General features: G+C 43.5%; 1 protein-coding gene across 1 annotated transcript; it reads left to right on the top strand.

Annotated features, from left to right (window-relative positions):
* The first annotated feature begins 18015 nt into the window (after nucleotides 1-18015).
* Nucleotides 18016-19207, top strand: MC2R (melanocortin 2 receptor). The gene has a single exon (XM_040351995.1). The coding sequence runs from the start codon at nucleotides 18061-18063 to the stop codon at nucleotides 18988-18990; it is 930 nt and encodes a 309-aa protein (XP_040207929.1). The 5' UTR covers nucleotides 18016-18060; the 3' UTR covers nucleotides 18991-19207.
* The last annotated feature ends 124972 nt before the right edge of the window (nucleotides 19208-144179 follow it).

Raw genomic sequence — 144179 nt, 5'->3', positions numbered from 1 at the left:
TCTCCATTCTTTATTTTGCTGAGGAATCACTTGAAAAACACCTTTTTGCATTTCTGACCTTGGCTATCTTGAGTAAGGGCAGATGATTCATGCAGCATTTACTTCCTGGAATCCATCTGCCTTTATCTCAGGCATGCAGGCAGGAGGGAGGGTGTGCTTAGCTGAGAAAACACCTCCTCCCCTCCTGCACTCCTGAAAACTCCTGGGATTTAGGACATTTCTTGCCTAGGCCTGGAAACCCGGAAGTAACTAAAAAAAAAGGTTGAAACATGTAAATATGATATAACTTCTTATCCGTTTAATAATGCTAGCAGCATATGGATTTAAAATAGTCAACGATCATGCCCCTCTTAACACCTTGGTGGCTCAATCCCTTCATGTCTAGCACCTCTATAAACATAAACATTGCCTGGTCTCCTCATTCTCTCCCTTCCTTTTTAGGAGATCTTAAGTTTACTTCTGCCTTTCTTTTGTCTGATACCTTCTTTTGGTGGAATGAACTACTCTTTATGCCCTTCAAGATAATACTTTATATGTAACATACGCTTTCCTTCAAACCCTTAAAGTGGTTATAAAGGTATTTTTTTTACCTTAATATATTCTCTTCATTAACCTAAAAACCTTTTAATGTTCGAACACCCCCCAGCTCCCTCCTACATACTCACCTGAATCTGATCTTGATCCAGCACTGTTCACCTGCTGCTATCAGTTAAAACCTGTGAGCAGGGAGCTTGGGGGCAGTGCTGAGCAGACGCAAACAGCCCGGCTCAGGAGCGAGCCTACTCGAGTGCCCTCATAGAAAGGGACTTCCTTTGGTGGGCACTTGTCGGGTGGTAGGAGTGCCGGCAAGGGGACCCCATAAAAGGAGGATCAAGGCTGCTATTGCACAGAGCCGGTAAGTATGATATGTTTGTTATTTTTAAACATGAGGGGATTCCACATCAAACAAGGCTCCAATATATTAAAATCAGACACTTTTTTGATTCCCACTACTCTCCCCCACCAGTAAACCTACCACCTATGGAAAAATATGTTGAGCTTCCCCCAGAGGTAAGGATTTCCACATGATGGTAAAGAGCTCGAATGGTCCTATGTGAAAAAAAAAATAGCGACTGGAATATTCTATTGTGGTACAGCACATTCTGCAAATTCACGGAAGGGGGCAGAATCCATCAGGCAGAAAGGCAGAAGTTGTAGAGCCAGCAGCTTTGACAAGCTTGAATTTAGATGCTGGTCATGTACTATCAAAAAAAATTCTGCACCTGTTTGACAGGCCAGATCTTTAATAGTTTCTAAATAGTGCAGCGCTGTGTCTCATTAAACCATGTGCATACAATATTTATATGCTATACATTTAAAAAATGTAAAATATAAAAAAATTATTTGAAAATGTTTTAATTGAATAAATAAAACAGTTCATCTGTGCCAATGCTTCCAAACCAATCACCGCTGTGTATGATCGTCCTCAAATGGACCAATATTCAGTGCACACCACCACCAGCTAAAGTGCCTGCTCACCTCAAGGATGAGTATAAACTCATAAACAGATCACTCCTCGTGTCCTCCTCAATCGATCCACTTTACTCTCCAATGGTAATCAACCCTACAGTCCCCAGACTGCACCTCTGTGTGGGTAATCCGCGTTTGAGTTGCGCTTGAGTTGTCGATAGACAATACCTTCCTTCACTTGCTCATTAGTGCTCAATTCCACTTTTACTCCCATGGGTTAAAGACATGAAAAAAACATAGATGCCATAGTGTACTCGGTCTGTATGTTTATTAAAAGCCCCCAAAAAAATCCACTTACAAGATAACATTTTTAAAACAGCATGTATCAAATCATCAGCTCATTCACTGTAAATCTAGACTCACGGTACTTCGCCTGACATCACAGATTCGGCTCCTCCCCTCTAAATGCATGTTGGCCTCTCATTGGCCTTCATCAGTAGAGTACCTCTATGGGATTACGGTGTAAAGGTGCCACCGACACCCAAAGAACAATCTTTCTGCACCTGTTTGACAGGTGCATATCATTGCAATTTTTGAAAGCAAGGCCAATTCTTGCTTTCATCAAGAGTATCGTTATAGGGTTACAGTGTGAAAGCACCACCGACATCCAAAGAACAGTTTTTTTTTCACCCGTTTCAGAAGTAGAAATGCAAAGTCTGTGGTAGAGACACCAGATTTTATCCCCAAAATTTCAAATTTTGTTCTCCGTGCACTACATTGTGGCCCCATCATACAGACTAGCTTTCCAATCCATTGCTTACAAAATAAAGAAAGCTTGCAGGGAAAACTGTATTTTTTGGGCTTTATAAATGCACTAATTGCTGCAGAAGCTTCTATACACAGTACAGATGTGCCACTTTACAAGTGGACTAAGGGGACCCCCTAGGCACTATATTGAAAGGACTTTTTCATTTTTATACTTTCACTTTAAGCATTAATAAATCACTGCTTATTTAAAAATGACGTTTTACTTGCATATAAGCATTCAGAATGTGCGCTTTTGATTTTTCACATTCAAGTCCCACAGACTTCATTGGGGTTTGTTATTCGGGTCCGAACTTTCCTGATGTTCGAAAGTTCTGGTGCAAACTGAACAGGGGGTCGTTGGGCCCATCCATAATCACTGCAAGGTATAGTTGAACATGGTCTATTACATACACTTCCTGATCATGTTATTACTTATAGACATGTTTTGCATTGCTATTTCTATGTGAAATGGTATGTCCGTGATACCATTTTATAATACCTTTTTGTAAATGTATATTGTATACCTTTTGTATGCTGCTGCCTAAATAAATAGTTTGTAAAAAAAATAAAAATACTCCATGTTGAATGACTGTGTTAAGATAAAACCAGGCCTGAGGCAGGTCAACAGTTACGCGTCTCCTTTCAAAAGTGTGGGAACTCACCCAAGATTCCCCACCTCAATAATACAAAAAAAGTGTGTGTGTGTATATATATATATATATATATATATATATATATATATATATCAGGGCCGGTCCAAGACATTGTGCTGCCTGGGCCCAGGAATGAAGTGCTGCCCCCCCCTCCAAAAAAAAAATCTTGCCCACCAAAAGGCCCCCACATTAATTATTTTATATCATTACAATTAAAACCCAAATAAAATTTATCAGTAAGTCAGATTTACATGCAACAGTGATAGTGGGGTTCAGACACAGCCAGGGGTGGTAGGGAGGGGGTTAGACACAGCCAGGGGTGATGGGGGTTTATACACAGCCACGGGTGGTGGGGTGGGGGGTTAGACACAGCCAGGAGTGGTATTGAGGGGGGGGGTTAAACACAGGCAGGGGTGGTAGGGAGGGGGTTAGACACAGGCAGGGGTGGTAGAGGGTTAGACACAGGCAGGGGTGGTAGAGGGGTTAGACACAGGCAGGGGTGGTAGAGGGGTTAGACACAGTCAGGGGTGGTAGGGGTTTAGACACAGCCAGGGGTGGTAGGGGGTTGTACACAGCCAGGGGTGGGGCGTTACTAGGGTTGGTGTCACCTGGTGCGGTAAGAAATGGTGTCACCCCCCCCCCCCTATTTTTTTTTCCCCATAGAACCCTGCATATAATGGCAATAGTAGTGCCGTTAACAACTATAAAGCAATTAGCACATTTAACTAATAATATGATATGAATAAAATTAGAACCCCCCAGGAAATAACAACCCCCCATCCGGATCAGTGCCCATTTCAGCAATAATAGCTGCCAGTACAGTGTCAGTTTCTGCAAAAATAATTGTCAGCATTGGTGTCCATTTCTACAATGATTCAAAGCATTGGTGCAGTAGCTACAATAATAGCCCTGGCATTGATGGTCAGTGGCATTAATGCTTTTTTAAAGCCCTGCAGCACAAGGAGTTAATTAACACTGCAATGGATCACTAATGCAGTAGTGGCCAGTGGCTGTGTTAATTAACTCCCTTGTGCTGTATTAGTGGTCAGTGTTAGTTACCCCTTTTTATTGCAGCATGAATGTGTTCATTAACACTGACACTGACCCCTAATACAGCACAAGGGGGTTAATTAACTTCTACTGGGCACTACTGCATTAGAGATCAATGGCAGTGTTCATTAACTCCTTGTGCTGAATTAGACATTAACAAGTCCTGTGCACTGGAAAAGAGTCACTGCAACATATATTTTCCTCTGTCTGCTCACTTACCTAATGCCAGCAACATGCACATTCCCTCGCGGTGCCTCTCTCTCTTCCTGTCCGGCCTCTGAATGACATCATGTCAGAGGCGGGGACTAGAAATAATCTGTCGTGTGCAGTGGAAGTGGAATGGATATCTACTTTGCTGAGTGTAGTAGGAGTGCAGGGATCGTTCCAGCACTCGGCACCTCACTGCAGCTCTGTGCAGGGTCTGTCTTCGGCAGTGATCTGTTACTGTGTACCGATGTGCATGCCATGTTCATCTGCCATCGGGCACAGTTAAGCCTGCACTGCACGCACTGTCATCTCTTCACGCTCCCCCCCACCTTGGTGTCACCCGGGTGCGACCTGCAACCCCCGCCCCCCGCTAGCAACGCCACAGAGGAGGAGGGTGTCGCATACCTCATACCGGCCATGCTGGACTATGATCGGCTCGGGCGGCTCAGCTAGTCCTGCAAAGGGAACGGCGTCCCTGCTGTAAAAATAGTGCAATATTTAAAGGAATTTTTCATTTTTTTTTATTTCAGCATCATTAAAATCACAGCTCCTGAAAAAACGACAGTTTTTAAAACTTTTTTTCCATTGATACATGTTCCCTGGGGCAAGACCGGGTTCTCAAAGACGTTTTATGACAATAACTTGTATATTAGGCTTTAAAATTAGCCCTTTTGAATTTGAACGTTCGAGTCCCATAGACATCAATGGGGTTCTAAATGTTTGCGCGAATGGTCGGTCCGTTCGAAGGAACGGGGGGGGGGTGTTCGGCTCATCCCTACTGGCTTACTATGGGTTAAAAAACAAACCTTTAGAATCACTTTAAGGGGCAGCAGTTGGTGGTAGTAAAACACAGCTCAACTGTGGCCTCGTACACACGACCGAGAATCTCGTCGTAAAAGAAACATTGTTTTCCTCGACGAGTTCCTTGTCAGGCTTGTCGAGAATCTTGTCAAGCTTTCTTTGCGTACACACTGTCAAGACAAAATCTCGTCGTTCTCAAACGCGGTGATGTACAACACATACGAAGGCACTATAAAGGGAAAGTTTGATTCCACTGTCGCCACCCTTGGGGCTGCTTTTGCTAATCTCATGTTACTGCATGTTAAGTAAAAGTTTGGTGAGAGACGATTTGCGCTTTTCAGTCTGTTACAGAGTGACGAATGTGCTATCTCCATTACAAACGCTACTTTTTCCGAAGGCGCGCTCCCATCTCATACTTTTTTCTGAGCATGCACGGGTTTCTAAGCATACACACAAACGTGTTTCTCGTCGCAAACCAGCCCGATGAGAAACACGACGAGGAAATTGAGACTCCCGACAAGAACTTGTTCTCTTTTTTTCTCGTCGAGATCCACGACAGTTTTCTCAACGAAAAACATACACACGACCGTTTTCCTCGGCAAAAAAGCTCTGCCACCAAGTTTCTTGATGGATTTTGTCGAGGAAAACGGTCGTGTGTACAAGGCCTGTGTGTTTTTATCTCCCCAACAGCAAGTGTAAACATTGGCCCGGATTCACAAAGCACTTGCGCCGACGTATTTCGAGATACACCGCGTAAGTGCAAATATGCGCCATCGTATCTGTGCGCCGGGCCCACAAAACTAACATACGCCTAAAAACAGGCTTCATTCCACCGACGTAACTTGTCTACGCCGGCGTAGAGTGGGCGCATATTTACGCTGGACGCATGTGGTGCTCCCATTGATTTTCTATTCAAATATGTAAATGAGGGAGATATGCCGATTCACAATCGTACTTGCGCCCGACGCAGGATACGACTGGTGCGCCTAAAGGAGGTGTAACTCAGCAGTATCCATGCAAAGGGCTGCACCAGGGAACCCAAGCCGGCCTATTTTACGTAGTTTACATTGGACGTGAATATGGCTGGGCGTAGGTTACGTTCAGGCCGTAGGAAGTGATCTGGCGTATCTTAGGCAGTTGTTCCGACGTGATTCTGAGCATGCGCAGAATGATGCGCCCACGTCCCGGCGCATGCGCAGTTGGTGATACGTATCTGTCTGTCGCTCGGTCCATCATTTGCATGGGGTCACGCCTCATTAGCAGGGCTTACGCCCACTTCCACTTACGCCGGCTTACGCCTAGGAAACCCAGCGCAGTTTTGGGAGGAAGTGCTTTGTGAATTCCATGCTTGCCTCTCTGCGCTGCGTCGGCGTAGCGTAAAGGAGATACGCTACGGCGGAATAAATGTGCACCAGTGTCTGTGAATCCGGGCCATTGACTTTAAAAAGCTGCTACCTGTTAAGTGGTATTTTTTTTATTTTTTTATTTTGCACACATTGGTACATTGTACAATCCCTGGCCTATTAGCCTTGAAAATTGAGAGAATTGATTTTCTAAACTCACATCCTAATGACCTCAAAGTTTACATTAAAGTTCAACATTTTTTGATTTTTGGATGCATTCCCCAAATGAGCCTGTGAATCGAACCCAATGAAATTCACCCATCCCTGCTCAAATATATATAAAAAAAAAAAAAAAAAAAAAAAACGTTCTCATTTTTTTTAGATGAATTGTTCTTAAAACATACTATTATATGTAAAACGATTTTATGTGAATGGACCATGGCTCCATTTCTCTGTATCAATGTAAGTAACAAAGAAGAGAAAACTTTATATACAGTATGTACAATAATTTAATATTTGTGTTTTTGTTAAATACGTGTCATTATTCAAGTACACTCGGGATTATTTAAAGTGGAGGTTCCATCAAAAAAACTATTTTGCTTTAAACCAGTGGTCCTCAACCTTTCTAGTGCTGTGACCCCTTGATAAAATTCCCTAAGTTGCGGGGACCCCCAACGGTAAAATTATTTTCATAGCGTGGGTTGTCAGCATCCAAGGCAAGTAATTTGTGCCCCTAACCCATGGACATTTAGCGCTCCCTTCCACTCATACAGTATTAAAACCCCTTATGATACATTTGAGGATGTACCTCTCTTTGTTCTTTTCCCCATCCCTCTCTCTAGCCATCTGTCTTTCGCTCCCTTTTTCTTTGTTCCTTCCCCTCTTCTCTCCCTTCCATGTAGTCTCCATTTGTATTCCTTCTATTATTTCATGGTGGGGTTAATAGGATTAGTGGCAGTGCTGGTGGGAGTTCAAGGTCATCTGCTGATCTGAGAACTATAGTGGGGACTTTTAATGGCAAATATAATCACAGGTAGTGTTACTCCGCATTCACGGTGTCTCAGACATTGTGGTGTCTCGAAGCAGTGACACCTATGCTGAAATCAGGAGATAGGGTCTCCTCCAGCCTCTCCCACATCAGCTGACTTCTAGTCTCTGCCCCCAGCCATGCCGTGAACTGAATGGGCGACTGCAGGCTCCAGGAACAGCCCGGGAGTTGGTGACCCCCTGGCAAATCATCATTTGACCCCCAAGGGGGTCCCGACCCCCAGGTTGAGAACCACTGCTTTAAACTGTAGCTTACGACAAAAAAATAAAAAAAAAAGAAATTTTTTTTTTTTTACTCATCTGGAAATGCCTGTTGCTATGCGGTCCCACGAAATCTGCCTTTGAAACCACCTAGGATTCTGACATCATCTCCCTCTAATGCTCCTGGGAAATGTGTGTCATCATTTCCCAGGATGCAGTGCGCTGTCCAATTATCACTCCCCATCCAAGACTTCCAGGAAGAAAGTGCCTGTAGGCTTCACAATGCCCACAAGCAAAATGACAACGGTGTAGATATAGTTTTATAAACTATCTTTTTTGAATATCTATGCGGATCGGTGGCGGATTGTAAAATAGTAAGTGACCAGATTTATATTATAAAAACACAGGATGAAAGGACATACATTTAAAAAATGCTAATTGTGGTTGGAACTCCGCTTTAACCAAAGAAAAACCTCAATATGAACCTGTATAACTGTTTAGCTTTTCCTAGAAGATGTTCCCCCATAAGAATCTCAGTAGATACTCAAATAGAAATGGAACCAATGAAGAGGGTGTTTGTACACACTCTGAATTCTAAAACAACAAAAACATTTATTTATCAGCAAACAGACATAACAACGGGAAAAAAAGACCAAGACGAACATTAACATCGATGGTCATTTAATTACTTCAGAACATTACTTCATAGAAGCTAAAAGCAACATTAGTGCGCAACAAATATGATAAATGGAAAATTTGCTAAAAAATGCAGAATTTTCTAAATCTTATATGTCCCAAAGCACCATAATTATATTATACAATGTTTCCTTTTTTCTGTGTGTGTGTGTTTTAGATATTGTGCTCAAACTAGTATGATGAGCAGCATATATAAAGAGACAGTACACAATATTAATTTTGTTTTGTTTCTGTGTATATATGTGAGGACAGCAATAAACACCAATAAATGCATGTAAAGAAAAAAAAAAAATTGCGTAATGTCTCTTTAGGTTTTTCATGTTGTTATTTGGACTTGTGTGGATATTTGACATTTTACCATTTTGCAAAAAAGTGGTAATTTTTTTCAAAATCGAATATTACCCATGCCTGGTTTAGTGTAATAGCAGACCACAGCTAAATTTTACAGCACCCTTGTTGATTGCTAAACACTGGAAACTGACTATGTTATAGCAACCAATGTCTCATGCCAGGTTCCTTTCAGCTCCGGGCTGGGGTATTACTTGTCCAGCAACTGAATGAAAGCAAAGGAACCAGGGATGTTGGCTGAAGCCATTGACCAAATTTGACCATGGCTTGTCATTTAACCACTTTAATGCAGGTCACTTTCACCCCTTTCCTGCCCAGGCCAATCCTCAGCTTTCAGCACTGTCACACTTTGAATGGCAATTACTCAGTCATGCAACACTGTACCCAAATTAAATTTGTATATATTTTTTTAGACAGATAGAGATCTATTTTGGTGGTATCTAATCACCACTGGGTTTTTTATTGTTTGCTAAACAAACAAAAAAACACTGAACATATAGAAAAACTGTTTTTTCTTTCTTAGTTTCAGTTATAAAATTTAGCAAATATGCGATTTGTCCTCTTTGCTGATTCGCGCTAACAAGGCTGCACTGATGAGCACTGATAGGCTGCACTGATGATGATGCACTAATGGGCACTGATTAGGCTTTACTTTTGGGCACTGATTAGGCTGCACTGATGTGCACTGATGGAAACTGATGAGGCTGCACTAATGAGTCTGCACTGATGGGTGGCTCTGATGGGCACTGATAGGTGACACTGATGAACACTAAAAGGCGGCACTGATGGGCACTGATAGGTGGCACTGATGAGCACTAATAAACTGCACTGATGGGCACTGAAAAGCTGCAATGATGGGCATTGATTGGCAAAGATGGGGCTGCCTTGATTATCAGTGTAAAGAATGTACCCAGAGCCTTGCCATTTATTGCATCTCCTTTCGTCACATAGGCACAGTGCATGAGAAAAAGGACTGCCGATAATTGGCAAGTCTGTTTACATGTGATCAGTTGTGATTGGACACAGCTGATCACATGGTAAAGGGCCAATTTGATCTGCCCTTTACCATGATCTGTGATTAGCTGTGTCCAAAGGATACAGCAGTCACAAAGCACGCCTGGTGCACATCCCAGGGGGTGCACAGGGAGTAGGGTTCTGGCAGAACGTCCAAGGCACCCTCCCAGAACTAGCGAACCATGCTGTAGTCATCTTTCGGCTATAGCGTGTTACTAAAGTGTCTAAGACAAAAATATGTTGAAAGATTGTTGGAGCAGGTCATTATTTTTAATTATATCACACACTGTTTCTTCTAGTTGATTTTTATCCATACATGTTATTTATCAACCCTCCGGGTGAGAACACACTGTGTATCACTCCCAGAAAGACCTTCCTTTTGTCTCTCTCCGAGGAATCAGCGTTCCATCCATCTTTCCTCCGGGAGTTAACCCATTCAGAGGTGGATGCCTAGATTTATATGTTTAGCGGTCCGCAGTCATTCCTAGCAGGTATTTCAACTCCATCTGCTGTTCTCCCCGGTATTAGCATGCTACAGCAGCTTATACGTGTTCACTGGTCGGATGCGGATCATGTGGGTCAGCTGTGATGCACTGTTTGCTGTACACCAACACAGCATTGCTGTGGCTGGCACGTACTTACTTCACTTTTTAGGAGGATTTCTTGATCACTTCGGAGATTATTCTATATATCCATCCCTGAAGAAGCCCCCCAGGGCGAAACATGTAGGACTACTAGCATGGGATACATACATAAACTCCTGCACAGTGTTGTTACTCTTTCTTTTGTGATCATTTTTTATGTGTCTTTTGTATAATCAGATTGTATTTATTATTAAACATTTATATTTTTATAGTACTACGATCTCTGAATGATTTCTGTGGTTCTACATCCAATGATACAATTTCCAGTTTAATATATATATTTAAATTATCCCATAAAGTCCCACGCCAAATCCCTCTATTGGGACTCTATATAGGTTATTTATCAACAGTTGAATATGTATCAACAGTTGTCTTTAAGAAATACATGTAAAACTGTTTACTTGCTTGTCTTATTACCTGCTCTTAAAGAGACCCTGTCACCAGGCTTAACATTTCAACAACAATTTTCTCATAAGATTAGTGTACAAGCTAAAGAAGTTTGCTAGCAGACAAGTTCAAAGCTTTTATTTTAGAAGAGATATACAGGTTGACTTAATATAGGCAAACAGGCTGTTCACTGTGCAAGGGAATCTTCAATATGTGATGGCAATTTTCCCTTAGCTTAGTGAATGTGGCGAAATTCACTTTGCAAAGAATACGTAAAATGGTTCTAAAGGCCGAAGGTTTTTATCTTAATGCATTCTAAGCATTAGAATAATAAACCTTCAGTGTGCAGCAGCCCCCCTCAGCCCCCCCCCCCAATACTTATGTGAGACCCATATCAATCCAGCGATGTTGCACGAAAGCCTCGACTGTCAGAGACTCTCACTCCTGATTGGCTGGAACAGCAGCAGCTGCCATTGGCTCCGGCTGCTGTCTATAAAAGTCAGTGAGCCAATGAGGAGAGAGGGGCTGGGACAGAGCTGTGGTTCGGTGTCCAAATGGGCACACAGAGCAGTGTCTCGGGTCGGGTGCCCTCATAGCAAGCTGCTTGCCGTGGGGGTAGTGGGCAGGAGGTAGGGGCCAGGAGCATCAGCACTGGACCTGAAAAAAGAAGGGTCTGGGCTGCTCTGTGCAAAACCACTGCACAGAGCAGGTAAGTATGGCATGTTTGTTACTTTTAAACACAAAACAAGACTTTAAAGTGATAGTAAAGTCTTGTTTTTTTTTTTATAAAAAACATGTACTTACCTACTCTGTGCTGTTAGATTTTCACAGAGCAGCATGGATCTTCTTCTTCTCAGGTCCCGCTTCACTGCTCCTGGCCCCTCCCTCCTGTTGAGTGCCCCCACAGCAAGCAGCTTGCTATGAGGGCACCCAAACTGAGTCGCAGCTCTGTGTGTCCATTCAGACATGGAGTCCCAACATAGCCCGCTCTCCCTTTATTGGCTAACTGACTTTGATTGACAGCCACGGGAGCCAATGGTGCCGCTGCTGTGTCTCAGTCAGGAGTAGAGTCCTGGACGGTAAGACACTCGTGGACATCGCTGGAGAGAGAAGGGGCTCAGGTAAATAATTAGGGGGTGCTGGGGAGGCTGATACACACAGATGTTTTTTTTTTATCTTAACCACTTAAGGACCACCTAACGCCGATATACGTCGGCAGAATGGCATGGCTGGGCACAGGCACGTACATGTACGTCGCCTTTAAGAGCCCAGCTGGTCTGAAGCTCCATGACCGACAAACGTCCAGCCCCCCTACAGTTAGAAACACATATGAGGTCACACTTATCCCCTACAGCGCCCCCTATTGGTTAACTCCTAAACTGCAATTGTCATTTTCACAGTAATCAATGCATTTTTATAGCACTTTTTGCTGTGAAAATGACAATGGTCCCAAAAATGGGTCAAAATTGTCCTATGTGTCCACCATAATGTCGCAGTCATGATAAAATTGCTGTTTGCCGCCATTAGTAGTAAAAAAAAAATTATTAATAAAAATGCCATAAAACTATCCCCTATTTTGTAAACACTATAAATTTTGCGCAAACCAATCGTTAAACGCTTATTGAGATTTGTTTTACCAAAAATAGGTAGAATAATACATATCAGCCTAAACTGAGGAAAAAATATGTTTTTTTTATATCTTTTTTGGGGATATTTATTATAGCAAAAAGTAAAAAATATTGCATTTTTTTCAAAATTGTCGCTCTATTTTTGTTTATAGCGCAAAAAATAAAAACCGCAGAGGTGATCAAATACCACCAAAAGAAAGCTCTATTTGTGGGAAAAAAAGGACGCCAATTTTGTTTGGGAGCCACGTCGCACGGCCGCGCAATTGTCCGTTAAAGCTACGCAGTGCCGAAACGCAAAAGGTCGCAAGGTCCTTAATCTGCATATTGGTCCGGGTCTTAAGTGGTTAATGCATAGAATGAATTAAGATTAAAAACCTTCTGCCTTTACAACTCCTTTAACCCCCCCTGGCGGTATTCCCGAGTCTGACTCAGGGTTAAATTTCTGTGCTGCGATCGGTAACCCCGAGTCAGACTCGGGCTCGCCTCGCAGAATCCACAGGCATGGTTTACTTACCTTGTCCCTGGATCCAGCGATGCCACCGCGCTGTGTGAGCGAGCGGTGCTCGCTCGATTCACACAGTGCCTCTGTGTGCCGCCGATCTCCGTTCCCTGCGACGTTATGACGCACGGGGGCGGAGAACGGCGCCAAATTCAAAAAGGTAAACAAACACATTACATACAGTATACTGTAATCTAATAGATTACAGTACTGTATGTAAAAAATGCACACCCCCCTTGTCCCTAGTGGTCTGGCCAGTGCCCTACATGTCATTTTATATAATAAAAACTGTTCTTTCTGCCTGCAAACTGTAGATTGTCCATAGCAACCAAAAGTGTCCCTTTATGTCAAAAATGGTTTTAGAGCAGCTAGAAAACAGCGATAATAAATTATAATCACTTGCAGAATTGAGCGATAGCGATTTGTGGGGAAATTCATCATAAAAAAATAAAAGTAATGACAGCGACAATTCTGCAACTGAGCAAATTTCAGTGATTTTGAGTTGATTACATTATTGAATAATTTTTATTATAATTATATTATTATTTGTTAAAATTATTTATAATTATTTATTATATTATAATTTATAATTTTGTTTTTAAAAAAATGTCATACCCGGGATGCCTACTAGACTGTTGTTTGGTCAGATTTAAGTGAGTTATTCCTAAGAATTACAGGCCTACAGTATAAAACGCCAAATTTCCTTGCAAATAATGGTCAGGACCTAAAATCTGAAATAATCATACCGCTAGGGAGGTTAAAGGAGTTGTAAAGGATTTTTTTTGTTTTTGCTGAAATGACTGTTTACAGGGTATAGAGACATAATAGATAACTGATTCCTTTTAAAAATGATTATAAATAGATAAAAATCAATCATATAATGTACCTGCAGTTTCTAGTTTCGTTTTTGCATGTTTTTTCCTGCTTCTGTGATGTACAGAGCCACAGAGCCAATACAGGGCAGTGATGGTTTGGAAAACTGATTGGTGCTGTGGGGTTTTAGACACACAGTAATCACACCTCCTTGATTAGTGACCACAGAGAGAAAGCTCCCAGTACTGTGGTTATCAGGAAACAGACAACCAGGAAGTGTGGAGATCAGAGAAGAATTACAGCAACATGAGAGCAAAAAACCCTTTAATATTACTTTAATCACCTGCAAGGAAAATAATAAAAACTGTATCTTTGCTTGCACATGATTGTATGATGCAAGTCAGCAGAGCTTTATCCCATTCACTAAGAGCAAAGTAAACAGTCTATTTGCCGTTAGTAGATCAACCACATAATGTGCCTGCAGTAAAAAGCCTTCCTGCTAGCAATTTTTATTTTTTATATAAGGTTCCACTTAAATTAAAATATAGCTTCTCCGAGATCTTTACTGTATGATTTGCCTAGTGTCACACATCCTCAGTCTAGAAATCTTATGATTCCTGCTATCTTCATGTACAAACTGCATCCTCTAGTTACCCCAATAAAAATTCAGTCTACCAACCTGTCAGTCTGTAGAAGGGGGTTTTCTTTGAAGTGAGCAGGAAATGTGCCATGCATGTATGGGTAGAATACACATCACACGACGTGCATGCTCAGAAGCAAGTTATGAGACGGGAGCGCTCGTTCTGGTAAAACTACCGTTCATAATGGAGTAAGCACATTCATCACGCTGTAACAGACAGAAAAGCGCAAATCGTCTTTTACAAACACAAAATCAGCTAAAGCAGCCCAAAGGGTGTCGTCCTCCGCATGGAACTTCCCCTTTATAGTGCCGTCGTACGTGTTGTACGTCACCTCGCTTTGCTAGAGCATTTTTTTTCACGATTGTGTGTAGACAAGGCCGTTTTAATTAACAAGTTGAAAAATAACTATGTTTTTTCTAGAGCCTAAAAAACTTCATTTTTTAGAACCCGAAAAATGATCGTGTGTACGCGGCATTAGTCAACCCAACTAAACACTTTGAAAAGCACAAAAGCAGCTTCTCCTCTGGGGAGTAACTACATCTATTTTTCAATATTCTCTTATGACTTTTCAACAGCAGTATGTCTTTGACCATCCACTGACCTAGAATTGCTAGGAGATACTTGTGAGCTGTTTTACCTGCCATAAAATTTGTAATACTGTTTAACCAGTTTTCTTATTCAGACACTCCTGCCAGACACTAGACAACACTCTGACTATTTACTTTTCTCCACTGCAGTTAAAGCAGTACTGCTCGGTCAAGGCTGTGATTGGATAGGGAAACAGCAACTCACGGATAAGGTCATCTCTTCTCCAATCAGCACACACTTAGGCCCAGATTCTCGTAGATGGGCGTAAAACTGCGGCGGCGTAACGTATGTCATTTACGTTACGCCGCTGCAAGTTTTACAGGCAAGTGCTTTATTCACAAAGCACTTGCCTGTAAAGTTGCGGCGGCGTAGCGTAAATCACCCGGCGCAAGCCCGCCTAATTCAAATTAGGCGGGTAGGGGGCGTATAGCATTTAAATTAAGCGCGTTCCCGCGCCGAACGTAATGCGCATGCGCCATCCCTTAAATTTCCCGACGTGCATTGCGCTAAATGACGTCGCAAGGACATCATTGGTTTCGACGTGAACGTAAATGGTGTCCAGCCCCATTCACGGACGACTTACGCAAACGACGTAAATTTTTAAATTTCGACGCGGGAACGATGGCTATACTTAACATTGGTTGCCCCTCATATAGCAGGGGCAACTTTACGCGTCGCGAATCTAATGTAAACGTCGTAACTTCACTGCGTCGACCGCTCGTACATTCGGGAATTCGCGTATTTTGCTAATTTGCATACTCGACGGGGAAAACAACGGAGGCGACACCTAGCGGCGAAAAAAAAAATTGCATTTAAGATCCGACAGCGTAAGAGCCTTGTGCCTGTCGGATCTAATGGATATCTATGCGTAACCGATTCTAAGAATCAGTCGCATAGATACGACGGCCCAGATTAGGACTTACGACGCGTACATTGTGTTGCGCCGTCGTAAGCCCTTCGAGAATCTGGGCCTATTTTTTTAATTCACAAAGGTGTGCGATACATTAAAACCTGTTTGAGTACTGCCTTTTCCTCTACTCTTCAAACATTTCCAGATCACAGTGTGGTACAAGGAAGATCCTGTTTTCAGGATATTTATTGAAAATGAAAAAAATTATATTTTGGATTCATTTACAAATTGTAAATGTTTCAAATATTATTTGATGTTGCTTGAGGTGGTATTTTTAAATGGACATTCTTCAAACATTTGCATTTTAATTGGTTAACTATAGTAAGTTACAGTACATCCCAGAGGATAAAGGTCATGTATGATTTTACTTAAGAATACACAAACAAGTATAATTTTTTCTTTAAGGTAAAGTCATTACTGCTTAGTGATTCAACTTGTGAACAGCGTGAGCTCAACATTTGTAAATTAGATTTAAATATTGACTATATTTATTCTCTTAGCATATTCTGTAACATGCATTTCCTTATTGAATACAAGTGCAAATACTCTACAGTATCTAAAACTGATACCTTTGCAGTGCTTTGCTATAGTGACTTCAACCTAGGTTCACACAGGAGCCGTGCAGGAAACTGCCTGTGATTCAGACACCGCATTCCTGTTCAAATCACATACAATTCTTTGCAGTGCAATTTGAACACATTAACCACTTGCTTACTGGGCACGTATACCCCCTTCCTGCCCAGGCAAAATGTCAGCTTTCAGCACTGTCACGCTTTGAATGACAATTGCGCGGTCGTGCGCCATGGCTCCCAAACAAAATTGGCATCCTATTTTTCCCACAAATAGAGCTTTCTTTTAGTGGTATTTGATCACCATTTTTTGCGCTATAAACAAAAATAGAGCGACAATTTTGAAAAAAAAAAACACAATATTTTTGACTTTTGCTATAATAAATATACAATAAAAAAAAAAACTTTTTTTTTCTCAGTTTAGGCAGATATGTATTCTTCTACATATTTTTGGTAAAAAAAAATACAATAAGCGTATAGCGTATTCGCGCAAACGTTATAGCGCCTACAAAATAGGGGATAGAATTATGACATTTTTTTAATTATTTTTTTACTAGTAATGGCGGCGATCTGCGATTTTTGTCAGGACTGTGATATTACGGCGGACACATCGGACACTTTTGACACATTTTTGGAACCATTCACATTTTTACAGCGAACAGTGCTAAAAATATGCACTGTTTACTGTATAAATGTGACTGGCAGGGAAGGGGTTAACAGTAGGGGGTGAGGAAGGGGTTAAATATGTTCCCTGCTAGGTGACTCTTACTGTGGGGGGAGGGGACTGACTGGGGAAGGTGACCGATGGTTGTCCCTATGTAGAGGGGACATACCATTGGTCTCCTCTCCCTAACAGGACGTGGATCTCTGTGTTTACACACAAAGATCCATGTCCCTGGCTCTGTGACTGCCATTCGCTGGCGTCTGGCGGACATTGCGGCCGCCAGGCACTCGCATCGGCACCTGAGTGACTCGGTGGGAGGCCAGAGGCCATATATTGATGGCCTCCCGGCATTTTAGAGCCACCTTGTGACAGTGGTTAATTTTGTTTGGGCTCCAATTGCACTGCAAAGGTATCAGGCCTCGTACACACGACCAAGTTTCTCGGCAAAAAACAGCAAGAAACTTGCTGGGAGAATTTTTTTTGCCGAGGAAACCGGTCGTGTGTACATTTTCGTCGAGGAAACTGTCGAGAAACTCGACGAGCCAAAAAGAGAGTATGTTCTCTATTTCCTTGACGGGAATGGAGAAAATTGGCTTGTCGAGTTCCTCGACAGCCTAACAAGGAACTCGACGAGGAAAACGTTGTGTTTCGCCCGTCGAGTTTCTCGGTCGTGTGTACGAGGCTTCAGTATTTGGTATCGGCGAGTACTTGAGTTCAAGTATCGATACTCGTAGTCTCTGGTACAAAACAGGTATCGGTGTATCCCTAATTTTTATACTGACTTTCATAAGGAAGAGTTAATGACGTGTATAGCCATGAAAAAATGACATTATTAGTGGTATGTCTTGGTAACAGTTTTGTTTTAAATACAGCGTATATATATATATATATATATATATATATATATATATATATATATATATATATATATACTTTATATTTAACATAAAGTTAGCAGTTTATACATTAAGGGAATAGGCATTAATAAACATGAAAAAAAATAATAATAATTGTAACTCTATTTTAACCCTTTTTTTTCAAAGTGACAGGGCTACGTTGTCAAGAATAAATATTATCAAAGCTAACAAAACTCAAGAAAAAATGAAGATGGAGACAGCCACAGAAATTGCAAAACAAAGCATAGGTCATCCAAATATGACATCCCTCACTTCAAATTACACAAAGTGTATGAACATCAATATTCCCGAAGAAATTTTCTTTACTATCTCAGCAGTTGGAATTCTGGAAAATGTTCTTGTCCTCATTGCTGTGATCAAAAACAAAAACCTTCACTTACCCATGTATTTTTTTATTTGTAGTTTAGCTGTTTCCGATATCCTAGCAAGTCTGTATAAAATTCTAGAGAGCATCATGATGATTCTGGTCAGAGTTGGTCATCTACAAAAAAAAGGTCTATTCGAGCAAAAGATGGATGATGTTATGGACTGGTTTTTTGTATTGTCACTACTTGGATCAATATTCAGTCTATCTGCTATTGCTGTAGATCGATACATAACTATCTTTTACTCCCTTCGCTACCACAATATAATGACTCTCAGAAGAGCTTGGATCATCTTAGCCACAATCTGGACATTTTGCGGTGGATGTGGAATAGGTATACTTATCAATTTCCATGATACAGTAACAATATTGCTTTTTACTGTAATGTTCCTTCTGTTGTTAGTGTTTATGGTATGTCTTTATATCCATATGTTCCTTTTAGCTCAGTCGCATGCCAAAAAAATTGCTTCACTCTCCGGTCAATGGAATTCAGTGCAACAAAGGATAAACATGAAAGGAGCAATTACACTGACCATTTTACTTGGAGTATTTATTTGCTGTTGGTCTCCATTTTTTGTTCACCTTCTTTTATTCTCATTTTGCCCTAGCAATCCTTATTGCGCTTGTTACATGTCAACTGTGTATATAAATTGCACCCTTATTTTGTGCAATTCTGTCATTGACCCATTAATCTATGCATTTCGGAGTCCAGAGTTGCAAAGCACATTCAAGAAAATGCTGTGTTGTTGAGTGTTTAGAAGATTGCACAGATGTCAACAGGGAAGATAGAAACTTAAAGGAATTGGAACACCTGGAACAGGATAATTAACTTACACACTTCAAGGGATATAATTATTATGCAGCTTACAAATGTCACTGTAACATTAACTAGATATGCACAAGTAAAACAAGCAAACTAAATGTCAATTTATGAAAAACATTTCACAAATATATATTTAATGGAATTCTGCATAAACAAAGAGCATCTAGACATGTTTTATTCTTCTCTATTTTTGTCAGTTGTTTTGCATATTTTTGCACAATTGTTATTATCTTAAAGTAATGCCGCATACACACGACCGTTTTTCGTGTTGTAAAAAATGACGTTTTTTTTAATGTCATTAAAAACAATCGTGTGTGGGCTCCAGAGCATTTTTCACGATGTAAAAAATGGGCATTAAAAATTTAGAACATGCTCTAATTTTTCACAACGTTTTTAACGTCGTAAAAAATGGTCGTGTGTGGGCTTTAACGACGTGAAAAAAACATGCATGCTCAGAAGCAAGTTTTGGGACGGGAGCGTTCGTTTTGGAGTTCGTTTTGGTAAAACTAGCGTTCGTAATGGAGTAAGCACATTCATTACGCAGTAACAGACTGAAAAGCGTGAATCGTCTTTTACTAACACAAAATCAGCAAATTCAGCCCCAAGGGTGGCGTCATCTGAATGGAACTTCCCCTTTATAGTGCCGTCGTACGTGTTGTACGTCACCGCGCTTTGCTAGAGCATTGTTTTTCGTGATCATGTGTAGGCAAGGCCGTTTTAACGATCGAGTTGAAAAAAACGTTGTTTTTCCTAGACCATTAAAAATGTCATTTTTTACAACCCCAAAAATGGTCGTGTGTATGCGGCATAACTCTGTAGTTAAACAGCTAACTTTTTTTATATATACAGTTGGGACAGGTTAAATCCTGTGCCAGATGTTTATTGATTTCTGTGTCCCTGTTGGAGAGATTTACCATGCTTTCTGTCACAGTGACCATCGTATTATGGCTGTAAGTTAAACCTTTTTTTCCCCCTTTCTAGACAATGTAGCTGAAAACAGGATCAGGTGATTGACATGTCAGGTCAACCATCTAAGGATAGTTTAACCACTTCAGCCCCGGAAGAATTTACCCCCTTCCTTACTAGAACACTTTTTGCGATTCAGCACTGCATCGCTTCAACTGAAAATTGCGCAGTAATACAATGTGGCTACCGAAAACAAAATTGACGTCCTTTTTTCCCACAAAAAGAGCTTTCTTTTAGTGGTATTTGATGACCTCTGTGGTTTTTATTTTTTGCACTATAAACAAAAATACAGCGATAATTTTGAAAAAATTCAATATTTTTTACTTTCTGCTTTAAATAATATCCCCAAAAAATCTATAAGAAAAAAAAAGTTTTCCTCAGTTTAGGCCGATATGTATTCTTCTACATATTTTTGGTAAAAAAATCGCAATAAGCGTATATTGATTGGTTTGCACAAAATAGGGTATCGTTTTATTGCATTTTTATTTTTATTTATTTTTTTACTAGTAATGGCGGCGATCTGCACATTTTTATTGTGACTGTGACATTGCGACGGACATATGCGGCGGCGATTTATGACAATTTTTTGGGACCATTCACATTTATACAGTGATTAGTGCTAAAAAAACTGCACTGATTACTGTATAAATGGGACTGACGGGGAAGGGGTTAACACTAGGGGGCACTGAAGGGGTTAATATGTTCCCTAGTGTGTGATTCTAACTGTAGGGGACTCACAAGGGGAGGAGACCGATGTGTGTTCCTCTGTACTGGGAACACACACATCGGTCTCCTCACCTGACAGGACCGTGCATCTGTGTGTTTACACACACAGATGCACAGTCCTGCCATGATTGCGGGAAATCACGGGTGCCCGGCGGACATCGAGGCCGCCGGACACATGCACTTGGCCGCGTGCGATGCCGCGCGCGTGCACCCCCTAGCTGGCCGGGAAGCCCAGGACGTCATATGACGTCCACCCAGGATGAGAGATCCCATATGTGGACGTCATATGACAATGGGCAGTAGGGAAGTGGTTAAAGTGGCTATAAAGGTTGAAGGTTTTTTTTACCTTAATGCAATCTATTTCAGTAAAAAATCTTCTGCATGCAGTCCACCCCCCTCATACTTACCTGAGCATGATTTCGATCCTTATTGGCTCAGAGACCAGAGACAGTAGTGGGAGTCATTGGCTCCTGTTGCTGTCAATCATAGCCAGTGACAAAGGAGTGGGGGCGGGACCAAGCCACGCTCTGTGTGTGTATGGACAGCTTGGGGAGAGTCCACACCAGTGCCCCCATCACAAGCGACTTTCTGTGGGGGATCACAGAACAGGAGGATCATGGCTACTCTGTGAAAAACCATTGCACAGGTGAGTATAACATGTTTGTTATTTAACCACTTTCCCACCGGACCATTTGTCAGCCTTAAGACCAGAGGTGTTTTTACAATTTTCCACTGCGCTGCTTTAACTGGTAATTGCGCGGCCATACAATGTTGTACCCAAACAAAATTTGCGTCCTTTTTTTCCCACAAATAGAGCTTTCTTTTGATGGTATTTGATTGCCTCTGCGATTTTTAATGTTTGCGATATAAACGGAAAAAGAGCGAAAATTTTGAGAAAAAATTATATTTTCTACTTTTTGTTATAAGAAAAATCGAACAAACTCAATTTTAGTCATACATTTTGGCCAAAATGTATTCAGCCACATGTCTTTAGTAAAAAAAATGCCAATAAGCGTATATTTATTGGTTTGCGCAAAAGTTATAGCATCTACAAACTAGGGTACATTTTCTGGAATTTACACAGCTTTTATTTTATGACTGCCTATCTCAATTCTTGAGGTGCTAAAATAGCAGGGAAGTACAAAACCCCCCCAAATGACCCCATTTTGGAAAGTAGACACCCCAAGGAACCTGCTGAAAGGCATGTTGAGTCCATTGAATATTTTTTTTTTTTGTAACAAGTGATTGAATAATGACAAAAAAAATAAAAAAATAAATAAATTACAAAAAGTTGTCACTAAATGATATATTGCTCACACATGCCATAGTTATATGTGGAATTGCACCCCAAAATACATTCTCCTGCTTCTCCTGAGTACGGGGATACCACATGTGTGAGACTTTTTGGGAGCCCAACCACGTACGGGGCCCCGAAAATCAAGCACCGCCTTCAGGATTTCTAAGGGCGCAAATTTTTGATTTCACTTCTCACTACCTAAGACAGTTTTGAAGGCCATAAAATGCCCAAATAGCACAAAATCCCCCCAAATGACCCCATTTTGGAAAGTAGACACCCCAAGGAATCTGCTGAGGGGCATATTGAGCCCACTGAATATTTTTTTTTTTTGTACCAAGTGATTGAATAATGACAAAAAAAAAAAAAGAAAAAAGAAATTACAAAAAGTTGTAACTAAATGATATATTGCTCATACATGCCATGGTTATATGTGGAATTGCACCCCAAAATACATTCTGCTGCTTCTCCTGAGTACGGGGATACCACATGTGTGGGACTTTTTGCGAGTCTAGCCGCGTACGGGACCCCGAAAACCAAGCATCGCCTTCAGGATTTCTAATGGCGCAATTTTTTTATTTCACTCCTCACTACCTATCACAGTTTTGAAGGCCATAAAATGCCCAAATAGCACAAACCCCCCCCAAATGACCCCATTTTGGAAAGTAGACACCCCAGGCTATTTGCTGAGAGGCATGTTGAGTCCATGGAATATTTAATATTTTGCCACAAGTTGCGGGAATATGACAATTTTTTTTTTTTTTGCACAAAGTTGTCACTAAATGATATATTGCTCACACATGCCATGGGCATATGTGGAATTACACCCCAAAATACATTCTGCAGCTTCTCCTGAGTACGGGGATACCACATGTGTGGGACTTTTTGGGAGCCTAGCCGCGTACGGGACCCCGAAAACCAAGCACGGCCTTCAGGATTTCTAAGGGCATACATTTTTGATTTCACTCCTCACTACCGATCACTACCTATCACAGTATTGAAGGCCATAAAAGGCCAAGATGGCACACAACCCCCCCAAATGACCCCATTTTGGAAAGTAGACACCCCAAGCTATTTTCTGAGAGGCATTTTGAGTTCATGGAATATTTTATATCTTGCCACCAGTTGCTGGAATATGACAAACTTTTTTTTTTTTTTTTTTTTTTTTGCACAAAGTTGTCACTAAATGATATATTGCTCACACATGCCATGGTTATATGTGGAATTGCACCCCAAAATACATTCTGCTGCTTCTCCTGAGTACGGGGATACCACATGTGTGGGACTTTTCGGGAGCCTAGCCGCGTACGGGGCCCCGAAAACCAAGCACCGCCTTCAGGATTTCTAAGGGCGCAAATTTTTGATTTCACTCCTCGCTGCCTATCACAGTTTCGGAGGCCATGGAATTCCCAGATGGCACACAACCCCCCCAAATGACCCCATTTTGGAAAGTAGACACCCCAAGCTATTTGCTGAGAGGCATGGTGAGTATTTTACAGCGCTCATTTATTTTTGAAAATGAAGAAAGATATATATATTTTTTTTTTTTTCTTTTTTCAATTTTCAAATCTTTGTGACAAAAAGCAAGATCTGCAAAATACTCAACATACCTCTCAGCAAATAGCTTGGGGTGTCTACTTTCCAAAATGGGGTCATTTGGGGGGGTTTTGTGCCATCTGGGCATTCCATGGCCTCCGAAACTGTGATAGGTAGTGAGGAGTGAAATCAAAAATTTACACCCTTAGAAAGCCTGAAGGTGGTGATTGGTTTTTGGGGTCCCGTACGCGGCTAGGCTCCCAAAAAGTCTCACACATGTGGTATCCCCGTACTCAGGAGAAGCAGCAGAATGTATTTTGGGGTGTAATTCCACATATGCCCATGGCATGTTTGAGCAATATATCATTTAGTGACAACTTTGTGCAAATAAAATAAAATAAAATAATAATAATTCTCTTTCCTACAACTTGTGTCAAAATATAAAATATTCCATGGACTCGAGATGCCTCTCAGCAAATAGCTTGGGGTGTCTACTTTCCAAAATGGGGTCATTTGGGGGGGTTTTGAACTGTCCTGGCATTTTATGAACAACATTTAGAAGCTTATGTCACACATTACCCACTCTTCTAACCACTTGAAGAAAAAGCCCTTTCTGACACTGTTTGTTTACATAAAAACATATTATTTTTTTGCAAGAAAGTTAAGTTGAACCCCCAAACATTATATATTATTTTAAAGCAAAGGCCCTACGGATTAAAATGGTGGGTGTTGCATTTTTTTTTACCACGCAGTATTTGCGCAGCGATTTTTCAAATGCATTTTTTTTGGGCAAAAATACATATTTTTTTATTTTAATGCACTAAAACACACTATATTGCCCAAATGTTTGATGAAATAAAAAAGATGATCTTAGGCCGAGTACATAGATACCAAACACGACATGCTTTAAAATTGCGCACAAATGCGCAGTGGCGACAGACTACATACATTTTTAAAAGCCTTTAAAAGCCTCTACGGGTTACCACATTAGATTTACAGAGGAGGTCTACTGCTAAAATTACTGCCCTCGATCTGACCTTCGCGGTGATACCTCACATGCATGGTACAATTGCTGTTTACATATGACGCCAAACCGACGCTTGCGTTCGCCTTTGCGCAAGAGCAGGGGGGGACAGGGGTGCTTTTTTTTTATTTTATTTTTTTTATTATTATTTAATTTGCTTTTTTAATTTTATTTTAAACTGTTCCTTACTTTTTTTTATTATTTTTATAATTTTTATTGCCATCTTAGGGCATGTAAATATCCCCTATGATAGCAATAGTTAGTGACAGGTACTCTTTTTTGAAAAAATTGGGGTCTATTAGACCCTAGATCTCTCCTCTGCCCTTAAAGCATCTGACCACACCAAGATCGGTGTGATAAAATGTTTTCCCACTTTCCCAATGGCGCAGTTTATATCCGGGGAGGGGACATACCCTCCCACTGCTTGTAAAAGCAGTTTAGAGGCTAATTAGCCGCTAGGACTGCTTTTACGTGAAAGCCGACCGCTGGCTGAAAAGAATGATACCAAGATGATGCCTAAACCCGCAGGCATCATTCTGGTATAACCATTCAAAGTCCAGCAACATACCAGTACGTTGATGGTTCTTGTTGGACATGTATTGTAATCTTTTTTTTTTTTTCATGCAGCCTGTTGGCTGAACGAAAAAAAGATTGATCGGTGGGTATGCCCACCATTAGAATACCTCCCTTCATCCACCCACTTCTAATGATGGGCATACATGCACCATTTATATATGCCAAAGCATGGGGGCATCCTCCCGCAAAAAAGTTATGCCGCTCACACACGTATGTACGCCGCATAAAAAGTTATGGCGCATACACACGGTCGGACTTTTCCACGGGCAAGCTTCCGACGGAATTTCGACCGTATGTACGCGGCATTAGGAGCAAAATCGCTCCTCCGCCCCTAATGCCCCCATGCTTCGGCATATATGCTCTTTTTTTAACTGTGGTGGTGAAATCACCTCCCACAGTGTTGGAGTCGCGGCTTTATGTATCGTGGGAGCAAACGCTGTTGCTGTCACGCTAAATAAATCCGCGCTGCAACTGAATGGCGTACCTGCTAAGCAAATGATGGTTAACATTATAACAAAGTAACATTACATTTTAACAGTAAGATCTTACCATACCATACCTGCAAAGCAAATATCAAAAACAAAACAAAACATTTTTTAACGCAACCTGTGCCTAAAAAATATATATGCCGAAGCATGGGGGCATCCTCCCGCAAAAAAAGTTATGCCGCGTACACACGGTCGAACTTTTCCACGGGCAAGCCTCCGTCGGAATTTCGACCGTATGTACGCGGCATTAGGAGCAAAATCGCTCCTCCGCCCCTAATGCCCCCATGCTTCGGCATATATGCTCTTTTTTTAACTGTGGTGGTGAAATCACCTCCTACAGCGTTGGAGTCGCGGTTTTATATATCGTGGGAGCAAACGCTGTTGCTGTCACGCTAAATAAATCCGCGATGCAACTGAATAGCGTACCTGCTAAGCAAATGATGGTTAACAATAAAACAAACATTACAGTATAACATACCATACCTGCAAAGCAAATACAATAAAACATTGTAAAAATAGAGAGAATAGATATAGAACAATAGTGAGTGGACAGTAGAGAGTGAACATAAGAGAACAATAAAGAGAGGAGAAAAATACAACCACAACTATTTTTGGATTTTTTATTTTATATTTTTTTTGTGTTTTTGTGTGTTTTTTTATTTTTTTTCTACTTTTTTTCACTTTTATGAAAACTATAAACTGAACTTTGCAGATTATGGTCTCTCAAAATGTGATGGCCATCACATATTCCGAGACCCTGTGTTGGTGTGCCTAGGACTGTGTGGTGCTGTACCCTACGCTAAAACTGAACTAGTGTGTGGTAGCGTTTGAAACATACACCAATGCAGAGACCAGGTTGGTCAGGACAGTCGGGACAATAAAAGCGGGTGTCACGCCTAAATCCGAGTTTGCTGCAGACACGACATCTTTTTTGGCGGGTTCTTTGGGTAGGGGTACCAGCGAGGACAAAAGGAAAATGCCTCTCATACAGCCGGCTCACTGCATTTGCGTTGGGAAGGTGGGGCACAGCACCATCTGGAAACAGAAGGGCTTCGACGATCTCTTCCTGGAATTTTAGGAAGGATCCAGTCCGTCCTGAAGCTCTGTATAGCACATGAGCGTTCAGCAAAGCCAATTGAAACAAATACACTGATACTTTTTTGTACCAGCGTTTGGACCTCCGGGCAATTAGGTACGGCGCCAACAACTGGTCATTGAGGTCCACCCCTCCCATGTTAAGGTTGTACTCGTGGATACAGAGGGGTTTCTCCACAACACCAGTCGCCGTAGGAATTTGGACTGCCGTGTCTGCGTGAAGCGAGGACAGAACAAAAACATTCCGTGAATCCCTCCACTTCACTGCTAACAAATTATTACACCGTAAGCAGGCTCTCTCCCCCCGACTAAGACGGGATTCTACAAGCCGTTGGGGGATGCCCCGGCGATTAGGTCGCACGGTGCCACATGCGCCAATTCCATAATCAAAAAGGTGACTAAAAAGTGGCACGCTTGTGTAATAATTGTCCACGTACAAGTGGTACCCCTTTCCGAATAAGGGTGACACCAATTCCCACACTATCCTACCAGCGCTCCCTATGTAATCAGGGCAATTCTCCGGCTCTACGTGACTGTCTTTTCCCTCGTAAACCATAAAGCTAGATGTATAGCCTGTTGCCCTGTCACAGAGCTTATACAACTTGACCCCGTATCTGGCACGCTTGCTGGGAAGGTATTGTTTGAATGACAAGCGGCCAGAAAACTTAATCAGGGACTCATCAACGCAGACAACTTGTTGGGGATTATACAAGGCTGCAAACCGTTCGTTGAAGTGGTTTACGAGGGGCCGAATTTTGTAGAGCCGATCGAATTCAGGGTCTCCCCGAGGACGACAGAGTTCATTGTCACTAAAATGCATGAACCGCAAGATCTGCTCGTATCGTGTCCTGGCCATGGAGGCAGAGAAAATGGGCATATGGTGAACTGGGTGCGTGGACCAATATAACCGCAGCTCACTCTTTTTAGTAATGCCCATATTGAGGGAAAGGCCCAGAAAGATCTTAAATTCGGAAACCGTAATTGGCTTCCAATCTCTGGCAAGGGACAGCTGGGGATTAGCGGCGAAGAATTGACCAGCGTACAAATTGCTTTGGTCCACAATAGATCTATAGAGATCTTCGGTGAAATACAGCGAATAAAAATCCAGTGACGTAAAATCAACTGTATTCACCTGAATTCCGGGTTGGCCAGTGAATGGGGGAAGTACGGGTGCTGCAGAAGTGGTGGGTACCCAATCAGGATTGGCGAATGCAGCAGGAAGGACACTATGGGGACGGGCCTGTCTTTGTCGTCTTCTTCTTCTTGGTGGCAGCGGGACACTACTAGTGCTTGCCACCTCTCCAGCTTGAACTGCACTTATGGGACTCGCCACGTCACCAAGTGTTACTGCAGTGCTGGATATATGACCAGGATGTACTAGGCCGCTGGTGCTTGCCAGTTCACCAGAAGGAATAGCGGCGCTAGTACTTCTCTCCTCCATACGAGAGCCCTGCGGTTCTTGCACCTCAGCGACAGCAGAAGATCGGGGTCTGGTACGCCTGACCCTAGCAGGGACCACTCCGTCGTCAGAGCTATCTGTCAGGGAGCCACTGTCGTCTACAGGATCGTATTCTGAGCAAGAATTTGACAGATGCGTGACCTCCTCATCACTATCTGACAGGCTCATAAACAAGTAGGCCTCTTCATCACTGTACCATCGATTTGCCATTTTGGGCTCTAAATTTAGGGGTACAGTGGTGAGATTCACAGGCAAAAAAGCACCTGACCTGTTAGCGACTGAGTCAAGCGCTACCAAAAAAACTGTTAGCGATCGCAGAGATCAGGCCTGACTCTGCGAACGCTGCAGTTATGTGTTTTTGTGTTTTGTGTCAGTGATCGATCGATCGATACTGCACTTCGGTGGGTTGGGCTGGGCGAAGGGGCTAAACGCAGGTGCTAGCAGGTATCTGGGCTGATCCCGCTAACAATGCGTTTTTGGGAACCCTAAACTGCAGGGGACGCTAGTATAGATCTGATCAGATCAGGTATCGATCCGATCAGATACTATACCACTAAAGGGAGGCGTATGGTGCGTGCGTGGGTGTTAGCGCTACTGGCACTAATCTGACGCTGCCTGGGGCGACGCAGACCCTATCTGGCGCTAAAACCAAACTTTTATCACACGCCGGGCGATCAGGGGGTTAAAACTTTATTTCAAAAAATATGGCGGGTGCCCTGATGCTATAGAAAATAAACAAACTAAACTGCGTCACCTGTGACACTTATACTGTGATCACTGGTGACAGGGGGTAATGAAGGGGTTAAACCTTTATTGGGGGGGGTTAGGGGGGGTCCCTAGACTTTTTATGGCCTAAGACTGATTACCTAAACACTTATTTTTGTCACTAATGACACTAGTACAGCGATCAAAAAAAAATCTGATTGCTGTACTGGGTGACACAGTGACAGGCAGTGAATGGGTTAATTTGGGGGGTGATCAGGGGGTGATCAGGGGGTTAAATGTGTGCCTATGTGACCTGGTGTTAGAGTAGTGTTGTGCAACTCACGTTTCAGATGCTCTCTCCCTCTCGGTCTGGAACGGAAAGACCGACACGAGGGAGAGAGCAGTACTTCCCCTGCCAATGTTTACAAAACATTGCCAGGGGAAGACAACCATTGGTTAGTGTGATCACCAGGTCCAGGCCAGATTTTATTGGCCTGGACCTGGTGATTGATCAGTTCTGAAACGAATCTGATCATCGGGAACGGCGGGGGGGCGCGCGCGCGCGCCCCATCGCCGTTCACGCGCAGGACGTATAGCTACGGGCTCTCGCCTGGGAGAGCCGACCTGCCGCCGTATTATGACGGTGCGCGGTCGGCAAGTAGTTAAACAAAATAATTTTATCCTTAGAACTTCTGTTTGGAATCACACAAAAATAAAACATTTAATAAAATAAAGTGAGGAAGACAGATATTTTCAGTTTTTTTTCTGTTTATTTCTCCCAGCTAGGGAGATCGCCTTGTTTCCTGCATGGTCAATGGAAAAAGAAGGACGTTAAATTTCTTCCAAACAGTGAATCCAAGAGCAATAAAAATCTGACATGAAGTGATTGTAAAGGAAAAATTGTATTAAAAAATAACAAACATGTCATACTTGCCTCCTCTGTGCAATAGTTTTGTACAGAGCAGCACCGATCCTCTTCTTCTTGGGTCCCCCACCGGGGCTCTGGGCCCAAGCCGCTTGCTGGGGGGGCACTCGTGCATGCTCACTCCCGAGCCAACTCTCTGTGTCTTATGGCTCAGCCCCGCCCTCTGCTCCCGCCTCGCTGCCTGTGATTGACAATGGCGCCTGCTGCTGCATCTCAGCCAATCAGGAAGGAGAGACCGAGAGAACCTCGGATCTCGTGCACATTGCTGGAGTGAGATTGGGCTTAGGTAAGTTTTAGGGGGGCTGAGAGGGGAGCTGCTCACTGAAGGTTTTTACAACCACTTTACATTATTACCCTTTCCCACTTATTACCCTTTATCAAAATAAGAAAAACTATTTGAACTCAGAAAGAAGATGTTGAGTTTTTAATGTTGCCTTATTAAAAGTAAGTTGAAAAGATGTACCTGTTTATCCAACATAATCCTATTTCATAAACATTTATTTTTATTTTTAAGTGGTTTACTCTGACTTTTAAAACAAATTCTACCCTAAAGCCATTTTTGATTTTCATTAGTGTTCACTTTTAGGCACAATCCATTATATAGTATTAGCCATGTTTATCAATACACAATAGCTTTGCTTAGAATTTAAAAGTGGTCAATGTACTGTAATGTGTAGGTTGATGTAATATAGATGAATGAGGCTGGAATTTTTCAATAAATCTAAGCATATTTAAACCTCAATGTGTTTTTTGCTCATGCAAACTAATGAAAAAGATATATAAATAAATGCATACTAGTCATCATGAACTAACAGTGTTAAATAAAGTGATTTATGTAAAAAAAATATACAGTATATAGCTAAAGACATTATAAAATATAATCTTTTTTTTATATTTATATAAGCAAAGTGTGTACATGACTTGGTAGACAAATACAATAAATAACAAATGTGGAAGTGTAGACGGAACAACAGTTGTGTCTGTAAAAAGTGAAATGTTGGTGTAATTCTTTTTTTTAGAATAGACTGGGACAGAGTTTTAATCTCTGTCAAGTTTTTATTGCAAGCAATTTATCATATCACACCACCCAGATATCCATAAGTGGAGTGTGGGTGCGTGGCTTTACGGTGGTGCAGTACAAAATCTATCAATGAAGAGAAAACCAGAACACTGAGAAGTAGATTTTAAAGCATGACCCATGTAGTCTGGATAACCCACATTACCAAAACACTTTTTCTCCCCATTTTACCATCCCCACATCCCCATACTCTAACCCCCCATGAAGAGAACATGTTCTCTTTCTAAGTCCGTCAGAATTTCCGTCAGGAAAAAATCCGATGAGGCATATACATGGTCGGAATGAAAAAATTCCGTCAGACTTTTTCCATCGGAAATTGTGATCGTCTGTACACGGCATTACAGCACAGCCTTTGGATGTTTTAGGCCCCATGCACACGAGACGCTGGTAAACTCGAGTTCAGAGGCGTTTGGGCATTTTTTTCAACTGCCCCTGAACACATTTAATGTTATCCTATGTGTCCATGCACACAATCACGTTTTTTTGGCGTTTTAAAGCAGTTGGGTTTAGGCTTGTTTTTTCGGACGCAAAATTTTGGGTTCTGCCGCAAACGTTTTTGCGTTTCAAAGCTTTGGGAGGGTCTACAATGTCTTTGTTATGAAGGCTGATAGCCGCAAACGCGGTAAAACGCCGCTAAATGCCGCGAAATTCGCTGCAAAAACAAGCGTTTTAAACGCCGTTTTTTGCCTTAAAAACTTGAGTTTACATTTGCTTCTCGTGTGCATGGGGCCTTAGGAGGCTTCTGTGTTTGAACTTCGCATGCCTTCATTTTTTAGCCCCTACTGCTACAAGCTTCTTATATTTGCTTTTTGGGTTTCCCATAACTGAGTTGGAGAAACATTTTCTGGGATTTCATAAAAAAGACTCATCCAACTTCCATATACTTTGTCTCACCAGGAGACCTGACAGATTAAAATTTACTAGCACTAGGGCATGATTTCACAGGGTGATTAATTTTATCTACCCCACATTTAGACTGCTCTCACACTGAAAGTGCTGGTCGTTAGCGCTAAAGCGCCTCTCGTTTTAGAAACACTTTTTGGCGCGGGGCTTTTAACCCCAAAAAATGGGCAGGGCGTTTTGGGAACGATAAATGTAGCACTTCCAACCCGCCCCAAAGATGCTGCTTGCAGGACTTTTTGGAAAGTCACGCAAGCGCACCGCCCGAGTGTGAAAAGTCACACTGGAATGAATGAGAGGCGGTTTGCAGGCGATAAGCAGAGGCTATTTCCAGCACTAAAGCCCCTGAAAACCGCCCCAGTGTGAAAGGGGTCTTAAGGATTTTAATAACTAATGATCTAAAAAGATATACCGTATTTATCGGCGTATAACACACACTTTTTTTCCCTGAAAATAGGGGGGAAATCACGGGTGTGTGTTATACGCCGATAGCGTACCTTGGAGGAGAAGGAGGGGGACGAGCGCCGCCGGAATCAATAAGCCATCATGTCCTGTATACTCGGCTCTGACATCACACACACGTCCCGCCTCTGCCACCGACATTGGACCAGTGTTCTGTCAATCACAATAGCTGGTCCAATGGCGATGGCGGAGGCGGGACTGTGTATGTGACTGCCGACTGAGAGTCGAGTACTTTAAACAGAAGATGACAGCTCTGTGATTTCGGGGGGGGGGGGGGCTTGTCCCCCTCCTGATTTCCTGCACTGCATGAGAGATGGTAAGGCTGCAGATAGGCATCAGGCTGCATTGGATGGGGGCAGATCAGGCTGCAGATGGTCACAGAGGCTGCATTGAAGCTGCAGATGGGCATCAGGCTGCGTTGGATGGGCGCAGATCAGGCTGCAGATGGACACAGAGGCTACATTGAGGTTGCATTGGATGGGCGCAGATCAGACTGCAGATGGGCACAGAGGCTGCATTGAGGCTGCAGATGGGCATCAGGCTGCATTGGATGGGCGCAGATCAGGTTGCAGATGGGCACAGAGGCTGCATTGAGGCTGCAGATGGGCATCAGGCTGCATTGGATGGCCGCAGATCAGGCTGCAGATGGGCACATAGGCTGCACTGAGGCTGCAGATGGACATCAGGCTGCATTGAGGCTGCAAATGGACACTAATCAGGCTGCATTGATTGGCACTGAACATTATTTTGCTTCAAAGTGGTTTATTTGAAAAAAACATTTTTTTTCCTGAAATATTCCTCTTAAATTGGGGTGCGTGTTATACGCCGGCTCGTGTTATACGCCGATAAATACGGTAATTGTTTTCTGAATGTGAAGCCTGAACCTGTGAATAATAAGTAAAATCTTTTTCTTTTGGATCTAAAATTTACCAAGCATCCACTAATTGTTACTGATATAATCTCCATTTAATTACTCCCAGCTGTCCTCTTGCTGACTGCATGCACAACAATGGTTATGTATCTAAGGCTAGTTCAAATACAAAATTAAATCTCCTGCCAAAATGATTATGTCTTCCTTAAAGCTGGTTGTCTGTTGGGGCAATATACATTTGCCAATGTGCACTAATTATTGTATAACATTTTCCCTTGACAAACAGATATCAACCTTCTGGATCTGACATTACTGCTTTACAAATGGGTTGCTCCTTTCAAACCCTATAATGACCCCCTTTGCTCTTTTGTTGGGGGAACTCAGATAATACCATGTGGGGTAGTATTTAGAGCTTTAACCCTTAGATGAATAAGCCTGATAAGTTTCTTTCAGGAATGCTTCTTTTACAGCATGCCTCTTTAATGCCTGGTAAACTGATGTCTCTCAGTGGGTTTATTGAATTCCATAATATTATTATGTTAAACCCCTTACTATCTTAAATCTTTATCCTGATTATCTACATTGATGCCATTTAAATAATTACCAAGATGTGTGGCCATGTTTCCCTTTTCTGGGGTCCTTTGGAGTACACCATTTTTATAACAGACACATGAGGAGTTAGGATAAAGACAGACATGCACACAACTTACATAAACTACTCCCTCCTATTTTAGCTTAAAAAAAAAAAAACAGTCCCCCATTGGTAATACATCATGAACTATGCACTTTCTCCAGTTCCCCGATATCCTTTTTGGGCACCAGTTCTCAAAAAGGATATCGGTGAACTGGAGAAAGTGCAGAGAAGGGCAACCAAACTGAAAAGAGGCATGGAGGAGCTCAGCTATGAGGAAAGATTTGAAGAACTAGATGTATTCACTCTTGAGAAGAGGAGAATTAGGGGGGATATCATCCACATGTACAAATATATAATGGGTCCATATAGTGAACTTGGTGTTGAGTTTTTCACTTTACGGTCAACACTGAGGACAAGGGGGCACACTTTACGTCTAGAGTAAAAGAAATTTAATCTCCAAATACGGAAAGGTTTCTTCACAGTAAGAGCTGTGACAATGTGGAACAGACTCCCTCCAGAGGTGGTTCTGGCCAGCTCAGTAGATTGCTTTAAGAAAGGTCTGGATACTTTCCTAAATGTACAGAATGTAACTGAGTACTAAAAATTGTAGGTAAAGTTGATCCATATTGGAGACATCAGAGAGGCTTATTGTATTGATCCTGGAGGAGAGAGGCTGGGGCAAGCATTCTAACGCACAGTGGATGGTGGATGATGGTGGCACTTGCACTTTATGTCTAACGAACTTGGATTTCTTGCTACATTTTTTCCATTCACTTGGACTAATCACTGCATTTTTCTTATGAGACTTTTTGTTGCTTTATTTTTACTATTATGAAACTTTTGCACATTTTTTTCCCTCTAATTAATTGGAAATCATCTTTATTGTAATTTTGTGGATTTGCACATTTTGAAAATATTTTAGACTAAAATATCTTTGGACAAACTGTCATATTTTTGCACTATTTGCACATATTATTCCTTGGCACTTGGATTCATCAGTGATTTTTCACCTATTAATTAATTAGAGTTATTGCATAATTTTTGATATTTGAGTGAGCGCCCCAATTATCGATTTGTCAACTCCAGCCATATGGTTCCTCCTCCTTCCCCTTTTCTGACCGAGCTCTACTCTCCCTTCAATCAAAGGAAGGTATATCTATAACCTCTTCTTCACCCGTCATATGATCCACTTTGTTCTGCACCGTGTACACTTTTACTGAACTAGAGTTCGCACCCTCTACTTGATTAAGGGCTGCTGGTTTTTCTGATTAATGCTCTTCTTGCCTGGCCTGTCAGATTAGGTGGACGGCAAAGTCTTGGTAGGTTTGCAGTTGTTTGCAGTTGTGCCATGCTCTTTCCACTTCTCCACAACTTTATCCCTGAGCTGTCTGGTGTGTTCCTTTGCCTTCATGATACTGTTTGTTCACTTAAAAATCTCTGAGGGCCACACAGAACAGCTGTATTTATACTGAGATTAAATTTACTAATACTATTTTCAAATTACGCGACTTTTGAAGGCAATTGGTTCCAGTAGATTTTAGTTAGGGGTATCAGAGTAAAGGGGACTGAATACAAATGCATGCCACAAGTTTCAGATGTTTATTTGTAAAAAAAAATGAAAACCATTTATCAGTTTCCTTTTACTTCACAATTATGTGTCACTTTGTGTTGGTCTATCACATAAAATACCAATAAAATACATTAACCTTTTTGGTTGTAACATGACAAAATGTGGAAAAATTTCAAGGGGGATGAATACTTTTTCAAGACATTGTATGAGCACTTTATTTGGTGTGTATAGTACTGAAATGAGTGGCATTTATGTGGAATTGTTTTACACTGTGCATGGTTAAACACTTACCTACAGGGCACTTTCACCCCCTTCCTGCCCAGACCAATTTTTAGCTTTCAGCGCTGTCACATTTTGAATGACAATTGCACGGTCATGCAACACTGAACCCAAATGAAATTTTTATAATTTTTATAATTTTTTCTCCACAAATAGAGCTTTCTATTGGTGGTATTTGATCACCTCTGCAGTTTTTATTTCTTGCGCTATAAACAAAAGAAGAGGGACAAGTTTGAAAAAAAAATCACAATATTTTTTTACTTTTTGCCATAATAAATATCAATTTAAAAAAAAAAAAAACATTTCCACAGTTTAGGCTGATATGTATTCTTATACATTTTTTTGGTAAAAAAAAATCGCAATAAGTGTATATTGATTGGTTTGCATAAAAGTTATAGGGTCTACAAAATAGGGGAAAGATTTATAGCATTTTTATTATTATTATTTTTTTTACTAGTAATGGCGGCGATCAGCGATTTTTATCGTGACTGCGATATTGCGTTGGACACATCGGACACTTTTGACACATTTTTGGGACCATTCACATTTATACAGCAATCCCTGCTATAAAAATGCATTGATTACTGTATAAATGTGACTGGCAGGGAAGGGGTTAACACTAGGGGCGATTAAGGGGTTAATGTATTCCCTAGGGAGTGATTCTTACTGTGGGGGCAGGGGAGTGACTGGGGGAGGTGACCGATGGTTGTCCCTATGTACAAGGGACACACCATCGGTCCCCTCTCCCTGACAGGGCGTAGATCACTGTGTTTACACACACAGATCCACGACCCTGGCTCTGTGACTGCCGATCGCGGGTGCCTTGGCGGACATCGCGGCTCAGTTACTGCTCAGTTACTGGGCAATTGCGGGTGCCTGGCGTACCCCCTAGTGGCTTTTAAAGGCGCAACGTCATATGACGTCCACCCAGAACAACAGGGGGCCAGATTCACGTAGAACTCCGGCGTAACGCATTCCATTTACATTACACCGCCGCAAGTTTTCAGCGCAAGTGCTTGATTCACAAAGCACTTGCCTGTAAACTTGCGCCTAATTCAAATGGGGCGTGTATCATTTAAATTAGGCGCGTTCCCGCGCCGAAAGTACTGCGCATGCTCCGTTTTGTAATTTCCCGCCATGCTTTGCGCGAAATGATGTCGCACCGACGTAATTTTTTGAACGGCGACGTGCGTTACGTCCTTTCCTATTCCCGTACGACTTACGTAAAAAAAAAATAAAAAATTAGACGCGGGAACGATGGCCATACTTTAACATGGCTAGTCTAAATATAAGCCATTGAAATAGCATGCGTAACTTTACGACGGGAAATTGTTTGAGAATTCAAAATTAAGATACGACGCAGCAAATTTGAAAGTACGCCGGCGTATCAGTAGATACACCGGCGTACTCTCACTGTGAATCTGGCCCAGGGTCTTCCCCTCGCCGTCTTTTCACGGAAGGTGGTTGACAAGTAGTTAAAGAAACATTTATTAGTTTATTTTTTCTTTTTTTTTTTTTCATTTACAGGTTGCAGTTTATAGAAAAGATTTGAGCAGCACAGAAATATATTTGTATTATGTAAAGCTAAACTATAGTTACATTTATTTTTTGTGGGAACAGCTTTAGTCATATAACTTACTTGTACGAAGTGTGTCCCGTGCCCTGCTGACTGCTCCCTACAATAGAAACCTTTTATTTAGTGAATCTGGGTCCTTTTCACAACACTGAGCTGTTAGCACTGCATGGGTTTACTGAATGGGGTCTAACATTGAAGTATATTGAAAAAGTCCCACTTTTTTTTCTGTCCTCTCCTTTATCCACAATGCTCCTTTCATTTTTTCACAGAATGAAACATATTCTGTTAATCGAGGAGAGGCAGATGAATGACAGTCCATAGTGAGTATTTACCAGCATGGAAGTAGTTATAGTGGATCCTCTAATAGGCACACTCATGCAGATGTTCCTTAACAGACCACACCGCTAAAGTGACAAATAGACTTGACTGAAGTGATCCCTTCACCAGTAAAAGGGGCTGCTTACCAGAGGGTAAGCCAACTGTGCGTTTGGCTGTAACCCAGCCACAGCCTTTCATCCACAGGATCCCAGAGGAAAGCAGCTCTCAGGCACTCGCTAGATAGCACTCTCCTATATGTATAGTTAGGAAACAAGAGAAGGATGCACCATAGCGTAATTCAGTTATAAAAAAGGTTTTAATATAGAACGGTAAAAGGTACTCACAAACATTGCGGTAAAAACAGCATTGGTTAAAATCGAAATAAGCCGGCCGGCAAATTACAAGGAGCCCTTCCTCCTCAACGTGGTGACGCTACTGCCTGTCCTTCCCAGACGCGTTTCGTCATCATCTGACGTTCTCAATGGGGGTAGGGATAAGCAGTATTTCACCCATATAAATAGTGCTAAGCCTCGCTGTGATCTGCAGAGCAATAGCCGCGTGGGTGCCATCTTAACTGTGGTAAAGCAGCCCATAGTTAGCGATGTGGCGTCGCACCGCAAACTGACAACAGTATCGTATTAAAAATACCTTGCATAGAAGGATGACTTACCATCTCAAGCAACCCATCCTTCAAAAACGTGTAAAATATATATATATATATATATTTTTTACACGTTTTTGAAGGATGGGTTGCTTGAGATGTTCCGGTGGCTCGGATAGCAACCCCCCTTTTTGTTATGTATTTTTAAAAAATGTTTATTTTTACTTTTTCTATTAAAGGGCCCAGAGGTTTCTTTTTTCTTTTTATTAAAGGGCCTAGAGGTCGCCAGGGCTACCCCCCTTTTTTTATAATTTATTTTATATATATATTTTTCTTTATTTCTTCTTTTTTTTTTAAAGGCCCCCCCCCCCCGCTTCTCAATTTCAGGCAGGCGGCAGCACCAGGGGGCCCATGCCTGAAGCTGTGTAAAATTCCTGATGGTGGCCCTGATCTCACACCTGATGAACCAATCGTTTAAGGAGGGCTTGGTACCGCCCTTCCTAAAACAAGGCATAATAAAGCCCATTCTAAAAAAAAACGGAAACGTCACTTCTCAAAATATGGGATGATGCTTTTGAAGCAGCAGATGAATAATGTCTTCTGATCCTGCTGGACCTTAGTGCAGCCTTCGACACAGTAGATCACAAAATGTTGCTGACTCGGCTCACAGAAGTAGCCAGAGTCGCTGACTCCGATCTGCCATGGTTTGCTTCATTCCTGGAAAATCGATCCCAGATAGTGAATCTGGGACCATTCACTTTGGAAGCACGAACTCTGACATGTGGAGTCCCCCCTGTCACCTGTGCTATTCAATATCTATCTTCGCCCACTCCTCAAAATTTTCAGTAACCAGGGTCTACTCTACCACTCCTACGCCAACGACACTCAACTATACTTTCGAATAAACAACAAAAAGGACCAACACGTCGGACTTGAAAAATGCCTCACTTTGATAGATAATTGGATGACAGAAAGTCACCTTAAACTTAACTCAAAAACAGAACTCCTTCTGCTCCATGCAAGCAAAAAGAGACTTGCTAGGGCAATATGGACAACCCCACCCATATTGGGACAGACCATTACCCCAAGCACCAAGGTCAAAAGTCTCTGAGTCATTTTTGATCCCACCATCTTCTCCGTCAGCTACGCAGACTCGTTCTGACACTGCAGTAGTGGTAGGTACAATAATCAACTCCAGGCTCGACTATGCCAACTCCCTTTACCTTGGTCTCCCAAAATAACAGATCGCTCGCCTACAAGTTGTCCAGAACACGGCGGTACGACTGGTAACGGGAAAAAAAACCTGGGAGTCAATTTCTCCCTCCCTGAGGTCCCTCCATTGGTTGACCGTAAAGGACAGAATCACATTTAAGGCCCTCTGCCTGACGCACAAATGTGTACAAGGAACCGCCGCCCAATATCTGTGCGAGAAAATAAAACACCACACCACCAATCGCGTTCTCCGTTCTACTAACCAAAATCTTCTACAAATCCCCAAGGCCTGCTACAAGACCAAAGGAGAACATAGATTTGCAGTCCAAGGACCTCGACTGTGGAACGCACTACCAACTAATATCTGAACGGAAGCAAATCACCTGGCCTTTTGGAAAAAACTCAAGACCCATCTTTTCTGAAGGCTAAATGGAAGGAAATGGATACCAAGCGCCTTGAGGCGATTCAGTTCGCATTTGTAGCGCTATATAAGTTATTCACTCACTCACATTGAGGGGGAAATATGTTTGGGGTGGATTTTGGTCTGGAGAAACCTGACTAAAAATATGAGGACGGTAAGGAATTGTCGAATGAACTGTTGTCTAATGAACTGAACTGTAGGAGTTGCATCATATTGGTGGGTAAAGATAGTCCCATGAACTCCTATTCCCTCTGATTGTTTTTAATGTATCATTGGAATATTGATATACACATTTACATAATTAATATTCTCAATATATATCTGTTTACATTTTCATTTACATTTATTCTTTGTTATAGTATATGTAAAGGAACAACAAATTGCTTATTTGGGTGTACACTGTAAATGTTGTGCTTCCTATGTAGGACACACAATGGTGTTTATTTACTAAAGGCAAATCAACTTTTCACTACAAGTGCAGTCGCTGTAGATCTGAGAGCAGGGCTGGACTGGGACAAAAATTTGGCCCTGGACTTCATCCAGACTGGCCCACTTTGACAGGTCTCTCCCATGGCGGCCGGACAACCCCCCCCCCCCCCCCCCCGGCCACCCAAGCCTCCTCTCCCCCTTCACTAGCCACTAGCCATTCTACTTTATTAGAGTAGAACGGCTGGTACTCTTATAGGCACTACCAGTGGGGAAGCTAGACATTATTTCACAAAGGGCAAAGAATCAGTTCGGTGCCCCCCCCCATATGGGACAAGATTAGGCTCCCAGGCCATAGCTGTTGAGTCAGCTGTCTGTCCCCTCCCCCATGCTCCTCTGTTGTCCCCCATGCTCCTCTGGTCCTCCCCCTGCTTCTCTGTCCCCCCCAGGTGAGCGCTACGGGGAGGGAGAGACAGAGGAGCGAAGGGAGGCGGAGGTCCGCTGTCACTGAAGCCGGCCCACTGAGCCATCGGCCCACCGGGAAACTCCCTGTAGTCCCAATGGCCAGTCCATCCCTGTCTGAGAGGGACATGCAAGGAATATAAAAAACAGAATTTTTGCTTGCACATGATTAGGTAATAAAATTAGCAGAGCTTCCCCTTAGATCTACAGAGATCTACAGTGACTGCACTTTCAAGTGCACTTGTAGTGCAAAGTGGATTTACCTTTCGTAAATAACCCCCAATGTATTAGTTGTATTTGACTACTCGTACAGTATTTCTCTGAAAGTCTGCTGACAATTCAAAAAAGGTTGTGACTTATGGGCTTTAGTGAGCTTAACCTTTTCAGCTAATGTTACACAGCCAGAAAAGCAATACTTTCCCCAAGTGGCATAACCTATAATCCATTGCCTCACAGCTGTTGTTATGCAGGTTTTCTCACATCTCCTCAGGATGGTTTACCTAGAAAACTATAAAGCATGTAGCAAAGAAAAATTTTGTACTTAAAAAAAAAAAAAATATATATATATATATATATATATATATATATATAGATAGATATATACCGTATATATATATATATATATATATATATATATATATATATATATATATATATATATATATATATATGTATATATCTATATAGATATACATATACTGTATCTTACAAAAGTGGGTACACCTCTCACATTTTTGAAAATATTTTATTATATCTTTTCATGTGACAACACTGAAAAATGGCACTTTGCTACAATGTAAAGTAGTGAGTGTACAGCTTGTATAACAGTGTACATTTGCTGCCCCCTCAAAAAAAACTCAACACGCAGCCATTAAAGGGTTTGTAAAGGATTTTTTTTTTTCATAATAAGCATCCTTTACCTGCAGACATTCCTCTTTTTACTTCCTCATTGTTAGTTTTTGCTCAGAAGTTGCTCTATTTCTTCTCTGTTCTGTTCACTTCCTGCTTGTCTGATTTTACTGACCACCGTGAAGGGAGGCTTTACTTCGGTGGTCAGTGACGTGCTCACCCCCTCCTGGGAACTACATCTGTGCGGCAGGACGCTCTCTACGTGTTAGAGACTTCAAGGAGGTGTGAATTACTGGGCAAGCCGCAATTTATACTGGGAAATGTAGTTCTTACATGAATGAGCAATGCAAACCAGGAAGTGAATGAGAGAACAGAAACTAGAATGCCGGAGGTGATATAGATGAAGGAATTTAATAGGTATTTACTCGTTTTTAACAGAATCATTACACTATTCTGTCTGTCTACCTTGCAGACATTAATTTTAGGCAAAACATTTTTTTCCTTTACAACTCCTTTAATATCTAAACCGTTGCCAACAAAAGTGAGTACACCCCTAAGTGAAAATGTCCAAATTGGACTCAATTAGCCATTTTCCCTCCCCGGTCTCATGTGACTCGTTAGTGTTGCAAGGTCTCAGGTGTGAATAGGAATCAGGTGTGTTAAATTTGGTGTTATTGCTCTCACTCTCTCATACTGGTCACTGGAAGTTCAACATGGCACCTCATGGCAAAGAACTCTCTGAGGACATGAAAAAAAGAATTGTTGCTCTACATAAAGATGGCCTAGGCTATAAGAAGATTGCCAAAACCCTGAAACTGAGCTGCAGCACAGTGACCAAGACCATAATGTGGCTTAACAGGACAGGTTCCACTCAGAACAGGCCTTGCCATGGTCCACTAAAAAAGTTGAGTGCACATGCTCATCGTCATATCCAAAGGTTGTCTTTGGGAAATAGACATATGAGTGCTGCCAGCATTGCTGCAGAGGTTGAAGGGGTGGGGTGTCAGCCTGTCACTGCTTAGACCATACGCTGCACACTGCATCAAATTGGTCTGCATGGCTGTCATCCCTCTTCTTAAGTTGATGCACAAGAAAGCCTGCAAACAGTTTGCTGAAGACAAGCAGACCAAGGACATGGATTACTGGAGCCATGTCCAGTGGTCTAATGAGACCAAGATAAACTTTTTTAGTTGAGATGGTGTCAAGCGTGTGTGGCGGCAACCAGGTGAGGAGTACAAAGACAAATGTGTCTTGCCTATAGTCAAGCATGGTGGTGGGAGTTTCAGGGTCTGGGGCTGCATGAGTGCTGCCGGCACTGGGGAGCTACAGTTCATTGAGGGAACCATGAGTGCCAATATGTACTGTAACATACTGAAGGAGAGCAAGATCCCCTCCCTTCGGAGACTGGGCTGCAGGGCAGTATTCCAACATGATAACAACCCCAAACACACCTCCAAGATGACCACTGCTTTGCTAAAGAAGTTGAGGGTAAATGTGATGGACTGGCCAAGCATGTCTCCAGACCTCAACTCTATCTTTCACCACCAGTTTTACTGTTTTTACCCGGCTGGGTAATAAAGAGCACAGAAAAGACACCTGGCATGGACATTTCGTTACTACTACATTCACCATACACCATACACCCTTAGACGGCGGAGGAGCCACGAGGTAACATGCCACCCAAAACAAACCAGCAGCTTCTTTGGGGGTAATGCTACAATTTTAAAGCCAAAACATTTGTTTTTCATTTTGGCTATAGGTAAAGCTTAAAACACCTGTCAGGTTTTTCAGTGTTTTTGCCATTTTTGTGCTACAGGAAGCCCCCTCTTAAGCCGGGTGTCAGCTCTGGTTGGAGCCACTATACTTACTATGCAAAGTTAGTACAGCAATCTCCCCTGCTGAGCTTTTTTGTTCTGACAGGGGGACGCCCCCCCCACCAAAACACTCTGATCAGCGGATAACGCTGATCAGGAGTCGGTCGGCTGCTGGTTTTCCAGCATGCTCGTCCGATAGAAGCTGGCAAAAAAGGCCAGCTTCTGTCGGACAGGGTGGCATACGAATGTGCCTGTTTTTCTTTGAAGCTGCCGATGTCACCTGAAATTCGGGCCCATGTTTAGACAGCTGTCACCAGAACAAGGGTGAACATTGTTTTGCTAGCAAAGTAAACATTTTGGATTTTCCTTAACCACATGCCGACCAGCCGCCGTTGTTTTATGGCGGCAAGTCGCCTCCCCTGCGCAAGAGCACGTAATATAACATCGGCACTCGCGCAGGCCACTAGGGGCGCGTGTGCGTGCCCGGCGGGTGCGATCGCCTGCCAGGCACATTCGATCGCTCGTTACAGAGCGGGGACCGGGAGCTGTGTGTGTGTAAACATACAGCTCCCGGTCCTGGCAGGGAGGGAAATGCTGATCTTCTGTTCATACAATGTATGAACAGGAGATCAGTCATTTCCCCTAGTGAGGCCACCCCCCCTTCAGTTAGAACACACCCAGGGAATATACTTAACCCCTTCCCCCCCCTAGTGTTAACCCCTTCACTGCCAGTGGCATTTTTATAGTAATCCAATGCATTTTTATAGCACTGATCGCTATAAAAATGCCAATGGTCCCAAAAATGTGTCAAAAGTGTCCGAAGTGTCCGCCATAATATCGCAGTACCAAAAAAAAAAAAAACGCTGATCGCCGCCATTACTAGTAAAAAAATAAATATTAATAAAAATGCCATAAAAATACCCCCTATTTTGTAAACGCTATAACTTTTGCGCAAACCAATCAATAAACGCGTATTGCGTTTTTTTTTGAGAAATATGTAGAAGAATACGTATCGGCCTAAACTGAGGAAAAAAAAAGTTTTTTTATATATATTTTTGGGGAATATTTATTATAGCAAAAAGTAAAAAATATTAATTTTTTTAAAATTTGTTGCTCTATTTTTGTTTATAGCGCAAAAACTAAAAACCGCAGAGGTGATCAAATACCACCAAAAGAAAGCTCTATTTGTGGGGAAAAAAGGACACCAATTGTCAGTTAAAGCGATGCAGTGCCGAATCGCAAAAAGTGCTCTGGTCTTTGGGCAGCAACATGGTCCGGGGGTTAAGTGGTTAATAAGAACATAAATGTTCTTCTCAAATACTTTATTTTATAAGGTGAGAATGCTCTATCCTTGTCTCCTCATCGCTCTACTACATTGTCATCCTGTCACATGCAGTTTTCATTTAGACTATAAGCTTATGTGCTGATAATCATTGTTCAGGAATGTTTCACTGTTGTCACTATCATGAAACCAATCCTGGGCAATGACATTGCTGACGTTGTGCATGCATTAAGAATTTAGAAGAATCTGCAAAAGACAAGCAGATATTAGCAGTATAGAAATTTCAAGTGTTTATGATACACAGAGTGTTTGCAAATTTTATATTATCCAGCTTAGGTTTAAGAAATAAAATATTTCTATGTGTCAAAGACTGTCAAAGTCCATGTTTAGTGGAATCTATATAAGTAAAAATAAAGATAAACAGCTAATTTCACAGCTATAATATGTATTTGTGAGATTTCTTACCTGTCACGACTTTTTTTGCAGTTAAAGTCCAGGCTAGAGCTAACTAACCTAAATCACTTGCGGATCACCCACCCGCAATGTCCTGTGTACCTGTATGTCACTGTCTTCTTCCAGGGTTTAGGGCACGAATGCTTGATTGTACACAGCAGGAGCCTGTCAGCATGTCCTGGCCAATGAGCCATGGCCCGAGACCTACTGATCAGCTGTGTGCAATCACAGCCCAGAGCTCTGTGCTGACAATTAACAACAAGCTCTGTACAGAGCAAATAATCTCTCTGTTTCTCATCCCTGCAAAGCAGGGATGAGAAACCTAGAGATCTATTATTAAAAGCAGCACACTTTACACATGGTTATGTACACATTTAACCCCTTGATTGCCCCTTGATGTTTTTTTTACTAGTAATGGCGGCAATTAACAAATCTCTTCCCGTCACTGCCTCTGCCCACCACACAGACTGTCAAGTCGTACTCTCCGGGCCCATGGCTACTACTGGGTGGGGAGCGAAGGAAGATCACTCCACTAGTGAAGGCAAGGAGGTAAAACAGGCGGCTGGCCGGGACTTGAGCCAAGGCAGAAGAACATGCGAGGGAAGCTAAATGGGCACCCGAAACTGAAGAAATATTCCCTCCACTCCGACCAGCACATGATCATCAGAAAGGGGCACAGATAATGGAAAAAATACACCCCCCTAATGTAGTAGGTGCAGCAGAGTGGGGGGGGTGTAATTCAGATTTTTCTATTTTATTCTGCACTGACTGTCTTTGAAATTGCCTCAGGCCCTGTTCAAATCCAATCTGGGGACAAAACCAGGGACACACTTGGTCCAGGGACAGTGTCCTCAATCTGGTGACTGTCCCCTGAAACCGGGGATGTCTGGTCAGTGACAGTGTATAGTATTATAACTGATCACTGTATTGATGTTACTGGTGATGTCAGTTAGTCAGTTTCCCCCTAGTGTCAGTTATTGTCAGATTTCCCACTGCACTATTGCAGTCCCATTATAAGTCGCTGCTCTCCGACATTAGTAGTAAAAAAAGTAAAAACCACAATAGACAGTTATTGACAATTCCTTTATTAAAAATTTTAAAAAAGTGTCCCGCGGTGTACATCCATCGTTAATAATGCCACCCAACAGACCCGGAAAATTGAAAAAAACATGAAAAAACTCCACCTCACGGGAGGGCTCCCATTGACTGCTGTCTTTTCCCTTTGACAGCTTTTATATAGGCAAGGGCAGGGTCACCTGCTGACTCGACTAGATGACCCCACCCTGTCTGACATCACATGATGTCACATGGGCAGGTCACTCGGTTATGTCACCAGGTGGCTCCATCTTTTCCTATATAACAGCTGTCACAGCCAAGAGACAGCATTCGCCGGGAGGCCTACAATTGAGACAGAGCTTTTTAATTTGTTTTCTATTTTTCGGGTCTGTCAGGCAGCATGGTTGAAGATGGATGGACATCGTGGGACACTTTTTTTGTCAAAAACTGTATGTTGTGGTTTTTACTTTTTGACAGTTTTTTTGGTTAATGGGTAGGGGTATAATGTTATATTGATGACCTTGTGATGGTGTGGGATGGTGACACTATGGGATTGCATGATTTTTGGAAATTCCTGAATGCCAATCAGTTAAATTTACACTTTTTGATTGAGCATGATGTTTCCAGTATCAACTTTTTAGACATCACCCTGAAGGGCGATCCAAATACAGGTGATGTCTCAACATGCACCTATAGGAAACCATGCTCTGGTAATACTACACTTTTTGCAGCCAGTTGTCATCCATCCCACACCATCAATGCCATCCCTTATGGGAAGTTTATTCGAGCGAAACGCAACTGCTCAACAAACTCAACCTTTGAACTAGAATGTAAGGTCATTCATCAGCGCTTACTGGCCCGAGGTTATAATGAATCTGTTATAAACAAAGGACTGGAAAGCATTCTTATAATGGATAGAGAGAAATTACTGTCAGATAAGCCTAAAATCAAGAGAGAGATTAAAAATAAGAGTAAACCTCATCAACCTTGCAACTCTGGGTTCCGTCTAACATGACACAGGAAGGGCTCGAGGGAGAGGGCAAAGAGCAGGGGCGAGAGAGGGCAACCCTGCCTCGTGCCATTGGATATCGGGAAGGCCTCCGATATCACCCCGTTCGCCTTAACTCTGGCCGTTGGTCCGGTATAAGCGGCTCTCACCCATCTCATCATCCTGTCCCCCAGGCCCACATGCCTCAACGTTGCGAACATGTATTCCCAGTTCACCCGGTCAAATGCCTTCTCGGCATCTGTCCCCACCAGCACGCAGGGTTTCCTGCTACCCACTGCCTCATGTAATAAGTTAAGGACCTTGATGGTGTTGTCCCTGGCTTCTCTTGTTGGGACGAACCCCACCTGATCCAGATGGATCAAGCGTGGAAGGTGTTGCTGTAGTCTAGAGGCCAAGATCTTGGCGAATATCTTCAGGTCCGCATTTAGGAGGGATATGGGGCGGTAGCTCCCACATAATGATGGGTCCTTCCCCTCTTTAGGTATCACTGAGATCTGGGCCTGGAGCGTGGAGCTGTGAAATTTACCTCCCACCCCGAGATCGTTGAACAACTTCACCATTCGTTGTCCCAGTGATGGCAACAAGGTCTTATAGTACTGTACAGTAAGGCCGTCCGGGCCAGGGGCTTTTCCTTTTTTAGTACTGCCAAGGGCAGTCTGGAGTTCTGTTAGGGTAATGGGTTCTTCCAGTCCCCCACGGGCCTCTGTCTGTAGTGCTGTCATGCATGATCTGATTAGGTAATCCGTCACTTGGTCATGTGTGGATGTCGGGCCGTGTAGGTTATATAGGGCCGCATAGAACGATCTGAACTCACCAGTAATTTGGTGGGGTAAAGATGCTCTCTGCCCTTCCGGTGTAATCACGTGTGGGATGTAAGACGCTTGGCGTTGTGCGTGGAGGGTCTGAGCCAAAAGCCTCCCGCACTTATTGCCCGACTCATAGACCTTCCTCCGGCACACTTGTATTGCCGTTTTGGCTTTGTACTGCAGGATATCAGTAATTTGTGAGCGTACAATATCCAGGTCTGCCCCTACTCGGGCAGACGGGGCTGCCTTATGGGCCGTTTCCAGGGTCCGCAGCTTATCCAAGAGCTGGTTCAGTTGTATCGTCCGCTCTCGTTTTAGTCTGGCGCCGTGTTTTATCAGGACCCCCCTGATGACGGCCTTATGGGCCTCCCAGACTACTCCGGGGTCACTATCCGGCGTGGTGTTAAGCTCAAAGTATCGCTCTATCTCGGCAACCACATCTGCCCGGACCTCTGGGTTTTGTAGGAGACTTTCGTTGAGTCTCCATGTTGCGTTTTGCCCTGCGTTGGCTTCCGAGAGCGCATACTTTAGTCCTACCGGAGCATGGTCAGACCACGTAATAGAGCCAATTGACGTGTCCTTAACCGCGTGTAATTGACCATGTGGGACGAGAAGGTAATCGATGCGGGAGTACGACTGATGTGGTTTGGAGTAAAAGGAAAAGTCACGTTCCCCGGGATGGAAAAGTCGCCACGTATCGATCAGCTGCGCGGAATGTAACGCTGTTCCTATACGCTTGCGCATATTGCGTGAGGTAGATGACAATCCCGCGGATGTGTCTTCTATCGGGGAGAGGGGGGTGTTTAAATCACCTCCCAGAATAAGTTGGCCTTCCGAGAAGCGCATTGCCTTGTCTACCTGTCTTTTAATAAAGGAGTCCTGGCGGGTGTTGGGGGCATACAGGTTTACAAATGTCACCTTTTTACCTCCTATAGAGCCTTTTAAAAAAAGGAATCGGCCCTCACTGTCCGTCTTTACGTCATCTAGTGTCCAGGGTACCCGTGCCGAGACAAGGATGGATACTCCACGAGATTTCGCCTCTACGTATGCTGAGTGGTACACTAGAGGGTAGTATCTATTTTTGAGTAGGGGCAATTTAAGGTCTCTGAAGTGGGTCTCCTGTACCATAACTATGTCGGCTTTAGCCCGGCGCATGTCATTCAGCAGCATCCGCCGCTTCTCAGGGGTGTTTAGCCCCTTCACATTCAGGGATACAATGTTGAGCAGGTCCATGGCCGCACTTGGGGGGATGGGGGGGTAGGAGGGGGGCGAGTGGGTGTAGTAGGGATTAAGGCTAAAGTGTATAGGTTCCCGAAGGGGGGGGGTGACAGGGGAGAGAATAAAAGAAAACACTAGGGCGTGTAGCTGTCAAAATTATCTAAAGTAGCCCTAACGGCTATGGCACTCGCCGACGTCTCCTCGCAGAGAAGGCGTCGGGGTATAGAGTGCCGCCCTATTCGGGGTAGTGGGTGAACAAAGGCAGGGGTATAGATCTGGCTACCCGGCCTACTCCCTCATCTTATTCGTGCATATATGCAGAACATACATATACATACTGTATACTTATTGTGTAACACATATCGGTATTGCAGATAGAACGATCGCAATGCCACAATCAGTATAAAATCTTATGAAACAGGTCAAACAACACACAAGTGAGCCTAGGTCATAGTAAACATCAGTGCAAGAAAAAACTTAGTGCAAATTTCCGCCTCAGCAGATCGTGTATAACCAGAGTGTAGTATATATGGCAGGTCGCCCCTTCTCTCTGGGTCGACATCAAGGAAGCCCCCAGTCCTCCCATGGCCATATGCAGATGTATAAGTCCATTGCCTCTGCCAATCCCAGTGGCAATCTCGTTGGAGAGGTCCAGCATACGCCAGGGATGTGGTCTTTCGGCCGGGAGCTCAGAGAAAAAGCAGCTTCACACAGCCATGTCCAGACCACGCCCCCAACCTTGCAACTCTGGAAATAGAAAAATGGGCAAACCTATTACTTTTGTAACCACATTTTCCCAAGAATACAATCAAATAGTCAGAATAATAAAAAAGAAAGAAAGAACTAGATCGCCTCAGGGGTTAAACCTGAGGTGGGATTTGGATTTGCACTTACATTAAGGATTGCCTCTTCCCAAAGCCTTCCCTCCCTCTTTCTTTTCCTCTTCTGGTGTCTTTTTTTCACATACCTGGATTATCATTTTTATCTTTTGTATTTAATGTCTCTTGTATTTCATGGTGTGTTTTAATCATGTATATGTGTATGGATGCATGCACGGGTGTGTGCACACATGTACATAGTATCACTACAAGGTTTGTGAACAATAGTGGCATACACATGGATCACCCAATATGCATTGCAGCTGATTTCCTTCCTTGGATAATTGCTTGCAGTCAATTTAGACATTTAATGGGTGGAGTCAGTGATCCTTAGAGCTACTATTTATTTCACAAGTTTCATGTCTGTAATGTGGTTATGACTAAGGCCTTATAGGCTGAAACGCATCAACCTTTCCTATTGCGTTTGTCTAATAGTAATAGTAAATTAGAACAGAATTGAGCGATAGTGATTCGTGGGAAAATTTGTCATCAAACACTGAAAGTGACAGCAGCGACAATTCTGCAACTGAGCAAATTTCTGTGTTTTTAATTATTACCGTATTTATCTGGGTATAACGCGCACTTTTTTCCTCTGAAAACAGAGGGTAAACAGTGCCTGCGCGTTATACGCCGATATCATGTTCACCAGCAGGGGGCATGGATCAGGACCTGGTCCTGGAACAGCGCTCTCTGCATAGTCTAAAGTTGAAAAAAAAGTCACTTGTCAGCCCCTTGTACACCGCTCTTCCTCTGTCAGCCTCATTGTAAAACGAAGCTTGTAAATGTCTATATAGCTCCGTTTTTCAGGCTGCTCTCCTCCTCCTCTGAGTGTAGCTTTGATTGGAGGAGGAGAGCAGTCACATGCCCATCAGAGGAGAAAAGTCATTTGACCAGATCAGTGAAAAAAAACGGAGCTATTGAGGTAAATGGAAGCTTTTTTGCAAAAGGGGACACAGGAGGAGCAGTGTGGAAGGGGCTGACAGTGATTTTTTTGTTACTTAACTGTAGAGAATGCTGGCAGCACTGTCCCAGGAGACTGGGGGTCTCCTGGGAGTGCAGGGGGGGGCTGTGTACTGGATGAGGGCTGTATACTGGGGAGGGGGGCTGTGTACTGGATGGGGGGATGTATAATGGATGGGGGCTGTATACTGGGGAGGGGGGCTGTATAATGTATGGGGGGATGTATAATGTATGGGGGGGCTGTGTACTAGATGGGGGGATGTATAAAGGAGGGGGGCTGTATACTGGATGGGGGGATGTATAATGTATGGGGGGCTGTGTACTGGATGGGGGGATGTATAATGTATGGGGGGTTGTGTACTGGATAGGGGATGTATAATGTATGGGGGGGCTGTGTACTGGATGGGGGGATGTATAATGTATGGGGGGCTGTGTACTGGATGGGGGGATGTATAATGTATGGGGGGGCTGTGTACTGGATGGGGGATGTATAATGGAGGGGGGCTGTATACTGGATGGGGGGATGTATAATGCATGGTGGGGCTGTGTACTGGACAGGGGGATGAATAATGTATGGGGGGGCTGTGTACTAGATGGGGGATGTATAATGTATGGGGGGGCTGTGTACTGGATGGGGGATGTATAATGTATGGGGGGGCTGTGTACTGGATGGGGGGATGTATAATGGAGGGGGGCTGTATACTGGATGGGGGGATGTATCATGTATGTGGGGGCTGTGTACTGGATGGGGGATGTATAATGGAGGGGGCTGTATACTGGATGGGGGGATGTATAATGTATGGGGGGCTGTGTACTGGATGGGGGATGTATAATGTATGGGGGGGCTGTGTACTGGATGGGGGGATGTATAATGTATGGGGGGGCTGTGTACTGGATGGGGGGATGTATAATGTATTTTTCCTTAAACTCCCCTCTTAAAATTGGGGTGCATGTTATACGCCGGCGCGTGTTATACACCGATAAATACGGGTATATTATTTTTTGTTAGAATTGTTTATAGTTATTTATTATATTATAAATTATGATTTCATGCTTCAAACTTTATCATACCCGGGATGTCTACTTCGCTCTTGTTTGGACAGATTTAAGTGAGTTATTACTAAGTATTACAGGCCTACAATATCAAACGCCAAATTTCCGAGAAAAGGATTGTACCGCTTTGAGAATCAAAAATCAGAAATAATCATACCGCCAGGGAGGTTAATAAAGAGATGGTATAAATTTAGCTGTCCTATTGGCCAATAGCTTGATGTAAATCTTCAAGCCCGTATTCAGGAGAGATATTGGATGAAAATTCTGAGGACAATCTGGCGATTTCCCTGGTTTTGGCAATGTAACAATAGTGGCATGTAACATTTCTGGTGGACAAATGGCTGAAGATGCAGTGTGATTAAATAAAAGTTGCGCAAAAAAATGAATAATAACAAATACACACATGAACTGGAATAAAATAGCAAAATGACAGTCCTTATGTGATAGTGGAAACACTTATTGTGATGGAGACATTATTTTCATTCAAACAAAAGTCCATAAAATAAGTGAATATGTGAATGCATGTCGCATCAAAAGGCCAATGTAAAGAGGGAAAATAATCTTCCTCCACCTGTGTGAAAAGTCCTTAATCAATAAGATCAAATTGTATCCCAGATGAAGTGACAACCAATCCAATGAAATCCTCCACCGATAGAGCACACAGATCTGCTTACCATTATATAAAGTTTGTTTGGGTTCAGCGTTGCATGACCGAGAAAATTACCAGTTAAAGTAGCGTATCGCTAAATAGCAAAACATGGCCTGGTTATGAAAAGAACTTAAGAAAGAACTTTTCCAGAGCTCAAGTGGTTAAAATTAACCCCCCCCCCCCGAACTCCTATATTAACTACACTGTAGAAGGAAGAACCTTGCCTATTTTCTGAATGCTCTGGTCTGGTACTGTGATCGGCTACCAAAGGCCAGCTTTAAAAGAGAGAGACAGCCAACAACAGATGCCCCATAGTAAGCCTATGGGTTATGTCACTACCCAGGCATTCCAGCCATTGTTGGCTCTCTCCTCTTCCCTGAAGCAAGTCATTGGGGAGATCTCAAGACTGTAATGGAGCACACTGTAAATCGGTAATTGTAAACATCTTCCTCCTACAGAGTAGTTAGAATAGGAATTAGAAAAGGGTTGGGAGAAGTTTTAAGCTTCGTTAGATCTAGACTTGAATTCCACTTTGAATCTTAACGCAAACCCAAAAGCTCATATCTTTTACCTCCCTGGCGGTATGATTCCTTCTGGTTTTAGGTGCTGAAAGCGGTACAATTATTTTGCATGGAAATTTGGCGTTTTATATTGTAGGCCTGCAATTCTTAGGAATAAATAACTTAAATCTGTCCAAACAAGAGTCTAGTAAACATCCCGGGTATGATAAAGTTTGAAACACAAAATCATAAATTATAATATAATAAATAACTATAAATAATTATAACAAATAATAATGTAATTATAATAAATAATTATAACAAATAATAATGTAATTACAATAAAAATGATTCAATAATCTAATCAAATCAAAAACACTGAAATTTGCTCAGTTGCAGAATTGTCGCTGTCATTATTTTTATTGATGATGAATTTCCCTACAAATCGATATCGCTCAATTCTGCAAGTGATTATAATTTATTATCGCTGTTTTCTAGCTGGTCTAAAACCACTTTTGATGTAAAGGGACATTTTTTGGTTGCTATGGACAATCTCCAGTTTCCAGGCTGAAAAAAACAGTTTTTATTATATAAAACTGCATGTAGGACACTGGACAGACCACTAGGGACAAAGGGGGTGTGTAATTATTTGATACAGTACTGTAATGTATAAGATTACAGTATACTGTATGTATATTGTGTGTTTTACTTTTTGAATTTGGCACTGAACTCCGTCCCCGTGCGTCGTAACGTCGCAGGGAACGGAGCTCGGCACTCGGCACTGTGAATCGAGCGAGGAGACACAGCGGAGGAACCCCGCACACACAGCGGGGACCTATCGCAGGATCCAGGGACAAGGTAAGTAACTCTACCTGTATCCTGCAATGCGAGTCTGGCTCGGGGATACCCCTTTTGGTATGAAAAATTCTCCCCGAGCCTAATTCGGGAATACTGCTAACATGTTAACATAATTTAAAAAGTACTTTTCAATATTTTTCAAATCTGCATCTTAAATGAAAATAATACCTGGTGACCCTGTTATGATTGCCATTTTTTGAAAACTTCCTAATAAAGGTTTGTTTTCCAACTGTGTTCCTACCTTATCATCATGTAAATATGTCTCTACAAGCCTTTACAAGTGGTGATGACTCTTAGGCCCCTTTCACACTGGGACGGGAAGTGCAGTGGCGGTTTAGCGCCGTTATTTTTAGCGGTGCTATACCGTCAGAATTACGACTGCTCCAGTGTGAAAGCCCTCAGCTGGCTTCCACTAACCTTATATGGCAAACTATTGGAATGGGTCAAATGACCAAGGATATGGTGCATGAGGCAGTAATGGGCAGACAAGAGTGCTGCTGGGTATTTAACAAATCAACCTTGGTTTCAACTACTTTGAGGTGCTCCTAAAAGCACTTTGAGACCATTAGTGCCGGTTCACATTACAGCGACTTGGGATCCTACTTGTGAGACCTCAAGTTGCCCCAAGTCGCTGGACATAAGAAATTACATTGAAGTGAATGAGAGCTGTCTTAATATACACTACTGAAGTTGCTCCGACTTCTAGGCAACTTGTACCCATAGATTTCAATGGAAGTTGCCTCCAAAGTCGGATCTCCATCCTAACTGAAGCAACTTTACAGGAAAAGAAAATTGTTTACCCAGAGCTGATTATTCTGTGATTGGCCACAGCCAAAGTCGCCTGTCCTGGAGGCAACTTCAAGTCGCGTTGTAAGTTGCTCGAAGTCACGCTGAAGTCGTGCTGAAATCGCAATGAAGGCGCCTCCAAATCGCCTTACAAAGTTGTGCTGTAAGTCGGGTTGCCCCTGTGAACCGGCACTTACAGTTTTATGCTCATTCCATGTCTTTTTTTATTTGTTTATGTAAACATTGACTAGTCTACCCCTTCATCTCTGATGTACAGTATGAAGCACTCATGGGTGTATGGGTTTAAAGAGTAAGATAAGTTATTTCTTGTGTTAATGAAATAACGTATACCCAAGTTTCAACATAATAGTTTGTTTCACACTTACCTTTAATACAAATTCTAGGCAAATAAAAGGACCATGGCTCATTTATCATTCCTAATTATCACTTTTAGTCTGATGTTTGTTTGACGCTAGAATTGTAAATGACCTTAATAAATCATGTCTAAAGAAAGCTTATTGAGCCTCCTAAGTGCTGATCTTGTAGTTTGAGCCATTTATCACTTGTAAACTTTTGCTAATAAATCTCCACCCACTGTCAACCAAACTGACCATATTTTACTCTTACAAACTTGAGTGAGAGTGCCACATTTATAGTAATAGTTTAAGTATTGGATGAGTTTTGTTAAATCTCAAAGCAGAGCAATCAATCTGTTTCACTGATAAAGTTTTATTTTTATACCCTCTTTTCCCCTGGTTCATGACAGACCAGGGAGAGTGGAGGAAACTGGAGGACAGGTCTCCATAACAACCCCAGGGCAGGGAGGAACTTGATTGGCTGTCAGGGTCAGGAAGGCTGTCATTGACTGCATGACCATCTGTTAAAGAGAAGTTCCACCCAAAAATTGAACTTCCGCTTTTTGGATTACTCCCCCCCCCTCCGGAGACACATTTGACACCTTTCAGGGGGGAGGAGGGAGCAGATACCCGCGTAATACCTACGTCACGTCCGGCGAGTTCTCTGTCCCCCTGCTATCTTCTGGGAGACACACAGGTCGCAAAAGACAGCAGGGACCAGAGGGATCGTGCAGCGTGACTCGTGAATGCGTAGTAGGGAACCAGGAAGTGAAGCCGCTAGGCTTCACTTCCTGATTCCCTTACTGAAGATGGTGGCGGCAGCACACGAGAGCCGAGGAACCCATGAGGTGATCAGACATTGGTGCTCAGAAGATAGTGAGCCTGAGAATCTGTGGACAAGGGTCGAGGGCTGCTGAAGTGCAGTGTGCTGTGAGTGAGGAGTCTGTATTAGGCCTCGTACAAACGAGCGAGTTTCTCTGCAAAAAACAGCAAGAACCTTGCTGGGAGATATTTTTTTGCAGAGGAAACCGGTCGTGTGTACAAGTTCTCTATTTTCTCGACGGGAGTCTGATTTGGCTCGTCGAGGATCTCGACAGGCTGGTTTTCAACGAGAAACTCGGACGTCTGTATGCTAAGAAACCCGCGCTTGCTCAGATTAAAGTATGAGACGGGAGTAAAAGTAGCATTTGTAATGGAGATAATACATTTTTAAAGCTGTAACAGACTGAAAAGTGCAAATCGTCTCTTACCAAACTTTTATTTAACACGCAAACACATGAAATTAGCAAAAGAAGCCCCAAGAGTTTAGCCAGTGGAATCGAACTTCCCCTGCCGTTGTATGTGTTGTATGAACAAGGAGATTTTGGCTTGACTGTGTGTACGCAAAGCAAGCTTGTCGAGTTCCTCGACAAGCCTAACAAGGAACTCGACGAGGAACTCGATGTGTTTCGCCCGTCGAGTTTCTCGGTCGTGTGTACGAGGACTGAGACTCAAGCTGCAAGGAGGCATAGGACTAAATGTTGCTAGTGCTGTTATTGCAATGAGAGAACTGTGGACCACGGAGAAGGCTCAGAGCTGCTGCTACAGGAGACTTTGCTGCCAGACCATGTGTGCTGCTGGGCTGAGTATGCTAAAGATCCCCCAAGACTAAAGGCCCTATCGCAGCAGAGTGTGTTGTTGCTGCTGCCCAAGGAGAAACCCTCAGAAGCTATTTGTCAGTGGGTTTTGATAGAGAGGAATGACAGTTTGTAGGGAGAGACAGTTGCTGCATTACCGTTGTAATGAGGTGGGTTCCATATTATTGTGTAACCCTCCCTGTTCACGATATAGTGACCCAACAGTCTTTTCTGGGACTGCTTTTTTGTATGTTGAGTAGGGTTGAGCGAACCCGAACTGTAAAGTTCGGGTTCGGTACGGACTTTGGGTTTTTCCCGACCCCGGACCAGAACCCGAATAGTTGGAAAAAGTCCGGGTTCGGGTTCAGAGTTCAGGTATGTTTTGGCACGCTGCATGGCAGCCAATCGCCATTCGTGTTACTACTGTGACTGGGAACTGATCACAGCCATGCCTACTTATGGCATGGCTGTGATTGGCCAGTGCAGCATGTGACCCATCATGTGACGTGCCTCTATATTAGATAGAGGCACACAGCAACGATCGTCACTCTGCTTCACTCTAGATAGGGAAAGGATGCTGGAATCTGCTGCATAGGGAAAGTCTTAGGTGTATCTGGCTCGTTTTCACTGGATTTCACTTATGTGAGGGAAAGGTTGCTGAATCTGCTCAGGGAAAGTGTTAGGTCTATGCTGTTATACTGCTCCAGAAATATCAAGAAGCACACTTTATTTCTTTGATATCTGCATCATCTTATGGTATCTGGCTCGTTGTCACTGCTTCACTTATGTGAGGGAAAGGTTGCTGAATCATAGGGACAGTTTTAGGTCTATGTTGCTCCAGAAATATCAACAAGCACTCTATTCCTGTGACATCTGCTGTGCTTCATATAGTTTAGGAATTTTGTTCAACTATAGTGGCTGTTTGCAATCTATAGGTGACTCTGAATATTTCAACAGCAGTACACCTGCCACACCACCTGTGCACCTGTGATATACTGTGTTTCTGTCAAGTACATAGTCAGGGAGAGTTTGCTGAAATATTTTTTCTATGGTGGCAGTCAGCACTCTATAGGTGACTGAGTATTTCAACAGCAGTACACCTGCCACACCACCTTTGCACCTGTGATATACTATGTTTCTGTCAAGTACATAGTCAGGGAGAGTTTGCTAAAATATTTTTTCTATGGTGGCAGTCAGCACTCTATAGGTGACTGAGTATTTCAACAGCAGTACACCTGCCACACCACCTGTGCACCTGTGATATAGTGTGTTTCTGTCAAGTACATAGTCAGGGAGAGTTTGCTGAAATATTTTTTCTATAGGGGCAGTCAGCACTCTATAGGTGACTGAGTATTTCAACAGCACTACACCTGCCACACCACCTGTGCACCTGTGATATACTGTGTTTCTGTCAAGTACATAGTCAGGGACAGGTTCCTGAAATATTTTTTCTATAGGGGCAGTCAGCACTCTATAGGTGACTGAGTATTTCAACAGCACTACACCTGCCACACCACCTGTGCACCTGTGATATACTGTGTTTCTGTCAAGTACATAGTCAGGGACAGGTTCCTGAAATATTTTTTCTATAGGGGCAGTCAGCACTCTATAGGTGACTGAGTATTTCAACAGCACTACACCTGCCACACCACCTGTGCACCTGTGATATACTGTGTTTCTGTCAAGTACATAGTCAGGGACAGGTTCCTGAAATATTTTTTCTATAGGGGCAGTCAGCACTCTATAGGTGACTGAGTATTTCAACAGCACTACACCTGCCACACCACATTTGCACCTGTGATATACTGTGTTTCTGTCAAGTACATAGTCAGGGACAAGTTCCTGAAATATTTTTTTCTATAGGGGCAGTCAGCACTCTATAGGTGACTGAGTATTTCAACAGCACTACACCTGCCACACCACCTGTGCACCTGTGATTTACTGTGTTTCTGTCAAGTACATAGTCAGGGACAGGTTCCTGAAATATTTTTTCTATAGGGGCAGTCAGCACTCTATAGGTGACTGAGTATTTCAACAGCACTACACCTGCCACACCACCTGTGATATACTGTGTTTCTGTCAAGTACATAGTCAGGGAGAGTTTCCTGAATTTTTTTTTCTATGGTGGCAGTCAGCACTCTATAGGTGACTGAGTATTTCAACAGCACTACACCTGCCACACCACCTGTGCACCTGTGATATACTGTGTTTCTGTCAAGTACATAGTCAGGGAGAGTTTCCTGAAATATTTTTCCTATAGGGGAAGTCAGCAATCTATAGGTGACTCTGTATATTTCAACAGCACTGCACCTGTCCCCTGTGATATATTGTCTGTGAAGTACATTGTTTAGGGCTGGGTTCCTGCTTCTTGCTATAGGTGGAGAAATATATAGGTGAATCTCTGCCTATTTCACCAGCTTACACTTTTTTGTATTTAAAATTTTTCAAAATTAGGGCAAGACCCTAAATTTGAGAAATATATAGGTGAATCTCTGCCCATTTCACCAGCACTCCACCTTTCCCCTGTTATATACTGTCTGTGCAGTACATTGTTTAGTGCTGGGTTCCTGCTTCTTGCTATAGGTGGAGAAATATATAGGTGAATCTCTGCCTATTTCACCAGCTTACACTTTTTTGTATTTAAAATTTTTCAAAATTAGGGCAAGACCCTAAATTTGAGAAATATATAGGTGAATCTCTGCCCATTTCACCAGCACTCCACCTTTCCCCTGTGATATACTGTCTGTGCAGTACATTGTTTAGTGCTGGGTTCCTGCTTCTTGCTATAGGTGGAGAAATATATAGGTGAATCTCTGCCTATTTCACCAGCTTACACTTTTTTGTATTTAAAATTTCTCAAAATTAGGGCAAGACCCTAAATTTGAGAAATATGAGGAAAACGTCAAATAAGGGACGTGGCCGCGGTCGTGGTGCTGCTGGTGGAGCTCCTGTTACAGGGAGAGGACGTGGTCGATCTGTGCCAGCTACAAGCACAAGTGAAACACCTTTCTCAGGTGCGAGTAGCCGACAGAGCCTGCAGCGGTATTTGGTCGGTCCTAATCCAGCTCTACGAATGTTGAGGCCAGGAGCAGAACAGGCGGTAGTAGATTGGGTTGCTGACAGTGCCTCCAGTTCCTTCACATTGTTTTCCAACCAGTCTTGTGCTGAAAGCTCAGAGTCGGCGCCTGCAGCCGATGTCCACCATCAGTCTTTCACCTCACCCCCTTGCAAATCAGCCAAGCAGTCTGAGCCCCAAAGCATGCAGCAGTCTCTTCTTCTTTTTGATGAGTCTGTTAGCATGTGTTCCCAGGGCCATCCACCTAGCCCAGCCCCAAAAGGGGAAGAGATTGAGTGCACTGATGCCCAACCACTTATATTTCAGGATGAGTTCATGGGGGGACCATCACAGCACGTCTTGCATGATGATGATGATGATGAAACACTGGTGCTTTTGCAATTGTGCAGACCGACAAGGAGGGCAGTGGTGAAGACTGGGTGGAAGATGATGTGGAGGACGATGAGGTCCTCGACCCGACATGGAATCAACGTCATGCAGGTGACCCATGTAGTTCGGAGGAAGAGGCGGTGGTCGCGCAGAGCCACCAGCACAGCAGCAAGGGACCGAGCACACCAAAGCCAGGTCCAAGGAGTTCCCTAGCGTGGCAGTTCTTCACACAATGTGCTGATGACAAGACACACATGGTTTGCACGTTGTACAATCAGAGCTTGAAGCGAGTCATAAACGTTCTCAACCTGAGCACAACCTGCATGACCAGGCATCTAAGTGCAAAGCACAACCTGCAGTGGAGTAGACACCGCAAAAACCAAGAAAGGTCTCTGGCTCCTCCTGCTTCCTCTTCTGCATCAGTCTCGGGCCTCTCTGCCTCTTCATCCACCTCCGTAGTGACAGTGCCACCTGCCACCCCTCAATTAGAGGACCGGCAAGCAACACTACCACCTGGGTCACCAAACATCTCCACAATGTCCCATGGAAGCATTCAGCTCTCCATCTCCCAAACACTGGAGCGTAAGAGGAAGTACCCCTCTACCCAACCGCGATCCCTGGCCCTGAATGCCAGCATTTCAAAATTACTGGCCTTTGAAATGCTGTCATTCCGTCTGGTGGAGACGCAGAGTTTTAAAAGCCTGATGGCATTGGCTGTCCCACAGTACGTCGTGCCCAGCCGCCACTACTTTTCCAGGCGAGCCATCCCTTCCCTGCACAACCAAGTGGGGGACAAAATCAGGTGTGCACTGCGCAACGCCATCTGTGCTAAGGTCCACCTAACTACGGATACGTGGACCAGTAAGCACGGTCAGGGACGTTATATCTCCCTAACAGCGCACTGGGTAAATGCAGTGGTGGCTGGGCCTGAGGCGGATAGCAGTTTGGCGCATGTCCTTCCACCACCGAGGATTGCAGGGCGCTTCAGTTTGCCTCCTGTTCCTAACTCCTTCTACTCCGCTTCCTCATCCTCTACCGCCTCCTCATCCAGTCAGCGTAACAAACTCACCACCAACTTCAGTACAGCCATGGGTAAACGCCAGCAGGCAGTTTTAAAACTTTCCTGTTTGGGGGAAAAACCACACACCGCGCAGGAGTTGTGGAGGGACATGGAACAACTGACCGATGAGTGGTTGGCGTCAGTGAGCCTCAAGCCGGGCCTGGTGGTGTGCGATAACGGGCGAAATCTCGTAGCAGCTCTGGGCCTAGCCGGTTTGACGCACATTCCTTGCCTGGCGCATGTGCTGAATTTGGTGGTGCAGAGTTTCCTGAGAAGTTACCCCAATATGCCACAGCTGCTGCAGAAAGTACGGGCCGTCTGTGCGCACTTTCGGCGTTCTCACCCTGCTGCTGCTCGCCTGGCAGCGATGCAGCGTAACTTCGGCCTTCCCGCTCACCGCCTCATATGTGATGTGCCCACAAGGTGGAACTCCACCTTGCACATGCTGGCCAGACTGTGCCAGCAGCAGCAGGCGATAGTGGAGTTCCAGCTGCAGCACGCACGCGTGAGTCGCTCTGCGGAACAGAACCACTTTACCACCAATAACTGGGCCTCCATGCGAGACCTGTGTGCCTTGTTGCGCTGTTTTGAGTACTCCACCAACATGGCCAGTGCCAATGACGCCACTCTCAGCGTGACTATCCCACTTCTATGCCTCCTCGAAAAAACGCTACGGGCGATGATGGAAGAGGATGTGGCACAGGAGAAAGAGGAGGAGGAGGAATCGGGATCATTTGCAAGGCTTTCAGGGCAGTCATTCACAAGTGGCTCCAAGGGTGGGTTTGTGCACCAACAAAGGCCAGGTACACAATTGTCTAGCAAGGGCACAGTTCTGGAGGATGACGCGGTGGAGGATGAGGAGGAGGAAGACATGGAGGAGGAGGAGGAACCATGTTCACAGCAGGATGGCATCCAGACCAGCTCATGGCCATTACTGGTGCGTGGCTGGGGGGATACAGAGGACACAGATGATACACCTCCCACAGAGGACAGCTTTTCGTTGCCTCTGGGCAGCCTGGTGCACATGAGCAATTACATGCTGCAGTGTCTCCGCAACGACCGGCGTGTTTCGCACATTATGAAAGGTGCTGATTACTGGGTGGCCATGCTGCTGGATCCCCGTTACAAGGACAATGTACCGTCCTTAATCCCCTCACTGGAGCGTGAACGCAAGATGCGCGAGTACAAGCGCACGCTGTTAGACGCGTTGCTGGTGCAATTCCCACCTGGCAGCGGGGCCACAGTAGAAGCAGAAGGCGAAGGCAGAGGAGGAGGAAGAGGTCGCCAACGCAGCAGGGGCACCGCCAGCACCTCAGAAGGCAGGGTTAGCATGGCCAAAATGTGGAAAAGCTTTGTCAGCACGCCACAACAAACAGCACCACCAGCTGATATGGTACGTTTTAGCAGAAGGCAGCATTTCAGCAACATGGTGGAGCAGTATGTGAGCACACCCCTACACGTACTGAATGACGGCTATGCCCCCTTAAACTTCTGGGTCTCCAAATTGGGCACATGGCCTGAGCTTGCCCTTTACGCCTTGGAGGTGCTGGCCTGCCCTGCGGCCAGTGTATTGTCTGAACGTGTATTTAGCACGGCAGGGGGCTTTATCACAGACAAGCGCAGCCGCCTGTCCAGATCCAATGTGGACAAGCTCACGTTCATTAAAATGAACCAGGCATGGATCCCAGAGGAGTTGTCCGTACCTTGTGTAGAATAGACACCGGGCCGGCCTTACCCAGCCATTGTTTTTTTCTGAGCTTTCTAGGGTTGCCATCTCATCCCTTTCAAAGCAAAAACATATTATTTACACAGGTTCTCTGGCTGATTAAGGTGCTGTTAATTAAACTCACTTGGTGCCTTATCGAGTCTATCGACATTAAATTAGCCCCAGAACCTGTGTAACTCTGTGTTCAGGTTTAAAGGGATGAGGTAGCAACCCTAGATCTGCTTTCTTTAAGTCCCACCAGAGGTTCTCAATCGGATTTAAGTCTGGTGACTGCGATGGCCACTCCAAAATGTTCCAGCCTTTAATCTGCAACCATGCTCTAGTGGAGTTGGAGGTATGCTTGGGATCATTGTCCTGTTGAAAGGTCCAACGTCTCCCAAGCCTCAGCATCACATTGTCATCCAATATCTCCTTGGTACTGAAGAGAATTCATGGTACCTTGCACACGCTGAAGCTTCCCTGTACCTGCAGAAGCAAAACAGCCCCAAAGCATGATTGACCCCCCGCCATGCTTCACAGTAGGCAAGGTGTTCTTTCATCATAGGCCTTGTTCTTCCTCCTCCAAACATAGTGTTAATCCATGGGCCCAAACAGTTGTAATTTTGTTTCAAAAGTCCACACAACACAATCCCAAAATGTGTGTGGTTTGCCCACATGACTTTCGGAATACTGCAGTCGACTCTTATTCTTTGGAGACAGCAAGGGGGTGCGCCTGGGAGTTCTGGCATGGAGGCCTTCATTACGCAGTGTGCGCCGTATTGTCTGAGCAGAAACTTCAGTACCCACATCTGACAAATATTTTCTCAGTTCCTCAGCAGTCACACAGGGACTTTTCTCCACTCTACGCTTCAGGTAGCGCACAGCAGTCGAAGTCAGCATCTTCTTTCTGCCACGACCAGGTAGCGTTTCAACAGTGCCCATTGCCTTGAATTTTGCATTTACTACTGTATTACAAAACCAATTGATATCATATTAGTTGCATATGGTTCTTTATGAAGTCCTTGTAGGATTTCATTCTGAATACAATTACAAATGTACACTAAATTCCCTAAAACCCTTTACAGCATTGGGGGGTTGAATAATTTTGAACAAAACTGTATGGACCTCGTCCTCCAAGGTCAAAATCATTATATTTTTTATTTTAATTTTAATTTTTTTATGTTATTTTAAGTTATTTCCCTATCCACATTTTTTAGAGACATTTTTGTAGTCAAAAGTCCGGGTCCCCATTGACTTCAATGGGGTTCGGGTTCGGGTCAAAGTCCGGGTTCGGTCCCGAACCCAAACTTTTTTTTCAAAGTCCGGGTTCGGGTCCGAACCTGAACATCCAGGTGTCCGCTCAACTCTAATGTTGAGTAAAATGTAAAAATAGCAATAAAAACCTAAACCCTCCTCACTATATCCAACACTAAAAAAAGGCTTTAGTATTGATGTTGATGTAAATGATCTGGTTCCTAGGCAAGCAGCTTCAACACCCCAGGATCTCCATGGTCTCCTTGGTTTGTCATATAAAGTAGCAACAATTTTAATTGAAGTGCTATATCACTGCAAAGAGGTCCAGATACAACTTTATCTAATATGACAAAGGTCAGGAGGGCAAACCAAAAAGTAGTCAATGTGTTTTAGGTGTGCAAGAATGCCTCCTTCATCAGGGCTTGATTGACAACAATGTGAACTAAACCTTTAATGTTATTTTTATCAGTGTGATTGCAAGCACATGCCTTATCAGTAGCTGTTTTGAGAGCCTGATTGTCAATTAAGCCTTGATGAAGGGGCACCCTTGGGCCCTCAATATGCATTGGCTACTTTGTGGATTGGTCCCCTGACTTTTATTAGAACAAAGTTGTATCTATTTTTGTGTGTGTCAGTATATATATACTGGGCCAGATTCAGGTAGATCCACGCAATATTTGCGTGGGCAAAGGGCAACGATTTTTGCTCTGCGCCCACGCAAATATTTTGAAATGCCCGCGATTCACGGAGCAGTAGCTCCGTAAATTGCGCGGGCGATATGCTAAATAGCCCGGCGTAAGGGCGCCTATTGTAAATGATCCCGCCCGGGAATCATTTAAATTAGGCGCGCTCCCGCGCCGAGCTAACAGCGCATGCTCCGTCGGGAAACTTTCCCGACGTGCATTGCGGCAAATGACGTCGCAAGGACGTCATTTGCTTCTAAGTGAACGTGAATGGCGTCCAGCGCCATTCACGATTCACTTACGTAAACGACGTGAAATTTAAATTTCACGAGCGGGAAGGGCGGCTATACTTTAGCATTGGCTGCCCCTGCTACAGCAGGAGCAACCTTGCGCTAAAGTCGCCGTACGGAAACTCCGTACCTTGCGTGCGCAGGGCCCGCGCAACTTTTGTGAATCGGTGGTAGTATGCAATTTGCATACTATACGCCGATCACAATGGCCGCGCCCCCTAGCAGCCAACGCAAGAATGCAGCCTGAGATATGAAGGCATAAGGAGGCTTATGTCTGTCATATCCTAGGCTGCAGTCCGCGTAGCGATGTTCCTGAATCAGGGGCATTCGCTACGCGGGAGCAAAACAGCTATTGCGCCGCGCAACCTATGGTTGCGCGGGCGCAATAGCTTCCTGAATCTGGCCCACTGTATATATACACAGACACACTATATTAATAAAAGTACTGTTGCGTGCCTTTCAACGCACATGAACTTTAACCCCCCTGGCGGTATTCCCAAGTCTGTCTCGGGGTGGTATTTCATTACCAAAAGCGGTAACCCCAAGCCAGACTTGAGATCGCCTCACAGCAGCCACAGGCATGGTTTACTTACCTTGTCCCTGGATCCTGCGATGCCGCCGCGCTGTGTGATCGAGCGGTGTCTCCTCGCTCGATTCACAGTGTCCCTGTGTGCTGCCGAGCTCCGTTCCCTGCGACGTTACGATGCATGGGGGCGGAGAACGGTGCCAAATTCAAAAAAGTAAATAAACACAATACATACAGTGTAGTGTAATCTTACAGATTACAGTACTGTATGTAAAAAATACACCCCCCCCCTTTGTCCCTAGTGGTCTGCCCAGTGTCCTACATGTACTTTTATATAATAAAAACTGTTCTTTCTGCCTGGGAACTGTAGATTGTCCATAGCAACCAAAAAGTGTCCCTTTATGTCAAAAGTGGTTTTAGACCAGCTAGAAAACACGATAATAAATTATAATCACTTGCAGAATTGAGCGATAGTGATTTGTGGGGAAATTTGTCATAAAAAAATTTAAGTTATGACAGCGACAATTCTGCAACTGAGCAAATTTCTGTGATTTTGTGTTGATTACATTATTGAATAATTTTTATTATAATTATTTTATTATTTGTTATATATATTTATAATTATTTATTATATTATAATTTATGATTTTGTTTTTCAAACTTTTTCATACCCGAGATGTCTACTAGACTCTTGTTCGGACAGATTTAAGTGAGTTATTCCTAAGAATTACAGGCCTACAATGTAAAACGCCAAATTTCCTTGCAAAATTATGGTACCACTTTCAGCACCTAAGATAGGAAATAATCATACCGCCAGGGAGGTTAATGGCATCCCAGTCTTAGACCTTAGGGTTCAATATTGAGTTGGCCCACCCTTTGGAATATTTCAGTTTTATTGTTTCACTTTAAGCATTATTAAAATCACTGCTCCTGAAAACACTGCTCCCATTTTTAAAACTCTTTTTTTGCATTGATACATGTCCCCTAGGGCAGGACCCAGGTCTCCAGACACTTTTTATGACAATAACTTGCATATTAACCTTTCGAATTTGCCGCAAACCCCCCAAATGGTTCGCTATTCAGTGAACGGGCGAACAGGCAATGTTCGAGTCGAACTCATGCTCATCCCTACAACTGAGTGTGCTCAAAGAATGCTCCATCATCCTTTGCAATAACCTTAAGCCCAGGTTCACACTGGGTACGATTTGGTACGATTTGAGATGCGATTTCACATGTCAAATCGCATCTCAAATCGGCGGCATTTGCCGGCAATTGTCGGCAATGGCACTGTCCTAATCGGTGCGACGCCGCATCTGCGGCGCTGCACCGATTTCAAAAAGTAGTTCCTGTACTACTTTTTGCGATTTCGGGCCGCGATTTACATTGAACCCTGCACAGATGTCTCTTAAATTGCGGCCGAAATCGCGGCGAAATCGCGGCAAAATCGCAGCCGCGAAATTTTACCGCGATTTTACTGCGATTTTGAATTCGCAGCAGTGTGAACCTAGCCTCAATTGAATAACTTTGCACCACGTTCCCTATATGGACTTTGCGTTTGCCTTTTTTTTCAGCTAGACCACCTGAAGTATTGCACCCGGTTGAATAACCATGTTTTTTTACTATATAAAAAAAAATCATTATGCATTTAGGAGATCCAGGAGGGCTTAACAGCCTCTTTTTGGGCATTTTAGTCATTGTCTTGTAAAAAGGTAATTATGAAAGCATCTTCATATGTTCTGTCAGTATTTCTTCCTCTGTTATTTGTTCCAAATTGGGGCTTTGATGCCTTTCCTCAGCAGATTACCATTTATTTTCTTTGATGTTCAATTTCTTGGAATCATTTTACTTTATCAATTTTACATACTGAAATCCACACATTTTAACAAACATTCACAAAGGGAGGCACACAAGGTTTTCCTGAAATATATACTTTATCAATCAATGCAGCCATTAACTATAAATGCAGATGCTTTTACCAGTGAAGTATTTGCAAAGCCATTTTTTTTTTATCATCATCTGTTTTGTTCTCTCCATCTAATATGAAATATTATGTAACAAACACTTAAGATTTGTCTATCTGCTTGGATCCCTTCTCTAATAACTATAACAAGAATAATTGTTATTTTAACCATCCTAATTCTAGATAATCTTTTAATATGTTTAATATGTGTAGAAAAAATGGCCATATGTAATTACTAATTTGAACTAATTATCTAATGCTTGTCACAACAAGTAATAAAGTGGTTTGATGATAAATATTTTAATTATATAGATTTTTCATAACTGAGCTACTTTTAGTTGTTTTCCTTTCTAACACTTTATGAACTTCATTATGTACTATTAAAGTCCACCTGCCATAAAAAAAATAAACTCAAAGACTATATATCTGAGTTCTGCTTCCAAAAATACTAACTGCTTTTCTCCCATGCTGTTCCAGTGTCTTCCATATTGTCACTTACCAAAATATTACATACAGTGCTGTTGCCGTATGTTTTTTTGGGTAATCTGAATTAAGTAGAGATATGTGTGTATATATATATATATATATATATATATATGGCTGTGTCTGTGTATGAATATAGAGATATATATATTCTAAATATATATATTTCTCTGAGTAAGAGGCGGAAGACATTTCAGTCAGAGTACAAAGTTTATGGTTCATTTAGCATACTAATTCATGGCATTTAGCATATAGCAAAGTTCATTGTTTATTAACAGACATTGTGGAGCCAATGAATTAAACCACCTTATGTGATGGACCCCATGCTGGGATGTTCAATCAAGATAGCCACATCCTGTTTAAGCTTAGGAAAAATTCACTTTACTTTGCTGTCGGATATAGTCACCAAGATTTGCATGAAAGGGGGCTGACTTATTTAGTCGGGCCTCCAATCATGATCCTAGCTAGGCCAACCAATGGGACGTCAGCTTAGAAAGATATACTCCACAGCACAGATTAATGGAGTCACTTTTATGGAAGCCTCACTTGATGGAAGGATGTCTTGATGGAGAGCTGGCCTACAGGCATGGGTCTTAAAAGGGTAACTATGGTATAGGCATGTGATAATTACTTGTAGCAACTGCCCATGCTGGTAATCTAAGGTTTTAGAGGAATATACTCTGTATTCCTTCATGTAAATGTATGTATTTTAACCTACGGTCTGAGTTTTGAGACTATAGATAGGTTCTGTGTGTTAGATTAGACTTTGTATGAGCTCTAATAAATGTGTTATGTTGAAACTTTCACTCTGGACAATAGAACACTCTTATTTTAACCATATATCATATATGTGAGTTATTAAATCTTAAATATACAATTATTTAAAAGCAACAGTGGCGACCACGGAAAATGTACAGACTGAAAGTATTTAATATAATAGCAGAATATTGTGTATTAGAGATTAAAGCTTAGTAGGAGGAATTCAAGTTGAGTCAACTTATCCAATCCTATCTAGGGAACATATAAGTAAATATTTTTGTTTTTTAGTGGGTATTAGGAGACAATATACACCACAAGTTTTTTTTTTTTACTAAGGGATTCAAGCTGAGTCAGCTTACCCACAAGTTATTTTTAAGGTTAGTAGATGAATTCAAGTTGAGTCAACTGATTCAATCTATCAGGAAAAAGGTTTTTTTGTTGTGTTTGTTTCATTAATATCCCAAAATCATAATTGATAAAGTATCTTGGATGTACCATTATAACCGGTCAATTTAATGGGGAAGAGATACCGGGATAGAAACAGCTTTGACACACTGAATAAGTGGGTCATGGGGTTTGTGGAAAAGTAAATAAATGATTATTGTTTTTTGCAATTTATACAATTTTGTTTAAGACACAGAAACGTTTAAATCGTATGTCCATTAACATTGAAATTTGGAGGACATTGGAAATCTACAAAAGAATTTTTTTTTTTTTTAACTTAGGTTTTATTGCTAACGGTGGGAAGATACAAGTAGTAATATTCTCATTGTTGTTAGTTAAGCATTTAGCATACTGTATTTTATACCTTGATTTTTTTTTTAAGGATAAACCCTACCAAGTACTAATAATTTAATAATCTAAGTTGGTGGGAGATTGTTTTTTTTTTTTTTTTGTTTTAACTGAATTGGGTGTAGCAAATATTGGGGTAAACATAGCTGTGTTTACATTTACATTGCACCTATTGTTCCTTTGTTGTGGATCTTAGCCCTTTTGTGTTGGTGTAGACTTCATTAAGATTCATATCTGCACTCTGGGGCAAATTCTAAGTTCTAGACTTTGATAGTCGGCTCGGTGGTGTATTATTGTATCACCACTGAACTTTTAATCATGGAGAAATTGATGGCCAGGATGGCTAAAGTTAAAAATAGCGCAGAGATAATAAGGACAATGGAGGAATCCAAAAGCCCATGGCACCATGCACAAGAGTATGTAAATATAAAACTTACAGAGAGAAAATACAGCAAACGTGAGGGTAAGACCGCACTAATTGTTGCTGCATTTTGGTTAGCCAACAATTATAGGTCATTATTATTGCAGACCATTTCTCTCAAGCAAGATCTAGAAATTGCCAAAAGTAAAATCAGTACTCCAAGAGTTTCTATGACAAATACGAATTCTAGCCACCAGCAGCCAACAATACAGGGGCTGAATGCTGAAGACAGTAAATGTGAAAAATTATCTGCATCTTCCAGCACAGTGCAGACGGTACAATCTACACATACCATAGATTGTAATGCAACAAGTTTCAGTATTTCTAGTTGCAACAGGAAAGTACCTCCTTCTGGAGTAGGTGATAATGCCAACAGCTCATTGAAAGATGGGAGCTCTTTTGAAAGAACCTCCATTTCTCTTACAGCAAAAGGTGTTAATCAGGTTGTAGCCATTGAATGTTCTCAGCCTAAAACCACACCAGTTGTTAAAAGACGCTTTAATACTTTACAAAAGATAAAATGCTTCTCGTGTGGTTTATTCGGACACATTTCCCAGTTTTGTTTAGCTTCTGGTGAAAAGATATTAAAACCAAATCAGTATACAACAAAGAGGCGTGACGTAGAAGTGTACTCACCTCGCTGGGGTGAAAAGCCTAAGAAATATGAAAATACAAATTCATACATCCCTTCCTCAAATATTAAGGCCCAAAATGAGGCTTTACAGTATGAGATTAGGAAAATGAAACAGGAAAGGGATGAGTTTGTGAAAGAATTCCAGTCCTTTAAAAGAAACATTATTGACTTGAATTTGAAAAATGGAGGGAGTAAATTTAGAAGGGTTTTAGATGTCTAGGACATTTAGTTTCACTAGATCAAAGTTTACCAATGTACATGTAAGAATGTTGTATTGTTGGCTTTAAATAAGAAAAAAGTGGGATAAGTAATAATTGTTTTGCTGCAAGTTTTTTCTTTTCAGGGTGAATCACAGAAAGCTGTACATATGCGTAACAAAAGGTCAAGTATAGGGTTTTGTTTTTCTCTTATTCGGTCCCTTTGTATTCTCCCAATGGCCAGATACGCCTAGCAATTCATTTGCAAATTACCAAAGCTAGGGGATTCAAGCTAAACGAAGGTGTGTTTGTGTGGGTCATGGAATGAAAGGGTATGAATGGTCCATGTGTAAACAAGACTTTTTCTTTTTGTTTGTTTTGATTTTTTTTCTGTTTTATGGAATTCATAATTGTTTTCTCTCTCTCTTCCCCAATCTCTTGTTTGTAATGAGCTCAATACTGGTACCAGTTTAAATTTATACTTTTTTTCTATAACTGAAATGTATTCGCGAATAAAAAAAAAAAAAAAAACCTGTGCACAGGTACAAGATAAGTTTATTTTGTTTTTCTCTCTCCTTTCCTGGGGTTAGAGTGAAGTGTCATTCACTCTGACACTTGGAAACTACATAAAACATTATGCTGCACCTTGTGGCATATTATGGATCCAGTAGGTCCTATATTTCTCTGTTTTTCTCCTTCCAAAATTGACGCATGTGCTGGTAATATGCGTAAAAGGGGTAGGTCAGCAGGAGGTCTTCTTAGACGGTAAGTACTTACAAATCCCACCATGTTTTTCCTATAATTTTTGTTTGTTAACATACAGATATAGGAGGGAGTCAGTTACATGGGTCACTGTACTTACGGTGGATAGACTCATTACCTCCGCTGGCAAGCATATACTGTCAGTTAGCCCATAAACCTCCTCAGAAGAGGTACAGTAAGATGTTATTAATGGTTTGGACTTTTGTATTTTAGGAAGAAATACACACATGGACAGATGATCGAAACCAAGACTGATCAAAATACTGTGAAACACAGAGGACCTTAAAACATAGTTTTTTAATGTTTGTTTTAAGGACAATCCTTGAATAGAATTAATTAGAGTCAGGCCCAACTAAATTCTAAAATATTTTTATTTAAAAAAAAATTTTTAGTGGTCGGTTTCATTAAACAGGGCCGGGTCTCTCTCTCCCTCTCTCTCTCTCTGATACCACTTCCTGTGGCCTGTTGGGCTGGAAAATTGATTTTCACTGAGAATCAATTAATATGGTAATCACTACAGAGAGGACATTGCCTTTTGTATAACAGCAATGCAATTTTTATTTTTTTTATTGTTTACTTTTTTTTTTCATTTCCTGTGTCACTTTGTTTTTGGGTGATTCTGGAGGTCGCTATGGTGAAATAAAAAAAAAAGAGGGGAGTAGGGGTAACATTATATGGAGAACATTTAGAACAGTTAAAACACAAACATGTTGATATAGAATATTAAAGCTTCCCTATATCAGTTTGGGGATGGGACAAAGTCCCAACAGTTTTTTCCTCTCTTATAAATGTGGGACATTGTAGCTATTACCAACTAGGACAATAGTCAGCAACAGTCATGTGACTAGTTTACGTGTATAGGTGACATTGTATCCTCTCTACAGTTCTAATATTGGGCAGTCATCATAGGTGGTCATGGGTAATTTTTTTTTTATGTTGGTCAGTTTTCTTTTTGTGCCATAAATAAGTTTAAAAAAAAATCAATGCTTAAAGATCATATAGATATACTGGGACTGGTGAGACTCATAGTGATTGGCAAATAACAGAGTATAGTACAATTGTACTTAAGTAATTTAGTCTAATCATTCCTGAAGCCACAAGTAACTGGTAACATCACACCTATCCGCATTCTGAAATCAAGTTATTTTTGTCTGCTTACATGACACTGCCTAAATCTGCACGGAGACCTCTTAAAGTGATGACCTCTTCCCTAGTCTGCTAAAGGCAGGACTCATACAGCAGCTACACATGGTATCCAAGGACGGAGCTATATGCACAAAAGTGGGGCACCCCCCAGGCTTCAACCCATCAGGGTTGGGATAACTGAACACAGCGTCAGTAAAAGGAGTTTGTGGTGAGTTGCGATGGCAACAAGATCCCCCTGGAAACTGGAAGGGTCACACACACACACACAGGGGCAATCCGCAGAAGGCGGGGCAGAGTTACTTGCAGGCATATGACAATGGAGGAAGAAAGATGGGAGATGGCAATCAGACTACCTGGCTGACGGGCTGAAGGTTAAATTGTTACACATGACAATGGTATAGGACCTCATATTAGGTCACAGTATATCTATAACAATTTTAATCAAAGGTCCTTAATACTCAGAATGACAAGATAAGCATTCATTGGAAGGCATATGTCGTAAAAGTACTCATGTTTTTCCTTCTCTAACTTTGCCCACACTAATAAAGTACAAGCACAGAAAGCCAATAAAGGTGGTCCAAAGGCCATTACTGTATGATGTATCCAATTGGAATCGCCATGGAAGGCTGTCCCAGAAGCAAGGCAAACAGGACCCGATTGACATTATGGACTTTTGCACTATTATTATTGGACGGTTGAGAACAAGGATCCTCCAGTTTTTCTTCCCCCCTTCATTTTTTTTTTGGATGTTTGGTATCTTATGATTTTTATTATGGACTTATTACATCCAGAACAAGTGATGACTTGACTACCAATACTGGAATCCAAAAATATGAACTGTAGAGACGGAAAGTTTAAAAGTTTTTTTTTTGTCACAGAGGTGTATATCATTTCAGAGGGCAAGGCCAAAAAGGTTCAAATGTAAGATTACACATAAAACCATTATTGTAGGTGTGGCCGAGTCTCATATTCTCAACTGGCCACAAGGGGCCATCTGTTGCCGTATGTTTTTTTGGGTAATCTGAATTAAGTAGAGATATGTGTGTGTATATATATATATATATATGTATATATATATGTGGCTGTGTCTGTGTATGAATATAGAGATATATATATTCTAAATATATATATTTCTCTGAGTAAGAGTCGGAAGACATTTCAGTCAGAGTACAAAGTTTATGGTTCATTTAGCATACTAATTCATGGCATTTAGCATATAGCAAAGTTCATTGTTTATTAACAGACATTGTGGAGCCAATGAATTAAACCACCTTATGTGATGGACCCCATGCTGGGATGTTCAATCAAGATAGCCACATCCTGTTTAAGCTTAGGAAAAATTCACTTTACTTTGCTGTCGGATATAGTCACCAAGATTTGCATGAAAGGGGGCTGACTTATTTAGTCGGGCCTCCAATCATGATCCTAGCTAGGCCAACCAATGGGACGTCAGCTTAGAAATATATACTCCACAGCACAGATTAATGGAGTCACTTTTATGGAAGCCTCACTTGATGGAAGGATGTCTTGATGGAGAGCTGGCCTACAGGCATGGGTCTTAAAAGGGTAACTATGGTATAGGCATGTGATAATTACTTGTAGCAACTGCCCATGCTGGTAATCTAAGGTTTTAGAGGAATATACTCTGTATTCCTTCATGTAAATGTATGTATTTTAACCTACGGTTTGAGTTTTGAGACTATAGATAGGTTCTGTGTGTTAGATTAGACTTTGTATAAGCTCTAATAAATGTGTTATGTTGAAACTTTCACTCTGGACAATAGAACACTCTAATTTTAACCATATATCATATATGTGAGTTATTAAATCTTAAATATACAATTATTTAAAAGCAACAGTGCCTTGAAAAAGTATTCACACCCCTTGAAATTTACCACATTTTGTCATGTTTCAACCAAAAATGTAAATGTATTTTATTTGGATTTTATGTGATAGATCAAAACAAATGGCACATAATTGTGAAGTAAAAGGAAAATTATATATATATATATATATATATATATATATATATATATATATATATATATTTTTTACAAATAAATATTTGAAAAGTGTGGCGTGCATTTGTATTCAGCCTCAATACTTTATAGAACCACCTTTCGCTGCAATTACAGCTATAAGTCTTTTTGAGTATGTCTCTATCAGTTATGCACATCTAGTAAGTGACATTTTTGCCCATTCTTCTTTGCAAAATAGCTCAAGCTCTGTCAGATTGGATGGAGAGCATCTGTGAATAGCAATTTTCAAGTCTTGCCACAGATTCTCAATTGGATTTAATTCTGGACTTTGACTGGGTCATTCTAACACATTAATATGCTTTGATATTAACCATTCCATTGTAGCTTTGGCTAAATGTTTAGGGTCGTTGTCCTGCTGGAAGATGTATCTCAAGTCTTTTGCAGACTCTTAACGGGTCTTCTTTTAAGATTGACATTTATCTGGCTTCATCCATCTTCCCATCAACTCTGACCAGCTTCCCTGTCCCTGCTGAAGAAAAGTATCCCCACAACATAATGCTGCCACCACCATGTTTCACGGTGAGGATGGTGTGTTCGGGGTGATGTGCATTGTTAGTTTTCCACCACACATATCATTTTGCTTTTAGGCCAAAAAGTAAAAAACATGTTACATTTTGGTCTCATCTGACCAGAGCAACTTCTTCAACATGTTGTCTTTTAACAATGACTTTCTTCTTGCCACTCTTCCATAAAGGAAAGATTTGTGGAGTACACGACATAGTTTTTAGATAGATTCTTCTACCTGAACTGTGAATCTCTGCAGCATCTCTATAGTTACCATGGGCCTCTTGGCTGCTTTTCTGATTAATGCTCTCGTTGCCCGGCCTAACAGTTTAAATGGACAGTCATATATTGGTAGGTTTGCAGTTGTGCCATACTCTATCCATTTTCTATCCATTTTCGAATGATGGATTGAACAGTGCTCAGTAAGAGGTTCAAAGCTTGGGATACTTTTTTATAACCTAATCCTAATTTAAAATTCTCCACAACCTGCCCTGTCTGGTGTGTTCCTTGGCCTTTATGCTGCAGTTTGTTCACTAAGGTTCACTAACAAACCTCCGAGGGCTTCACAGAACAGCTGTATTTATACTGAAATTCAATTACACACATGTGGACTCTATTTACTAATTAGATGACTTCTGAGGGCAATTGGTTCAACTCGATTTTAATTAGGGGTATCAGAGTAAAGGGGGCTGAATACAAATGCATGGCAATTTACTTGTCACAATCACTGATGAATGAATTTACTTGTCATGGCCACTGATGAATGAATTTACTGGTCACTTATGAATGAATTTACTTGTCACAGTCACTGATGAATGAATTTACTGGTCATGGTTACCGATGAATGAATATACTGGTCACGGTCACTGATGAATGAATTTACTGCCACTGATGTATTAATCTACTGCCACTACTGGTCACAGTCACTGATGAATAAATAAATGTACTGTCACTACTGGTCATGGTCGCTGATAAATGAATTAATGTACTGCCACTGCTGGTCACGTTTACTGATGAATGTACTGCCACTGCTGGTCATGGTCACTGATAAGTGATTGAATGTAATGCCACTGCTGGTCATGGTTACTGATGAATGAATGAACTGCCACTGCTGGTCATGGTTACTGATGAATGAATTAATGTACTGCCACTGCTGGGCATGGTCACTGATAAATTAATTAATGTACTGCCACTGCTGGTCACGGTTACTGATGAATGAATGTACTGCCACTGCTGGTCATGGTCACTGATGAATGAATTTACGGGTCACAGTCACTGATGAATGAATTTACTGGTCACGGTCACTGATGAATGAATTTACTGGTCACTTTTACTGATGAATGAATTTACTGCCACTGATGTATTAATGTACTGCCACTACTGGTCACGATCACTGATGAATGAATGTACTGCCACTGCTGGTCATGGTCATGGTCACTTACGTTTTTTTTTTTGCGCAATTGCCTATAGTTTATATACTGTTTTTGTGTGTGTAAAGTGGACTGGTCTGGATGAAGTACAGGGCCAAATATTTGTCCCAGTCCAGCCCTGTTGGCACATGATTCAACCTACTGGGCTGGTCTTTGCCCACCTCCTGTGTGATATCTATCCTGTGGACTTCTGTGCAGACCCTATGAGGACCTAGTAATGGACTATTTAGAAAGCCAAGAATCATATGGAAACTGCAAATCAGACCTTCCCACACAACAGACCAGAAGAATGAGGATTTGGGACCTAATCCGTCATGTAATTGTGGTTTTAGAAAAGTAAAATGGACTTTAAAAACACATAAAGATTAGGTTAAGGGGGTGGTGGGGTGTTTTTTCTATCCCTGAATATCGGTTTTAAATTTTTATTTTTATTTAATATTTGTATTATGACATTGCAAGTGCACTTGTAAAACAAATTATTTAAATCTCAGCTATAAACATAAATCTGCTATATACATTTTAGGTGCATCAAAACTAGATTTACTATGTCTAAGGCCTCGTACACACGACCGAACATGTCTGCTGAAACTGGTCCGCTGACCAGTTTCAGCAGACATGTTCGGTCGTGTGTATGGCCGACCGGACAAATGTCCGGCGGATCGGACAGGTTTCCAGCGGACAAATGTTTCTTAGCATGCTAAGAAACATGTCCGCTGGAACCATGTCCGTCGGACATGTTCGGTCGTCTGTACAGACTCACCGGACATGTCCGATCGGCCGCCATCCCTCGCATGTGTCGAAGTGATTCAACGTATGCGTGGAAGCATTGACCTTCCAGGGTCGCACACGTCGCCGCGTCATCGGCGCGGCGACGGCGCGGCCACGTCACCGCGCTGTCTGTCCGCGCGGATTTCGGTTTGATGGTGTGTACAAGGCCTTACAGTTATTTTTCTATAGAAAGTAGCCACAGCATTAGTAGATAAGTTGGTTTCCTGCCAGTATGCTGTAGGCAAGGACCCTTGCTCTCTATGTTGTGATTCAAGGGCTCTGGTTAACTTGTATCCACAGTATGATGGTAGGGTACAGGATTTTCTACTTACACTGTGGCCGCTCTTTAAAGAAAACACACTGTAAGATTTTGTGCACCTTTTGTTTTGAAGCCCCCTGCAATGTATTTAAAGTGGAACTAAACCTATCTATTTAACAGTTTTTTTAAAAAAAGACAGGTACATTGCCAGCATGTGCCAGGAATGTAACTGTCACATTGGTTGTGCTCTCAACCAAACTGTCAAACCATTAAATGGCTGGTGTCATAACTGATCATGTGTAACATTATGACAGTTACAGCAAACAGTCCAATATGGAGTTAGACTGAAAGCTAGTGTGGACTTTAAAGCTCGGTTTCCACTAGTGTGACTTGTAATGCGACTTGGGACTGCAAAGTCGCATGACAAGTCATACCCCATGATTTCCAATGAGTACCATTCATATCTGGGCGACCTCAAGTCACAGCAACTTCAAAGTAGTCCCTGCACTACTTTGGTCCCACTTTGATGCCATTTGAAGTCCATAGACCTCAAGAATATACAGGCATTGCTTTAAGTCGCATCAAAATTGCAGCAAAAAATTGCAGCAAAATTGAGCGACTTTAGGGTTGCAATAGTGGAAACAGAGCCTAAATGTAAAAACTAATTACTGTATTTATTGGCGTATAACACTCACTTTTTTACCCTGAAAATAGAGGGTAAACTGTGCCTGCATGTTATACGCAGGGGCTGTGAAAGTTGTTTTTCCCTGAAACTTCCCTCTTAAAGTTATGGTGCGTGTTATATGCCTGTGCGTGTTATACGCCGATAAATACGCCGATAAATAAACTATTACAATGCGTAAATCTTAGAACAATTTTGATAATATCAGGATAACCTATAATATACCAATTTTGAATGTTCATATGTAAATGTGTCTGTTCTAAAAAGAGACATGCAATTCAGAAATCCAAACAAGTGTGCTTTAAAAGCATTTGGATTGTTTTGCAGAATGGACAAATTGTTGTGAATTGCGCATAAATTGAGGCAAATCTATCTTGCCTGGTTTGCAAATATATTCACATATCAATAGCTGACCATTTTTCTCTCTACAGAGGAAAAACAGCTACAATGACAAATAGTTTTGGCTTTGTTTCTGACTATATCACAGTTATCTATGGAGATGAGAAGATTGTTATCTAAATCAACTATAATATGTGATTTTTGTTATACAGTTGATTTATTTTCTCCCATTAAAACCACTAGCTGCCCGAACAAATTCTGACACTTCTCACATACATGCATTATATTAAAGAAATTTTTTGTTAAACGATATTTGCGCAGCTGTTTTTTAAAAACAACAGTTTTGGAAAAAATATACTTTAATACATTTTAGTGCATACAATGCACACTATCATACCCAATTATTTGATGTAATATGAAAGATGATGTTACACCAAGTAAATTGATACCCAATGCTGCTCTTTAAAATTGATCATGGTCTGCTGCGATCACATGTGTGGTGCGATCACGTATGCAAACCTATGTATGTGTTTGTATTTGCAAGCAGGGGTGTTGGAAAAAAGGTGGCAAAAAGACCAGGGGCAACAGGCGAGGGCGGAGGGGTGGTGGGGGGGTATATTGGAGGTTAGTGGTGCAGGTTTTTTTTTTTGGCTGGGCAGTGGGGTTGTGTGGCGGGGGGTGAGCTAATTTGCTGGTTGCTGCCTGGTTTACCAGTGCCCATCATACATACACTGACCTACCTGACATACACTGACCTACCTGTCATACATACACTGACCTACCTGACATACATACACTGACCTACCTACATGACATACATACGCTGACCTACCTGACATACATACACTGACCTACCTGACATACATACACTGACCTACATGACCAGGAGACAGACTTCATGTGTCCTGCAGCAGCTCAGTTCAGCCATGGTGTGCGGTGTGCGGCGTGCGGCGAGCGGCGTACCCATCTTCATCACAGCAGGCAGCCAGATGAGGAGAGAAAAGACGCCCCCAGAGTGCCGAACGGGGATCTCACAGACAGTGATGTGGCGTGTTCCCGCCTTCTGGAGCCTGCAGCGCCTATTATGGACGTCACACTTCCCGTGGTCCCTGGCATTGGTCAGTGGGACATCCATCATAGGCGCTGCAGGCTCCAGAAGGCATGACCTGCTATGTCACTTGGCCACGCTCGGCTGCACTCGGCCTCACTCGGCGGTGCTCGGGGTCAGATCGGGCCCCGCTCGGCGGCTTGGAGCTAACAATATATTGGTACATGACTGAGACCCAGGGCTTTTCAGGGACTCATTCAGTGGCTCCAGCCCCCCCTCCCGATGCCCCTGTTTGCAAGTGAGCATGAAGGGACGGGTGCTTTAATTTTCTTTTCATTGTATTTTTTTTTATACTGTCTCTTTAATTTTTTCCCAACTTTATTGCTATTACAAACGATGAACCACATCCCTTGTGATTGTATGGGCAGTGACAGGTACTCTTTACTGAGAGATATAGGGTTTATTAGACCCCAAGTCTATTTTCTGCCCTTAAAACATTATATCAGCCCGAGAACTGTTTGATCAGATGCTTTAAAAGCAGGAAAAGGCTTCTAAACTAGAAACCAAAACTGGAAGTGACATAATCCTTGTTGCTTCCTGTTTCATACACAATAGAGATGATTGGGGAACAAGCTACACAACACACCACAGAAAAACGAGCCCCCAAATTGTTTTACTTGCATCTATCTAGCAAGATTACTTTGTGGTATAAGCAAGGAAGCGGAGACCTCTGCAGTGTATAAATGTGCTTTTACTATACAAAATGCTGTACATACAAAATTATTACAATATTAGGAATACAGTACAAGACTAGCAGATATCTATAACAAGCAAAATGCTTAGCAAATGAACACCTATGGTCTGTTACAGTAGAAATACACTCCAATTACTGTGTTTGTGATCTCCATTACTCCTGGAGATCAGGCACCTTCTTGTTCGCTGATTACAGATTTGAGTGTCCTTCGGTGTTAACCCATCTTGGGTGGCCTCCTATCAGGCCGCGTACACACGGTCGGTCCAAACCGATGAAAACGGACTGAAGGACCTTTTCATCGGTCCAAACCGATCGTGTGTGGGCCCCATCGGTCAGTTATCCTTCGGTCAAAAATTTTAGAACTTGCTTTAAAATTGAACCGATGGACGCCTAACCGATAGGTCAAAACCGATGGTTAGTATGCAAAAGCATCGGTTCAAAACCCGCGCATGCTCAGAATCAAGTGGACGCATGCTTGGAAGCATTGAACTTCATTTTTCTCTGCACGTCGTTGTGTTTTACGTCACCGCGTTGGACTCGATTGTTTTTTTAACTGATGGTGTGTAGGCAGACCATCAGTCAGCTTCATCGGTTAACCGATGATAACGGTCCTTCGGACCATTCTCATCGGATGGACTGATCGTGTGTACACGGCCTCGGTCTCTACTGCTCCTTTTATTTGGGCTTTTGTTTATCAGTTTGTTGACAATAGTTAGAAAACAACCAAACTTCCAACTGTCAACAGCTCCCATTGTTACCAAGGCATTTGTTTGAGAAACATCCTCAGACAAAACATTGCTGTGCCATTCACCCACGATCATCACCTCATCTTGCAGCATGATAATGCACGGCCCGATGTTGCAAGGTTCTGTACACAATTCCTGGAAGCTGAAAACATCCCAGTTCTTGCATAGCAAGCATACTCACTGGACATGTCACCCATTGAGCATGTTTGGGATGCTCTGGATCAGCACATGCTATTATAATTGCATTCCACAGACTACAATCAACAATCTGATCAACTCTATGCAAAGGAGATGTGCTGCACTGCGTGAGGCAAATGCAGTCTTATCAACTCTATGCAAAGGAGATGTGCTGCACTGCGTGAGGCAAATGCAGTCTTATCAACTCTATGCAAAGGAGATGTGCTGCACTGCATGAGGCAAATGATGGTCACACCAGATACTGACCCAACCCCCCAATACAGTAAAACTGCACAGTTTAGAGTGACCTTTTATTGTGGCCAGCCTAAGGCACACCTGTGCAATAATCATGCTGTCTAATCAGCATCTTGATATGCCACACCTATCTTGGCAAAGGAGAAGTGCTCACTAACATAGATTTAGACAGATTTGTGAACAATATTTAAGAGAAATAGGCCTTTTGTGTACATAGAAAAAGTCATAGATCTTTGAGTTCAGCTCATGATAAATAGGGGCAAACACAAAAGGGTTGCGTTTATATTTTTTCTCAGTGTAAAAAACCTTTTTACCATTGATCTTTTGTATATATAGGATTAATTTGTGGAAATTTAACTGATATATCTATACATTACAACACCATCGTGTGGTCACTTTGAATAGTGGCCTGCAAGCCTAAGGCCTGGTTCACAACTATTATTTTTTTAGTGTATTTTCAGTTTTGCAGAAACACACTACAGTCCATTTATCATGTTTTTTTATGGGTCATGTTCACATCTGGGCATTTTACGGAAAGGGACTGAGACTTTTTTCTGGTTTTTGGTTCCATGGGTTCAATGGATCAAAAATATGTTTTAAAAAATGAAGAATTCACCTGGAATATACAATCTGCAACCTGCATAGGTGTGAACCAGGCGTAAATAGGTATTTGCAGTCAGGGCCGGATTAACAATGGGGCTGATGGAGCTGCAGCTCCAGGCCCCTTTCTCAAGATAGGCCCATTTGCCCAAAATAATTTTTTTTTTCTAAGATCGAATTTGGGGGGTTGTAGCTCGATGACCAGAGGTCACAGAAACCCCACATTTGGGGGTAGGCATGGGAAGAGCTACCCCACAACTGGTTAAAATATGGGACGGCTATCATTTATGGTTCCGGAGATACGGGCCTGCTTGCACAGTCTGTCAGAAGCTACATTCAGAGCGGCCAGTATAAATACAAGCTGATACACTGCAGCAGACTGATAGGATCACAGTGCTTATAATAATTATTTGTATATTACTCATGGTAATTAACCCCTTGCCACCCAGGCCAATTCTGACACTTCTCTACTACATGTAAAAATCATCATTTGTTTTTTGCTAGAAAATTACTCTATGGTGGTCTTTGCACTTTTTATGTTGCAGGGTACAGAGCTGCACGATTCTGGCTAAAATGAGAATTGCAATTTTTTTGCTTAGAAGATAGATGACGATTCTCTCACGATTGTTGCGGCGTAACATCATCTTTCACATAAAAAAAAAAAAAAAAAAAAAAATGGTCTAACTTCACTGTTTTGTTTTTATGGTTTTTATTATTCATTGAAGTGGGAAAATGCAGTGTGACATAAAATAATGCAGCAATAGCCATTGTATTCCCTAGAGTCTCTGCTAAAATATATATAATGTTTGGCAGTTCCAAGTAATTTTCTAGCAAATAATATTGCTTTCTAACTTAAGAAACAAGTGTTGGACTTTAAGTGGTTAAATTTAGTTACAATGTTAGTTAGTTACAATGTTTCATTTTGTTTACAAACTTCGCAGACTGCCCAGATTTGTTCTTTACACACAGAAGTTTATCCCTTTGATCTGAGAAGGAAGTGTCAGTTACAATGTTTCCTGTTAAAAACTTGGCAGACTGCCCAGATATTTTCTTTTGACAGCTGAAAGTCTCTCCACTTGTTATATGAAAGAATCAGCAAACTCTGCATTGAAGATCGTCAGGGGGGGTTGAATCGAGATCACAATTTTTTTAACGATCAATTGTGCAGCTCTAGCAGGGTTTTTGCGCAGCAATTTTTCAAACATGTTTTTTTGGAAAAAAATGTTTCATTCATTAAAAAAACAGTTAGTTAGTTAAGTTAGCACAATTTTTTTTGGTATCCTAAGCGATGCTTTACATTTTTTTAGGTTACATGTTTAGAGTTACAGAGGAGGTCTAGTACTAGAATTATTGTTCTCACTCTAACGATCGTGGCGTATGTAACCTGTGTGTATCTGGCTCTGATACTACCAGTGCCTACCCAGCCACTGACTAGTATCTCTCCCCAGCCTGTCCCCACACACCCTCTCACCTGCTGACCTGTGGATGGGGGAATTACTCCTGCAGTGTTTTTGTGTTCTGCCAGTGCGTACAATGATCAGTGTTGCTAACTTTAGCTGGCAGCACTGATTGTTTTAAGAAAAAAAAAACAGGCTGGTTGTACTCAAGTTGATTAATAGATTGACTTGTGTAAAACCAGCTAGCCCATACATAGATTGACTATGGCTGGTCTCTGCATAATTGGCGTTATTTCAATCCATGTATGACCCGCTTAACCACTACTCAGTCCCTAAATATCCTTCCACTCCTGTACATAGTGCTCACTGTCATACTCTCCACACTCCACTCCTGTACATAGTGCCCACTGTCATACTCTCCACACTTCTCTCCTATACATAGTACCCACTGTCATACCCTACACACTCCTTTCCTGTACATAGTGCCCACTGTCATACCCTCCACACTCCTCTCCTATACATAGCGCCCACTGTCATACCCTTCACACTCCTCTCCTGTACATAGTGCCTGCTGTCATACACTTCTCTCCTGTACTTAGTGCCCACTGTCGCACCCTCCACACTCCTCTCCTGTACATACTGCTCACTGTCATACCCTCCACACTCCTCTCCTATACATAGTGCCCACTGTCATACCCTCCACACTCCTCTCTTATACATAGTGTTCACTGTCATACCCTCCACACTCCTCTCCTATACATAGAGCCCACTATCATACCGTCTACATTCCTCTCCTGTACATACTGCCCACTGTCATACCCTCCACACTCCTCTCCTGTACATACTGCCCCATCATACCCTCCACACTTCTCTCTGGTACGTACTACCCTCTGTCATACCCCCTCACTCTTCCTGTACATACTGCCCATTGTCATACCCTTCACACTCCTCTCCTGTACATAGTGCTTTTTTCCGTACCCTTTGTACTCCTCTCCTGTACATAGTGCCCACTGTTAGACCCTCCACATTCCTCTCCCTCACCTGCACATACTTCCCACTTATATACCGTCCATACTCCTCCCCTATGTCGCTTACCCACAAAAACAGTTCTTTAAAATTATACTGAATATCCTCAATGTTACCAGCTCTAGAATGGACACACTTTTGTTAGTTCAACTAAAGGAAATATAAGTTCTCATATTTGTTCTGCCCCATTATTAGTACTCATTTAATTTTGTGATTACTACTATGATGTATAGAGGAACATCGGGGATCTCAGCTACTCTAAATATAGCACTTATATAAAAAAGTGGCCCTGAAAATATTTTTTAAATGTTGGCAACTGTGCACTTAGGCAATGCCCAAGGGCCACCATCCACCGGGTCAGTAGGGGGCCCCATGAGAGGCTCCTGGGATCCTGTGATAATAAAGCGGTAGTAAACTTTCCTGACATTACTACTTTTTAGAGGCCCTGGGGTAGGTTATGCCACAACGTACAAGTATGCACAGCATATTAGCACATTAGTGTACACTTCAATTTTCAGACTGAGCCCTCCAGTGCTGCGATGAATCAGGCGGGGCCCGGGCACTTCCATCTTCACCCGGTCTTCCTTCTGGGTTCTGTGCCTTTGGCCACTTGCCTTGGCTGGGCTGCGTTCATGTCATTCCCACGCATTTATTTATTATTTATTACACCCCATTCACACCTCCACGACAAAACGCCCGACGCCGGCCGCTCGTGCCGCTGGAGGGGAGAATTCCCATTGCTGTCTATGAGATGGTTCACATCTCATAGACGCCGTACACCTGCGGCATGAAAAAAAGTCCCGGACCCTTTTTTTCAGGCGGCATTGGCGTTCGGCCATACAAAGCAATAGGAAGGATTTGTAAAAAAAAAGTTACACTATTCGCGGCAAAATACGGCGCGTACGCGGCGTTACTTGTCGCGGAGGTGTGAATGCAGCCTAAAAGGCCCCACCAAAATCCTCAGCACCAGGCCCATGATGTTCTTAATCTGGCCCTGTTTGCAGTCTGGAATAATACATTTCATAATATTAGGCTGAATCAGTGTTATAAACAAGCAGTTTTGTATGTACAGTTGGTCAAGAGGTAGAAAGGAATGAATGACCTCTATATTTCAGCTGGAAAGACAACTGTTGGCTTTGTAAGCAACCAATGTATAGTAATTATTGTTATACTGGATTCAGAGTTTGATGATGGCTTGTATTAGTGTTTGCAAAGAAACTTTCAAACTGGGTCTATAGGTCACCAATGTTTTTCCATGTTTCTTACAATCCATTTTGCACTGTTCACCTCCAGGCCTGAATTCTTAACTGCTCACAATCAACTATTTGTAATTCCCCCCCCCCCAGGCTCTGTACTGACCTTGCCATTCTGTCATATAGTGTCCCAGTTAAATGTAATCCTACTTCTCTACTTATATTTAATGCCATATTAAAAAGGGTGGTTGAGCCTCTTGCTTGTTTTGTAGTCACGCGATTGCAGAACCACTAACACATCAATGCCAAACTCCAGCTCACACTTTATAAGTAGTTACAACAAACAGTTTTTCTACCTTTTGGGATAACAGTTTTGCATGAATAAATAAATGCTGACCTTTTTAACCACTACCTGACGGCCGTACGACTTTATACGGCCGCTGGTTGGTTCTAATTCTCTGACTGGCCGTGTTTATACTACCTGCGCGCGCAGTCAGCAGGGCGAGCGCGCGCGCGTCCGGCGTTGGCGCGCGCATGCTCGCCACATCGCTGAGATGCCGATGCGAGTGCCTGGTGGCCATGATGTCCGCCAGGCACTCGGGATCGGCGGCTACAGGGACAAGACGTGGAGTTCTGTGTGTAAACACAGAGCTCCACGTCCTGTCAGGGGAGAGAGGAGACCGATCTGTGTCCCTTGTACATAGGGACATAGATCGGTCACCTCCCCCAGTCACCCCCCTTCCCCCACAGTTAGAACACAATTCAGGGTACACATTTAACCCCTTCCTCACCCCCTAGTGTTAACCCCTTCAATGCCAGTCACATTTATACAGTAATTAGTGCATATTTATAGCACTGATCGCTGTATAAATGTGAATGGCGCCAAAAATGTGTCAAAAGTGTCCGATGTGTCCGCCATAATGTCGCAGTCACGAAAAAAATGCTGATCGCCGCCATTAGTAGTAAAAAAAATAGGAAAAGCATCCCCACAACACGATGCTGCCACCACTATGTTTCATGGTGGGGATGGTGTGTTCAGGGTGATGTGCTGTGTTAGTTTTCCTGCCACACATAGGGGGATATTTACTAAAGGCAAATCCACTTTGCACTGAAAGTGCACTTGGAAGTGCAGTTGCTGTAGATCTGTAGATCTGATATATAAACCAGCATTTTAGCTTGCACATGATTGGATGATAAAATCAGCAGAGCTTCCCCTCATTTCAGATCTTCCCCTAGGATCTACAGCCACTGCACTTCCAAGTGCACTTTGAGGGCACTTGGAGTACACTTGTAGTGCAAAGTGGATTTGCCTTTAGTAAATAACCCCCATAGTGTTTTGCTTTTAGGCCACAAATTTCAATTTGTTCTCATCTGGCAAGAGCACCTTCTGCCACAGCTTATCACCTCTCAAACTGCAAATGGGACTTCTTATTGCTTTCTTCTTGCCACTCTTCCATAAAGGCCAGATTTGTGGAGTGCAGGACTAATGGTTGTCCTGTGGACAGATTCTCCCACCTGAGCTGTGGATCTCTGCAGCTCCTCCAGAGTTACCATGCTTTTCTGATAAATGCTCTCTTTGCCCGGCCTGTGAGTTTAGGTGGACAGCCATATCTTGGTAGGTTTGCAGATGTTCAAAGGGATTTTATTTATAACCTAACCCTGCTTTAAACTTCTCCACAACTTTATCCCTGACCTGTCTGGTGTGTTCCTTGGCCTTCATGATGCTGTTTGTTCACTAAGGTACTTTAACAAACCTCTGAGGGTTTCACAGAACAGCTGTATTTATATTGAGATTAACCACTTAAGCCCAGACCATAATACTGGTCAATGACCGGGCACCTTTTTGCGATTCGGCACTGCGTCGCTTTAACTGACAATTGCGCGGTCGTGCGACGTGGCTCCTAAACAAAATTGGCATCCTTTTTTTCCCACAAATAGAGCTTTCTTTTGATGGTATTTGATCATCTCTGCGTTTTTATTTGTTTGCGCTATAAACAAAAATACTATATTCTATAATAAATATCCCCAAAAATATATAAAAAAAATATTTTTTTCCTCCAGTTTAGGCCGATACGTATTCTTCTACATATTTTCCGTAAAAAAAAATTCACAATAATCGTTTATTGAATGGTTTGCGCAAAAGTTATAGGGCCAGATCCACAAAAACCTGGCGCAACTTAAAAAATCCCATTTAAGTTACACTGCCTTAAAATTTCTACCTAAGTGCCCGATCCACAAAGCACTTATCTAGAAATTTCAGGCCGTGTAACTAAAATTCCGCCGGCGCAAGGCGTTCCTATTCAAATGGGGCGAGTCCCATTTAAATGAGGCGCGCTCCCGCGCCGGCCGTACTGCCCATGCGCGAAGTTACGTTACGCCGAGTTTTGTGGATCGCGCCGGCTTACAAAAGTTGCGTCGGGAAAAAAAAAAAAAAATTGACAGCGTCGCTCGGCATGCATTCCTGAGGGAGAACTCCATGCCAATTTTCAAAGAAAAAACCGGCATGGGTTCACCCCCCAGGAGCATACCAGGCCCTTAGGTCTGGTATGGGTTGTAAGGAGACCCCCCTACGCCGAAAAATCGACGTAGGGGGTCCCCCTACAATCCATACCAGACCCGTATCCAAAGCACGCTACCCGGCCGGTCAGGAAAGGGAGTGGGGACGAGCGAGCGCCCCCCCCCCCTCCTGAGCCGTGCCAGGCCGCATGCCCTCAACATGGGGGGGTTGGGTGCTCTGGGGCAGGGGGGCGCACTGCGGGCCCCCCCACCCCAGAGCACCCTGTCCCCATGTTGATGAGGACAGGACCTCTTCCCGACAACCCTTGCCGTTGGTTGTCGGGGTCTGCGGGCGGGGGATTATCGGAATCTGGGAGTCCCCTCAAATAAGGGGGCCCCCAGATATCGGCCCCCCACCCTAAGTGAATGGATATGGGGTACATCGTACCCCTACCCATTCACCTGGAGGCAAAAAGTAAAAGTTAGTAAACACACAACACAAGGGTTTTTAAAATAATTTATTATTCTGCTCCGGAGGCCCCCCCTGTCTTCTTTATTAGCTCTATTACCAGGGGGGGCTTCTTCTTCCACTCTCCGGGGGTCTTCTTCCACTCTCCGGGGGGGTTTCTTCTTCCGTTCTCCGGGGGGGGCTTCTCCGCTCTCCGGGGGTCTTCTTCTATCTTCGCCGCTCTCCGCTGTTGACTCGGCGAACCCCGGTTCTTCTGCAGCTGTCCGGAGCCCTCTTCTTCAGCGCTGGCTGCCTGCTATCTTTGTGTGTTAGCTCAATTACGAGCAGGCAGCCATCGCGGTCTTCTGTGACGTCAGGTTCTTCTCTTCTGTTCTTCTCCCCTCTTCCGATGTTGACTCGTCGCATCTTGTCACTGTAATGATGGAAGCGCGCCTTGCATCCCATTTATATAGGCATCACCGTCCCATCATGCTCCGGCAGGTACCCACGTGGTGGGTGCCTACCCACGTGCACCCACCACGTGGGTACCTACCGGAGTATGATGGGACGGTGATGCCTATATAAATGGGATGCAAGGCACGCTTCCATCATTACAGTGACAAGATGCAACGAGTCAACATCGGAAGAGGGGAGAAGAACAGAAGAGAAGAACCTGACGTCACAGAAGACCGCGATGGCTGCCTGCTCGTAATTGAGCTAACACACAAAGATAGCAGGCAGCCAGCGCTGAAGAAGAGGGCACCGGACAGCTGCAGAAGAACCGGGGTTCGCCGAGTCAACAGCGGAGAGCGGCGAAGATAGAAGAAGACCCCCGGAGAGCGGAGAAGCCCCCCCCCCGGAGAGCGGAAGAAGAAACCCCCCCCGGAGAGTGGAAGAAGACCCCCGGAGAGTGGAAGAAGACCCCCGGAGAGTGGAAGAAGAAGCCCCCCCTGGTAATAGAGCTAATAAAGAAGACAGGGGGGCCTCCGGAGCAGAATAATAAATTATTTTAAAAACCCTTGTGTTGTGTGTTTACTAACTTTTACTTTTTGCCTCCAGGTGAATGGGTAGGGGTACGATGTACCCCATATCCATTCACTTAGGGTGGGTGGCCGGTATCTGGGGGCCCCCTTATTTGAGGGGACTCCCAGATTCCGATAAGCCCCCGCCCGCAGACCCCGACAACCAACGGCAAGGGTTGTCGGGAAGAGGTCCTGTCCTCATCAACATGGGGACAGGGTGCTCTGGGGTGGGGGGGCCCGCAGTGCGCCCCCCTGCCCCAGAGCACCCAACCCCCCCATGTTGAGGGCATGCGGCCTGGCACGGCTCAGGAGGGGGGGGGGGGGCGCTTGCTCGTCCCCACTCCCTTTCCTGACCGGCCGGGTAGCGTGCTTTGGATACGGGTCTGGTATGGATTGTAGGGGGACCCCCTACGTCGATTTTTCGGCGTGGGGGGTCTCCTTACAACCCATACCAGACCTAAGGGCCTGGTATGCTCCTGGGGGGGAACCCATGCCGGTTTTGTTTTTACAAATTGCCGTGGAGTTCTCCCTCGGGAATGCATACCAAATGCCGTCGCTTGAATGGGCTTTTACATGGTGTTACTAGTTTACACTTTGTAACACCAGCCCTAGTTTTACACTTGCAAACTAAAACTTACGGCGAAAAACGAGGCTGAAAAGCTTTGTGGATCGCCTTAAGTGCTAATTTGCATACTAGAAGCGGCATTTCGACTCGAAATGCCCCCAGCGGCGGATGCGGTACTGCATCCTAAGATTCGGCAGTGTAATTCAATTACACATGCCGGATCTTCTGCCTAACTTTGGAAAACTGCTTCTGTGGATCAGTTCCAAAGTTAGGACAAGGGATACGATGGAGTAACAGCAGTTACTCCGTCGTATCTCTTTTGTGGATCTGGCCCATAGCGTCTACAAAATAGGGCATAGTTTTATGGTATTTTTATTAATATTTTTTTTTTTACTAGTAATGGCGGCGATCAGCGTTTTTTATCGGTACTGCGACCTTATGGCGGACACTTCAGACACTTTTGACACATTTTTGGGACCATTGGCATTTTTATAGCGATCAGTGCTATAAAAATGCATTGATTACTATAAAAATGCCACTGGCAGGGAAGTGGTTAACACTAGGGGCGAGGAAGGGGTTAAGTATGTTCCCTGGGTGTGTTCTAACTGAAGGAGGGGTGGACTGACTTGGGGAAATGACTGATCACTGTTCATACATTGTATGAACAGACAATCAGGCATTCCCCCCCCCCCCTGACAGGACCGGGAGCTGTGTGTTTACACACACAGCTCCCGGTTCTCGCTCTGTAACGAGTGATCGCGGGTGCCCGTCGGTAATCGCGCACGCCCGGCACACGCGTTGGGATCAGGGGCGAGTGGGGGGCGCGCACGACAGGCTCTGGCGGCACGCACGCATGTGCCCCTTGGCGGCGTGCACGCGCGCGCCCCTATTGGCTAATTCACAAGATGACGTCATATTACGTGATCTCGCGCAGCCGAGCTGACCTGCCGCCGTAAAACTGCGGCGGCTGGTCCGCAAGTGGTTAAATTACACACAGGTTGACTCTTTTTACTAATTAGGTGACTTCTAAAGGCAATTGGTTCCACTAGATTTTAGTTAAGGGTATCAGAGTAAAGGGGACTAAATACAAATACACGCCACACTTTTCAGAGATTTATTTGTAAAAAAATTGGAAAACTATTTATCATTTTTCTTCCACTTTATAATTATTTGCCAGTTTGTGTTGGTCTATCACATAAAATCCCAATAAAATACATTTATGTTTTTGGTTGAACATTTTAAAGGGTATGAATACTTTTCAAGGCACTGTATGCTGGAATCCTGTTGTAGCTGATATGACCAGATTTGAAAGATCAGAGGGAAACTGGTGCTCTGGAATATGTAAGATACCAAGGGGTCTATTTCTCTCTCAGATTAACTGATTTGTAACTTGAAACTCTATTAGAAAAATAGGTGAATCTTGGGTTAAAGTTGTGTGAAAACATTGGCCCAGATTCAGAGAGCAATTGCGTCTGCGTAACCATAGTTACGCAGCGCAATTGCTTACTTGCGCCGGCGTATCGAATGCTCCTGATCCAGGAACCTCGATACGCCGACTGCAGCCTAAGATATGCCTGGCATAAGGCTCTTATGCCATCATATCTTAGGCTGCATTCTTACGCAGGCCGCTAGGTGGCGTTCCCGTAGTGGTCAGCGTAGAGTATGCAAATTGCATACTAACACCGATTCACACCCGTACGCGTGCCCTGCGTACGCAGTTTACGTCGTTTGCGTACGTCGGTTTTTGCGTAAGGCTGCTCCTGCTAATAGCAGGGGCAGCCAATGCTAGGTATACCCGTCGTTCCCGCGTCGCGAAGTTTAAATTTTACGTTGTTTGCGTAAGTGAATCGTGAATGGCGCTGGACGCCATTCACGTTCACACGTTCACTTTGAAGCAAATGAAGTCCTTGCGACGTCATTTGCCGCAATGCACGTCGGGAAAGTTTCCCGACGGAGCATGCGCCCTACGCTCGGCGCGGAAACGCGCCTAATTTAAATGATCCACGCCCCCTACGGGATCATTTACATTAGGCGCCCTTACGCTGGGCATTTTTGAGGAGCGCACACGCAATTTACGGAGCTACTGCTCCGTGAATCAAGCGCAGCACAGTAAATTTACGGAGGCGCAGCGCCAAAATGGTGTGCTGCGCCTCCGTAAAAAAAGGGCAACGCTACCTGAATCTGGGCCATTGATAGGCCCCAAAGTTTTTAGTGTCACAATAGGAGGAGCAAAAAACGGTGCAAAAATACTGAAGAATTGAAATGCAGACAGGTATAGAGAAGCACAATCTATATATATAAAACTCAACGTGTGTGTGTGTGTGTGTATGTATGTATGTTCCAGCATCACGTCCAAACGGCTAAAGATATTAACATGAAACTTGGCACACATGTTACTTATATGTCAGCAACAAACATAGGATAGGTGGTTTAACCCTTACCCACCCCCATTTGCCATGGTCGGGGTTTTTCTTTAACCCCTTCCCGACCGCCGCATGTACATATACGTCGGCAGAATGGCACGTACAGGCACATTGGCGTACCTGTACGTCCCTGCCTAGACGTGGGTCGGGGGTCCGATCGGGACCCCCCCCGCGACTTGCGGCGGTCGGGTCCCCTCGGGGAGCGATCCGGGACGACGGCGCGGCTATTTGTTTATAGCCGCTCCGTCGCGATCGCTCCCCGCAGCTGAAGAACGGGGAGAGCCGTGTGTAAACACGGCTTCCCCGTGCTTCACTATGGCGCTGCATCGATCGAGTGATCCCTTATATAGGGAGACTCGATCGATGACGTCATTCCTACAGCCACACCCCCCTACAGTTGTAAACACACACACAGTGTACACCAAATCCTACAGCGCCCCCTGTGGTTAACTCCCAAACTGCAACTGTCATTTTCACAATAAAGAATGCAATTTAAATGCATTTTTTGCTGTGAAAATGACAAAAATCCCAAAAATGTGTCAAAATTGTCCGAAGTGTCCGCCATAATGTCGCAGTCACGAAAAAAATCGCTGATCGCCGCCATTAGTAGTAAAAAAAAAAAAATTAATAAAAATGCAATAAAATGTTATATATGTTTTTGGGGGATATTTATTATAGCAAAAAGTAAAAAATATTGCATTTTTTTCAAAATTGTCGCTCTATTTTTGTTTATAGCGCAAAAAATAAAAACCGCCGAGGTGATCAAATACCACCAAAAGAAAGCTCTATTTGTGGGAAAAAAAGGACGCCAATTTTGTTTGGGAGCCACGTTGCACGACCGCGCAATTGTCTGTTAAAGCGACGCAGTCCCAAACTGTAAAAACACCTTGGGTCTTTAGGCAGCAATATGGTCCGGGGCTTAAGTGGTTAAAGTCCCATTCAACTCTATGGGAAATACATGTTACTTCATAACTTCCAAACGGCTGTACATATTTCGATAACACTTGGTCACATGTTACTTATATGTCCACTTAAACTATAGGATAGTTAATTTATCCCTTAACTACCCCCATTTGTGAGGGTCGGGGTTTTTGTTTAAAGTCCCATGCAAATCAATGGGAAATGTATGTTCCCACATAACTTCTGTACGCCTGGAGATATTTCAATAATACCTGGTACACATATTACTTATATGCCAAATAAAAATATATGACAGTTAAATTAACCCTTACCTACACCCTTATATAAAAGATGGGTATATTTATATTACTATGATTTTCCTCCCCAAAAGGTTAAGATAGGAAGACCGGGCAACGCCGGGTATTCAGCCAGTGGCAAGCTAATATACAGTAACAGTACTTGAAAAACACAGCTAATGATACTGTATGATAAAAAAGTAATTAACAGGAAAAGAGGAAAGTCCAGTTCAGCAGGGTCTGTCAAAATTTCAATTTATGTGTGGTCACTATGATTAAACAGAAGTTGATTCACCAATTCAGTATAATCTCACTCGATCAATGCTGCAGGCAATAGGCTTCAGTGCTGATCTGTGTATTCTGATGTTGGGGGGGGGGTCTTCCTGCTGAATACAATGATGCAGCAGGAAAGATTCCCACATCCACATGTGTCTTGGGAGCCCCAGGTGTAAAATATAAATCCATATATAGCAGTTTAAAAGAAAAGTTAAATGTTGTTCCACTCATTGCCTGCACCCCTGCACCCCAATATTGTAGTCTGGTTTGGTGATAAACTAATAATAGGGGTGGGCTAATGTTTTATTTTCTTTACACAAATCTAGATTTAGAGATTAGAGCATCCTAGGAGCACTATATTTATAGTTGGATATTTGCAAGGGCCGCTAATAACTGGTTCCCCTAATTCTGCACAGCCAGGCAACAAGCATTTTTCACTCGCATCCAGACACAAGAAATTAGTCTCTGAGCTTGGTTTTGTTGTTTTATTAGGGGTAATAACTTGAATTGGGAGAAGGGGTTATGAGATGCCCAACTTGACCGAAACAATGAATGGGGACACCCCAGAACAACAGATGGCAGCAGTGGAGTCGAGATTTGGGCCAATCAGGAGGGAGTTTCCTTTCTGGGCATGCTGGGAGAGGGTTTTTATGGGACAGACGCCATTAAGTCTGGGTCTTCTTCGCCAAGTGTGGCACCCACCTTTAGGGTGACAGCACCACAGCGCCCCGGCACTATGGCCTACCTGGCCGGGGCGCGTGTGCCAAGCGGTGTTCCTAGTTCCGGGACCATGTTGGTCTGGAGCATTTGAGCAGCGTCGGGAGCCCAGTAGTCGACTGGGTTCCAATTTTTGAAGATCCCAAGCGGTATAGCTGTTCAGTGGGGGATCCATCTGAGGAGAGCCAATGACAGGCTGGCGATCCTAAAGGATTTTGACAAACCACCGGGGATCAAGGTAGCTGGACACTGAAAGATTGATCACCTGTCAGTCGGTACCTGAGAAACTATCTGAAGGAGATCCAGGCGTAATTCTTTCAAGGAGGATCGTCTCTGAAATTGTAATCAGTGAGGGCCTGTGGCAGAGGTCTCTCCCTGAGTTCATTCCAGGAGGGTCTGTGGCAGAGACTTTTCCTCAAGCTCAAGTTCATTCCAGGAGGGTCTGTGGCAGAGACTTTTCCTCAAAAAGGTTTGAGTGATACTCCGGCTGCCAGGTCAGTGAGAGAGGCCTGTCCGTGTACACTAGGCCCACTCAGGCTGGAGTGGCGCAGAAAGTGTTACATGTGGGAGCAGGACTGTTTCCCTATACTACGCCTGAATTTGCTGTTCTCCTTCCTCCTTCCTTCTTCCTCCTGGACTGTCCTCCTTCCTGGACACAAAATATAATAAAACAACAATAAAAAAGTAATAAAATCCCAGTATATGTAGATATACATTCCCCCTTTTGTTGCATCCTTCCTTGACACTGTCAGTAAGTTATAAACTGCATACATGGATATCTCCTTTCCTTTGGAGGAGGCTCCCTTTTAAAATAAATAACAAACATGTCATACGCAACTGCTCTGTGCAGTGGTTTTGCACAGAGAAGCCTGGATCCTCCTCTTTTTGGGTCCCTCACCGGCACTCCTGGCCCCTTCCTCCTGCCTCCAGAGCAGGCAGCTTGCTATGGGGGCACCCGAGCAGGCTCTCTCCCGAGCTGATGCTCTGCATGTCCATTCACACACACACAAATTTGGCTTTGCTATGCCCCCCTCTCCTCATTGGCTCACTGGCTGTGATTGATTGGCTGTATAGAGAAGGTATAAAAACCTTGAGCCTTTCGAGCCAACATTTGCTGTATTTACCACTTTACATAGTATTGATTGAGACTGATAATCCATAAATATTTTCAAATAAAAAGGATCTTTAAGTGGAGTTTCCATCCCAATTTTTTTTTCATCATTGTGCTCATTAGACCTAAAAAAGTAAAAAAAAAAAATATATATTTTTTTTACCCATCTGGAAATGCCTGTTGCTATGCGGTCCCACGAAATCTGCCTTTGAAATCACCTAGGATTCTGACATCATCTCCCTCTAATGCTCCTGGGAAATGTGTGTCATCATTTCCCAGGATGCAGTGCGCTGTCCAATTATCACTCCCCATCCAAGACTTCCAGGAAGTAAGGGCCTGATCCTCAAAAGGGATACGCCGGCGTATCTACTGATACGCCGTCGTATCCCTGTTTCTATCTATGTAACTGATCCACAGAATCAGTTTCCAATAGATAGGGAGAAGATCCGACATGTGTAAGGGACTTACACTGTCGGATCTTAGGATGCAGTACCGCAGCCGCCGCTGGGGGCATTTCTCGTCGAAATGCCGCTTCGGGTATGCAAATTAGCACTTACTGAGATCCGCTTAGTTTTTTCTCCGTAAGTATTAGTTTGCCGTCGCAATATTAGGGCTGCTTTTACAAGGCCTAAACTGTTTAGGCCTTGTAAAAGTAGACCCTTCTATCCCACGTCGCCGTCTTTTTTTTTTCAATTTTTTTTTTTCCTGCCGCAACTCGTATTTTTTTTTTACGCCCGTCGCGATTCTCAAAACCCGGCGCAACGTAAAACCGCGCAAAGCACGTCGGGAAAATGACGTCGTGAGCATGCGCAATACGGCCGGCGCGGGAGCACGCCTAATTTAAATGGGACTCGCCCCATTAAATTAGGAACGCCTTGCGCCGGCCGGATTTAAGTTACACAGCCGAAAATTTCTAGGTAAGTGCTTTGTGGATCGGGCACTTAGGTAGAAATTTTCCGGCGGTGTAACTTAAATGTCAAAAGTTACGTTGCGCCGGGTTTTTGAGGATTAGGCCCTAAGTGCTTGTAGGCTTCACAATGCCCACAAGCAAAATGACAACGGTGTAGACATAGTTTTATAAACTATCGTTTTTGAATATCTATGCGGATCAGCGGCGGATTGTAAAATAGTAAGTGACCGGATTTATATTATAAAAACGCAGGATGAAAGGACATACATTTAAAAAATGCTAATTGTGGTTGGAACTCCACTTTTAGCTGAATTCTGTGGGTAAGCCATTAGTGACTTGCACCACCTAATTTTTACAAAACTTAAACCAGCATTATGTACTATTGCAATAATAATATATTTTAGAGTAAATAACTTTTAACACAGGAACATTCTTTGTTCCTCAGAAGAAATTTGAAATGTTTTTTTTTTTTTTTTTGAATTGCACTACTTTTAATCAATTTAATATAACACTATGAAACCTTTAACAATGCTAGGGTAAAAAATACTGTATAACAATTCATTAAAGTAAATACTAAAGGCATTAAAAAGGTCACATTACCTAAAAGAGAAATAATAACAAGCTGCATAGCTGGTTGCTAAGATATAAATTGATCAGTTTATAAATGTAAAAAGAGCAAGGTGTCCTTACAGCTTGCATCCTGCACATGCTGAATGCTCAGTACTTACAATTCAAAGCAATAAGTACAATTCAAAGCAATAAAATGCTGATTGCTCTTTTGATGAAAGACAAAGAATATGTGAATTAGCTTTCAAATATTATTGTTATGCCTGACAAAATAACATAATTAAACAGTTTTCCTGTAAATGTCAAATAAAAATAACATATACAAAAGCTTCTCTTGCTAGAATGAAAGGAGTAATTGATTTGTTTCAACTCTGTATTGAAATCTTACCATATTAACCACTTCCTGACCAGCCACCGCAGTTTTACTGGCTTGGACTTGGTGATCGGTCCTAACAAATGAAATGCTTCCCCTGCTTGTGTAAGTGTAAACACAGGTAGGGGTAATGATGTCATCTCTCCTCGTGGAACCTTTTGTTCCAGAGAGAGGAACCATGAGTTGCACCAACACTACACTAACACAAGTACACATAGGCACATATTTCACCCCCGATCACCCCCCCCCCCCAGTTAACCCCTTCACCTTCTGTCACTGTGTCACCCAATGCAGTGTTCAAATTCGCAGAGTCAGGCCTGATCCCTGCGATCGCTAACATTTTTTTTTGGTAAAGTTTGAATCAGTCGCTGACAGTCAGGAGCTTTTTTTCCTGTGAATCTCACTACTGTACCAGTAAATCTAGAGGCCAAAATGTAAAATCGAAGTTACAGTAGTGAAAAGGCCTACACGTTTCTATGTTACGTTGGCGTAGCGCATATGAGATGCGCTACGCCGCTCTAAAGATACGCCGCTGTACCTGAATCCGACCCCATATATCTACAGCTTTTAATGGACATAAAACCATAAGGCAACAGTCTGGTAAGGAGTTTCAATCACCTTTTTTCTAATAAGCCTGCTCTTTTGGACCTGGCAGCCCTGGGGATAATGATCAGAGCATGGCACACTCCCTGTTTATTTTTTTCTTGCAGCCCTCCACTCTGCCACTCAGCATCGATTTCTGGTCAACACTCCCTTCACTGCCAGATACACCTCTTCCCTCTTTTTGTGCTAAGCAGCGACTTGACACTGCCTATTCTACCATCTTTGCAATGTTTGGACGACTAAGGTTTTCTACTTGAGCATCATAAACCCAGGGTTCTGGGCTTTGGATAGCATTCTCCTACCTGGTTCCTGTACTTGCACTTGTTTCCAGTGGCGGTGCGTCCATAGAGGGTGCAGGAGAGCCGCCCCCTCTTGCTCCTGCACCGCCACTGAAAAACAATACATAGATTCATGCATTGCGTGAATCTATGTATTGTCACCGCTGCCCACTATTCAGATGCCCAGCCACCTGGTGAGAGCCGGCCATCTGAATAACGGCAGCTGGTTGGCTGTGGAAGTGTCTATCAGAGCCAGTGGCTCTAATAGGCTTTCTGATTACAACATGAGGGCTGAAATCAGCTTCCAAATAGTTAACCAGGGGATGCATGGGGGGTGCGTTCCTTGGTTAGCACTGACAAGCATCTCAGCCAATCAGGTTCATCGGATCTGGTTACCGGTAACCTGATTGGCTGAAGCGACATCGAGGGCAGGACTACATCGAGGGATCGTGGAGGAAGATCTGAGGATGGCTGACCAAGAAAGGTAAGTGCCAGGCAGGGGGGGTGTGTAATCTGGCGGCATTTTAGGGGCAAACTGGCGGAAATTGATCGGCACAGTGGCGACAATGGCATGACACAGTGGCTGCGTTTGGCATGGCACAGTGGCGACAATTGATGGGCACAGTGGCGACAATGGCATGGCATAGTGGCGACAATTGATGGCACAGTGGCTGCGTTTGGCATGGCACAGTGGCGACAATTGATGGACACAGTGGCGACAATGGCATGGCACAGTGGCGACTATTGATGGGCACAGTGGCGACAATGGCATGACACAGTGGCGACAATTGATGGGCACAGTGGCAACAATTGATGGCACAGTGGCTGCGTTTGGCATGGCACAGTGGCAACAATTGATGGGCACAGTGGCGACAGTGGCATGGCACAGTGGCAACAATTGATGGTATGGCACAGTGGCGACAATTGATGGGCACAGTGGCAACAATTGATGGCACAGTGGCTGCGTTTGATGGCATGGCACAGTGGCAACAATTGATGGGCACAGTGGCTGCGTTTGATGGCATGGCACAGTGGCTGCGTTTGATAGCATGGCACAGTGGAGACAATTTTATGGCACAGTGGCGACAATTTTATGACACAGTGGCTGCGTTTTATGGGCACAGTGGCTGCATTTGATGGGCACAGTGGCGGCAATTGATGGGCACAGTGAGGCTGCAATTGATGGGCACAGTGAGGCTGCAATTGATGTTTTTTTTTTTTTTTTTCTCAAACAAAGGTTTTTATTGAGCATATGTAAAAAAGAAAACAGTTTACAATTTCCAGAGCAGGGTCACATTTAAATTCCCATAGGAGAGTACATTTATAGCAAAACAGTGCACTTCAATCACATCCCCGCAACATAGTAGGTTTCCCTGCAATCACCCCCCTTCCTCCCCCCTCCAGGGCATGCGCCAGTGTTCCCAATCCGGCTGGGCGCCAACCTAGAATAATCTGTCGTACACTAGGTCTATCGGGGCAAGTCCCGGAACATCAAGCCACTGGGCCCATAACTTCTCATATTTGCCGCTTGTCCCCCTTCTCTGATACACCACCTTTTCCAACCTCAAAGTGACTCCCATTTGTTTGATCCATTCCTGCACTGTAGGTGGTTCAGTGTCCTTCCAGTGTCTCAGTATCACCAGGCGAGCTTGGAACAGGGCCCTGCCTATAGCCTGTCTGGGAACCTCGTCCATCAGGAGACCCTCAGTGATCCCTAGGAGACACACCTTGGGCTCCAAGGGAACCTGGGTCTGAAAGGCCCTGTTAATCGTGTCTACCACCCCCGTCCAATATATATGGAGCTTCTGGCACCGCCACAGAAGGTGGATGAGATCTCCGTGATCCCTGCAGCACCTGGTGCAGCAGGGGTCTACCCCCAGTCCCATCCGTGCCAGCCTGGCCGGCGTGTAATGAACCCGTAAGAGGATGTAAAGTTGCGAGAGTCTTTGTGCCACATTCAGGGAGCATGCGGGAATCGTCTGCAAGGCCTCTTCCCACTGCTCATCCTCGAACGCTCCTACATCCTGTTCCCACCGCGCCGCCGCCCTGAGAGGGGCTCCCGGCAGGAAGAGGTTTAACAGCATAGCATAACAACTGGATATGAACCCTTTGTAGGTGGACACTTCGGACAAGTAGTTAAAGAGCGGCGCCGCGTCCATGGACCATATATCATCCTCCCTCTGAGCATCAAATGCATGTTTGAGTTGAAGATAGTAAAAGTGCATGGACGCTGGAAGTTGAAAGTCAGCCCTGAGCTCAGCAAAGGATCTCAACCGGCCTGCTTTAACTATGTGCGATAAGAGGGACACCCCATATTGTTTCCACTTCAGACCATACGGTAGTTTTGCTATTTCTCGGTAGTTTAAGTTGTCCCATATGGGGCTGTATTTAGTGAATCCTGTCACCCCCTGCATCATCCTGACCTTGTTCCAAACCTTTTGCATAAGTGCATATGTGGGGAACCGTTTGTTGGATTTTGCGTAATGCAAGGCCTCTAGTCCCTCCATCACTTCCCCCCCGGTCGTGAATCTGAGCAGCCGAGCCGAGGAATCTCTCAGATTCAGCTGGAGGTCCTGTTGGGGGCCTACCACCCTCGCAATGTGTTGCGCCTGGGAGGCCAGATAATAGAGCCAGGGGTTGGGCAATGCCAATCCGCCGGCTTCCTTAGGGCACTGTAGTTGCTCAAGTTTAATCCTGGGGGGTTTCGTTAACCAAATTAGAGAGCGGAAAATAGAGTTAATAATTCTAAATTTTTTCAGAGGGATAACCATCGGGGAGTTATGTAATATGTACAATAGTTGAGGCATGAGAATCATCTTTATCAAGTTTACCCTCCCTACTGGTGACAATTTAAGCTTGCTCCACACCTTGACCCGGTCCCTACTGCGATTAATCAAGGGGGTGAGGTTTATTCTGACATAATCTAGCGGGCATGCGGTAACTTGAATACCAAGGTATCGAAAAGACTCAGATACTGGGATATCCTGTATAGTGCTTAAGGGCGGAAGTGGCCGTCGATCAAGCAGAAGCAGAGAGGACCTTGTCCAATTGATGGTCAGACCCGAGTATACGCCGAACTGCCGGACCACGTTCATGGCCTCTGTCAGCGACGCAGCCGTGTCCCCGAGAAGCAACATGGTGTCGTCCGCGTACAACATAATTTTCTCGTGCAGGTCTCCAAAGTGGAATCCCTGGATCAGAGGATCCGTCCGAATCAGGGCCGCGAGGGGCTCAATGGCCAGGGCAAAGAGGAGGGGCGACAATGGGCACCCCTGCCTCGTGCCCCTGTGTAAATTAAACGTGCGCGACACCCTGCCACCCTCCCTGATCGCCGCCACTGGTGACGAGTATAGGAGCTGGACCCAAGAAATGAATCCCTCTCCAAACCCAAATTTCCGCATCACTGCCCAGAGATACTCCCACTCGACGCTGTCAAACGCCTTGTGTGCGTCGAGAGACAGCAGAGCTCTGTCCCCCATGTTATCTGCCTGCGATTGTATGTTGAGAAAGAGTCTCCTCAAGTTAATAGCCGTCGATTTCTGCGGCATAAACCCCGATTGGTCAGAATGAATGATGGTAGAAATGGCCCCATTCAGCCTGACCGCCAGGACCTTGGCGAGAATCTTTACATCATTCTGCAAAAGGGAGATTGGTCTGTAGGATCCCGGGTCAAGCGGGTCTTTGTCTGGTTTCAAGATCAGGACAATATTCACCCTGGTCATAGATGTAGGAAGAGTACCCACCTCCCTTGCGGCATTAAAGCGGATCTCCACTCTAAAGTGGAGTCCCGCTGATCGGCACCCTCCCCCCCTCCGGTGTCACATTTGACACCTTTCAGGGGGGAGGGGGGTGCAGATACCTGTCTACAGACAGGTATCTGCACCCACTTCCGGCCCTACGATACGGGCAAAGGACGGGTTTTTTCTCCGCTTCCCGTCGCCCCCCCGTTGTATGCTGGGAACACTCGGCTCCCAGCACACAGCGGGAGCCAATCGGCGGGCGCAGCGCGACTCGCGCATGCGCCGTAGGGAACCGGGCAGTGAAGCCGGAGCGCTTCACTTCCTGGTTCCCTCACCGTGGATGGAGGGGGGAGCAGCAGGGTGACGAGCGATCGGCTCGTCATCTGCTGCGATCACCGCTGGACTCCAGGACAGGTAAGTGTCCTTATATTAAAAGTCAGCAGCTGCAGTATTTGTAGCTGCTTGCTTTTAATATAGTTTTTTAGTGGCACATCCGCTTTAAACACCTTCAAGAGATGTGGTAGTATCAGTTCCCCATACTGTTTGTATATTTCCGCAGGGAGACCGTCGTAGGGGCCTCTGACATCTCCCTATTGGCGGCCGACAGTTGTGGCAGTTGAACTGGGTCCAGATATTCCCCCAGTGAGTCCAGAGAGTATGTACCCCTGGAGTCATATAGGGAAGAGTAAAACCCGACCAACTCGGCCAGTACCTGATCAGGGGAGTTTGTCACTCCTCCGCCAGAGGCGCGCAGCGCCCCTATGGAGGGAGACAACTGCTGGGCGTGGGCAATGGTGGCCAACATGCGGCCCGTATGTTCACCCTCCTCATAGAAAGCTGCCTTCTGAAAAAATCGTTTCCTCTCTGCCCCTGAAGTCGTGACCCGGTACAGAGCATCCTGCGCCGACAGCGACGCCTCCCTATTTGTGTCTGAAGGGTCAGCAATGAATGTGGCCTCAAGGTTCTCCGCCATCCTCTCCACCCCCTCTCTTTGTGCATTTGTCCTTCCCTTAATGGCCTGGATCTCTGTAATAAACAAGCCCCTCAGTACGGCCTTGAAGGCCTCCCAAGTGACCGCTATATTGTCGGTGTCATTGTGTATACGCCAGTATTCCTCGATGCGGGCCTCAATGTGCTCATGTGTCGGAAAAAGGCTCAACCAGAAGGCGTTCATCTTCCACGGGGCCTTGGCCACCGTAGAAGGGGGGCGCACCTCCAAGGATACTATGAGCGGGGAATGATCCGAGACACTTCTCAGACCATACACCACCTCTGAGACATACCTCTCGGCAGCATGTGAGCATAAACATAGGTCTATCCTAGACAGGGATGAATGGCTTTTGGAAAAACATGAAAATTGTTTGTCCCCGGGGTGTCTAGCCCTCCAAGGGTCCCTCCACCCCACCTCCTCCGCCAGCTTTCTGAGGGCCGTTCGTCTTGTCCCCCTCCCAACCCCACCCGGCGGATGTTTATCCACCAGAGGGTCCATGTAGCAGTTGAAGTCCCCGAAGGCAAAAAGTGGTACCTCCGGGAACCGCACCTGAAACTGAACCAACGCCCTTAGTACCTGGTTGTTGTAAGGGGGGGGCACATAAACAAAAGCAAGGATACATTTAAAGGCAGACAGCTTGCATAAAAGAAAAACATATCTCCCATCAACATCTATATCAGTATGTATTTCTTCATAATCCAGTGAACTATGCACCATCACACTCACACCCCTCAAATACGAGGTGTGAGTGGAGTGATACGCCTTACCCACCCACCGATACCCCAGACAAGAAACAGAGTCAGGGGTCAAATGAGTTTCCTGGAGGGCACATATAGCAGGCAACTGTTTTCTCATCAAAGACGATACCATAGTTCTCTTCAGCGGGTCCTGCAGTCCTCTAACATTCCATGATAACACAGTGACCGCCGCCATCAGGGAGGTTGTTGCACATCACTGGACCGGGAAAAAACTCCTCCACCCCAACCACCCGCCACCCCCTCAATAGAAGAAGTTGGGACAAGCATCTGGGCTCGTACTAGGTATAGGTTGATCTTCCAAGTGCCAAGGCAAAAACTTGATCTCCCATGAGAAAAAAAAGAAAAAAAGGGCAAAGAAACGTCAAAAAAAGCTCTGGAGTAAATTGAAATTAGGTAATGAACTGAGATACACAGCCATGCATCAATACAACCTGCACCTCTCTTTCGGTGCAGGCCAACCGCCTGTAGGGGGTGTGCACCCATCTGCCCGCAGGCCCTTTGTGAGCTCAAACTGTGGGGCACCAACTGGCAACCCCAGAAACCGTGGGACAACAGGTCCCTGCATTCTTCCAGGTGATCAGCACCTATGGCTTCAGCCACAGCACTCCTCATTGCTGGGAGTGGCAATCACAACATTTCCGAACTCGCATTGTAGAGCAAAAAGAAGAAGGATGTTGTGTGTTTCCGGCAGGTCCCTCATCCGAGGGGTAACATAGGCAGGGTATACCCTGTTGATCCAGAATGTCAGTCCTCCTCCACCCGGGGTCTCCTAACCTGGCGTAGTGCCCCTTCATTAGCATCCAACCAGTCAGAGGCGTCCGCAGGGTGTTCAAAAAAGTGAGCCTGGCCATTTAAGATAACTCAAAGTCTTGCAGGATACAGCATGGCATATGGGGCCTGCACCTTCTGCAGGCGTTTCTTAATCTCTGTGAATCGAGCTCTGCTCTTCTGTACAGCGGCGGAGAAATCCGGATAAAATGAGACCCGGGTGCCATTAAACTGGACATTTTTCTTTTCCCTGGCCAGTCTCAGTATTATTTCTCTGTCTCTGTAGTTCAACAGACGGGCCAGTATCGGGCGAGGGGGGTTACCCGGCGGGAGAGGCCTAGTAGGCACTCTGTGGGCCCTCTCGACCGCATACAAATGTGTGAAGGCTTCCTTACCGAACACCTCGGTCATCCACTGTTCCACAAACTGCGTTGGGTCACGGCCTTCGACCTTTTCTGGCAGTCCTACTATGCGGACATTATTGCGTCTGAGACGGTTCTCAAAGTCCTCTGCGCGCATATCGACTGCCCTGGCAAGCCTTGAGGTGTTCTGGGCTTCTCTAATCAAAGGGGGTAGCTTGTCTTCCAGATCACTAATCCTCCCCTCCGCAGCCGTGGTCCTCTCCCTCATTTTCTGTATGTCATGTCTGATCAGGCTCACCTCCTCCTCCAAACTTCCAAATCTAAGTTGCAGGCCATTGACAGAGGCTGTGCATTTATTCACTGCCTTCAGTATGGCAGCAAGCGTGGGCTGGTCTCCCCCCTCCTCCTCAGGATCATTCGTGTCCCACTGCAGACTGGAGCTGCTCCCAGCATGTTCCAAGATGGCCCCCGCTCCCTGTACATTCTCTCCCTCCTCCATCTCAGCGTCACTGAGGGGGGCACAGTCATCCATGGGCTGCACGCCAGCTCCCGGGGCTTTCCCTGCCAATTTTTGGGCATAATACCTCATGTCCTTGGGGGGTCCCCGGAGCCCTCCTTGGCCTTTTTCAGGGATTTACTCACCCCCTCCTTCACTCTGTCCCCTCCGCACGCCTTCTGAGCTGATGGTAGGGCGGCGCCATCTTGGATTTCCATCCTCGGGCCATCTTGCCTCTGTCCCCGGGTCATCATACCCTCCCGAAGCGGTCCGAGTAGAGCCGGGTGATGGGAGAACGTTCCCCTACCCTCAGAGGAAAAAAAACGGGTGTTTTCGGTGCCGGAAACCGGATAATAGCAGGATCAGTGCGGAGCTCTGTGAACCTGCGTCCGTTCACATGCCGTGCTGGCCACGCCCCCCTGATGTTTTTTTTTTAGTTTGTTTTTGCGCCCCCCAAAAAATTTGGAGCACCAGCCGCCACTGCTTGTTTCTAATTATCTCAGACTGCTTAACCTTGGATTACCTTTCTGACTGCAGCCTTCCCTGAACCTTGCCTGCATAACAAAATTTGCTACTAATTGCTGCATTCCCTGACCCATACCTGGATAAGGGATTACGCTACTGATTGCTGCCTGACCTGACTTTTGTTTGGATATGGACTATGCTTTTGAATGCCACTTGTCCTGTAACTTGCCTGAAAGAGGACTACACTAGTGTCTGCTGAAACCTCAAACCACTGCTAGCTGTCCAGCCAGCCACTTGCCCTGGTCACACCTGCACTTATCATCTACCTTGTACACTAGCATCTTGAAGGGATCTGACACAGTATTTGTATTCACACTCTCATTGAAGTTTACTGGGAAGTACCCTGGTACTAAAAATATAGCTGTGTCCTTGGGGCACCCAAGAACCTATAGGCCAACTTGGCTTAAGGGACAGATGACTGTTATAGGTGCAACTGTGCTAAATCTTACTATTTTGCAAAACAGTACGCCAGTGGCCAGGAACCTAGAACAATATATTGTAAGTGCCTGAGATGGGCCTTAGACCCTTATTGGCCTGTTTAATATACTGCCATAGTATGAAGAGTGTAGTAACATCAACTTACATGTTAAAATATTATTAAATTGTGGACTGCCTAAGGACTGTAGCCATAAAAGCAGCACAATGCATCAAATCAGGTCTAGACTTTTCCAGCAGTATAAAAGAGAACATTTACATCATGCTCTATGTTCCAAAAATAACATGGCTGGCTGCCTGTGGGCTCTACCTCAAATACCAAGCCTAGTACATTGTGTGCGCCAAAGCAGGCCTTCTGCCATTTTTCCTTCTCCTTCTCACATATTACATTAAGATCTTAATAAGCTCCCTGTCCTCCTCGACTAGCTACTACACAGCTTTACTACTGCATTGAATATTAATACCAATTCTCAAAGAAACATAATAAAAAAAACGTAATAAGAATAACTTTACAAACTGGTTTACTAAACACTTCTGTTGTATCCTTATTTACTTTAGTCTTCCTAACCACCAGCTCAGTTATCCTTCCATGTGCCCCAATTTACTATATAAACTGGAACATTAAAAAGAATATATTTGTTTTATAATAGTTCATCTTTAATTCATTGACAGAACTTTGATTTACCTACAAAACTAGCTTCTTGCATGAAGCAAATTATACATTTTTACCCTGTTACTTAAAATGACTTAACATGTAAGTTTAGCACAGACTGATTTCTTATTCACATTAAATAATGAAGGCTGTTTGTCACATTTTGTCTTCAAATTATGCAAATAAGGAACAAGTAGAAAGTTGGATGTTGATTGGTGTTCATTAGAACATCAACACAACAGGTATAATCATCACCACATGGTGTTTAGCATTGTTTTTGATGAATTATTTGAAAATGTGAATAGAATGTTTGTTTTCTCTTGAATTTTTTAAAGCATAAACCTATTTTCATCTGTCAAATACTTAAAGTTCAACTCTACACAATTTTCAAAATTTGCATATGTATATGTCAATACTATTGACACAAATTTGGAAAATTTAAAATCAAATTGCATTGAAGTTATTTTTTTCATGTTCACCTTTGATCCTTTGGATTCTTGCTAGACAAGCTACTGTCACCGAGACTGCAACCTAGAAACTAAAGATACTCAGTTCATTGAAGTTTATTGCAATGAGCATAAAAAAAACAAGGACTCCAATGAATAAAATTCAGCCAATTGATCATTTTATAAATTAACTATACCGCATGTACATAATGATAATAAAAACAAGTTAGATGGCATCATTAGAGTTCCCTGGAATAATTACTTGCAGTGAACTATTTTGGCAGCTTAGCAACGGAAAGCAAAGCAAAGCCACAGTCAGGATCAAAGGTGACAAATGTTTGTTGGCTCTTTTTCGCCTAATGTTGAGGATAAACAAGGTATCCTCTACAAAGCATTGTCTTCTGCCTTTCATGGGGAATACATTATCTACATAAGAGTTAGCAATACATTTTGGCGTGTAGGGCATTATGGGTTAGTGACAGATTCAAATACCACAAATTTAATTGGAATTAAAAAATTCTGATCTAATTAGAATTCTCAAAATGTATGTCATGTTTACATTCAAGCCAAAACTGATTCTTAACACTAGTCATTACCTCTACTACTATAAGGAACATGAGTACCCAGCCGAGGTCTCCACTTCATACTTGATCTTTCTGGTTCAAAGTAACCTGGTCTGCATGTAACCAAATGCTTTCCTATAACTATCTGCTTAGCCATTTTGTTTGAGCCGTTAGTGCTGAGAGTGGGCAGAAAGGGTGGGAGAGAGAGGCTATGCAGGGAAGGCTTGTGTGAAAAGCCAAGTCTTCAGTAACCCGCAGAAGACCAGAATAGTAGGGGCCTCCTGGAGCTCGACAGGGAGGCTATTCCATAGAATGGCAACCTGGTGGGAGAAGGCCCGGGCCACCACACCGGATCTTCTTGGGCACGAGATGTAAAAGAGATCTCTGCCGGTAGATCTGAGTGATCTAACAAAAGCTTGTTTATGAAAACGAGAGCAGAGATAGCTTGGCGCCAGGCCTCTCATAATCTTAAACTTAATACATCCAGCCTTAAATAAGGTGCGATAGTGGACCGGCAGCTGGTGCAAGGCGCGGAGGACAGGGGTGATATGATCCCTCAGCGGGACATCCATGAGTAACCTAGCCGCAGCATTTTGAATACGTTGAAGCTTCTGCACTAACATCTTTTGCAATCCCAGATAAAGAGAGTTGCAGTTGTCTAGGCAGCTACCTATCGTGGCACAGATGACAGTTTTTTTGTCCGAGATATCCAGATATTTAAACAGCCTCCTCAGGAGTTTTAGCTGCCAGTGACATGCACTGATGACCTTTTTTACCTGAGGAGCCAAAGTTAAACCTGAATCTAGGACAAATCCCAGATCATGGACTTTGGGGCCACCTCCGGAGCAGGACCAAACGAGGGAGGCAAAGGTGGGATATCTGGGGGGGTGGCCAGATCGCTAAAGATGATCACCTCAGTTTTCCCCCATTAAGTTTCAGGAAGTTGGCAGACATCCATGTGTTAATGGCCTCCAAACAGCTGCAAAGTGTGGCATCAGCCATCTGGTTCGTAGGAATCTTCAGGTAAACCTGGGTGTCGTCCGCATAAATGTGGTAATGTGGCACTCCGCAATCCAGGTTGGTGTACTTAGAGTAAAAGGGTCTTGACTCCCTAAACTCTGCCCTCTAAGAAAGACAAGGTGAGTGTGGGCCTAGACTCTGGGGATGACACCAGAGAGCTCCCTGACTCCATAGAGCTTCCCCACTAACGATCAACCAGTCCTAGATACCACGCTTAAAGCTATGCTGGTCTCTCTGAGGAGCTCTCTCCATAGGGACATGATGGCTTGAGTTCATAAGTTTGGGAGTGAGCTACAATCTGTGTGGATCAGGGTGGATCATGTGGAAACCAGAATGGGGGAATATGCTACCACAATTAACAACCATGTGGATGCACAAATGACGCCAGGGATGAGGAGATGGAGGCAGTTAAGGCTAAAATCGCAAACATAGAGGACCATTCCAGAAGAAGCAACTTGAAGATAAGGGGGGTCCCCGAATCTATCCTGCAATCTGATCTGCGAGATTATGTCACAAAGTTGTTCACCTCTATTTTGCCTGACCTTACTGAGATAGATAGCACAATAGACAGGATCCACAGGCTACCCAAGCCCTTCTATCTCCCAGATAACGTACCAAGGGACATTATCCTGCATTTCTTTCATGTTAAGGAGCGCCTGGTGTCCACGGTGCGCAACAGGGATCTCCTCCCAGACAGTACAAAAATTTGTAATTCTTCTCAGACCTGTCTTAATTCACGCTGCAAAAACGGCGAAGCCTCAACACATTTCCAAGGCTCTATGCAACCACAAGATAGTCTACAGGTGGGGGTTTCCAACCAAACTCATTATTACTAATGATGGTAAGGAGCACACGGTGGATTCCCTCGCCAAAGGCTTAGATCGGCTCAAAACGTGGCACATCATTCCTGACGATCCCACACAAGGATCTAACAACCACAATCCTGATCGTGCCACGGATGATTGGAATGTGGTCAATTCTAAAAATGCTCGCGCACACACCGTTGAAGTGACTATGGGCTGACCAAATCACATTGTTCATTCTTGTTTGCCCCTGTTCTGCAGGCACCTCGTTGAGCTTGACTTTTTACCCCTCTAGATGACTGTAGCCTTGTGCTGCACCCGGGTCACCAAGACCTACGTTCACTTCTTGTGGATCTTTTGTTTTCGTTTTTCTTTATGTGTTTTATTCTCCCTTTGTTTACGTTACAGTTTACCATCCAAGCTTGCAGTTGGCCGTGCAGTTACTCTCCATTCCACCGTAAGGCAACTGGTCGGGCAGCCATCTAATCGATCGGTCATGGGAGCGGTTTTCCTCAACACGCCGGTATGGTATCTCATTCTACTTTATGTAAGTGCTATTTGCACATTTTTTGGTCATTGGCACAAACCCTTGTTTCAAAATTACCTTCTTAACCATTAATGCCAAAGGGCTCAATTATCCGGTAAAGAGGAAGTCATTATGGAATGAAGCCACTCGATTTGACTGTGACATTCTCTGCACTCAGGAGACCCATTTCCACAGCCATGGGATGACCAGATGTACTCACCCTAAGTTCCCGCATGTTTTTACAGCTAGCGCCCCTGCCAAGAAGCGGGGGGTTCTGACTGCGGTCAGGGACACTGTTGCATTTAAATTGCATAGTGAAATTGCAGATACTCAGGGACATTATCATATCCTTATATGCGATATCAACTCTACCACTTATACAGTGGTCAACGTCTATGCACCCAACAAGCACCAAGTGCGTTTCCTGTAGCAGGTCCTTAAAAGTGTTAAGCAAGTTCAAAAGGGCTTCCTTTTGCTGTGCAGAGACTTCAATCTCCCTCCTGACCCCCTGATGAATTCCACGTCCTGTTCACGCCGACACCATCGTTCTCTACAATCACTACTACACTCGCAAGATCTTTATGATGCTTGGAGATGCCTTTAACAGTACTGAAAGGGACTACTCTTTTTTCTCAACAAGTCATGGAGTTTACACAAGATTAGACCTTTTTCTTACGGATAAATGGTTACTGCCTAAAATTATGGACTCCAAAATTAATGATATCACGTGGTCAGATCACGCCTCTGTGACGCTTTCGGTTGATGATTCGCCAAGCGTGAATACTACATTCGTTTGGTGGTCCAACCCGAGGTTGTCCCAGGCTGATTATTCCAAACTTAGTCTGCAGAAGGAACTAACTAACTTTTTTTACAGCAATGTAGATTCTGCATCTGATCCTATGGTCTTGTGGAATGCTCACAAAGCATTCATGAGGGGGGTTTTGATTAAGATGGGTTCGAGGGCTAAGAGAAAGAGGGGACAACATATCCAAGATCTACTCTCTAATATACACATTCTTGAAGCCCAAAACAAAAAGAATGAATCAACTCTACCACTTATACAGTGGTCAACGTCTATGCACCCAACAAGCACCAAGTGCGTTTCCTGTAGCAGGTCCTTAAAAGTGTTAAGCAAGTTCAAAAGGGCTTCCTTTTGCTGTGCAGAGACTTCAATCTCCCTCCTGACCCCCTGATGAATTCCACGTCCTGTTCACGCCGACACCATCGTTCTCTACAATCACTACTACACTCGCAAGATCTTTATGATGCTTGGAGATGCCTTTAACAGTACTGAAAGGGACTACTCTTTTTTCTCAACAAGTCATGGAGTTTACACAAGATTAGACCTTTTTCTTACGGATAAATGGTTACTGCCTAAAATTATGGACTCCAAAATTAATGATATCACGTGGTCAGATCACGCCTCTGTGACGCTTTCGGTTGATGATTTGCCAAGCGTGAATACTACATTCGTTTGGTGGTCCAACCCGAGGTTGTCCCAGGCTGATTATTCCAAACTTAGTCTGCAGAAGGAACTAACTAACTTTTTTTACAGCAATGTAGATTCTGCATCTGATCCTATGGTCTTGTGGAATGCTCACAAAGCATTCATGAGGGGGGTTTTGATTAAGATGGGTTCGAGGGCTAAGAGAAAGAGGGGACAACATATCCAAGATCTACTCTCTAATATACACATTCTTGAAGCCCAAAACAAAAAGAATGAATCTTCGCTAGTTTCTGCCAAATTAACGCAGCTTAGGTACGAGCTCTGCTTGATTCTGCTCGGCAATTTTGAGAAGGCCTCCAAATGCCTGAAAATGACATACTATGTGAGCGGCAATAGAGCCAGGAAGGTTTTGGCCAACCGCCTTAGGGGGTTGAGACATAAAACAAAACTCCCCTATATCCTACATCCCTTCACTCGAGATAAGCTATTTCACCCTCAAGCAATAGCTGACGCGTTCAGCTGTTATTATAGCTCTCTCTATAATTTAAAGGGGAACCCATCCACAATTCAACCCTCAGGGCCCATGATTTCAAGTTTCCTTGACAAAATTAATCTTCCTCGGGTGTCATCTGCCCAATTAGAGGAATTAAATTCTCCTTTCTGGGAAGATGAAATTGCTAAAGCCATAGACACCCTTCCTAATAACAAAGCTCCTGGACCTGATGGCTCCACAGGGAATATTATAAGGCCTTCAAATCGGAGCTAGTCCCCCTACCTAGCTAATATTTTTAACCATGCTGTCTCCTCTGCCTCTTTCCCCTCTGAGAAGCTCAAGGCACTGATTGTGGCGCTACCGAATCCGGGAAAGGATCCTGACATTCCACAAAACTTTAGGCCCATTTCTTTGTTAAACAGCGATTTGAAACTTTATGCTAAGCTCTTTGCCAATAGACTAGTGGACCTCTTGCCATCGCTAATACACCTGGACCAGTTGGGGTTCACAAAAGGCTGATAGACCGCTGATGCAACTAGACGCCTAATTAATATTGTGCACTTGGCTAACAAAACAAAAATGCCTTCTCTGCTCCTAGCTTTGGATGCAGAGAAGGCATTTGATAGAATCCATTGGGAATACTTGGGCCGTCTCCCTCGGCCCAGGTGTACATATCAGGGATTTTCAAGCCATTCAATATATCCAATGGGACCCGTCAGGGGTGCCCACTTTCCCCTCTTATATTTAATCTCCTTATGGAGCCTATGGCAACTTACATACGTTCACATACCCAAGATAAGTGGCTTTAAGGTGAGAGACTCACAACATACTATAAGCCTTTTTGCGGATGACATCATTTTGATGCTGACTAATGTCGAGTCCTCCCTAGCTTCGGTCCACCAAGCGTTGCAGCTGTTTAAATCAGTGTCGTATTACAAAGTCAATGAGACTAAATCGCATATTTTAGGACTGGGAGTACCTGCTCAAACTAAGCATGCTCTTAGTACAAGGTTTCCATATACGTGGAAAGGGGAAGGTATCTCATATTTAGGTATTACCCTCACCCCCACAACTTCTGAGTTGGTGAAAATAAATTACACCCCACTTTTGCAATTACTTCATGTTAAAGCGGGGGTTTAATTTTTTTTTTTACATTTTTTTTTTTAACATTACATCTAGCAGAGCCAGCATACTAAGGACATTTACTTTCGGTAGGTAATTTTTTTTTTCTCCGTACATACCTTTATATTCTGTTTTTGTCCAGGGCTTCCGGGTTCCGATGACTGCGGGACTGGTCGTTCCTATCCTTCTTTTCGATGATTGACGGCTTGTGAAACGGGTGACCTGTCGCACCACCAGCGTCACCAGATGTCGGGAAATAGCCGAGCTGCGAGTCGGCACTATACGGCGCCTGCGCAGTCAGCTCTACACGGCGCCGTATAGTGCCGACTCGCAGCTCGGCTATTTCCGGAAATCTGGTGACGTGCATTGTGCGACAGGTCACCTGTTTCACAAGCCGTCAATCATCGAACCGAAGGATAGGAACGCCCAGTCCCGCAGTCATCAGAACCTTGAGGCAGGGATAGGAACGCCCAGTCCCAGTCTTGGATCAAAAGGGCAGCAGATTTTTTAACCAGCCTGGCAGGACATGCATCTAATGGAGAGGAAGATGGTTTCAAAGAGGCAATTACCTCAACCACCTGTATAACCATAACCGGTTGGAAACCGGGCAATCCAGGGGACATCACTGTGTGGACGATGTCCTCTTGCACAGTCTCTGGTCTAGGAATGTTGTCTCTAATAGTCTAAACCTTTGAGACAAAGAAGTCAGCGAGCTCCTGGCACCAGTCCTGTGACTCCTTGGGAGCAGAGCTGGTAGAATCGGGATGGGTTAACTCCGAAGAGATCTTGAAAAGTTTGGCCGTGCTGTTGGCTGCCTTCCTGATTCGCTCCCAGAAGTCGATCCCAGAAGTCAATGTTTTTAGCCTCTCTAATAGCCTTCTTATAAAGAGAGAGGACCACCAGATGCAGCTTTATGTCAGCTTCCAGAAGGAACCTCCACCAGCGTCTCTCCCTGGACTGCACCTGCATTTTGAGGAGCCTAAGCTCCTCGATAAACCATTGTGGGCTCTTGCCCAGGGGACAGGGATTAGATCTCATCTTACGGGGTGCTAACACATCAAGGGCCACTTCAACCGACTCCTGAAAGTTTCTCTACCGGGTTGCCCAGCTCAAAAAAGATTGGCTGGTTAATACCCGTAGCCACAAGGTTGACTGATTGTCAGCCCCAGAGTGTATGTAGGGAATACTGGGAGATGGCAGCGGAATTCAGGTGATAAGTGGAGTGGTGCTCCTTTGGCAGCTGCTCTCTACAGGGACCCAAGATTATCATCACTGAGCATGTCTCAGCAGTGGACCTAGCAGCTAAACCCCATTGAAGGCACGGAATCTTGTAATTTTGTATGCCCTTTGAAAGCCAATTTGTAGGGTTTTTGATTACAATAAAAATATGGGTATTCCTTTCTCATTCACATAGGGCAGGGCTGGATAATTGGGGATCCTTGTATTCTAAAGGGAATTGCAAGATTATGACAAGCCCCATGCAGATGCCTACATCTACTGGGCCAGAAAAAAACATTGGATAGCTTTAAAATCTATACCCTTATCCAGTCATGCAGCCTGGCCAGAAAGGGAGGGGCAGTAGGCATGCACCTCCTTGGCCATGTCCATATTAAGTCAATGACATAATCTGGGAAACCCCATCCCTTTGTTTACTTCTAGTGGCAGGACCTTGGGAGAAGTAATTCACCGCAAATCATTAATGGGATCAGACATATCTGTCAGAGGGATTTTTCTTTTTTTTTTCAGTGGATGATCAGTGTTCATGATTGATATGGATCTGCACAACCTGATTGACAATGGATGTACATTGTGAGACATTTTTTCTTTTTTTTTTTACAATGGGCTTATCGAGATCTTTGTATGTGTCTTTATTTACTGTTTAATTATGTGTGTAAATAAGTAGTGATAGTATGAGTAGGTCCCCCTTCTTGTTAAAGGGCAATTCCAGATTCCAATAAGCCCCTCACCTGCAGACCCCCACAACCACTGGGTGAAGGTTAATGCTGAACTACAACTTTCTTTTCATTAGATCTGAATAGAATGATCAGTCCCAGAATAGATCATACCTTTGTACCATACTGCTCTGTTGTCTGCAGATCCCCTACAATTCTGGGTTCAGCTGAGGATTTGTACCATGTGACACTTGGTATAGTCTGGATGTAGACTGAGGGCTACATCCAGTCACTTCCTGCTAAATCTCTAGCCTATAATACACCCCTGAAAGCCGTAAGCTTTCTCCCAGAGACTACCCGAGATTTCTCCATATTGCAAACCGCCTTGAAGGGATTATATGACTTGGACGGCACTACGGTACTCTGTCTATGTACAGCTGAGTCTGTGATTTACAACCAGTGAGGCACCTTGATGTTCAGGCATAATTGCCTTATACTCTGTCCATCTGTCTTTTTTTCATCCCTTGCAGCTGTAAAAGTTTTTTAATCTTACCCCTGTTTGGAGTTTATTCATGGGGGATTTCCTATGTGTATGCGCTAGCAGAGCTGGCCCCTTTTTAACTACCTGTATTCAGACTACTGGAGCTAGCCTTTTTTGGATGACATCTTTGTAATCCCTGTTGTTGGACATCTATGAATGAGGCTTACTCTCCTGCAACACAGTGAGACCTGCTCTCTTTCTTGCTACTTTTGAACCTTGAACGTGTCCTGAAGAAGACTAACACGTTGACGCACAAGGGCTCAGTGTATATTGTATGTCATTATATATGATTTTTAACTTGTTCCTGAATGCTCTTTTCATACCTACCATGTACTTTTTTCAATAAAACATTGTTATTTTCTTCTTACTTTTCCATTGTTCACTGTGCCTTCAAAGACCGACCTAGGGTTTTTTAGCAGGTATCCCTTCCTTTTTTGTGTTCCCCTTAAATTTACAGATGTGGCAATGTGAGTGCTTTCCTTCTTATTTTCACGATCCTCCATTAACATCTATACAAGATTTTCATTTAGGATAAGGCTCAGGTATAGATAGGATTTCCCATTTCACATTTTAAAATGTCAATAAATGTCAGTTTTGATGTAGTAGGTTTATATATCATATAGGTTTGTCACTTGACAGGTTTGAGGACACAGGCTTGTCATTTAACAACTTCTCAACCAGCTGCCACAGTTATACTGCGGCAGGATGGCTCCCCTTGGCGAGCCATCATAGCTGTACAGATCTTTAAGACGCTCTAGCAGACGCGCGAGCGCCGCTGGAGGTGTGCGCGCATCCCTGCAGCATGTCCCCGGAGCCGATGAGCATGCCGGCAGGTGCGATGACCGCCTGCGATCACTTGTGACAGAGTGAGAACCGGGATCTATGTGTGTAAACTAATACATAGAGTATGCTTTTATAATGTATTTTTCATTCTCATAGGTTAGAGCAAGATGACTTTTCACATCAATTATAACCACTTCAGTTCCGGAAGTTTCACCCCCCCCCCCTTTATAACCAGGAAATTTTTTGTGATACGGCACTGCGTTAATTTAACTGATAATTGCTCGGGCGTGTGAAGCTCTACCCAAATAAAATCAATGTCCTTTTTTTCCTTTAAATAGAGCTTTTTTTTGGTGGTATTTGATCACTGCTGCGGTTTAAACTTTTCTTGCTATAAAAATGTATTCATCATTTTAGGTCACTATATATTCTGCTACATATTTTTGGTATAAAACGGCTGTTCTGCCTTTCTCCCAAGCGATCGGTGGGTCCCGGCGGACATCGCATCCGCCGGACCCCCTGATTGGCTCCTGCTGTGTCCAATCGTGCGCCGCAGACCTGGAAGTGTCAGATCACGTACTAGGTAGGTGATATGGCACAGATCGGCCACCCTCCTGCAGTATATGTGCATGCATGGGGTGGTCGCTAATTGTTTAAGCCACATTATAAAACCCTTTCCCCACTGAACAGTATATTTACATACTTTTGCATTGGTACATATTCCCATGACAGTGGCCAACTACCCATGCTCCTTTTTTAGCAAAGCCTTGCAAACTGACCTTGAAAAAGTCCTATAGACTTCAATGGCGTTTGGTGCTTTGTTTGGGTTTCTCAGATTGCTTTCTGGGTTTACTGGATCTCCTGTAAACCAAACTCTGCCCATTTCACTTGTCCCTAGTCATTGTCCAGTTCTAAAGTTGGGAGGTATGGGTTACAGGACGAGCGGGTACTTTCCACAGAGGACACAGATTTCAATAATAACATGTAAATTGTGAGGAACAGTTTTATTTCTTAACTGCACCCTCTATAATAGTCTTATTGCATTTATATGATATTTAATAATTAATGTAATACCATGCATTGTAGTTCTAGACAGAGAAAAGTTTTAGGGGTATTACATTTATAGATAAACAATATGGAAACATAATTATTGATTTATAAAACATGTGAAAACACTAGTAAATAGACCTTAACAGATCTACCATATATTAAAAACATTAAAAAATGAGAAGCCATGAGCAGAGAATTCACTTTTTTTTCTATAAACATATATATTTGTATCCATGGATTTTAATCTGCCAATAAAATATTCACAGCATACACTCTTTCAAATGCATGCCCAAAGCAGTAACTGCAATAATCACTAAGATATTTTCATATCTCTCTACCCGGAGACTCCAGGTAGAGAGATATGAATATATCTTGATGATTTTTGCAGTTATCGCTCTGGTTATCTATTTGACACTATATGAATAATTTATTGGCAAATTAATATTCATGGATATAAATACACTTTGTAAACATATGGGTATGTGGCTTCTCTTTTTTACATGTTTTTATCTTATGATAGGTCCACGAAGATCCTTTTTAATGTGTTTAATGTGTTTTTTAATGTGTTCTAATGTGCTTATGCATTTTTGTACACTAAAAGTGTTTCCAAATATTTTTGATCCATGAATATGATGTCTATGGATGTGATGTTTTTCTCTTTCTCCTTTCAAATCCTTTCCCTACTCCATCCAAAATGAAAAAAAGGGTTTGGCTCTGTATGTACCTTAAAGGGGTTGTAAAGGTTTGTTTTCAATTTTCTAAATAGGTTCCTTTAAGCTAGTGCATTGTTGGTTCACTAACCTTTTCCTTCGATTTCCCTTCTAAATGTTTTTTTTCTTTGTTTTCTTTGTCTGAATTTTTCACCTCCTGTTCCTCCTCAGTAAGCTGTTCAGTAAGCTGTCTAACCACAGCTTGGATGATGGTGGCAAGTTTACTAAGGAGAAACAGGAAGTGAGAAATTCAGACAAAGAAAAAAAAATAGAAGGGAAATCAAAGGAAAAGGTAAGTGAACCAACAATGCTTAAAGGGACCTATTTAGAAAATAAAAAACAAACCTTTACAACCCCTTTAACTGTAACAGATTGATAATTGCTGAGAATATTTTTTATCCAAAGAGGAACAACAACAAAACAAAAGACACTGAAAAGCCTAGGGAAGAAACCCAGTAATCAGTAAAGTAGTAGTTCAGGGATAGGCAAGCTTTCAGAGGTGGAGATCAACTTGAACAACAAGAAAGAAATGAAAGATCACCGATTTTAGCTCCTTTTTTTTATTTTTTTAAAGAAATTTACAAGTAAGGTCTAACTAAATACTGTAGTAAGAAAAACTTAGAAAAATATTATAAAACAAATGTCATTGTAAAAATATAAACTTACCCAACCTTAAAAGTGGGCAGTGTCAATCAGTAGAGAAGTGTACAGTGTGAGTAGGGCAGAGGTTGGAGTGAGTAGAGCACTGGATGGTGTCAGTAAAGAAATGGACATGTCAGTAGAGCAGAGGTTGGTGTCAGTAGAGCAGTGGATGTGTCATTCGAGCAGTGGATGGTGCCAGTAGAGCAGTGGACTGTGCCAGTAGAGCAGTGGACTTTGTCAGTACAGCAAAGGATGATGTCAGTGTATTTTAATTTCTATTTTATTATTTTTTTTTACAATTCTTTTTACATTTATTTATTTACCTTTTTTTAGACGCCCCTTCAGGGGGCTCTGGTAAAACATCAGGGGTCTCAAAAGACCCCTGATGTCTAACTTTTGAGACAGAGAAATGGACTGAGGGCAGAGATTCCCCAGTCCCTTTCTCTGCACCTTAAGCTTCATAGTTCATTATGCTTCAGTTATCAAAGAACACAGTGAGTGATCGATACCGATCACTCACTGTGTCACAAGTTAGCCTGCAGTTTCCTGCTAGTGTATCCTTACCTCCTTGCTGTAGTGCCCTTTCTACCCTGATCCCATTCACACGTTTGGCTGTGCTCACCTATGGTCGTCACCTGCTATTCTGTGGGTTATTTCCTTTCTCTTCCATCACTTTCTTGCCAGCCTTCTAGTTTGCTTATATATTTTAATGCTCAGTATAGACCACATTGCCTGAGAAACTTCACAGTTCCCTGAGCTCCCGTTTGCTTGTTGCTTCGCTTGTGTACCGACTACGGCTTCATTCATAGTCTGTGCTTGTTTGCTGCCCATCCTGACCTCTGCTGTCTCCTGGATTTCCTGTTGTCTCTTGCTGTTTGTACTCTGCATACGTGAGTGGTCTCTGCATCCTCAGGTGGGCATATCTGGGGGCCATGACCTGGTTCCAGTTCGCTGCAAGTCCATCCCCACTATCAGAGGCTCTGGTGAAGAAGCAGGCTAGGGCTTAGACTCGGTGCCCTAAGGAACCCTGAGTTGGTGTTCTACAAGGGCACACTACCACAGACGATGGCACACTGTGTTTTTTTTAAAGAAGAGGAAGGGGCCAGAAAATTATATGTTTACAGGCTCCTTCCCATGCTCTCCATCCTGAAACAGCAGCCGGTGGGACGGGAAGGAAGCCAACAGTGCTGCTGGGGGGGGGGGGGGGCAGAAGAGAACACAGTGGCGGGGCAGCCAAAAGAAGAGGAACAGGAAGAGTGGCATGGGGCCACATTTACTGGTACTGATCCCCTTTCCTCCTGCAGCCAATGAATGCAGACAGGAGGGAGAGGAGAAGAGTCAACTTTTAGCATGTGTACAATCAAAATACAGGTGATCAGTACCAGTAAATGCTGCCTCTCCTGTTCAGGTTCCAGGGGTTGGCCAGCAAGAATTACGGTATACTGTTCACCTACCAGTGATCGATGGGTAGAATGCGATCGACGAGTTGCCAACCACTGCTGTAGGTGCTTTGGTTTCAGAGGGTTATAGAGAACTCAGATTAGAGAAAATGTATGGACATTCTGATTTTGGCATGTCTGGTGAAATTGATTAGTAACACATTGATTATTTTTCCTTGTCTGGAAATGTTCTAAAATACAAGTGCAAAACTATATGTCACTTTGTATGAATTTTATTCTAATATGGAAGAATCTGATATAAACAATTTTACTTTTCTATACTTTTCTGTGAAGCATATCCTAGATAACAACATTTCACTGTAAGATAAATGATCAAGAAAAATAAAAACATTGCTGAAAGATCTGAATATTTCTATACGATATTGTTTATTATAATTATACACTTCTTTCTTAAACTGTTTTTCTTCTTTAGCTTGTATATAGGAGTGAATCATACGGTTGTTCAAATCTATATTGCATAAATTACACTTTTCTAGTAGTTCTTTTTAGATTTTCTTGAAAACTTCAACACAATAAACTTCTGACTTTGAGTTACCTAGGTCTTACAGTAGTATATGGCTACTAGATAGAACTTATAATAAAGCAATGTTGCCCTCTAGTGGGATCTATAGTATTATCTGTCTGCGATTTCCCACCTGACTCTTCATACACTCTGGTAACTGCACAGACTCCACACTTCTCTTAAACAATGGACTACATTGCCAAACTGAACTCTAATTCTGCCTAATTAAGAAACTGAAACTGCTATCTATACTTGCTTGTTTATTTTTGAAAGTGTCACTTATTTTATATCATGCTGCCCTGCACAAGATCAAACATTTAACCTTATTCTGTTGCCCCCTCTTGAATTGCACTCTGTCCAGGCCAGTTGTAACACCACACCAGTCCCCCCCCCCCCCCCACAAGCTTGGTTTTATCAGCTCCTAATTGAATGATTTTGAATCTTCCCCCCACACCATCCCAGTACCAGTATAAATGTAGTTCATTTCTTGGGATGGCTGGCGAGGGTTTGGGCTGGTCACTCCTTGCACAAAGTGTCACGCCGGCAACAAGTGTTTGGCACAGTAAGTACAGACATTAATGTTCCACACCTATTTTACAGGAAGTTCCTCTTCTTTCTCTAACTTTCCTTAGCCTTACTTCTATTCCTCTCTCCCCCACCCTCTAACATGCTCACACTAATCTTTGTTATAACGTCCTCTCTTCTCAATTTCACATGTGGGGTTAAGCTATCTCCAAAGCATGTTATATAAAGCAGCGGTCTCAAAGTACTGGCCCACGGGCCATTTGCGGCCCGCGGACGGGTATAAATGGCCCGCAGGCAGGGCAGGGGGGGCCGCGGAAGTGTAGATCGAGATGCATGCAGAGAATCGCGGGAAGTGTCTGTCATAAGTTCACTTCTCTGTCATGTCATGCTGCTACTCCCCGGCGGCCCCCCCTCTCTTCTCGTCCATCCCCATTTGTGACATCATCTGGGATGGACGAGAAGAGAGGGGGGGCCGCCGGGGAGTAGCAGCGTGACATGACAGAGAAGTGAACTTATGACAGACGCTTCCCGCGATTCTCTGCATTTGAAGAATACAAGTAAATGCTGACCTGTGCTCTCATGTGCTCTGATGTGCTTGTATGTGCTCTGATTGTGCCCCATGTACCCTGATGTGCCCCATGTACCCTGATGTGCCATGTGCCCCATGTATCCTGATGTGCCCCATGTACCCTGATGTGCCATATGTATCCTGATGTGCCCCATGTACCCTCATGTACCCTGATGTGCCATGTACCCTGATGTGCCCTGATGTGCCATGTGCCCTGATGTGCCATGTGCCCCATGTACCCTCATGTGCCCTGATGTGCCATGTGCCCCATGTACCCTCATGTGCCCCATGTACCCTCATGTGCCCCATGTACCCTCATGTGCCCTGATGTGCCATGTGCCCTGATGTGCCATGTGCCCCATGTACCCTCGTGTGCCCTGATGTGCCATGTGCCCCATGTACCCTGATGTGCCCCATGTACCCAGATGTGCCCCATGTCCCCCTATGTGCCCCATGTACCCTGATGTGCTGGGCTCTGTACATCAGGGTACCCTGTACCCTGATGTGCCATGTGCCCTGTCCTGATGTGCTGTGCCCTGATGTGCTCTCATGTGCCCTGATTGTGCCCTGGTGTGCTCCATGTGCCCTTATATGCCCCATGTGCCGTGATTGTGCCCCATGTGCCCTGATGTGGCCCATGTACCCTGATGTGCAATGTGCCCCATGTACCCTGATGTGCTGTTTCATGTGCCCTGTACCCTGATGTGCCATGTGCCCTGTCCTGATGTGCTGTGCCCTGATGTGCCATGTCCTGTACCCTGATGTGCCTTGTCCTGATATGCCCTGTCCTGATGTGTCGTGCCCTGTACCCTGATGTGGCCTGTTGTGCTGTACCCCTATGTGCTGTGCTCTGATGTCCTGGGCCCTGTACCCTGATGTGCTGTGCCCTGTACCCTGATGTGCTGTGCCCTGTACCCTGATGTGCTGTGCTCTGTACCCTGATGTGCTGCGCCCTGATGTGCGCTGTGTCCTGATGTGCACTGTGTCCTGTACCCTGATGTGGTTTACCATGTACCCTGATGTGCTGTGCCCTGTACTCTGATGTGCGCTGTGTCCTGATGTGCACTGCGTCCTGTACCCTGTTGTGCTGTGCCCTGATGTGCTGTGCCCTGTACCCTGATGTGCTGTGCCCTGTGCCCTGATGTGCTGTGCCTTGTGCCCTGATGTGCTGTGCCCTGATGTGCTGTGCCCTGATTTGCTGGGCTCTGTGCCTTGATGTGCTGTACCCTGATGTGCTGTGCCCTGATGGTGAGTGGTCTGTCGGCAGTGTAGTGGTCTGTCGGCAGTGTAGTGGTCTGTCGGCAGTGTAGTGGTCAGTATGCAGTGTAGTGGTCAGTATGCAGTGTAGAGGTCAGTGTATAGTGGTCCGTGTGTAGTGGTACATGTGCAGTGTAGTGGTCCGTGTGCAGTGGTTCGTGTGCAGTGCAGTGGTCAGAGTCAATAATGTGTTTGCTGACACCAATACTAGGGGTTAATAATACGTCTGCTGACACCAGTACTGTTTTTGAAGTTTGAAAGTTTGCATTCGGCCCCCCATGGGATATGAAAATTTGTGTTGTGGCCCTCAGGTAATTTGAGTTTGAGACCCCTGATATAAAGGATTGGTTTATTTTTTATTGCATTTTTTTTATTAGAGTTTTAGAAGCACAGAAGAATATACAAATAGTCTGACTTGAGTATGAAAGAAACCTTGGTACATTGCTCAGAGTCACGTCATGGAAATATTAAAAAAGAACAGCCAACTATAGCAATGTAAAGTAAATGCCTTCTCTACAACAATCAACATATTTGATCCTGTTAACATTATTGAAGGCATGATAAGCAATAATATTTAAAAACTGGAATGCAAAGAAAACATCGATCCAAACAATGGATGAAATAAAGAACAAGGGAAGGGGGGAAAAGAGAACAATAACATATACAGGCGCTCATTGGTACTTTTATCTAAGCTAGAGAAAGTCAAAATTTCTACTATTGACAACCTTAACATGTGTGTATTTTTTTGCATTATCCTTTCTCAAGAGTAAAATTTTTTTTGGAACTTGTCCATTTGGAACATAGAGGCCCGGATTCACGTAGAATGGCGTATCTTTGTGCAGGCGTAACGTATCCTATTTACGTTACGCCTCCGCAACTTTTACAGGCAAGTGCCGTATTCTCAAATGAAAGTTGCGGCGGCGTAGCGTAAATAGGCCGGCGTAAGCCCGCCTAATTCAAATGTGGTAGATGTGGGCGTGTGTTATGTAAATTTTATGTGACCCCGCGTAAATTACGCTTTTTACGAACGGCGCATGCGTATCCCAGTGCGCATGCTCCAAATTAACCCGCAAGAAGACAATGCTTTCGACGTGAACGTAAATGACGCCCAGTCCTATTCGCGAACGACTTACGCAAACAACATAAAATTTACAAAATTCGACGCGGGAACGACGTCCATACTTAACATTGGTACGCCGCATCTACGCCTCATATAGCAGGGGTAACTTTACGCCGGGAAAAGCCTAACGTAAACGGCGTATCTGTACTGTGTCGGCCGGGCGTGCGTTCGTGAATTTGCGTATCTATCTGATTTACATATTTCTAGGCGTAAATCAGCGTACACACCCATAGCGGCCAGCGTAAATATGCAGTTAAGGTACGACGGTGTAGACTTACGCCGGTCGGATTTAATACAAATCTATGCGTAACTGATTCTAAGAATCAGGCACATAGATGCGACGGCTCGGACTCATAGTTACGACGGCGTATATGGAGAAGCCAGAGTATTCTATGTATTTTTCATTCTCATTGGCTAGAGCAAGATGACTTTTCACATCAACTATACCTGTCTGCTCAGGATTTATTGTGGCTCTTTAACCACTTCAGTCCTGGAAGGTTCACCCCCCTTTATAACCAAGATATTTTTTGTGATACGGCACTGCATTACTTTAACTGACAATTGCTTAGGCATGTGAAACTGTACCCAAATAAAACTCATGTCATTTTATTCCTACAAATAGAGCTTTTTTTTTTGTGGTATTTGATCACTGCTGCGGTTTTTAATTTTTGCGCTATAAAAAATTCTTCATCAATTTAGGCCAATATATATCCTGTGACATATTTTTGGTACAAAACGGCGGTCTGCCTTGCTGCTGTTCTATTTTTTTTCCGAACGATCGGCGGGTCCCGGCGGCAGAGGCGTATCTAGTGAAAATAGCGCCTATGGCAAGCACTGAAACTGCGCCCCTGTCGAAACATTTGAAACCTATCTTTCAGATAGCCTTAAAAAAAAAAAACAGCAAACAAAACTAGTGATATTTATCATCCCTTGTGATACCTTTGGTAGTGACATATCCTCTTTATGGAGAAATGTGGGGTTTATTAGACCCCTGATCCCTCCTTTGCCCTCCAAGGCCAGGTAAATGCAAAACCAATACTGAAAGTGATGAAATCTTCATCACTTAAGGCCTCAGTTTTCACAGAGGAGAGGGAGAAACTAATGTTCCTCCTTCTTCTTTGTGTGCTGCCAATCCGACCAGATGGAATGGGAGAGCCTGGGCGAACAGGGGAGAGCTGTGACTGAACGCAGCAGAGATAGCACTGCCATTGTCCATTAGCAAAGGTGCTAAACAGGAGATCCTGCCTATGCTCTGGAGGAGGGAAAAAGAGACCCTCAGACCCTGGTAAGTGCCTTGCTGCCCAGCCACTCAACAGTGCCCCCTTTATATGACGCCCATGGCACTTGCCATGTCTGCCATACCCTAGATACGCCACTGCCCGGCGGACATTGCGTCGGCTGGATACCCTGATTGGGTATCCAGCTGTGTACAATCCTGCTCCCCAGACCTGGAAGTGTCCGGCACAGAGCGACCACCCTTCTGCAGTATATGTGCGTGGGGCAAGTATTTAAGCCACATTATAAGACCCTTTCCCCACTGAGCGGTATATTTTTATTTACTTTTGCATTGGTACATGTTCACATGACAGTGGCCAACTAGCCATGCTTCTTTTTTAACAAAGCCTTGCAAACTCGCCTTGAAAAAGTTCATAAAACAACGTAATTTGGCTCCTATAGACTTCAATGGCATTTGGTGCTTTGTTTGGGCTTCACAGATTTCTTCCTGGGTTTGATGAATCACCTGTAAATAGTCTTATTGCATTTATATGATATTTAAATAATTAATGTGATGCCATGCTTTGTAGTTCTAGACAGAGAAAAGTTTTAGGGGTATCACATTCATAGATAAAAAATATGGAAAAGTCTTTCTTGATTTATAAAATATGTGAAAAAAATAGTAAATAGACCTTAACAGATCTACCATATATTAAAAACATTTAAAAATAAGATGCCATGAGCAGAGAATTCACTTGTTTTTCTAAAAAACATATATATTTGTATCCATGGATTTTAATCTGCCAATAAAATATTCACAGAATACACTCTTTCAAAAGCATGCCCAAAGCAGTAACTGCAATAATCATCAAGATATATTCATATCGCTCTTTGGAGACTCCAGGTAGAGAGATATGAATATATCTTGATGATTTTTTGCAGTTATCGCCCTGGGTATCTATTTGACACTATGGGGGTGGTTTAATAAAAGGCAAATCCACTTTGAACTACAAGTGCAAACCACAAGTGCAAAGTGCACTGAAAGTGCACTTGGAAGTGCAGTCGCTGTAGATCTGAGGGGGACATGCAAAGGAAATAAAAAACAGTATTTTAGCTTGCACATGATTGGATGATAAAATCAGCAGAGCTTCCCCTCATTTCAGATCTACCCCTCAGGCCCCGTACAGACGACCAAACATGTCTGCTGAAACTGGTCTGCTGGTCTGCGGGCCTTTTCCCAGCGGACAATAATTCCTGGACTTGTTTTAAAACAGTCCGCTGGAATCCTGGCCGCTCGGACATGTTCGGTCGTCTGTACAGACCTACCGTACATGTCCGAGCGCCCGCCAGCCCTCGCATGCGTCAAATTACTTTGACGCATGCGTGGAAGCATTTAACTGGCAGGCCCGCCCACGTCGCCGCGTCATTGTCGCGGCGACACCGCGGACACGCCCCGCGTATTGTTTACGCGCGGCTTTCTGTACGATGGTTAGTACAGCCATCGTACAGAAAGCCCCGGGCAGACATGTACGGTGAAAACGGTCCGGCGGACCGGTTTCATCGTACATGTTTGCTGGTGTGTACACGGCCTTAGATTTACAGCAACTGCACTTCCAAGTGCAATTTCAAGTGCACTTTGCACCTGTAGTTTGCACTTATAGTGCAAAGTTGATTTGCCTTTCATAAATAACCCCCCTATATGAATATTTATATATAATATTCACAGATATAAATACACTTTGTAAACATATGGGTATGTGGCTTCTCTTTTTTTTTACATGTTCCTTTCTTTTCTAATGTGTTTTTTTGCAGACTAAAAGTGTTTCCATATATTTTTGATCTATGAATGTGATGTCTATGGATGTGATGTTTTTCTCTTTCTCCTTTCAAATCTTTCCCCTACTTCATCCAAAATGAAAAAAAGGGTTTGGCTGTATATACATTAACTGTAATTGGAACAGATTGATAATTGCTGAGAATATTTTTTATCCAAAGAGGAACAACAACAAAACAAAAGACACTGAAAAGCATAGAGAATAAACCCAGTAATCAGTAAAGTAGTAGTTCAGGGATAGGGAAGCTTTGAGAGGTGGAGATCTACGTGAACAACAAGAAAGAAATCAAAGATCACCGGTTTCGGCTCCTTTATTTTATTTTTTAAAATAAATTTACAAGCAAGGTCTAACTAAATACTGTAGTAAGAAAAACATAGAAACATATAATAAAACAAATGTCACTGTAAAAATATAAACTTACCCAACCTTTAAAATGGGCAGTGTCAGTCAGTAGAGAAGTAGACAGTGTCAGTAGGGCAGAGGTTGGTGTGAGTAGAGCAGTGGATGATGTCAGTAAAGATATGGACATGTCAGTAGGGCAGAGGTTGCTGTCAGTAGGGCAGTGGATGGTGTCAGTAGTGCAGTGGACTTTGTCAGTACAGCAGAGGACGATGTCAGTGTATTTTAATTGTATTTATTTTTGTATAATTCTTTTTGTCACTGTGTCACAAGCAGTATTGCCAACCCCCCAAAGAGAAATTTACTGGTTGGATGCCAACATTTACAAACAACATAATTTTTTACTGGCAAAAAACATGAAATTTACTAGCAGAATCACATTTTTTACTGACACTGCAAAAAAAGTACCAAAATTACAGTTTTCTGTGCCAAACAGTGCAAATAGCAATATTTAAACTATAAACATATAGCGAGTGCTATTCGCAATGTGTTTAAGTTAAACAAAAGTAAACAAACATATTTCTTCATTGACATGAATATTAGGTTACTATAACCCAGCCAGCACAGAGCTCCATCTTACATTAGAGTCTGCAGGATTTCCCCTTACAGTGAAAAGGAAATGGTTAGAGGCTGTGGACATGATAAAGGAGATGGTTAGCGGCTGTAGACATGATAAAGGAGATGCTTAGAGGCTGCAGGCATGATACTAGAGATGCTCAGCGGCTGCGGACATGATACAAGAGATGCTCAGAGGCTGCAGGCATGATACTAGAGATGCTCAGCGGCTGCGAACATGATACAAGAGATGCTCAGAGGCTGCGGACATGATACAAGAGATGCTCAAGGGCTGCGGACATGATACAAGAGATGCTCAGAGGCTGCAGGCATGATACTAGAGATGCTCAGCGGCTGTGGACATGATACAAGAGATGCTCAGAGGCTGCGGACATGATACAAGAGATGCTCAAGGGCTGCGGACATGATACAAGAGATGCTCAGAGGCTGCGGACATGATACAAGAGATGCTCAAGGGCTGCGGACATGATACAAGAGATGCTCAGAGGCTGCGGACATGATACAAGAGATGCTCAGAGGCTGCAGGCATGATACAAGAGATGCTCAGCGGCTGCGGACATGATACAAGAGATGCTCAGAGGCTGCGGACATGATACAAGAGATGCTCAGAGGCTGTGGACATATTATCATACTTTTCTACATCAGTGTCCTTCCTCCTGTGCCGCTTTCACTGTGCTGCTGCAGTCCACCCCCTCCACCTTCAGCCTGCTCTGGGAAGGAATTGTTGGCTAGGGTCTGCCTGACTGTCTCCGAGACTGAATCACTCACTCTCATATACTCCCCTGGGCCAGGCTCTGGCACTATCTGACTCTCTCTGAGACTGACTCAGAATCACTCGGTCTATCTCCCCACCCCAACTCGAGTGAGCAGCAGAGGAGAGCACTGTGACTGTCTGAGGCAGGGAAATACCAGAATTCTGGAGCAGTCTGTGGTGAAGCTGTGCTTTGTCTGCATTGCTGGACTTTCATTCATGCTTCTTTCTCTCTCTGACTTTTTTCCCCCTATCTTCTATTCAGGAAAAAAAAGTGTGTGGTGGTGGGCACTGCAAGCTTACCTATTAATCAAGTTACTGATCTGAAAAAAGAAAAAGGCGAGAGAGAGAGAAAAGAGGTAGGTGGGTGTACAGTGCCAGTGGTGGGGTAGGATTGCTACCAAAGAGAGGGAGTAATAATATACTTTACGATTAGAACATCTGAGTCCTCCTGTGTCTGCCCGACGCCCGACCTCTTTGTGCAATCTGCAGTGCACAGACACTCACCATCCAACACCGACTAGTCCGCCTCACTCTCCTTAGCTGCTGTCTGCTGCTCTGACAGCTCTGTCCACTGACTCCATCACAAGGCTCTGTCCATCCGCCCTCAGCTCCTGATTTTTTAAGTCTGGTGGGCGGCGCGGCTGACATCATCATCGCGCGGCACCGGATCTCTGCAATTTCTGCTAACTGCGCATGTACAGTTCTGACCCGCCGTCACCACCATTTTTTTACTGGCACATATCTTCTTCTATGGACATTTACAGGCAGTTGAAAAATGCCCTGTTTTTATAGGCTGCCCGAAAATCTAGGGGCGGTTGGTAACACTGGTCACAAGTTAGCCTGCAGTTTCCTGCTAGTGTATCCTTACCTCCTTGCTGTAGTGCCTTTTCTACCCTAATCCCATATACATGTTTGGCTGTGCTCACCTATGGGCGTCATCTGCTATTCTGTGGGCTTTTATTTCCTTTCTCTTACATCACTTTCTGGCCTGCCTTCTAGTTTGCTTATATAAGACATGCTCAGGGAAGCCCACATTGCCTGAGAAACTTCACCGTTCTCTGAGCTCCCGTCCGCTTGTTGCTTCGCTCGTGTACCGACTACGGCTTCATTCATAGTCTGTGCTTGTTTGCTGCCCATCCTGACCTCAGCTTGTCTCCTGGATTTCCTGTTGTCTCTTGCTGTTTGTACTCTGCATATGTGAGTGGTCTCTGCATCCTCAGCCGGGCATATCTGGGGGCTATGACCTGGTTACTGTTCGCTACCATCCCCACTATCAGAGGCTCTGGTGAAGAAGCAGGCTGGGGCTTAGACTCGGTGCCCTAGGGAACCCTAAGTTGGTGTTCTACAAGGGCTCACTACCACAGACAATGGCACACTGTGTTTTTTTTTTAAGAAGAGGGCCAGTAAATTATATGTGTACAGACTCCTCGCCATGCGCTCCATCCTGAAACATTCCTCACAGCAGCCGATGGGATGGGAAGGAAGCCAACAGTGCTGCTGGGGGGAGGGGGGGGGGACACAGGGGCGGGGCAGCCAAAAGAAGAGGAACAGGAAGACTGGCATGGGGGCACATTTACTGGTACTGATCCCCTTTCCTCCTGCAGCCGATGAATGCAGACAGGAGGGAGAGGAGAAGAGGCAACTTTTAGCATGTGTAGAATCAAAATACAGGTGATCAGTACCAGTAAATGCTGCCTCTCCTGTCAGGTTCCAGGGGTTGGCCAGCAAGAATCACGGTATACACGTCACCTACCAGTGATCGATGGGTAGAATGCGATCGACGAGTTGCCAACCCCTGCTGTAGGTGCTTTGGCTTCAGAGGGTTATAGAGAACTCAGACTAGAGAAAATGTATGGACATTCTGATTTCGGCATGTCTGGAGAAATTGATTAGTAACACATTGATTATTTTTTCTTGTCTGGAAATGTTCTAAAATACAAGTGCAAAACTATATTTCATTTTGTATGAATTTTATTCTAATATGGAAGAATCTGACATAAACAATTTTACTTTTCTATACTTTTCTGTGAAGCATATCCTAGATACCAACATTTCACTGTAAGATAAATGATCAAGAAAAATAAGAACATTGCTGAAAGATCTGAATATTTCTATACGATATTGTTTATTATAATTATACACTTCTTTCTTAAACTGTTTTTCTCCTTTAGGTTATATATAGGAGTGAATCATAAGCTTGGTCAGATCTATATTGCATAAATTACACTTTTTTAGTAGTTCTCGATAGATTTTCTTGCAAACTTCAACACAATAAACTTCTGACTTTGAGTTACCTAGGTCTTACAGTAGTATATGGCTACTAGATAGAACTTATAATAAAGCAATGTTGCCCTCTAGTGGGATTTATAGTATTAGAAATAGAACTATTTTCATCAGACTGATTTAAAATGACTCTAAACCCACAATTTGTTTTATATAAAATAAAGTCAGGGCAAAATGTTTAAATGTTAAAATAGAATGTACCCGTATCTCTGTTTCCGTTCTTTTCATGTCTCAGATGCAAGCTTTTTCTGCTATTCTAAACTTCCTGCTCTAGGGGTGGATACATTTGTTCTCTATGCCCTCCTTGTGTACATGAATGTAGCTGCCTTTTAATGCTCACCCCTGAGATGGACTGCACATCTACATGCTGGTTCATCCAATGCTATGCAAAATATTGTATGCATATAGCACAGCATGAGACCAGAAATAACAGGCATTGCTCACTCTACACTGGGAGCAGCAAGGCGCATCAGCAAACAATTGGGAGTGCACAGGACAGAAAGAAGCCTGAACACAATGAAATACTTGATAGTGTTAAACAATTAATGAAAAAATATGTGAGTTTAGTGTCATTTTAACAGCACATCGTGAACTCCTTTTTGAAAATAAATAAACTTGTCATGGGAAATATAGGGAGGCTACCATTACTAATTCTAGCTACCTTGCTGTTACTGCCCCACTGGCAGATTAAAGTGGAACTCCAGGAAAACAGGGTTTATTTTTTATGGGGGCTGCTGATTGACTCTATACCCCATAGGCTATCCAGACTTGGGTTTCATGTTGGCTGACTTATGGTAAACAGTAATACTCTTAGTCAGATGTGCTTAACCACTTAAAAAAAGTTTACTAGACAAAATGAAATACAATTATTGAGCAAACATAAATGACTGAACATGTACTTCTGTAAAAGTCACCATATAATGGAGGTAAATGTGAAAAGGTGTGCAGTGGAGCGATCCCCAATACTATAAGGCCTGTTTTGGAACACCTCTCCACCTAGGCCCCCACACACACACACACACACACACCAGAACAATGACACAGCAGTGGCAATAGTGCAAACAATTCACATTAAATGCTAGAGGCCTATGTCACTAAATGGCTCCCTCTGCAGGACAGTTCAATGTGGCTGTGACCATATGTGGTAAACTTGAATAATAACAAAGTAATAGCTGCTCCTTGTTGTCTCAGTCTTTCTTCAGCTAGCTCTGTTGGTGCACTTAATTTTTAATCCAAAAGTGAAAAGAATAATAACTGTCAGAATATGATGTACTTGTAAAAGAACTGCTAACTCTGTCAATCCGGCTGTTTAAACACTCCTGTGTAATGTATTCCTATACGTGGGACTACAGGTGTCAGCAAACACAGTCTGGATAACAGGAAACACTTCTCAGTATCTCAGTCAACTACTTGGTAGGCAAGTGCCTTCTCACCGCTATGGCTTCTCAGCCCTCCGGTATGCTCCATCTGGAACTCCCTTGTCTCTGGAAAGGAAGATGGCGCCGGTGCACAGCGCAGCCACTCCCTGGGTGTTGACGAGCAGGTGGCTTCAAATGCTATCCAGCAAGGCTGAGCTGTTCATCAGGAATCCCTCTGAGGCCATCTATCCGGCTCTCCGCTGCAGGCCGCAAGCCCTCAATCACAATCACTCGCGCAGACCTCCTGCTGGCAGTTGAAAGGCATCCAGAGAGAGTGTGTGCCCACCACACATGTCCTTATATCTCACTACCCAGCAGGTTGTGTTTTGGCGCGTTGCATTCTGGTCACATAGTGGCATTGTGGGTTTGTAGTTTTTCAAACTAACTTATGCTACAGCATACCTCCCAACTTTTTGAGATGGGAATGAGGGACACCTATCAGCAAAAGTATGCAGGCATAGGATGCCCCTTTAAAGGAGAATTGTACAAAAAAACAAGATTGGTTAAACTCATAAGTGCTTTTTTTACCACCATTATTCCTTTTCATTGGCTTTTGGAATTATCAAATGCAGCAATTTAGAAATCCGATGAAAGGTTTAGCACTGGGAAACACTTTTTGATAGATAAAAAGTGCATTTTATATACAACTATATAAATCAGACCAAAATGAGAGACAAATGAGGAGAATGAGGGACAGAGGGACATTGCTCCAAATCAGGGACAGTCCCTCGAAATCAGGGACAGTTGGGAGCTATGCTACAGAGTCACTTCCTCATTGAACTACCCACCCTACAATGCACCACAGTTCAATTCTTAACATAGAAAAGAAACATCTTAATAACGTTCAATGGTCACAAGAGGGAGCCAAACCCTTTGCCAACTAAACAGTACATAACTTTTAACATAACAGCTCTCAGTAGCAATCTCTTGGCTACAGAATGTTACCAGAAAGTACAGACACATTAAACTTTATTGTGTTTGCAGCTCTTAAATGCACAAGCTATACTGTGGGTTTGTCCTTTCTCATTCACAACATGCCTTATCTGCAACCCTTTTTAACCACTTCCTTACGCACCTTCCTGCCCAAACCAATTTTCAGCTTTCAGCGCTATCGCACTTTGAATGACAATTGCGCGGTCATGCTACCCTGTACCCAAACAATTTTTTCTAATTTTGTTCCCACAAATAGAGCTTTCTTTTGGTGGTATTTGATCACCTCTGCGATTTTTATTTTTTGCGCAACAACTAAAAAAATACAGAAAATTTTGAAAAAAAATACGTTTTTATTTTTTTCTGTAATTTTTTTTGTAAATAAGTATGTTTTCTTCTTCAATTACGGGCACTGATATTTTGGCACTGATGGTCACCGATGAGGTGGCACTGATGGGCACAGATGAGGCGCCACTGATGGGCACTGATAGGCGGCACTGATGGGCACTGATAGGCAGCGCTGTTATGCGGCACTGATGGGCACTCATAGGCGGCACCGATGGGCATTCATAGGCAGCACCGATGGGCACTCATAAGCGGCACTGATGGGCACTCATAGGCGGCACTGATGGGCACTCATAGGCGACACTTATGGGTGGCACTGATGGGTACTTATGGGTGGCACAGATGGGCACTGATAGGTGGGCACTGGTCATGGATGGGCACTTTACCGAGATCGGAGATGCTGGGTATCAGACTGACATCCTGCATCAATGATCGCCACGCTGCACAACCCCACGGGCGCACGCCGGCATGTTATCCTACTGGACGTCAATAGACGTCCAGTCAAGAGAACACAACCACTCCCCGGACGTCAATATACTATTGACCGGGCGGGAAGTAGTTAAGGTCTGTGACTAAAAATAAGGGGGGGAAATCATGTCAGGCAAACAATTGTCATCATAGGGATCTACATTGCTTTAACCAGTTAGAGACATAAGATGTACCTTGAATATGAAGTTATGCATCCTGTAAAAATGTTGTTTAATCCTGTATGCACAGATCCTCCCCTTCTTGCATTGTCTCCAATGCATGTCCGGATAGGACAGAGCTACTGGAGCTAGGCTGCACATGCTCAGTTTGGTGTGTATTGCTAGAGAGGTTTTTTTTCTTGGGACAGTGCATGTAATCAGCACAGGGCTAATCAGCACTGTCCAGACAGAGGGTCAGGGGTCCTGCATCCTGATAGGGCAGCCAGTGCAGTATTAAAACTCCCCCTACAAGCTTTAACCAGGCACTGATAGAAGTCAAGACTGCTATGAACTGCTGATGAGAAAAGGCATTTATCAGTTTATATTTACTAAAATTATTGTATTTCCATGTTCTGTGTACAGTACTATGGGAGACGAGATATGGTGAATGCAGGGTTCTGGGTTTTGTAACACTTTAAGCTAGAAATTGATTGGTTACCATGCACATCTGCTCCAGATTCTGCCTGCCCCAGGTTTAGTAAATTCCTCCTTTAACTATCATCACTGGTTAAAGTGGTTGTAAACCCTGTTCATGCAATCTGACCTAAGCACATATAGAGTATCTCACAAAAGTGAGTACACCCCTCACATTTTTGTATGTGACAACACTGAAGAAATGACACTTTGCTATAATGTAAAGTAGTGAGTGCACAGCTTGTATAACAGTGTAAATGTACTGTCCCCTAAAAATAACTCAACACACAGTCATTGATGTCTAAACCACTGGCAACACAAGTAAGTACACATTAGTGAAAATGTCTTTGTACTTCTTACCTGGTCACCACCACAAATGTTTGACACCATCTGAGACAAAATAAGTTTATCTTGGTCTCACCAGACCATGAGAAACGGTTCCAGTAATCCATGTCCTTAGTCTGCTTGTCTTCATCAAACTGTTTGCAGGCTCTCTTGTGCATCATCTTTAGAAGAGGCTCCCTTCTGGGACGACAGTCATACCAGACCAATTTGATGCAGTGTGTGGCGTATGATCTGAGCACTGACAGGCTGATCCCCCACCCCTTCAACCTCTGCAGCAATGCTGTATAAAATAAAGGGGGGGGGGGTTTGGGACTTTATATGAGGCCAGGGCAGACACCGTAGAATGCCTGCATCCCTATTGGGTTGATATGGAATATCTATATCATTTTCATGTATATTAAACCCTGTTATACCTTCCTCCCAAGTCCCTCTTTTCTTAAATCCCCTTCTTGTAATTGGCCAGTTTCACCAATCTATTTTATGTTACAATTATAGATTTTTGCATCTGCTCCTGAAGATTGGAAATATCCATGAAACGCGTCAAGCTTTATAGATGTCTAGAATACTAATTTTATCCAAGAGCAATATTCCACAACATGTTCATTATCCTGTTGTTTTTATTGGCCTCTACTAAGTTATGTATGAACTTGTTACAATACCTGGGCATAGAATTTAGAATCTGGTGGTTTCCCTCTTTCTTGTTATCATGCTGTTAATGTCATGTATCATTCAGGTTACCTATGTTATATTTATTACTATATGATTGTTATGTGTAATAAAACTTAATATCATGTTACTGGTTCATGTTATGCTACTATATACATTCCATAAGACTGTGTGATTGGGTTATCTACCATTATATACCCACCAGGTACTCCCTGTTCATGTTGTTCAATTCGGCCGCATGCTTCATATAAAGTCCAAAACTCTTTTCCATCTGCAGCAATGCTGGTAGCATTCATATTTCTGTAATAATATAAATGAACCGTAGTTACACCATCTTTAGATACCCCCGCCATTTTAGATAAGCTATGATCTTATATCTTTAGGCAAAACAGCTTACATAGACAACATCCTTGTGACTCATATCTTGTGGCTTGCGGTTAGGCCTATTCTCAAAATAGCACCCCTCCCCCTCTTCGTTACCTCACATTAGTGGCCACCAGTGCATAGGAGTAATCCCTTCAGTTCTCCCACATAGAGGAGTTTATCTCCCATGGTTGAGACACAGGTTCTTTCATTCTATTAACAGGGTAGGACCCACTAATTTGGGGTACTTTGTCGCAGTAAGTGGGCTTAGCACTATATGACCATATAGTGTGACCAAAACCCCGTATTTTTGAATATGATCAGGTGTTTTTAACTAGCCTTGCAGGATAAATGTCATTTTTGCATGTGTGCGCTATAATCTGTTTTGTACTGTTTTTGGTCTTATAGCAGCACCATCTTAGATGTATAGCATTTTTAGGGTGTGCCCCCCAAGTATGTTTTTGTTTTTTTGTTTTTCTATTCTCAAAATAGACGTCCTGTTCTAACTGGAAACAGGAAACATGCGCCATCAAGGTGGAAACAGATGTCTTGCTAACAATGTCTTGTGTCTTTCTCGTGATAACATATAGGTTATGTACGCATTTTTACTAACCCCCTCATAGCCCCCACCTTTTCCTTTAGAATTGCATATATATTCTGTACTTGTGCCCAATAAACCAGACATCTTTTGATACACTTAGCAACTGTTTTGTGTGTATTAATTGGGTGTCTCTCAGATCTGAGGGTCCCTGAAGGTCTTCTGCATTACTAAGGTATACCTGGGTGGTTGTTTTACCTGTTCATCTTCAGATGGCGGCAGTGGTGGGATGAAGTAATCACCTTCAATAAGTAGGATCCATTTGTCTTTTTAGACAGACTGTTTCTCTTGCCTTAAGCTCTGAGTTAAATTTATGTAGAAGAGGGATGCGAACCACGCCTTGGTAAATAGGGGATTCCCGTTGGGAAAGTCTGCCAAAAAATACCTTTGCAAAGGTTTTTAATTAATAATACAGTACTGAAAAAGTCCTTTTGGAAGGAGCTGAAATAGTTAATGAGGATTATACTTCAGTGACCCAACCTACTTTCCTTTTCTTTCTTTTGCATAAAGTATAAGAAATATTAGAAGTATAAGATAATTTTTTTGTGTGGGAGAAGGTGGTCTGTAAGGTAAGACATACATACTCTCACTGTCACTGTTTCAAACATGGGCCAAGGACATAGTTCTTTTCCACCTCCCAATCCTGGGGAAAATTGTAAAGATTATGTTGCTAAAGTTTGTGGCACAGATTATGAATTTAAAAATCCTTGCGTTTCTAATTTAGCCGGGTGGACAGAATCCATGCATAGTACTGACCCTTTCCCTAGAGATGGAGCAAATGATGGATTCCATATGGACATGGTAAAAGGCTTGTATCTTGGAGACAGGTGTGCACAGGCTGTAATGGCTCTGGTAGCACTGATTAGCACACAGGCAGCACTGGTGGGCACAGGCGGCACTGGTGGGCACATACGGCACTTGTGGGCACTGATGTGGCATAGATAAACACTGGTGGGCACAGGTGGCACGGATAGGCACAGGTGGCACTGATGGGCACATGTGGCACTGATGGGCACAGGTGTGGCACTGATGGGCACAGGTGTGACACTGATGGGCACTGGTGAGGACTGTAGTGGCACTGGTGTTGGTTTGGTGGCACTGGTGTTGCACTGGTGGCACAGAGGTGGCACAGAGGTGGCACAGATACGGCTCCTTGGGGCACAGATGTGGCACTGCTGGGCACTGCTCAATGCAAAAAAACTTACAGTTTGGGTCTCAATCACTCTCCTGTCCTCTCACGCTGCATCGGTGTGAGTAGAGTAGAGTGATGAACTTGCAATGACCCTCCCATTGGACGGAGCAATCACGTGGTAAACGGCCGCTGTCATTGGGCGTTTACCGAGATCCGTGTCGCTACGGGTCCCGATGTTCCCGTGTGCGCACGCCAGGGGGCGCACGCGGGAACGATTCTCTGGGAGGACGTTAATTAACGGCCTCCCAGAGTTAAGCAACCGCCCTGTAGCCGTACTTTGGCTATAGGGCGGTTGTCAAGTGGTTAAAGGAATTTTTCATTTTTTTTTCCACTTTAAGTATCATTAAAATCACTGCTCCAGAAATAACAACCGTTTTTAAAAAAAAATCCCATTGATACATGTTCCCTCTGGCAAGCCCCGGGTTCTCAAAGATGTTTTACGACAATAACTTGCATATTAGACTTTAAAATGAGCACTTTTGAATTCGAACGTTCGAGTCCCATAGACGTCAATGGGGTTCTAAATGTTCGCGCAAACGGTCGGTCCGTTCGAAGGTTTTGGGGGTGTTCAGCTCATCCCTAGTCACCAGCCTCATTGTCACCATACTAGTGATAACCAGCAACAGTGTTCCTGATCGCCACCACACTAGTGCTAGTGTCACCAGAGCTACTGCAGCCATGAACAGTGTCCTTGACTGGTGTTACATTGATACAATGTCACCAGAGCCAGTGCAGCCAGTAACAGTATTCCTGATCGCCACCAGACCAGTACTGTATTGCCTTTGTCTTTTGCCTGTACTGACCCTGGCCTGTTTATTTCCATGTTTCTGCCTGCCACCTGGACCGATCCTTTGTCTCTTTATTGATTGCATTTCTGCCTGCCTCCCAAACTGAACCGTCTGCATGTCCTGCTGACTAGAAAAAAAAGAAATATTGTGGTGCAAAATCAATAGCTGAGTGAGCAAGCAGGAAGTCTCTTGATGATAACAAGTTATTCATGTAGTATACAATGGTATATAAAGGTATATACAGCCTGTAAGGAGTCCAATGGTAAATGTTTTTGTTGAGTAAAGTCAAAGTGAATAATTAAAAAGTGGCAGCTATCCTTATGCCGCGTACACACGATCGTTTTTTGTCATTAAAAAAATGATGTTTTTCAGCATGTCCAAAAAACGAAGTTTTTCCAACTTCATCATTAAAAACGGCGTTGCCCACACACCATAGTTTTTGAAAAATTATGAACAACACGTATGACGGCACTCTGAAGGGGAAGTTCCATTCGCCTTTGGGCTACTTTTAGCTGATTCCTTGTTAGTAAAAGACGATTCGCGCTTTTTTGTCTGTTACAGCGTGATGAATGTGCTTACTCCATTATGAATGGTAGTTTTACCAGAACGGGCGCTCCCGTCTCATAACTTGCTTCTGGGCATATGCCGGTTTAAAACTTCTTTTTAGCCCACACACGATCATTTTTTACAACCCGAAAAACTACATTTTTTTAGAAGCCGAAAAACGATGTGAAGCCCACACACGAGCCAGCTCTGGTGGAGAAAGGAAGGGAGAAGGAAGAGCCAGCTCAGTGCATAGATAAACAATCTATTTAATATAAAGCTAAAAAGCACTTACACGATGCAAGTGAGTGTCAAACTCAATGTTGGAGGTGGAAGGGGAGGATTCTGTCCCAATCTGTGTATTAGTGTAGAGCCGTCTATGGAGATGTTTATCCAGTTGCAGGCTCCAAAGTCATCCTGTGGCCACCAGGAAATAAAACTAGTGTGGTACGCATGTGAAAATTACGTCACCGGATGGACAGGAAGATACATCATTTCGGCCTACGTTCCACGCTGGTTTCATTTCCTGGTGGCCACAGGATGCCTATTGAGCCTGCAACTGGATAAACATCTCCGCGCACGGCGCTACACCAATAGACAGATTGGGACAGAATCCTTTCCTCCCACCTTCAACACTGGGTTTGACACTCACTTATATCATGTAAGTGCTTTTTAACTTCATATTAAATGGATTGTTTATCTCCGCACTGAGCTGGTGCTTCTTTCTCCCTTCATGTCCTGATAACTACAATCCAATGAGACACCAGTTCCAGCCATCCCTTGCAGACAGCTGCACTTCTGGAACTACAGAAACTCTTTTGTTCATCCTTTGTTCAACTTTCTGTACTTCCTGGCAAATGAACATGGCATGGCGGCAGTCACATGTCAATAGGCTAGGCTTGCTTGGCAAATAAGAATGGGCATTGTTACAGGTAACACTGCGCTAGGTTATATTCCCTGAATATTCATACAGAGGAAATCACTACAGTGCAATTTTTTTTTTAAAATGTTAGCTGATTTTTGTGATACAAAAGATTCAATGAATTTGATTTGCTAAAACTGGAGAGTGCTAACTCTGGTGCAGCTTTTCATAGAAACCAATCAGCTTCCTATTTTTTTTTTGTCAAAGCTTAATTGAACAAGCTGAATTTAGAAGCTGTTTGGCTACAATGCACAGCTGTACCAGATTTTGCACTCTCTAATTTTAGTAAAATAACCCCAATGTCTGGTATATAATCAGTCCAAACATTGAAAAAGCCCTGGCACGGAAAGAATAAACTCCTGAGTGCATGTACTGGAATTATACCCGTCTCAACTCTTCTCAACTGGCCAATCAAGATGACCAAAAACCCCACACCCAGCCCAGAAGAAACCAGGAAGCAACGCTGTATCCTGGCCTAGGCCAACAAGACCCAGGCCTAGGGCAGCACTTTGCACATAAAGAGTCCCCACCGGCTTGCGCTACACTGCTTCTGGTATGTGGGCAGCCAGCTGGCATTCCGCAACTGTGGGGGGGGGGGGGGGGGGTGCTGCTTCAAATTTTGACTATCCTATCATCCTGGACCACAAACCTTCCTCACTGTGCTATATGTTTTCTGCTGCACCATTGGCATGGTTATATCTTCTTAGTCCACTCCATAAAATTATCAGAAATTTGTGATAAAAGTAGAACCATAGGCAACACTTTTTTTTTTCATTTTGGCTTTTTTCAGGGAGGGTTATAGCCCCTGTCATTTTATTTTTTACCATCCCTGTCCCATTGCAGAGATTTACCTTCACTTCCTGCCCCATAGCCAAACAGGAAGTGAGAGGAAATCTATGCGAATTAAGGAAAACGACATCTGCTGCGCCTACTACGCAGACTTACTCCTTTTATTCCCAAAGAAGACATAGCGGCCGTGGTGGGAGCAATTGTAAACTCAAGATTGGACTATGCAAATGCCCTTTACCTCGGACTCCCCAAGTACCAAATCGCTTGTCTACAAGTCGTTCAAAATACGGCCGCTAGACTTGTGACTGGGAAAAAACCTTGGGAATCAATCTCACCTTCACTGAGAACCCTTCATTGGTTACCAGTAAAAGACAGAATCACTTTTAAAGCACTCTGTCTAATGCATAGATGTATCTATGGCAATGCTCCCCATTATCTATGCGAAAAAATAAAAGCTCATAATCCCAATCGCGTTCTGCGATCCACCAATCAAAATCTCCTCCAGATACCCAAAGCCAGATACAAGTCCAAAGGAGAAAGGAGATTCGCGGTCCAAGGGCCTAGACTATGGAACGCTTTACCAACCAGCATTCGGTTGGAGGAGAACCACTTGACGTTCAGGAGAAAGATCAAGACTCATCTCTTTTGATACCAAAGGAGACAGGAACAACAAGCGCCCAGAGGCGATTAAGTTCGCATGTGCTGCGCTATATAAGTTTTCATTCATTCATTCATTCATATGTAAAATGATATGGCAACATGTCATCAAGGTATAGCAAAATATTCTCATTTAAATAAATAACTTTATATTGCCACATTAACTGGATTTGTAGCCATTTGCAAGCCTCTAGTCCCAAAATTAACTCCCTTACATTATAAAAAAATGAACATGATGCCAATTTACAGACATTGGTGGGACTAAAATTGTTAAAAAATCCACACATACAGAAGACGAGAGTGCCTTTCTATTAAAAAGTTTAAGAGACGTGGGATTCTTATGCCCCGTACATGCGATCGGATTTTCCATTGGAAAAACCTTGGATGTTTTTGCTGACAGAATTCCGCTCAAGCTTGGCTTGCATACACACGGTCACACAAAAGTTCTCTGAACTTTCGTTCGTCAAGAATGTGGTGACGTACAACACTAAGTTCGATGCTTCCGAGCATGCGTTGAATTGTTTCCGAGCATGCGTCGGAATTTTGCACGTCGGAATTGCTACAGACGATCGGATTTTCTGATAGCAATTTTTTTCAGTCTGAAAATTTGAGAACCAGCTCTCAATCCTTTGCTGGTGGAATTTTCGATCATGTGTACGGGGCATTATTGTGCATCTGAAAGTGGCTCAATGTGATGAAGTCATTAATGTGACATTAAACAGTATCCTTATTCTCCAAAAATCATTCATACACATCTGCTACTTATTGGCCCTGTAATCTAATTTTCATTATTTATTTATTTTTTTACTGTTTTTTTTTCCTGTCTTCTTGTAATGTCATCCTTGAACTCCCAAACCTCTCCAAATCAGAAGGTTACTAATGGCAACCCACGCTTTGTTTCCAGTGCAGGTTTCCTTTACAGAAGGCTAGAGGCAACTAATATATATATTTTTTTTATCTATTTTTTTTGGCTGTGTTTGACTTTCTGAGTCATTGACCTAGTCCTAGAGCAAGTATACAGACCATGAAAAACAGAATTAAGTCCAAACTGTTAATCTTGATTGTAGGTCAGTGACTTTGAAAATGTTGAAAGCATAGGGGCAGCATGACAGCCAGGAAACTAGTATTTTCTTAAGAT

This window comes from Rana temporaria, chromosome 5 (assembly GCF_905171775.1).
Source record: "Rana temporaria chromosome 5, aRanTem1.1, whole genome shotgun sequence".
Classification (NCBI taxonomy): domain Eukaryota; kingdom Metazoa; phylum Chordata; class Amphibia; order Anura; family Ranidae; genus Rana; species Rana temporaria.
The sequence above is the reverse complement of the archived record's forward strand: the minus strand, read 5'-3'. Positions and strand labels throughout refer to the sequence as shown.

Excerpts from the sequence above, each read along its gene's own strand:
- MC2R (XM_040351995.1), top strand. The coding sequence starts at position 18,061 with ATGAAGATGGAGACAGCCACAGAAATTGCAAAACAAAGCATAGGTCAT.